The sequence below is a fragment of the Balearica regulorum genome, chromosome 8 (genome assembly GCF_011004875.1).
Source record: "Balearica regulorum gibbericeps isolate bBalReg1 chromosome 8, bBalReg1.pri, whole genome shotgun sequence".
Classification (NCBI taxonomy): Eukaryota; Metazoa; Chordata; class Aves; order Gruiformes; family Gruidae; genus Balearica; species Balearica regulorum.
The window spans coordinates 27,329,505-27,439,464 of record NC_046191.1 but is presented as its reverse complement, the minus strand read 5'-3'; the positions used below and the strand labels follow the sequence as shown (position 1 = coordinate 27,439,464).

The window sequence follows — 109,960 nt, the reverse complement described above, 5'->3', positions numbered from 1 at the left end:
TTGAGAGAAAACAGCCCTGTGCTCGGAGTGGGTGAGCCCTGGTAGTCAGCGCCCCGTGAATCCTTATCTGGGAGCGTGGTTAATTGAGCGGTGCCAATCACACCTCCGGCCCCACTCAGAGCAGCACTCTCGGGCACCTGCACAGCACAAGTGTGGGCAGGGAGCGGGCAGGGAGCGGGCAGGGAGCCAGGGTGCAGCGACTCATGGTGCGGAGGGGCAGGGCTGCAGAGCGGGGGGGGTGCAGGGGTGCGAGGGGTGCAGGGCTGCAAGATGCGAAGGGTGTGGGGGTGCAAAGGGTGAACGGGTTGCAAGGGGTGCAGGAAGGGTGGAGGAATTGCAGGGGGTGCAGGGGTGCGGGGCCCCGCCCTGGGACCCCAGCGGGGCTGTACCCCGGGCGGTGCCTCCAGCTGCGGGCGGGGCCGCACATCTGGGCGGGGCGGCCGGGCAGTGACTCCGGCGGGGCCGGCGCGGAGCATCCCACAGCCGATGCGAGCAGCGAGCCGAGACCATGCCCAAGTGCCCCCGCTGCCAGAAGGAGGTCTACTTCGGTAAGGGCTTCCTGCTCCCTCCCCGGCCGCCTCCACCCCGCGGGGACCGCAGGGCTGTCGGGCTGCTTAAGCCGGGGCGCCCCGATGCTGCACCCCGCCGGGCTTTGGGTCCTCGGGGTGTCCCGGTGCTGCATACCCCTGTGCTGTGGGTCCCCCGGGCACCCTGGTGCTTACAGGTCCCTGTGCACCCCAGTGCCGCGGGTCCTGGGTTGCCCCGATGTTGTGCACCCCAGCAATGCAAATTCTTGGGGTGCTCCGAAGTTGTGCACCCCTGCGCTGTGGGTCCCCGGGGTTCCCTGGGTAGGTGACCCTGTAAATCCACCCAAGGAGGTGCCTCGCTGCAGGGTGTGGGCTGCAGTGGGTACCCCCAGCCTGCAGACGGGGCCCCGGCGCAGCGCGGAAGCTCAGCCCTGTTTCCCTCCCAGCATCGCCCGCAGCCCCGTGCTGGGCCAGCCCTGAAGGTCGCTCAGTTTGGAGCCCAAAGGCCTGCTGCTTTGAAAGCCTGGGCAGGCGAGAAAGCACCTTCCCAAGGGCAAATCCTGCCCTCGGGCACGTTCCTGGGTCAGTGGGTTGCCCACATGTTGTCCTGCATGGTTTAGCACAGCACGATGGCAGCCCTGGGGTGTTATTTTTAAGCCACCATTGCAAGCTAGCCACAAGCCTTGTTGGGCTGTTGTCTGCTCTGGGCTTCAGGGAGATGTCCTTCCTCTGAGCCAGAGTGCTGAAGCTCCAAGTTCCTGCTCCTTTTGGTGCTGTGGTCCCTCTGTCCTGCCCAAGGATATTTGGGAGGGTTTGAGCCTCTCGCCCTGCTGGCAGCAGCAGCGGGAACAGCCAGGCTCCATCTGCCCGACCTCCCCACTTCCCTGCTTTAGCTGAACTTGAGGGTGTTCACTGGGAGCAGCTTATCTGCACTCCCTGCTTTTTAACTTACTAGAGATGAGAGATTTGGGACCCGAGTGCCGTCACTGACTTCTGCTCTGTCTGCCTTATTATCTGCTCTGCTTGTGCGTGCGCCCCAACTTCTACTGCTGCTCTGCCAAAGAAATGGGGGGCTCAAACTCAGGGGCTGCTCTCCCTGCCAAGCAGCCGTGTCTGTTAGAGGTGCCCACCCTGGGGTCATGTGCTGGGTCAGGCACGGGTGCTGCCTGGAGGGCTGCTGGGGACGTGGCTCCTGTGGTTGGGGAACATCTCTGCCTAAACTGGAACTCGCTGCTTGCAGCCAGGCTTTGAGGTGGGGTTTTGGCACAATGCAGTTCATGGCTCCCTCCTGCAGCCAAGGGTCCTGCGGCACCTCATTTACCCACGCGGCTTGATCCCAGGAGCTACCAAGGTGCTGGTGTCAGTGTCTGCCTTTCCCGTGTCCCTGTGGGTCTGCTTCAATGCCAGTCGAGGCAATCTGGGTTTGCTGTGCCCGCGGGTGCGGCCACGGAGGCGTCGGGACGGAGCCATTTGACCAAGGAGGGGTTTGGCCCTGCGCTTATCAGGCTGCTCTTGTGAAACCGTCTCTGTTGATGCAGAGGCTGAGGAGGGTTCAAAAGCTGCTGGAAGGACCGAGCTTGCTGCCTGATTTCCGTTCCTGGAGATAAGGAGTGCTGGCAGAGGAGGCAGAGCAAGCCCTGCTTCGGGGCACCCCGTGGCTCTCAGAGCCCGGCGGTCCTGCTCGGGTGTGCCTCGGCTTGCTTTTGGCCAAATCCTGTCTGTAGAGAGCAGGGGGGAGGAGGCGATGATGCCAAGAGGACTGGGGATGGGGTTTGCGGAGACAGCACCAGCTTTCCAGGGGAGTCTCGCCTGTGGGGCCAAGAGCCAGGGGGGCCCCCGCTGCAGTGAGCCTGGGCAGAGCTCCTGCCCAAGTGTTGGTGCAAATGCTTGTGCGAGGGGTGGGGAGGCTGAGCTCCTTCCAGAAACTCTGTGATGGGAGGGCCCCGCCGCGGGCCAGGCTCGGGCTCCTGGGGCTGCCCTGGGGGGTACACTGCGGCCCCCGCCGGGCTGCAGGCACAGGAGGCTCTTTGTGCTGCTGGGGGATGGCAGCGGGGCTGCCTCGTGACATTTGGGCGCTGCCTCCGCTCCCACCTCTGCAGCCGCCAGCTTGCTCTTTGCATAAGCTGTTGTGGGCATATTTGGACTCCAAAGAAGAGCTGCTTCAGGCTGCTCAGAGTCCCCCGGGGCACACGCTGCCAGCCGCGGCTCGGTCTTCTCCTTTGGCAGGCATGGGGAGAGTGCTCAGACCTGGCTCTGACGAGATTCCTGTAGAAAGCTCTGCTTTATCAATTAATAAATCCCCAGGAGCGCAGCTGCTGATATGAAGAGCACATGTATCTGCAGAAAATACCGTCCTCCCCCGCCGTGCCACAATTAAAAGCCACCCTGTGTTCCTCCCTCTCTCCATAAACACGTCCTGGCTCCAGCAAACGGCATGTTGTCCCCTCCGCAGCCGCCTGAGCCCCGGCCAAGCTCCAGCCCCGCTCTGGTGTGCCATGGTGTGTGCAGAATCGGGGCTGTGGCCAGAGTGCTGGTGGTCGGAGGGGACTGGTTTGTGTTGGCACGCTCTGGCGATGGCTTTGCCTCCCCGATCCTCGCCAGCATCCCCCCTTCGCCCCTGCCAACTCTCGTGATCGCTTGGACTCCAGCTGGCTGGGGAGAAATTCATCCCCTTGCAGGCTGATGTTGGAAGTGGGGAGGTCCCCAAATCTTTGGAAGATGGATAGAAGTCAGTCCACCTGCTTGGATGCAGCGATGCTCACACTGGGCATAGCGCTCCTGGTTTGGATCTGGGCACCTGGATGTGCATGGCAATGTATGTGCACAGCGAGCGCTCGGGTTTGAAACATGGTGCCCTCTGTCCTGGACAAATCGTCTTGAGAAAATACCCCAAAATGTCCTCCCTAGGTTTGATGGCAGAGAGGCCAACCTGTCAAAACCGACTTGTTGCGCCTGGTCGGTGCCTCAACTAACCCATCTCCTCTCCATGGCAGCCGAGAAGGTGACTTCTCTGGGGAAGGACTGGCACCGGCCCTGCTTGAGATGCGAGAAGTGTAACAAGACCCTGACATCTGGAGGCCATGCAGAGGTGAGTTTTGCTGCCCAGGAGGTCCCTGTCCCCTGCACCTAGGGGCTGCAGGAGGGCTGGGATGGGCTGAAGGGCGGTCGGGGCTGATGCTCTTTCTCTCTCCCTGCAGCACGATGGCAAGCCATACTGCAACCACCCCTGCTATGCCGCCTTGTTTGGGCCCAAAGGTAGAGTCGCTGTGGCTGGGGTTGTGGAGGGAGGGGAAGGGGGCTCGGGGCTCCCGTTGCTGGGCGAGGTGCATCCCTCGGTGCGCTCGCCGTCCCGCGGCGATGCTGACCCCTCTGTGGCTCTCTTCCAGGGTTTGGCCGGGGAGGAGCCGAGAGCCACACATTCAAGTAAACCTCAGGTTGGTGCCTCCCTTCGGAGCTCCCCTCCTGCCTCCAGCTGCGTGGGTTGGCCGGGGCTGTCCCCCCGCTAAGGCAAGCGGGGAAGGCAAGCGCACCCCAGCATCTCTCCGGGCTGGCTGTGACTCCCAACCCTCGCGCCGGTGCTCGGGAGCAACCTGCTGGGTGCCAGCTCTTTCTCCCCGCCAGCCCCAAGCGACCTTCAGCACCCGCTTAGCTCCAGCAGCGGACGCCAAAGGCTTTTGCTTTGTGGCCCGTCGGCAAAGCTGGGCTCCGTCCCGAAGCACCGTTGTCCCTGGGATGTCTCTGCTCTCAGCCCAGCCTGACTTCATCTGCCCCTCTCTTCCATCCCTCTCCAGGTCCGACGGCCAGGGTTCCCAGCACAGACTGAAGACGGCACAAACGCACCGCGACAGACATGCATTTTTGTTTTTAATTCACTCTGTACTAGGCTAGCACGTTAAAAGCAATAAGTAATTGGGGCTGGGACTGGTGCAGAGAGGGGCTCCGCTCCAGACGGAATGCTGCTGGGGTGGGGGTGTGGGGACACCCTGCCGGAGGGGAAATTTGGCCGATATCACTGAAGGCCGCCTGGAGAGGAGACCGCACCCTTCCAGCTAAAACCCAGCCCTGCTTCTGGCATCCAGCTCCTGTGGCTGGGCCTACAGTTGTATTCTCAGTCTTTAATAAACCCAGACCGAAAGATGCTTCCCCCATGTAGCCGCTGTGCTCTCTGTAACGGGGGTCCTGCGGGACTCACTTGCAAAGTGCTTGCCGCTTGCTTAAGGACCCGACGTGGCCTCTGGATTGAGCCCCATGCCGTGCGACGGCTCCACGTGCTTTCGCTCCCGGTGTGCGTGGGGTCCGGCCCTTGGCTGCCCGCCCCAGGGGCTGCCTGACCGTGCTCCAAGGGAGGGGGTGGTGGGCGTCGTGCCGGTGCTTGTCCGGGGTTGGGGTCTCCCTGGGCTCGGGGGTGAGGTCCTACCCCACTGACAGCTTCACTGGGTCTGTGTCACGACATTTGCAGAAGTCTGGAGCGTGACGGCTCCCACTGCGAGGCACCTCTTGTTGCCCGCGGCTGTCCCGGGATTAAAGCAGAGGCATGCAGTGCTGCTGGACGAGGGGCTGAGGCTGCTGACCCAGGGTCTCTGCAGCACTCAACATGCCCCTGGCAGTGCGTGCTGTGCCGGAAAGCCGTGCCCATGGGCAGCCCCCAGCCCCCTGCTCCTGGGTCTGAGATGGCACTTTGCAGCCAAACTGGCACTTTGGGGCAGGGAGGTGTCTTGGCTGTCACATCAGGAAAACCTGGTATTAGCTGCTTTCGCTCTGAGCAGCCATATGAAAAGGCCAGATACGGTGGAGGTTACCGGCGAGGCAGAGCCAGCTCGCCTCGGTAGGGAAAGCAAAGGTGCAGCGTTACACAGCGAGAGCTGGCTCGCAAGCGTTTTGCTCTTTTGTGTTTCAACCTCTGCGTCACTGGAAGTACAGAACTGGCAGATGTAACAGATGTCGACCTGAGGGATGTTTCTAAAATGGTTTCTTAATCTTGACTTTCCCTAACCTGAGCCACCCCATTTACATATTCAGAGATACTGGGATATTTTTGTCTACAGTTTATGCATACATTTCCTTAGAGACTGCTCCGTGTCTTACTGTCACGCCAGCCTTCCTGGGGCTTGGCCAAAACCTTCAAGGGTCAGAGGTACATGTCTAATGTCAAAATCTTCGGTGTCAGAAGCAGCCCGATCTGATAAGCATCTTAAAACTTGGTGCCAAAAGGCTCTGCACCCACCAAGCACGCTTCAGTGGGACAGACTCGACCGGTTGGCGCTGCCTCGCCTCCCACCCAGTTAGCACAACAGACGCAGATGTTTGTGTCAGAGGCAAACCCCGGCTATTGCTGTTCGGCCACCACCAAGCCTCCCAGCCAGCCAGGGCTCCAAGGGCCCCCTGCTCTCCCACTCCCACCACTGCCTTTGCCAGCAGCTTCCCAGGCACGCCAGCACCCACGGCTCCCGGCCAGCGAGACACTGTCCTGCTTTACACTGCTGCTGGCACCCAGCCGGCCCCTGGGGCAATGAGGACGTGGCTTTCCTCTGCAAACTGGGCTTCAAAGCAAACCAGTGATATAATCTCAGCAGCCTTGAGCGTGCCAGTGAGATAGCGTTTACCCTCAGCATTAAAAATAATGGCAAACCCAAGCTTCGTCATCCTCTGGGCTTGCATAAGTGTGTCCAGCTGGGAAAGAGACCCGTCAACTTGGCTCCTGGTCTTTCCCAATAAGGCCCTGCACCGAAACTTTTCAAAAGCAGCTAATTCCAGGTGCAAGAGGCCAGGAGGGACGAGCAGGGTACTAGTGAGAGGTATGGAAAACTAAGTGCTGCTTGGGGAGAGGCTGGGGCGATCCAGCCCTGCGGCTGAAAGGCCTTTCCGTGGGCAGTGGCTGCAGCTGAGGCAGGCGGCGGTGTGTGGCTGTTCACAGCGTGCTGCCCAGGGCTGCCTTGTGCTTCCGTCCCTGCCGCTGATTTGCGGTGTAGGTGTGGTGGCTGAGGACGGCTCTCCCTGCCCTGGGTGCATGGAGGCATGCAGGAACCGTGCAAGCTGTGTGCGGCCTCAGGAAACCCGCAAAGAAGCGAAACCCGCTCCTGCAGCTGCCTCGCTCCGTGCTGCGCGTGTGTGTGGGTTTTAAAAACTGGGGGTCCCTCAAGCAAGCTCTGGGGATAAGCCCTTGGGTATTGATTCCTTCTCGAGTATTCCATTTCTCTGCCCGCCCTGCAATAGGCACTCCCACCGAGATGGCGTTTAGCCCCAGGACTTGCTGCCAGGATACTCCCCTCCGAGCGCTGTGCTTGTACAAGTCACGCTCTCTGCCTGCTCCAGCCTTGAGGTTGGGCAGTTCAGGCACGGGTCACATCTGCAAGGAGCCTTGGTCAAAGAAAATACATGATAAATTGATTTTTTAAAACTCGCTTCAGTCTATAGAGAGGAAATAGAAACAGCTGTATGGTGTTTGGATAGGAAATCCTCGCCCGAGCCAGGCGTTCCCCTCCGGTGTGCAGCGAGGCTCGGCAGCGGCCAGCGCGCCAGGGAGGTGTGCTCTCAGCAGATGCAATCTTTTCTCCATTGAACAGTAAATCTCCGTGGCCTGGAGCGTGAGCTGCGCAGACGGGCAGCAGCGTGGCTTCCAGCGCAGCTCGTCTGCGACGCTGTCGGCTCTGAGCCCCGGTGGGAGCTGGGGACAGGCTGGGACGGTCCCGTCCCTCACAGTATGGCGATGCCCTGGCTATGCTGTTCCTGCAATAGGGATGATGGTGAGAGCAGGACGCTCAGGGCAAATCCCTGCTCTTTTTGGGGAGCAGTCGAGGGATGCTGGCTCGGTGTGGCCTACCGGCTGCTCCCACTGCTTGAGGCAGAGAGCAGACCCTCGGGAGATGGCTGGCAGCCCCCACATCCCGTCTGGTCACCAGCCAGTGGCCATGGGGATATCCCTGCCTTTGCAGATGGGGTCAGGACACAGCCCGAGCCCCGAGGTGCCTGTCAGGACAACAAAAGGTGTCGGGTGATCTCCAGCCTGGTGATGCCGAGCACGAAGGTCCCCTCCTTCGGTGACCTGACACACCGCCGTTGCTGACCCTGGAGGAAGGGGCTATGCTTCCTCTGCCATTATTTCGGAAGCTTGAGCTGAGATCAGTAAAGTTTGCAGATTGCAGAGTGATAGTTGCTATAAACATTTAATCACTGTGACAAAAAAACAACAAACACCGTCACCCGTTCCTCTGGCAGCTGGGTGCGGGCGAGCCCCAACGCCCTGGGTAGGGAAGCAGAAGAGGTTTTGGCAAAGGACAGGAAACAGGATGGGTTCAGAAACTAAACTGCTGCTGCTCCCCACCCTTTCTGTACAGAAGAAAAAAGAAGACGGGGGCCGAAAGGGAGTTGGGGGGTCCTTCAGCTGATCTGTAAGAGATGGGGGTGTTGTTTCAGCCCCCAGTGAAGGCAGAGTGCAGGCGGGGGGGGCTGCTGGGGGTTGCCTGGCCCTGCATCTTCCTCCCAGCACAGATGGAACAGACCTTAATCCGAAGCAGGGGACAGATGTGTCCCTGAACCCGCAGCTGGCAAGGGGGGCGACTTAGGCTGGAAGCCTTACGGCAGGGTGCTGCCCTCAGCATCGCTGCCTAGGGCTGTCCTCAGCGGGGACAGGGCCGTGTCCTGCCAGCGTGGCCGTGGGAGCCAGCTGCAGCTCACATCTGGGCTAACATGTGCTGGGGAGCCGGGGGGGACTGGTTCAACACCGCCTCGCTGAGATGCCCGTGGGACCACCGACCCTCCCCTGCCAGCTCTGATGGGGACACTGATGTCACACCTCCGGTGTGGTGATTTTGTGTCTCATCCACGCAGGCTCCAGCCCCTCGGGGACACGGCAGCCCTTGCAGCATAGGTGGGGCCAGGCACCTGCCGTGGGGTGGCCAGCGGTCTGTTTCCCTGCAGGCATGTTTCTGCAAATACAGCTGTGTCCCCTCCAGGGACAGGCAGGGCGCAGGCAGGGCTGGGGCAGCGTGGCGGGGGGGCTGCGGCTGCAGGGGCTCCTGCTCTTTGCTGCACGGGGCTCGTGGGGACGAAGCCGGTCCGTACCTGGGTGGTATCCAGCTCACCACTGCTTCAGGTATTTTTAAGGCTGATTTGTGTTACGCTCAAAGAGCTCTGATATCTTTTAGGTCGAGAAAGTGTCTGCCCATCTCCTAGCACCTCAGCAATGTGGCTTCTTCTCCGGGCAGTGGTAAGAGGGACCATGCAGGTGATGGTGGGCAGCAGGAGCTCTGCAAGCTTGCACAGTGAGCTGGGACTTCCCAGCCCAGCTCTGCAAAGCAGTGGGTTGGGGAAGCCCCATCCCACCGGCGGAAACAGCTTTGCAGAGGTGGCAAAGAGGGGGGGGGTCAAACCTTGTTCCTGATGGGGAACCACATCCACAGCAAATACTGAAGCAGCTAAAGATACTGAGGGCAGAGGGCTCTGGGTAAGGGGGACGTTCAGGGACGTAACGAGAAGCGGATGGACCATGAATCGTGGTACTGGAGACTGAGCTCTAATGGGGAACGAGGAGAGGAGGGGATGGGCTGTTCCACCATCACCCCATCCCAGTGCAGGAGAGGAGCTGGGTGCAAAGAGCCCTGGGGATGTTTGCCAGGTCCTGGGTGGTTTTCCCCAGCAAGGAGCCCGAGAAGAGAAGTTTGCATCAGGCACTAGAGCTGCGTTTTACTTTCACGCCTCTTGTGTATTTTCAGGGAAACAGGGAGAGTTTCCAAGGGGGAAGGTATAAGAGCTTCACAGCCTCCGTCTGTCTTTGGTGAGTCTTGGGATAAAGGCCCAAGGGGGAAGAGAGCAGATGGAGTTTCTCTCCATCCAGAGGAACGTCAGCTCAGCTATTTAAGTAAAAAGGAAAGGGTGAAACGCCTGAGAACAGAGAATAGCAAGATCTCATATCTTTTTTTCTAATCCTTCCCGATTCACTTATCATACTGAAAGCGCAGACCCTGTATCAGAGGGCCGGAAACGCCAACGTCTGTCTTAAGCATCCAACTGCCGGGAGCTGACCTTGACTTTCGGCGCTACAGCCCCCACACAGGCCTATTGCAGACTAATTCGCTGTGCCAGGGAAAACCTGCACTAGAGCATTTGTGTAGCCATTAGGGTCCCTGCCCGGGACCCAGTGATCTGTAACTGTTCTGTGATGGGACTCAGTGCGCTAAATACGCGCTGGCCATGCCAGCAATATCAGCGCCCCGTGCACTCACCGGTAAGGACGGTGCCAGGAGGCAGCTCCTTGCTCTCTGGCAAGGAGATGCCTATTTGCAACCTGACGTGGCTGCTCTGAGCGCGCTGACGGCCGGACTACAGCAGCAGAGATCCCCGGGTAGCCGGTCTGGAAGGCACCACCCTCTCCCCAGCCAGGGACGGCTGCTCGGCTGGCGGAGACACGAGCCCACAACTGCTCAGCAGCCGATGCTGGGGCTGCTCCGTGCCCGGTGGGAGCTGTGGTCCCCGAGCCGTCCCCGGGCGGTGTGGGGCTGTGCATCGCTGCAGGCCTGCCCCGCGACGCAGGCAGCCTCTGCGCACAGCCCCTGTGCTGCTCTGCCCCTTCCTGCTGGCATGATGGTCGCCCTGCTGCCAGCCTGTGCCTTTTCCTGCTCAGGTTAACCTGGCGTCCCAGTGTACAAAAGAGCCAGGAGGGCGTTGGGAAGGAGCTGGAAGTGTTTGGAGCAGGAAACAGTGCAACCTGCCTGGTCCGCTCAGGGCGTGAAGTGCTACGGCCACCCCAAGCCTCTCTTGCGCAGGCAGGGATTGCAGCTGATCTCTGCTCTGATGTCTGCTCAGCCACCGCCACTGCTGCGAGGAGGAGAGGAGAGGAGCGTGGAGAGGAGCTCCGGCTGCCCTGAGCTGGCGGCAGAGTGTGGGAAGCACCAATGCACGGCCCGGGGGCCTGGCCGGGAGACAGGCTGGCTCCCATCTGCGCCTTCACGGGGATAAAAGCATTAAAAAACCCAATGAAAATAAAAGAGCAAAGGGGTTGTTTTCCCAGGAGGAGAGCTCACACCTTCCCCTTGGCAGGGCTGGGCTGAGGTGGTATCAGGAAGCCGTGCTGCTGCCGGAGCAAGCAGAGATCGCCGTTATTGCATACAATCTGCATGAGGCAATGGGACGCGGCTGTCATCTCTGGCAACGGCTGCAAACAGTGGGGCTGTCTGCGGCAGCGGGTTGCCATGGTGCGGGTGCAAACAGGCGCCCTCGGTCCCGGCTGAGTCACCCGGGGCGGAAATGACCCCAGTTGACACATCGTGCTGAAAACGTCCGGCTGCGCGGCTGCGCCGCATCATGCGAGCCCCAGGAACCGAGAGAAGGCGAAGCCCCAGGACGAGCATCCCTGGCCTCTCAGTACCCACCCGGACCTTCCCTTCCCGCTGTGGTCCCCACGGCTGCTCCCACTGCTGGGGCAACTGCCAGCCTGGCTCCTCCTGAAGCTGCCTCGGTGCCAGGGCAGAGCTGGGGGGCCCGCGGGAAGAGCCAGGCAGGTCAAGCTGGGCTCTTGGAGGCTTCTGCCAGTCTCACAGAGTGACATCGCAGTGACACAGTGCACACAGGTGCACACAGTGGTGTGCTGATGTCAGCCAGTCATTACTTGTTTGCATCTGTCAGTCCCCGCGGGGCCGGGGCTCGGGACAGGGAAGGTGAGGGTGGCCGGGATGCAGCAGGGCAGGGGCTCTGCTCCCATGGGGTGGCCTCACCATCCTTGCTGGGACAGCACGCTGGGTCCCTCACACTGTCACCTCCTTTGTCTGTCCACAGCACAAGGTCCATCTCTGCAGCAGGAAACCATTGCCTTCCCATCGGCTTCTCCCATCCTGGGAAAGCCGCCCAGGCAGCCGGCAGAGCAGATAAGTGGGGCCTCGTGTGCCGGGACTGAGCCCCCGCCGTGCCGTTCCGCGCCGGAGAGGCTGGGATTTACTGCCTGGCGTCCAACTTGCCCGTGGCTGGGCGCCAACCCTCCACAGCACCAGGCGTCTTGTGTCAGCTGCGCCCACGGGGCTGCGTGCCGGGGGAGCCGCGGGGCCGGGGACCAGGAGCCGCCAGCCAGGAGGGTGGCCAGCCCGGCTCCGGGGCACCACGAGGCCGGTCAGCGGGATGGAGAGGTGGCACAGGGTGTCTTGGCATGCCGGGATGGCGTGCGTCCCAGCTGCTGCTCCCGTGCTGCGTGATGATGCTCGCTGGCCGGAATCTAGTGCGTTGGCTGGTGGACAGGAGCCCAGAGCGGGGGTGATGGGCAGGACCACCCCACCGGTGCGTGCACGGCGCTGCAGGAGAGCCCTTGTCTCGGCAGAGGCAAAGCGGGCAGCTGCCCCGGGGAGGAAAGGCCTAGACAGAGGAATGTGTGTGGGGACAGGGATGGCTTTGAGCAGGGTTTATGGCGTGGTCAAGAAAACACAGGAAATTGGCTCCAGCTGAAGGTCCTCCTGCCCAGAGACTGCAGCGGGGATGGGAAAATAGACAAGCGATGTGTCATGGAGGGACCAGACAGCGCCCGATAGCAGCAAGGTATGGAAAGCCGAGAAGGATGCCAAAGACAGCAGAGGATTATCCAGGTCCGATAAGGCTCTGGGCAATGAAAAAGGACTTCATGGGCTGTTGGGAACCAAAGACAGGAACTGTATGGAGATGCCAAACCTGTTAGGAAGGAGAGCAAAGAAGTGGATAGAGATTGCTGAGCTAGAGCTGGATGAAGGATAAGGAAAATGCTTTCCAGGCCATTAGGAACAAAGGAGGATGTGAGACAACAGCTGCTAGAGAAGATATTTTAAAAATCCTTAAGCCTGGATAACTCACACCCAGGGGTCCTTTCAGGGCCGACTGGAGCAGCAGCCAGGATCCGTGGGACTGGGAGAGCACTAATGCAGCGCTCGGCGTCGGATAGGGCTGTGCTCCCCGGCACAGGGGTGGGAGGCAGGAGGGGCAGCAACCAGAGGGAAAGAGTGCAAATGCAGTTCATGTGAGCAAGCGGGGCTTTGCTGAAGGTCTCAGCCCAGTGTGATTTCTTTCCTCATTACGAGCAGCCATTTGGCTGCAAGAGGCTGTTCTGTAGCTGGAACAAATTTCACGTGTTTCATGGTGTTCAGATGTTGGGGAAAAAAAAAATGGGAAAATCGTCATGCTAGATCCATAGATAGCACGTGAAACGGGTTATGAACTGGGTAATTGGCTGAGAAACCATCAGTGGAGGTTTCAAGCAGGGCCTATGTACAGCAGAGGCAGCCCTGGTGCAGGAGCATCCCTGCTGTGCTGGTGGAGTGGACCAGTCTCCCTGGCACGCATCAGCGGTGGTCCCTCTGTACTGCCCGCAGTGGAATCCGTCTCAGGGCCAGATTTCGGCCATGTGAACCCCAGCCAAGAGGTGGACTTTGTCTCTCAGTGGCTCAGGCTGTCTACCAAACGGCAGAACCGTTTCTCCCCTGCCACCCTCGCGAGGATTAACCTCTGTGATTGCTTCAGTTAAGGCCTTTTACGCCCGAGGACCCGAGCTGCCTGCATCACACCCCACGGGACGGGGAGGAAGGCGGGAAGCCGGGGGTTGGAGCTGCCCCCCTGCTGCCAAAACCGTGCGCTCTCCCATCAGCCGAGGAACAATTTCTCGTCCTGACAGCGGCAGAGCCCTGTTTTTAGAGAAGCCGAAGCAGGGTTTTGCAGGAAGGGTGGGGGAGTCTTGCAGGGCTCGCTTGCGGTTTTTGGCTGGGCAGGAGACGCGCCCGTGGCTCAGGGTGAGCCGGCCTTGCCCCGCGTGGGCAGCAAGAGGCGACCTGCACGTGTGCCATCCCCCGGGCGCTTCCCACTCGGCTGTGGGTCACTTCCCTGGGGAGGCAAGAGGTGAATTCTCCCCCCCCCCCGAGGCGGGGCAGAGGCAGACCGGCTCTCGGGGGGGCAGCGGGCCATCAGGAGCCCGGGGAAGGCCCGGCACGCCCGCGGCCCCAGCGCACCCCTCCGCGGGACGCGGCCCGCAAGTGTCGCCCCCACGCGGCGCCAGGGGCCGGCGGTGCAGTGCTCCCTCCCAGCCGCCAGGGGGCGCAGCAGCGGGAGGGCTCAGAGGAAGGAGGGGGCGGCTCCGTCGCACTGCGCATGCGCACGCGGAGCGCCGTCAGAGGGCGGGAAGCGGCGGCGGAGCGGGATGAGGCGGCGGCGGGAGCAGCGGGAGCAGCAGCAGCGGCGGGGCCGGGCGCTGCCGGGTGCTGTCGCGGCCCTATGCCGGGCCCTGCCGCCACACGCCCGGCCCGCCCCCGACACCCTCCGCCGCGCCAGGTTCGACCGGCCGCAGGCGGTGAGCGCGGTCCGCTCCGGGACACCCTTGGCCGGCGGCCCCCGCTGTTGCCTGGTGGCTCCCCCCCGCCTTGCCTCAGGGACAGCCGCTCGGGCCGGGCCCCGGGGGGGGGACAGGGATCCCCGTGCGGGTGGGACGGAGACAGCTGCGAGGGGACGCTGGTGTGTGGGCCCAGCCGGGACTGCCTGGTGTGCCTCTCGGGAAACCTGCTGCTCTGGAAAGGGCTTTATTTTCTGGTGGTTTTAACCTAGAGTTTGGTATTTTATTGTGGTCTGCAACACCTTCTCTAGTGTCACCTGAGGGTTTTTCCCCTTTATTGTGCACCAGCATGGGCCTTTCTGCTTCAGGGCTTTACAGGGTGATGCTTGTGAGGCCGCCTGCTCACACAGAGGGTGCTGCACTTGCTCAGCTATTTTAAGCATTTTATGAGTGTTGACTGAAATTCCAACAGTAAGAATCACTGTTTCAGTTTGTCGGTGTGCTGTCCTCGTGTAGCCAAGAAATGATTTCCAGTTCCAACTCATTGTGTGCTGCCTCTTGTTTGTGAAGTTTGATGCTATCGTGGTTATATCTTTTCAACGTCTTCAAGTGCTGATTAGGCTACGGGCGAATTGTGCCATATGTGGTTATATCAGAGCAGATATTTTGGAAGCCATGCTCCCGTGTGCGTGTCCCTCAGATTGCAGGGAGAAGTACTGGGTGTTGCTGTACAGCCAGCATTAGTAGCCCTTCTCTTTTTGAGTGCACCTTAATGTAGGTAGCTGATTCACGAACCTGCTTGATTTGACAGTGTTGGCAGGATGCAGGTGTGCTCTTCCATGTAACAGCTGATGCTCCGATATGGGTGTAATTGCCTAATTAAGGCTAAATATGTGACAGATCTTTTGCCTGCTGATCTCCCCCCCACCCCTCTCTTTTGCAGAGCCTGGATTTCTGGAGGCTGCTCTATACTCTTCTGAAACAAATCCATGGAGGGAAGTGGACCGAGTCTGATGCCATAGGTAACCTAGATAGTCTGGCTGACTCTGTGATTTCTCTGTCCCAGGGAACTACTGGGACTGGTCTTGTAGCATCTTTTCTTTGGCTCCTTGCTCCCTGTTGAAATGCTCCATTTTGAATACCTTAGTTTATGCAGCTCTTACTGTTGCATCACAGGTGTGCAGGCAGGTTTAATCCTCTTTGGCTTGCTCTGTCCAGGAAACTGGGATGTTCTTGTGTCTGGTAGGCACTCTTGCTTCCCTTGGACACTTCACTGCAGGTAAGTCTCTGCAGTGATCTTATGCATTCTCTACATTTGCAGAGGTAATTACAGAAATAGATTTATTTTTCCTTTGATCCCTTCTTTCCCCATTCCAGATATGATGCATGATTCTGTGGTTAATTTTCTATCAAGTCGTATGTCAGGGCTGTGAATCAGTACATGAACTGTAAAGGCAGTGTTTTGGATTGAAGTTCTAGACAAAACAAAAAGCAAAGTGTGTGTGCTTATTTTAGAGGGACCATGAATATATCTGTGAACAGGGCCACTAGTCTGGGGAGAAGCTGGATGGAAGTTGGCTTCTCACATTGACAGAGTACTCTTTACTTATTAAATGCGTGTTATTCCGAGTATGATACTACTACTCAGACTTTTCTCTTGAAAGATATCTATCTGGAGTCCTTTCATTGTTGGAAGTTTTGAGAATGGGATTGTCTGTGATGGATAAAGCTCTCCTCAGACCAAGACCACTTAAAATCCACTTTTGCCCTTGAAAGCAAAAAAAACCCAAAACATTGTTTAAGCCCTTGAAGAGCTGGGAATCTGATGGCTCTGTAAATGGAGTTAAAAAAGGCTAAGCATTGTGGGTGATATCTCACAAGGAACACAGAGCAAAACCAGCATAGTTTTGCCAGTAGCTCAGCAGGAAATCAGCATGGTTCTGTGCTACTCACAGGACTGCTATTTTTCATTTGGCTGTTTTTGCTTTTCCACTCATCCACAATCTGCTGTGTATGGTAAGTCAATTTATTGGCTGTCTCCTGCAGCTTTGTGGAGGTGGTCCTGCACAAGTGCAACCTCATTGAATCCTGGCTGCTCCCATACTAATTGCTTGTAACGTTTGGAGACGGGATTTCCATATGCATGTGGCAAGTTGCTGGCTCCAGAGGGAGCAAACCCAGCCTCTGCTGGTAGATTGCGAGGTAGAAATGTGTAGTTCTGCTCAGAACTGCTGAGTTGGTTCTTAAGAAACTTTAGTTACAACTTGATGATTATAGCTGAAATTCAGGTTGGAGAGTTGTACTGTTTTTCGAATTACACTAATTACCTTTGCTTGGCCAAGCGAATGAGTTGTCTGCTGCAAACATGATCAATAGTTTACTGCCTTTCTTCTCTATCCCTGCTCTGGAGCACTTGTGGTCTTTCATGTATTTAGTTCATGTAAATGAAGTGGAAGCCTTGGGCACAGGAGCTAAATAACTTTCTCGGGTTTGCACGGGATCCTGTAGCACAGCAAAGAATTGAAATGGATTCTTCTAATCCAAATCTAGTACTTCAGTCCCTGAATCAGGCTTTCCTTTCTTTGCTGTTTTTGTACAACCTCTTAATTATCATAGTTAAAACAAGGAGAGCAGTGGTTGCCAGGTCCCAGAGGAAGGCTGTGAAGACCCCTTCAGTATGAGGGTTACTGTGTGCATAGGAACAGCTTCCTGGAAGAGAGAAGCCATACTCAAATGGTCTTGTAACCTTTTTTTTTTTTTAGGCTAAAAGTTTTTCCAAAGGAAACATTGAGCTTTGGCCTGTAGTCTGTGTGTGTTGTTGGGGTCACAGTGGTTCTTCTCACTACTCTGTAGAGTGAGACCTATATTTCAGGGACTGTGTGCCTGATGTTGGGTCATTTACAGTTGTGAGATCCCAGAAGAAAGCAGTGCATTGCAAGGACAGAAGCTTTTACAGGTTTTGTCCATAGAAAAGGACCGATTTTTCCAGAAAACTTTTTCTTAGTCTGGGAAATCCTTTTATCAAGTGACTTTTGAAGTTGTACTCTAGCGTGTATTTTTGTTTTGAGTTCGTAGTTTTCGTTAGTCAGTAGTTTATCTGATCTTGTTATAGAAGTGAATTTTAGAGAACATTAAAGTTTGCTTTGAATAGTCATTCCCTTGTTGTGGTTGTGATGTGGTGGTGTTTAGAAAAACATTCCGCATCGTGCTTCTAAATGGTTTGATATATTTTATTGGCCAGCTAGCAGAAAGTAAAATATTTGAAAAATCACATATAAAAAATCCACACAGATTGATGTTTTAAAATGTGGGAACTATTGTGTTCTTGCAAAAAGACACCAGAAACCCCACTCAAGCCTGCCAGCTATAAAATCCTGCAAATGGTGCTCTTGTTTTCTCGGTTTGGAAGAATTTTTCTTCACCCAGTAAAAAGCACTTACTGTAAACTTTGGTGGGAAGCCATTAATACAGTCTAGCCTCTTAAAAGTGTCAGAAAAACGAGTCTCTCTTCAGTGGAGTACGAGGCAAAGTAAGCTGTGTAAGAGTACTCCAGGCATAACCTTACTGATGAAGTCATGATTAGTGGTTTCATGCTGCTCTTTCTTCAGAGGCTGAGAGCTGATGGACTTGGTTAACAACCGAACAGCCACACCAGGTAGCAGTGCAATATGCATTTAGATACTTGGAGGAAATGTTTCTTTTCTGGAGTTGCAATTCATTTTTTATGCTATGGGAAAGAGTCTGGAGCTGCAGTATAGTTTTGTTTGATAAATGAAGCAGAAAACATTCTTCTGCAACAGTAGTTTCCCATAATACCACTACCTATGCAGGTCTTTCTTGCCTGAGTGCATGAAGTAATGTATCTGTGTCTGTTCTTGTACTTGATTTAGTTCCTTTCCATCTTAGCCTGCTAGGCTAATGCATAACCCTTATTTAATATCATGTTGTAATTCACTGAAAATATTCTGCAGGATTTGGAAGAGCATAGCTTGAGTATAGTTTTAAGAGAGCGGAACCCTGAGGTTCATCCACAGCTTGGTCTTTACTTGCTTGAACATACTTTTATAAATAACGTGCATGCAGAGGGGGATTTGTTGGAAGGACTGTATGGGTCTTTCTCTATAGATTGCCTAATCCTAATGAAACGCTGTAAGAATATGGTGTCAAAGAGGAGTCTGAGTGACTGGTGTTACCTGCTGAGTGATGGATTTTCTCTCTCTTGGCTGCACATTTTGGAGGAATCCATCTTGGTCTTGGGTACTTACGTAGCATCTCCTGCCATTTATGTGAGCACTGTTTCCTTGTAAGCAGAGCACTGTAGAGATGAGGAAAACTAAGTGGCTTCTCTAAGGTCTCTTTGAGCCCCAGCTGTTTGAGCCCCAGTTCTGGATCTGTGCTTTTGACTGCTCACCCACAATTCCTGCCTGATACCCACACCAATTGTACCTTCTCATGTGAGGGCAATGTGTTGCAGAGAGGGGGAGATGAAGGACCAAAGCAACACAGAAATCCAGGTGGTGAATTGCCTTGGTGGATCTGGTCCTAAGTGACATATCAGAGCAGGGAAATGACAATAAAAGAAAAAAACCCCACCTGGCTTGCTCTCTATTCCTTCTTTTTGATGTGTGATTTCTCGGGGAGCTCCCTGAACTGCAGATGGCAGCATGTGATGCTTGTTTGCTCTGAAGGAGGAGGAAAGTAGGTACTGATCTTCCTTCCTTTTGAAGTATTTCTACCTTTACCTGTTACGGCAGTTCCTTTCTTGACAAATGCATAAAGGAAAAGAAAGGGCAACATGAAATCCTGCTCATGTGAGGATGTTCAAGAGATCAGAATAAAATCTCTAATACCTGAGTGATTGGAGTGCATTATCTACAGCAGATTTTTAGCAAACCATATAGGTATTTCTGCCACCCTAGCGTCATGAAGGGAAGCTGATCGTTTTCACGTTCACAGGTTCTGCAAAAAGAGCAAACAGTGATTTAGGCGTTTTGGATTTCCTTTTTGTGTCTGTAATGCAGAAACAAGCTAGGTTTAAAACCAGTTGTCCAACTGTCATTGTCACGTGTCTCTGCAGAAGCTCTGCTATGCAAAACACTAGTCCTGCAAAAAGTTAGTAGCTCTGCACCATTGTGTCAGGTGCTTAATCATGCTCCTGATCTTGTGTTTTGTTCTTCAGTCATGGGTAATGTCTTTGTCAGGGGTTCATTTGTAGCTTTCACATGGCAAATCATGTATTCCTGCTCCTACTGCTGAAGATGTGTAGCAATGTGTATAACAGTTTCAGCTGTATATTTGGACTGAGGAACACTCTGAAAGTAGGCATCTCCTTAGGGATCAGCACTCTTGTTTCCCTAAATCCTAAAGTTGGCCAATATAGCTTCCTCTGGTTTGTCAAGGCACAAAGGGCTTGGTGGCTCTTAATGACTACCAGCTCCTTCCAGCCTCAGGAGTGCTGTAGCAATGTACTGCTCCTATAGGGTTACTAGCATTAAGTCAGCTTATAGCTCCTCCCTGTGTCTCACCTTTATATTACTTTTGGTGGATAAGACTCCTTTAGCATCTTGCAAATCAAGTTAAATCAGCTACTCTTCACTGTGGGAGGCTCTTGTAATTAACAAATTCCTTTTGAGAACAACAAGATTTTTTTCTTGTTTTGAAATTTGTCATTATGTGGTTTTTGAGCTTCAGCAGTTGATGCTAGACAAAGAAAGATTGCCATATGTGTCAGTGCTAAGGGATGTTTTTACCACAAGTGGCAATGAGCAGGCAAATGAGTATGTAATATAATGAATTGGTATGTTAATTAAGGACAGCAGTGACAATCCCTGATTGTGCAGGGATTGTACTCTCTGTTTTTTTTGTGTGTATGAGTGTGTATGTTTTCTTACGAAACCCTATGAAAATACTGAAGCATTACACTGGAAAAGGGGAGCGGCTTTCTTCCTTACTTCATAAGAATGGCTAAACTGGATCAAATTTTGAAGGTTCCTCTAGCTCCATCCAGCTGTGGCAGCTGTCAAAAATGGATGCCCAGGGGAAAGGGCAGAGCAAACACAGAATGATGCTTTCAGGGAGGTATTCTTTCAGCCTCCAGTAATTTACTTCTCAGACTTCCCAAACCAGAGAGGTTATCTTGGTATTTCATAAGCTTCCATGAACTCCTGTTCCATAAATCCAGTTCCTCCTTGAGCCTGTGTAACTCTGTGTTCAGTGTCCCATGGCCAGAAATTTCACAGCTTTACTGTACGTGTGAAGAACATCTCTTTAACTTGTTTTGACTCACATGCTTGCTAACTTTGGCTCACAGTTCTTGTATTGAATGTTGTGCAAACAAATTATTCCCTATTCACCCATTCCATAGCACTCATGGTTTTAAAGAGTTTTCTCATATCTGTTCTCAGTCAGCATCTTGGCCTATGTTGTCAGTTCTTACAATGAAGCTGTTCTGTACTTGTCCTTTCTCTTTTTTTTCCCAAGTCTTCTATAACCTTTTTGGGACTGAAGAAATAAAATAACACTGTGAATTTGACATGTGGGATCACAGTGGATATAGACAACTATATAATGTTGCTCCCTCTGTTCTGTTGAGTTTCCTTTCTAGGTTTTTTACATTCAGTTTGCTTTTGGGTGCATATGAGAACCAAGTGTGATGTTGTCATGAAAATCTTAAGATTGCGTTCCTGAGTCTAGCGTTCAGCTCCAAACCCATTGCTATGTCAGTAAAGTTAGGATTATTTTTTCCCTCGTGTGCATCCTTTTTCATTTTTTCTAGAAGAATTTTATCTGTCACTTTAAAGCTTGGACTCATTAGGTTCTGCAATCCTTCACGATCTGCCTGAATTCGTTACTACTGACTAATGTCACATCAACACCAAATTTTCTGTCACTGTCTCATTGTCTGTGTGTCATTTTGAGTTGGTTGAACAGCAACTCTTTAGCACAGAGCCTTCATGTGAAACCACTGCTTGTTCCTACCCTCTGGTTCTTGTCTGCTAGGCACTTGTCATTGATTCAGGGGCCTTCTGTCTCCCTCCACCACAGTGGCTTAATTTCTTTGTGCTAGTTGAATCCCACTGGGAAGTCTAAATGTCCTGCATTGGTTGAATCTACCTTAATCACTTGCTTGTTTTTGCCTTTGGAGAACTCCAATAGCTTTTTGAGCAGGACTTCCTTTTACACCAACTGTTGGTTCTTCCCCAGTATGTTTATTGTTGTGCCCCATAATTATGTTCTTTATTATAGCTTTGACTTAGTACACAGCTGAGGCTTACTGGTGAGAACCTTTTTTAATAATAATTTCCTCTGTGTTTCCTCAGTGGTTTACAGTTCTGTAGTACCTGTCTCATGGCTGTCAGGTACCATTTGCTGGTGTGAAGGAATATGGATCAGAGCGTTCCTGAGAATTAAATAGCCCATGCAGTCTGGTATGCAGTGTGGTGTACTGCATTATCTCTGCCTGTTCTCTGGTGCTCAGAGATTTGCAGCAGGCTGTGAAACTCCTATCTCTAAATTCCAGTTTCATTCAGGAGTTAAGTGACCCAGAGTGTTTACTAATTTATAGCATGTTTGGTGGCTCATAAAAAATGAATAGGTGAATTGGAGTCCTGTTATAGTGCGGATGGTATTTACCTGGTTTTGCCTTTGTTAATCTCCAAGAGGCCATTATTGGCCTTGATCTCAACTCTTCTTTTTTTTTTTTTGAAGTAGTTCCTGTAGATCAGAACAGGACAACATACGGAAGACGCTTACCCTTTACCTCCTGTCCTTTATTGGTTATTGATAAAGACTGTAGTCTCCACTGTCTTCCATTAATCTTAGCCTCGATTAAAAATCTTGCTCTCCAAGGAGGCAGCAGTTTCTGGAACTGAATGGGTAAATGCATTGAGTAGTGCAGTGTGTTATTCTTAACTGTTTTCTTCTTTCCAGATAACCAAATTAGGTTTGTAAAATCAGCGTTGTGGTACCATGGCTATGGCAGGCCAGAACTCTATCGACTCCCCTCTGACGGCTCAGCGGGTAGTCGGGAGCTGCTGCTGGCGTTTTCCTGGCTGCTGCACAGACTTGGCCTCTTGGAGCAGCTTTTGGCTTGGAACAGAGTAAAGACTGGGGATGAAACCTCTGTGTGCACGGTGAGCATGTTTGTGTCATTCCATCTTATCCGTCCATAAGTAACGTTCTGTGACAGCAGCCGTCTTATCACTAGTGTGTAATGTGTGGTATCTTGGTACCTATACAAATTAGTGCCTTCTTCCAGCTTTAAAAAAAGTTAGAGACAACATCTGGAACCTGTTTTCTTTCCTTTCTCTAAACTTTCTGTGTGCAGGTGATCTGGGTTCCTTCTCTTTCTCAAACTCCCACCCCTGCCTGAATTCCCTGATTTTCATTTCCAGCATAGGTGGGACCAGTGTGGAGGAATGCACATACGTGGATGGATTTGGTCTCTGTGCTTGAGTTTTGTGCTTCCAGACTGTATCATGAATGGTTCTACAGTGTAGGCAAACAGGTTAGCTGTGAATGTTGGCACTGGGCAGAGCAAGTAATCCCAAGGCAAATAGTACTTTTTAAAAACGTCAAGATCCCAAATGGCAGCTACTGCTGTTGGGGTAACTAATGACCTTGTAGCCTCCTTGAGAAAACAGTGGGGTATACTGTTGTGTTTCCATCAATAAAAAGGTGTTAGCACATAGAAAGCCTGCTTTGAATTAAGCTAAGGATAGCTGTGTGTCTGCTTTAGCTGTGATATATATGTGTGATCAAAAAAAGAGGCAAAAAGCCCCACAAAACCATAGTCTAATAATATTTAGTGATACTGCTTTTAAAATCCATTCCTTACATTTAAGACTGCGTGCACATGTTACTGTATAAACAGTCGCTCTAGAGCGTACAGTTAGAAGCTCAGGAGAGAAGATGTTTTTTCCATATTTATATCTTGTTTGTAGCAAATAAACTATCCCTGCTCTTAACACAACAGGTAACGTAGGCTGAATTTAAACTGATCAGTGCAGTGCGTTGGTGTGGCTGAGGCCTCTCTGGATGGTTGTAAGTTTGTTCTAAGTCGTCTTCATCAGGTCAGACATTAATTGCTGGTCAGTCTGGTTCAAAAGTGACAGACTTAGAGAATTCTCATGTTTTGGCAAAGGACATTGTGGGTCAGAAACCCTACCTGCTGATATCTTGTAGTGTCTAAGACCTGGTGGTCTTCATGATCCCATATACATAGTCCCGTAGACTGGAGGCTGCCTGGTTTTCTAGAATCTTTTTAAGTGACAGCAAAGCAGGAAAGCGAGAGTTTGGAAAGCTATGATATAGATACAATGTCTTCAGAAGAAAAACACTTGTACAAATGGAAAAGAGTTCAAAGGGAAGAGTCACCTTTGTAACAACATTACTAACTATTTTGAGGAAACAGACCACTTGTGCTACACTACAATTGTTCACTGCGCTGAAAAGGCCTATGCTTGGTGCATGGGGTGTGAGTGGTGGTGCCCTCCAGCAATGTGGAGGGTGCCTGGAGACTTTAGGAAAAACATGCTTCTGGAGAATTTACTTTAAACTTCTCTTACCTTTTTCTTGTTTGGTAGCAGATTATTTTTTTTGTGTCCTTAATTCTGTTACAAAAGAGTGATGAGTGAAGTGTAGCAGTGATATGAATTCAGGAAATAGGGCAGTGCCTATGTTGTTTTTCTCTGAAGGCCTTTGGAAAATGCAAAACTTGGGAGACGAAAGAACTATGGTAATAAAACGTTATCTCTTACAGCCACACTGACAACCTTACTGCTGTGCCTTTCACTGCAATTCTAACCTGCTCAAAACACATGGAATACATATTTCATGCTTTTATGCAATAACCATCCAAAACAGTGTTTGGAAAGGTTTACAGGTCTGGAAAATTTTTTTCAATAGGCCAGACAAAAATTTTGTAGACTTGGAGTTAGCATGTGTATGTAAAGTTCATTGCATTAATGGCAACTTTTCTTTTACGGTATTCATCTAGCAAGTTTTCATGCTCCAACACATGGGGAAAAAAAATGATAGAATGTAGTTACAGCTTAACTAGTGTGTTTTGTGATTCTACCTCACAAGAAAGTTAAAAGAGAATTTTGAGGGAGAGGTTTTAGCTTTTCTTTGATCAACTAGGCATTACAAAACCGATAAATTCAACCAGTAAGAGCCAACCAAATTAAGATCTAGGAATGCGCAATTAAGGATGTACGGAGGTAATGGTGGGTGGGAAGAAGATAGGTGGGTCACACACCTCATTTTGGTTAGTAAGTCAGTTTCTTGTAAACCACTCATGAAAGCCTGTTGTTTGTTGCATAAAAGTGTGATAGTTTGTTATTGTTATATATTGTTGTTTGATATTTTTATTGGATACTTTCATGTGGCAAAGTCTACTCATCAGTGCTCAACAATATAGCCCCTTAAAATCATAGTAAGAAAGGAAGAAGGTGAGGGTGTGTCGGTTTGATACTTAACATCTTGTGAGTTAAAGTACAACTTGAACAATTGAAATACTGGAATTTTGACTCTGGGCATGTTAAATACCAGGCATTTGTGATACTTAAGCTGAAGTGTTGGAAGATGTGTAACAAATTGTAAAGGCGTTTCTAAATGTGCCAGAGATGTAGTCTCTGCAGTCAGTTGAAGGAAAAAGGTAAAACAAGAAGAAAAAAAACTTCACTATAGAAAGATCTGTCTCAAAAAAGAAGAAAGAAAAGGAAATGCTCTTTAAAACAACTGAAATTCTCAGCTGAGGAGCTTGAAAAATCTTCTACTATATGGAGTCTTTTTTTTTTTTTAAATGATTATAAACAATTGAAAATATTTTCCTGAAATGAAAATGTTGCAAAACAAAAATCCATGAAATAGGATTTGGTTCAGTGCATTGCTGAGATCTCTGCCAGAATCAGCAAAGCATGAAAGCCAGTACTTACTGGCAAAGCACATCTGTTGGTCTACTAGTGAGAATAAATGTGAAGAAAATCCTTACCCTTTGTCTTCATCTAAGAAAAATGGAGTCTCAAGAACTGTAGGCATAGTTGTAGTTCAAACTGATGTTCATATGGCTTGCTTTTAAAATTTTGACTGAAATCCACGCAAAAGTAGACAGGGATCTGTTTTATGAAGAAGAGAGAATGCAGCTAATACCTAAATTAAGGGTGCAATCATGTTCTGACTATTCTTTCAGCCTAAGTTTGAGACAAAGCCTACGGCCTGGTAAATTGCTGATAATATGCCAAATACCCAACATATCAAGGGCCAATTAAATTAATTCCTTTCATTTCATTTCAGATTACCACTCTCTGGCCTTTTCTTCTTTGCAGTTCCTTAGCAACACAGTTTTCTTCCCCTGCAAATTGAACACTTCCATCAGCTCTAAAGGATTTCAGGCTGGTTATTTATAGAGGGACAAGGGTATTCGTGACACATGATGGACATGGAGCTCAGTCTCTGCAAGGAATTCATAATCTTAAGATCCTGAGCTGGGGAAGGCGTCCACAAGCTTAATTTTACATGCACTTAGATCTTCAGAATTAAAAGTTAAGTGATTCTTAAAATTATAAACTAAACAGTGGTGAAAGCGTGAGGAAAGGCTTAAGGTGATAGGAGGCTTAATGTGGCTAGTGTAATTAAAAAAAAAAAAACAATCTTGAGGTAGTTGTTGGTAAGGACAGGTGTGGTTAGTAGCCTAGCATGGTTGTATGGGTTGAGTGCTTTTGTATGTGAGGTAAGAAAATCCTTCAGGGCACCTTGTCTCATGTGGCCTCAGTTCATTTTTTTTTTTTTTTTTTTTTGGAAGGGCAGTGCTGCAGTCTCTCTCCTGAGCCAGGGTACTACGTACTTGCTGCAGGATGCCCCAGTGAGCAGCAGGACTGAAGGAGCTGCTGCCCTCTCTAGCCTTCCACTCATGGCTCTCTTCCAGTATGTGAAGTTAACCATACAGGGGTGACAGTTGAAAGAATGGAGCCCATGTTGCTGTGCAGGAGGAACAAGAGAGGAAAGAGGAGATGGATGGTGAATGTCAAGCTCTAGTACTTGGCTGTTGTAGTGCAAGTCCGTTCTCTGAATTTACTGTGCTGATCTGTCAGCAGGTTGGTGACGCCAGAAGCACTAAGTGAAAGTTTAAACCTTGCATTGGTCAACTCTTTAAAAAAAGTAATTGCTAATTCTATTAGATCTATAAAGACTTAAGTACAATCTGAATTGGAAGTTCACGTCGATTTACTGAAGTGTCTACTTGGGAATTCTTGCCTGTTGTTATTGCGTTAAAGCACTGGGTGATTAATTGATGGACGTTGTCTTTAAAGACTTTAAACCCCTTGTGTATTCCCATCTCAAATGTGCACTGCTGTGATGTGGTCTTAACATCTTTTGTTGCTTTGGTGATCGTGTACATGCAGATTATTCTCAAGTGCTGTTCATTGATTCCTGTTTACACATGAAAATCCTAGAGTACAAAACACATCTGAGTACCAGTAGGTGAAATGCTGTCCTTCACTGAACCTGGAAGGCAGACCTGGGGAGTTTTCCATTCTCTCTCTCTCTCTCTCTCTGAAGCAGATAATTGTTTGATATAAACCTGCCTTTTTAGCACATTCAGTATTTGACTAATTTTTTTTGCTTCACTTCTTAAATTTCAGTGACATGATCACAGCTTTCTCTAGATCCACGATGGTTTGTGCAGATAATAGCAGTACTCTGTGAGCATGTATTCCTTCTGTTTCCAGGAGTAATACTGCCTGTACTGGTATTATTTCTACAGCTGAAATTAATCTATGTATGCCCCTAATTTAATTATGTGTGGAGGCTGTTGAGCTTTTTAGAAGGGGGTAGTGATGTTATAGCCCTCATTATCACCAGGATATGCTGTACAAACACTGGTTCTTGGTTCCACTAATTCCTCTGCCTGCTTCTTGCCCTCTGAGTGAAATTGGACGCCCCTCCCCTTTTGTGAATTTATAGTAATCAACAAATAGAGCTATTATGGCTATTATAGTTGGAATTAATGTGTGTGTCTCTAGCATGCCAAAGTGAACTCAGTTTAATTACTTCTGGTGGGGAAAAATGAAGCTAAACATGCCTTCTGACTCTGAGATTTGCAATTTGATTAATCTTTTGTTTGTCATGGTCTAGTTTGACTCACTGGCTTTTTCCAATATAGTGTAAGGCTTATGCTTGGTGGTGTTGAAATGCCTTTCTCTTACGGAAATCTTGACCATCACTGCTGTTCGATAAACCATCTTATTAGAGGAAAGTGTTAACATAGCAGCCAAGCTTGATGTTCCCCCCAGCAGAAAACCAGAAACCTTTGGCACTAGTGTCAGTAAATATAAATTCTCTGGGTTTTTTTCCCTCTTCACCTATTCCAGTGAGGGTGGAGGAGGGAAATTTATTAACCTATTGATTCTGACTCAGAAGCATAATTACTTTCTAGATCTTTATGGGCTATATTAGTCTGTCAGCTTTCATTTTTTGATTTCCCTCCCTTATTCCCTGTACTTATGCTTCTATTCTCTTTGTCCTCCTGTCTTCCTAGTAACTCTCACCATTTATCTTTTTGCCCTTTTTTTGCTACTAGTACTACCGTATTACAGTAGCTGCTAAGGAACACTTTTTTTCTTAAAAAAAGCTGTCCCTGAAACCTAAACAGAGGGTACAGGGTACCTAAAGTTTCTCTTGCAGAATTTCCCTCCCTTCATTTTTGCTAGTGAGCAGTGCTGCTTCACCTGGGACAGCCTGATGCCTTTGGTGTGTGCTGCACCCCTCTCCACGCTGCCTCTGCTGGGGTAGCACCAGGGCAGGACCTTTGCAGCTCTCTGGGCTCCTGCCTGGCTGACAAGTCTAATGTAGCGCTCCTGTTGCACTGCTACTCACACTGTAAAGGCTCGTAGCAGAAACTGAGGGGAAAAAGCCTTGTATTCTGCTTTTCTGCCTTTTGTACTTTTTAAAGTAATTTCCTGAATAGATAGCTATTGAACCCTGAAGTGTTAATTTTTATCTCCTTAGTTATTGATATTGCTTGTAGACTTAAACGTATTTTGTGGTCAGAGGTGATGAAATTAGGAATATGTTTTTGCCATATAAGAACTGGAGCACGTTTCAGTTTGGACTCTTGAAATGCACTTTTGTGTGTGTTAAAGCACAAGTTACAGATGATAGCTGAAATTGTCTCCCTGTTGTTCTGTACGTGCATATGTACATGATATTCTTTGTGATATTTTGTGGGTTTTTTTAATTCCATGCTTCAGACTTGTCGCAAAACCTTTCTCCCAATGAAAAACACTTTCCTGTGGTGCATGTACCCTGTGGTTAACAACATCTATTTTTGCCTGATGCAGTGAATATGCTTTTAAGATTTATTTTTTTTAGACAGTATGTCAAGGTAAAATGTTCTAAAAGAGGAGTCCAAAATGATCAGAAAGACTTAAAATTTATTGAATTTGCGGTTTCTCTGGGTAATGTCTGAATTTCAAATAAACGCAAAATTGCTTGAGCCTGGCGTTACAGCTGGTGTGTTCTGGATGGGGTTCTACCAACAGGCATTGGAGTCACTTGAGCTTGCACATGACGATGAGGACTGGCATGCTAATAGGAAGGCTCAGCACGGTCATACTGTTACTCTGTACTTAGCTGAAATCCTGCGTAGGGAGCCTCTTCCATGTCTCTTGGGGAAACGAAGTGATTTTAAGATGTTTTAGTGCCTCTCCTGCCCTCCAGTGGCGGGGAGCAGCCAGTACCTTTGGTACCTGCTGATTATCGTTGCTCTATGGCCTTTTGATTTAAATGAGAACATCCTCTGCTTTGGATGTCCCACTTCAAGTGATCAGGGTTTAACTCTCATTGGAGAATCTTTGAAATAAAGCACTCTTTCCTCAGGAGGACAAAAGGAGTGTGCAAAGAAGGGCATGGCAAGCCCTCTGCGTGTGACAGAGCTCCGTCCCTCCTCTCCTGGAGGGCAGTTACTGTTGCTTGTCCTGTTGGCCTCTTGCTCCAGGTTTGCTGCTGATGTAGCATGCTGCATCTTTCTTCATTGGTTACCCCCTGTCACAGTGGAGCAAAATGGACGTGGGCAAGCAGGGCTGCAGGCAGAGGAAACACAGTGCAAGACCTTACCTGGATTGCATTTCCTGAGCCCTGCACAACGCAGTGCTCTGAGTTAAGGTCTACCCTGCTACGTGTTTGTTTTTGTATATTTGGTTTCCATGTTTTGTTTTACATGATGCGGTGAGCTTTGGGATTTAGATGTTATTTTAAAAGTGGTACCCTTGACCTTGCAGCTCTGAAGATTAGACAATGCTACTGTGCTCTGTTAAAGGCATAGTGCTTTTGCTCTATTGCAGGCCTCTTAAGTAATCTCCTGAATGAATGAGGAGGGATGGGATAAGGGACTGACTTGCTCTAGTGCCTCAGGCCTGTGGCTACTGCCAGACAGACTTGTTTGAACAAGGCAGGCATGGGTAGGTACTGTGTTCACATTTTCTCTTTCTCTCAGCACTTTCTCTCTTTCAGTCTTTGCCAATCACATACTAGCAGAGCTCTTGGGAGTGCTGCTATGAGTAGTAATTTTTACAAAAGGCATTGCAATTTAAAAGCTAAAAGGCCTTGCGGAAAAATAGGACTTTACTGGTGTTTTTAATTGCTGAATACACTACAAGCATAACTTCTGTGTTGTGAGCACTTATGTTTGTGGAAAACATACTCTTCTGTGCAAATATCTGGATATTTAACTGGTATGTGTATCATCCGGGAGTGGGTTCTTATACCATCTATCTTTCCATGCATATGTCTAATCTGGATCCTACCTTGTCTAGGAGGAAATCAATTAGTGTTGTTGATGGTGCCGTTATTGAAAATAGTGTTGTCCTTCTCACGTTCGTCTGTTCAAATTGTTCCTTTTCACATTTTCCCCTCCTGCAGATAGATATATGGCTGTATTAATTAGGAAAGCATGCCCGATACTGTTGTTTCTGGCTATGGTGTTTAATTTTTAAAAAAATTACACTCTGTTTAAAGATCTGTAATTACACAGGTTAACATATGTTATGTCACATTAAAACCATTGTCTGAATTATGAGCAGTTCAGAATGAGCGGTCAGTAAAAGCTGCAGAAGCACTTTATTGGCTTGATTGATGTGATTGCTTTGCCTTTCCAGAGTCCTGCAGCGAGGGATCTAGATAAGCTTCTTCCCACCTTTGTGAAACCAGGCTGCCTACTTAGTGTATTTAAGATTTGAGTAGTACCTGAGAGTAAAGAGTTTCTGTCTGGACCCAGATTAACTCAGGTCAAGGTGAAGAGTGGGCTGGGGTCATGCATTGGAGGTTTCAACTGACAGTTGGTTTATTTTGCTCTGCTCAAGGATTAAGGTCAGGGAGTTGACTTAATGCATATATCCATGGATTAAATGTGTTATCCATGTTCCAATAGGGTTGCTTCTCCATGGGAAGAGCAGCAAGCTGTTTGCTGTCTGTCCAAATATGGAAGCAGAGAGCTGGTACTTAGAGGGATTTGGAAGATGTCCGGGGAGAAGCCACAGCATGGCAGGGATAAGCTGACGGCGGCTGGGACCTGTCCTTTACCGAGAGGTGGCAGCTCGTAGTCACAAAAGAGCATCTCTCAGGGAACTAGCCCTGCCATTGCCTTGCTTTTGCAGCAATGCGGGCAGCATAAGTCTTTTCATTTCCATTGTGTGTACAGGACATAGTAAATTTATTAAGGTAAGAATTTATAAGCATTAAGAGACCTATGTGAATTGGAAAAGTACAGAAAGCGTAGATGTGTGATGAAGTTGCACAACAAAGGGTTTTCTTTGCAGTACTGCTTGTGGCATATTCTAAGATCTCCACTGACTCTGCAAAGAATTTTTGCTTTAAAACAATTTTTGAAGTTTAATTCAAAGCGTATGAACAGGGCAAGGTCAACCACATACCAGGTCACTAAAATCCTCAAATGGAGCTAGTAGTGTAAAAAATGCTCCCTTCTTGCATGTCCACAAATACATTGATGCTTATGTTGTTCTTTGATAAACTATTTATATGATGAAATACTTGTTTAACTTATCTCCATCCACTGCTGGTAGAATTGCTCTCTGATTTCCAATAACATGGGATTGCTTTGTATTTCAAACCAGGAAGAAAAGCTTTATTTCTGCTATAGAAGTTGAAACTCCTTAATCTTTAATTTCTCTCTGAGCACGTTACATGCAAGTTGTTTGCTCAGATGTATGGAATGTGAATAAAAACTGATATATTACCATGTTGTCTTTTTCACACCCTCCTTTCTATCACCCCTTATTCTTTTCCTCTAAGTACTTATATATCTGATGGTTTTTTTCAGTTCAGTGTGTTTCCTACTCAGAGCACTTCTGCCACGAGGACTGTGTTGGCTTTTTTGCACTTGCTACATTATCTAACTACAAGTCCATTCACGCATTTTGAGAATGATCTGGCATCTTTTTTCATAACAATTGAACTTGAAATAGCCTGGGGAGTAATGCTTAGGGCAAAACTCGTGTGGTGTTGGACACTGAATTCTAAGCTGCCTTGCAAAAATTTTAAATATATGCTCTTAGGACATAAACAATGTTTAGGTCTGACTAAGCCAGAGATGTATTTAGGAGGTTGGGGAAGGTTTTGTAATTTGTGAGCTACCTTAGTTGGGATGGTGATATGTAGTGGTCTGGAATGTGTATTTATTATGGGGCTTAGCTGGTTATTTAACTGGATCTTTTGCCACAGGAGAGCTGGGTTTGAGTTCCGCCTAATTGCAGGCAAGGTGATAGTTCAGGAATTGGCTTGAAGAAAGTTCATGTAATTATATGCATGTCATCTTCCTCAGGCTTGTGCTTGCTTTTCTGAGTCTTGGCAATAAATGGATATTGAGATCTTCTAACAGCAGTACTTTGAGCTTTTAGGATGAAAAAGCTCGATTGAGGTGACTTACAGTGGGAGTGGAATTAAGGGTCTTCATTCTAGCTTCTGCTTAAGTTATGCTAATTGCAGATGCTCTGTTGAGTCCGCATTGTGCAGTTTGACAAGACTAGCTCTGATGTTGCCAGTGTAATGGGAAAAGACTCTGACACTGCAATAAGGATATCGATACGTGTTGATGTGCCTTTTGTACTGCGAGCCTGTGGCACTGTTTTGTAGCTGGAGTCTGTGCACCTCCCTTCTCTGAAACAGAACGAGAGAGAGACATTAATTGCAGCAAACAGTTTACAAGCAAAAACCTTTTCTGGTAAGTGGCTATGAAATGATCTCTTCCAGAGCTGGTGGGGAGCATTCCAACTGCGGGGAGGCCATTGAGAGCCCTGGGTAGTGGCCTTGGCTTCTCTCTTTATGACTTTGACTAAATAATATGCACTTCTGTATCACAGAAGTGAATGTAGGTGTGTACCCACATTGCTGCATAGATTAGATAAGTTCACAGTGATATTTGAAGCAAAGACTCTAGCTTGGGCTGGTATTTTAGTGATTTTTCTCCCACTGGGAGAGCAGTAAATAGTCTCAGATTGTAAAGATGGGACTAGAAATTGAGGTCACAGTATAATATGCAAGACTTCTTTTTTTACCTTGTTTACTTTATGCCAGGCTAAGTATTTCATAGCAAAAGTAAATTTTTTGTGCAGTTTGTGAAATAAATAATAGAGAGATCCTGTTAAAAAATGCATTGGCTGGCTTCCTTATTTTAATATTAATAAGGCAGGTTGCTACAATAAAATTAGCTCTGCATGGTGTTTGTCACTGTACTGCCAAAGCAATCGAGTCTAATGCCATTCCTTCCTGAAATGAATCCCCAGGAGAGCAGTATTTGTGCTGTTCTGAAACCTCCTAACCAGGGAAGCTGGAGTTGAACTGTAAATTATGGAAAATGCAGATTTTAATCTGTGAATCCCAAGTCTGTCTTTGGCCTTGCAGTTTTCTGGCTGCTTATGTGAAGTCTTTTAATGTTGTTTACAGTTGTGTCTTCTCTGTTGTAGTGACTAATATGCAATTGTTTGGCTCATGTTTATGGACAACTTGGTAATCATATCTATATGGTTTTGTAGTCCAGAAACCTCTCCTGGTGGGGGCAAGAGAACCTGAACCATGAAGGTACTTAGCTAGGACCGCAGTGCCTTTTGATTTAGGGGCACGGGGCTGAAGGCATCTGAGGAAAGAGTTACACTGCAGTTGGCACAAAGGAGATACTGTCTTTTTTTTTTTTTTTAAAGATGAATCTGTGCCTTTAAAAGGAAAAGCCCTTTACCAGCCCTGCGTGCCTATGATTTATAACATGCATTTATCAGCCACAGAGCAAAGGGAAAAAACCTGTAATCTTGATACATTTTGTTATGTGACCAGAACAGCATTTTTGTGCTTATAAATAATATGAACACTCATTGTGTTAGAGGCCCTGTCAACTGAGGTCATGTTTAGGTTAAAACAAGCATTAGGGGGTCCTTTGATCATGGCTATAGATACACTTCTGCTGAAATCTGCATCGAAGGCAAGATTAAACTTGTTTCGTTTTACAGTTTACATTTTTAGTTTAGGATCCAAATTGGAATTACATTCAAGCTTTGTCTGCCAACTGAATCTTTGTAAGATTTTATTGAATATGGAAGTCTGTGAAGCAGGGAAGCACATATGTTTAAGTACCATCAAGGTCTATGGGTCCAAATATCTGCTTGAGTGTTTTCTTGAAAACAGTCATGTTTCAAGTAGGTTTTTTAAATTTCCCCTTTATAGAGATGTCTTGAGAGTCTAACAACAGGGAGACACTTTCTTAGCTGGTGAACACCCGTTCTGATTAACCAGGCCCTCACAGTTCTGTGTCATTTCTACTTCTTGTGATATGCTATAGTAAAAAAACTTGGAATTATGGATTGTGTTTGTTGCATGTACTTTCTATACACTGGATGAAGTTGACAGCTCAGCCTTACTTTAAGTGATGCTACTGGCATCAGAAGTAAAACAACCCATGTCTTCCCCTTTTAATTTGCAATCTGCAGGAGTCTTAGCTGAAAATGGAGAGAGGGATCTGTTTGTAAATGTGAATGATCTCTTTGTGCAAGAGGCTAGGGGAGGTGGAATTCCCCCCATGTTCCTTGCAAAAGAGATACGACAGAAATGTCTTGCTTGCTGTATGCCATTGGCCAAGCAGAAGTTTCATCCAGAAGATGAAGGTGGTTGGGTTTGGTTTTGTTTTTTTCTGCAGCAGAAGGAAAGTGGGACAAAATGAGCAAAAGGAAACTCTACTTCTTTCTTCCAAATTACTCTAGAGAAAGGCAAAACCAGGCAAGACAGGTGGTGCAAATGTAGCTGGAAGTGCCTCTGTGGACTCCTGGCTAATGTCAGCTGGATGATTGTTTCTTTTCCTCTATCCTGCAAGAGGGGAAATGCTGGATGGAGAAAAGAAAATAGCTGGGTAAGCACAAGCCCACAATGCGGTCCCTGTATAAGGCATTGATTTACAAAATTGGGTCACCAAATACAGCCTGCAGCACTTTTGAGAGATACTGGAGGAGCTAAATCTGTTTTTTATGTTCTTTGACTTATTAGAATCTAGTCAAAATCTGATTTTTTTATTTTTTTTTTTTCCCCATCTGGGTAAAGAACATGCTTGCTGTCTCAGGAACACTGTGTCTTCCTGGGTACGGAAACTGAAAGATGGGAGAGGAGACAGCGCACCATGTCATAGCTGAGAAACTGATATTTATTCCAGACTTCAGTACTTGTTTAGGCTCTTCCCAGTCCTGTATGCTAGAAGATTACAATTTCTCTCTACTGCTGGAACTTACTTCTTTTTCTTTTCCTCGTTGGCCTATTTGCCTTGTATGTTCTTCAGTACTGAATGATTTGAAAGTGTTGAAGCTAACTTTAAACATTTTGATATTCTTTCCTGATTTTAGTGTGAAGATGATCTGCCTAACAGCCAGAAAGGTACAACTGAAACAACGCCTGAATATGGGCTAGAAGACAGAGTAGATGTTCGATACCTTCAGTGGTTAAATGGGAGGCTGAGGTTCCAGTGGCGGAGTTTGCATGCTCAGCACCAAGAGCATTGCAAACTTTTGCACAAGGTAAATGGTTCTTCTAACTCACTATGGCATTGTTTATTATTTAAAAGCCTTGTCAGCTAGTGCTAAATGTACAAATTATTCTTGTTTGCTAGTTCTGCATTTTCTGTAGATAAGAGTGAATTACTTTAAATATGAATACCCTCACCTTTCCCCAGTGGGGCAGAACCATGAAAAAATGAAGCATATACAGTGCTTGCAAGGTTATAACTGTTGTATAAAAGTCTCTTTTGTAGGCCGGCACTAAGTCACTTCTGCAACCATAGGCTGTCTCCATTTTTGTTCTCAGAAAATGCCTGGTAGAAGCAAGACAGAGCATTCTGGTCCTGCAGACAAGTAGTAGTGATTCAGAACTATAAGTTCATCAGAAATGTGAATTCAAAATATTGAGCACAGATGTTGAAAGTAATAGCAGCAAAATAAAATGCAGTTTCCCTTTCTGAAGTACTAGGGAGCATCTGAGCAGAACCCAAAATCAGGAATCAATAGTGGTCTCTATGTTGCTAAGATTCCATTTCTGTTCCCATTTTTCGAATAATGTTTATATGCCTGTCTGAAAATCACAGACATCTGGGAGCATTGTGTCTGCTTAGGATGGAAAACGGCCTGCAATCCCAAAGTTGACAGTGATGGTGACTGCAGAGACAAAGTTTAAAAAAAAAAAAAGTGTTCTAAAGATAGCCCTAAAAGTTATTCAGTAATATTTTCTCTGGGCACCCTTTCTCCATTCACATCTCTTTAGGTAACTTATGTGGAGCCACTTGGTATTGTAGCCAGAACTTTCACAGAAGACCTTTTTGAGACTAAGAACACTTTTGAGAAATTTCTCCTCAAAGAACAACATTTATCAAAAAGTTGTCAGAATCGGAACAAGAGGGTTTTGAATGAAGATGCCTTCTTGGTTTTAATCCTGTGTCTGACAGAGCAATGCTGAAAACTATAATGAGGTTACATTTTGTTCTTTACATGAATTGATTGCTAGGGAAGATGTCTGATTGACAGCCCTAGGGGAAGATCAGGTGCTGTGTGTGCAGCATCTCAAATAACCTTTTGCTTCTCATTGCCCACTGTGAATGTGCTTTCCTGATCTGGGAACGAAGATGGCAATTCACTGTAAGTGCAGGTGCAGTCCTTGGCTTTTGCACTGATTGCAGACAGTGATGCTATTGGGAGAGGTGGCTTAGTGATAGAAAACTCAAATGAAATGATTGGCATCTTCTCCCCTTGATAAGCTATGTCTATTTAAGGTATGCTGATTTTTATAGTATGTGAGGCAAATACCTGTGCAACTCATCATCAGTACTCTGATTTATGTAGTACTTGGCAGTAACAAATCATTAGGCACCTTCAGTACCTCAGCTTGCAGTTAATGAGACCAAAGAAGAATTAAGAGCAGGTCGAACCTGGGGGCTTGAGTACAGAGATACTCTCAACGGTCCAGATCAGGCACTGCAATGATGAAGAGAAGTGCTGATTGGGCGATGTGCTAAACTTGTTGACAGGGAAAATGATGACCTATGGGGATTGTACTTTGAAATAAACTTGGACTTTTTTTCTCCTGTGGCTATCCAAGGGAAAATGTTTGCTAAAGTTAGGGCTGTTGCAGTCAGACAAATATGAGACAGGTTAGTTATGCTGCAGTTCCCTGGACCACAATTTCCAGAATCGGGAAGAATAATCAGGAGAGAGAATGTTACTCTGTTCATCTAGTTTCCCAAAGCTGCCATCACTGCCTTCTCCAGCAGTCATCATTGGACTAAACTGAAAACAGTAAGTGGTGCTGGCGATGATTCTTATGATCAGACTATGTTCTGCATTGTATGTAGAGGACTGCCATCATGGACATACAGGAGGATAGATTGGAGTCGAGCTCCTCCATGTGTGATCACACACTGATATTATGTGTGCTCAAATACGTATGTGCAACTGTGGGAGTTCTGTTCAGAGCTGTAGTAAAGTGCAGTGCTCTGATCTATATTTTAGCCTGAATTAAAAGCAGGAACATTGGAAGGTAAAAGTGACTTTGGAAGGGACTTCATTATAGCACCACGTGAATGTTAACATTTACAGTAATATAAAATATAACTAACATACACAATTTAACAGCTGCATAAACAGTAATTGATATTTCCTGACTCTCTATAGAGAAATTCTGTGCTACTGCATTGATTTTAAAACTTTTAAATTAGCCTGTGTGTTGGAAGACTCATCTGACCCAATATGACCTCTATATGAGCTGCTGCTTCTCTCATATAAACCACAAACACAGTATGCAAAAGGCTAATGAGTGTTATGTTTTTTAATTATGTTGACAGATTTACAGAGGGCTTTCTCTACAAAATGATAATTATGGCTTTTACTTGCTCTGTTTAATAACTTAACAGGTTATGTATCTCAGCTGTGGAACAGTCTTATTTGCTGCTGATCACGAGCTATAATTTTTTGCCAAGTAGTGGCGACACTTCCACAGATTTCATTCTGTGACTCACGCAGGCTCTAAAATACCATATTCTCTATTTGGGGCTTTCTGAGGAAAACACATTACACTTGGAAAATATGTTCTTACTCAGGAGATGACTACTTTTCCACTCTGTATATTTTTAGTATGGATATTGGTACTGGCAGTAAGAATTGTACATAGAGAATCCAGCAAGAGGCTACCAAGATAGTCAAGGACTAGCTAAGTTGGACATGACCTCCAAGAAGAGTTTGAGGGAGTTGGGCTTGTTTGCTCTGATGGAGAGGAAGCTGAGGGAGAGGTCACCTAATAACTATTGGAGGGGTAGTTACAAAGATAGATCCATGGTCTTCTCAGCTGTACCAGAAGACAAAGGGGAAGGGACCACTGATTATGGCTTGGCAGGGTCAGGCATATTAGAAAAAGCTTCTCTGGGATGATGGGCAGCATAGGAGCAGGTCACCAGAGATGCTGAATGGTCTCCGATCCTCAGAGGTTTCAAAGACTCGCATGCACAAAGCCACAAACTGATGTTAGAGATAGTCCTTGTTAGAGCAGGAGGTAGGACTAACAACCTCCAAAGGTCTTTTCCATTTCTGTGATTTTTGTGAAAAAATTCTGAATCGCTTGGGTGATCAGAGACAGGTACTTGCATGTTAGAAGTGATGACTCATGTCTTAGTGAAATAGTACTGTACTGCCTGAAGAAAGGGTAAGGGAGCAGTAGGAGGGAAATATGAGGGGGAAACAGGCAAAAATAAATGGCTGTTCTTTCTCTAAAGTACTCAAATGATAACTGAAACTGCTTGCTGGGGCCTCTATCTACTCTGTCCTGCCCACAGCCATTTAAGTTTGGTGGTATGAAGTTCTGTAGTAACCAGTGTAGGTTACTGAAGAGGGAAGCCTTCCTGGAGCTACAGCTGGTCATGTGTTGGAAATTGCTTGTTAGGTGGTCTGGCTGTTCCTCTTTGCTAGCTCATCTGATGAGCTGCTTTTCAGTGGCTTCAGCTCCCAGAAGGCATGTTGAAGCTTACAGACTCTCACATGTCCTGCTGTAGGAGGAAGACTTCCTCAGGGAAATCTTAACCTCTCTGTTGCTGAGAAATTTTGCAGCCTGAGGCTATGAGCTGTTAAATAACATTATAATGGCTTCTAGACATGGATAGGTTGGCCTGCTTTGGAAGTATAATATAGTAATACCATTATAATTCCCTCAATTCTCAGTGGTATGTATTTACCTGATACACGTTCAAATATATGGAAGCATGAAGGATAAATCACTGTGTTAAAGCATGCCTCTTGCTTCCTTCTATGCTGTTTCTTCCTCATTGTGTCAAGTGCCAGAGGAATAGCTACCTGCCTGGATTTTGATCCCTCTTGAATTCTTAGAGTAGAGCAGCTGTTTTTAGTTAGGCTTTGAATTACCACTTTGCCTTAAAAAATGTGAATGAGAAGCCTTATATAGTTTCAGAAAAACAGGTAAGAACCTGTGTAGTTTAAAACTGGCATTGGTTTTTGGGTCTGTTAAATTCACTATGCCACGATCAGCATGTGAAAAGAAATAGTGGAGCAAATGAGTTTCTGCAAAAGTGATGGATTTCCTGTGGCTATTTTCAGCTATCTTCCATCTGCTAAAGACTAGGACAGAAACCACACCTAAAATAGGGAAAGATTAGATTGGGTTCAGAGGTGAACTTCGTTAAGCAGGTGAACATCATCTGATTGTGGACTATGGATATAAGTTAGTAGAAATAAAATTATATTGAATGGAATTCTTGATGATGGAAGAGTTAACATAATTGGCAGTATCAGATCATGGTAAAATGACAATAAGGGTTGTAATATGCTTGGAAACTGTAAGAGCCAGAATGCAGAGCAGCACTGGGAAGTACCTTCTATGAATGGAGTACTTTCTTGTGCTTCCTCATCTAAGATTAAACAATATAAAAAATGTATTACAGTGCATCAGTTGTATCTATATATCTGATGTTGTAGTAAGAGAGTAGAGGGACAAGGACAAAGTCTTGATCTCTGAAGAATAGAGGGCAGAGACTGGTGCTAGGTGATTACCTCATTGTCAGTAATTTATGAGTGAGCTAAACTGCAATTGTTAGATGCATCTGCATCCTGGCATGAAGAATCTACTGTGTTACTCTGTAAATTACTACATTAGTTAATTGTATCTTTTTTTGTCTTGAGACATTTGGTTTGAAAATCTTTTTTTTTTTTTCCTGAAGTGAATTTGCCATCAGATCTCAATAGCACATTCTTTAATGCAGTAGAAGTTTTTCCTCTTGTGCAAGTGTGCGTGCACTATGAACAAGCCCCCTTTTCATCTTCTCTTAGGTGAATTAGACAAGCTGATCTCCCTGCAGGGTGTCTAAGCGCAAGGGCGTTTAGAAATTGGTACTGGAAACTCCCCAGAAGTGGTGCTCAGTGGGGGGTTGTGCCTGTGCTCTCATGCAAAGGTTAGTGTATGGTTAAATCAGACCTGCCGCCTCCTCAGTCCATTCCAGTGCCACATAGCAACAGCTGTATGTTCTCTGTCTTTCACCCTCTCTCCTGCTTCTTTTACTTGGGTACTGTTTCCCTCTTTAAGCCTTGTTTCATCTTCAGTATGTTGTGGTTATCAATAACAGATTGTAAAAATACAAATACTGGATTATTTCAGTATCCATCTAGTCTGGTCTCAGGGGAACACCTTATTCCTCTGTTGTTACAGCTTTAGAGTATTTGTTTTGGGCTTTAAGCAGTGATGCTGTTGCAGCATACTTTTGAAGAGGGACTGAAATTCATTCCTGGTGCTGAAGGCCCAAAGGTTTGGCAGCCAGAGTTACGCAAGAATGCAGCAGGGAGAGGAGTGGCAAGTAGAAAGGAAGAACATTGTGTGGGGAGGTGCTCTTTTATTTTTAAACTCGCATAGCTCTGCACATGTGACAGATGGTTGTCACCAGAAGTGAGTTTTGGGAAAGGAACGCTAAAATATTCTGAAGTTTCAGGGAAGGGTTGATAATTACCCAGTGCCTGTCAACTTTAAAATAGTTGTCAATACCCAAGTGTATGATAAAGTTCATATTAGAATAAAGGAAGAAAAGCAGGAAACATTCTCTGTCTTCTGGCAGAAATATTAATGAAATATGAGCGATTGTCTGACAAATGTGGACTGCTATCTTGTTTGGCAGCTGCAGTTATTACAGTAACAAAGGGATCAGCTCTGAATAGGAGGAATTGCTTTTTATTGTTCCCTTGACTAACTTGGGAAGCTTCTTCGTCAAGTAATTGATGATACCATCACCAGCGCAGCTGGGACAAGGTCCCAGTAAGCAAAAGCCAACAATATATAGCGGCAAAAGAGAAACTTACTGTAACTAGGTAGCATTTTCTACTTTAAAGGAAGAAATAAAAAATTATGCTGAGGGTATCTTTTACCTCTGTTAAGACTTCTGCTTTCTGTTTTCTCCTTTCACACTATGCACAAGAGTGTGTGTAGTGTAAGGAAAAAGACTTCAGAATGAAAAGAGAAATCTTTCAGTTTCACTGTGGCGACAGCAGTAGCAATTTCTGTATGTGGTTCTGGTAACAATACCATATGGACCAATTTGTGAGGTGATTGTGGTGCATGATCATCATTTCCTGCAGGCTGTTTTAAAAAGGTCTGTTGTATTGGTGGTAGTAGTTACACTTGTACTTGTCCATTGGGAATGGGCTTGTAACCACTGGTTTCACATCACCATTCCAATCCATGCAGCCATTAGATGGTAGCTAATGATGTTGTTAATGATCTGGTCCTTGTACTGACAAATATCTTTTAATCTGTTCCAGATCCATTTATTCACTAGTGGCTCCCATATGGACCAAATCCTTGGACATTTTTCTGTCACAGAAACAGATCTCATTAGACAACCGGAGAACTACAAGCAGGTAATGCTTCTCCCGTAATTGTTGGATGTTTGGTATGCTTTACACAAACATTGTTCAGCAGAAGACTGCACTCCTTGCAAGGTGTTTTTTAACTTGGTTTCCAACCAAAATAAGGGCTTATTTATTGAATTGTCAGTTTCCTCATTTATAAATTGTATCCACCACATGGTTTCTTCCAGTTGACAGAACATAGACACAAGGATATTATGCTAAGCTTTATAAAAACTGGTAGACAGGGAGTGGGGAGAGACCTGACTGAAAGTTGCACTGAAGAAAAGATTTGTAGAATAAAACCTAGATCAGTTGGCTGACTGCTGTTGTATACTACCAGTAACCACATCTGGGCTAGCCAGGCAGAGTGCCTGCCTGTGTCCTTGCTGGAGCGGGTTGTCAGTGAGAACATGGAGAGATCTGTTTTATCTCTCCAGGAGAGCCAAAGCATATCTGATGCTAGCATTCATTAGTTGCAGAAATTATACAAGTTGACTACCTTTTTGGATGGTAGTAAGGGTCTTTATTTTGAGAAATATTTTAGAAGCACAGGATGGTTGAGGTTGGAAGGGACATCATCTAGTTCCAACCTCCTGCCATGGGCAGGGACACCCTCCACTAGCCCAGGTTGCCCAAAGCCCCATCCAACCTGGCCTTGAACACTTCCAGGGAGGGGTATCCACAGCTTCTCTGGGCAACCTGTGCCAGCGCCTCACCACCTTCATTCCAGGACCGTTCTTTCTTGCATGCTGCTCCCTTTCCTGGACGCCTGCTTCAGGTGTGCTGTTCAGTGGAGGATTAGGATAAAATGGAAAGAATCTTTTTGTATTTTAAACGTTGTGGTTAGGTAAAGTACACAGTCAAGAAGGTTTAGCAGGCAGCTATGTTACTTGGTTAAAATCTGTGGGGGTCTTCATTCCACCCTCCGACTTGCAGAGTGTTCCACGAGAAACATGCTAGTGGTCACTTTCTCAGCAGAAGTGCCTCAGTCAGTGGTGATAGATACAGAGCTGTTTGCCTGTGAGGCTGTGCTAGAGCGTGCAAATACATGAAACAATGACGCCCGCCCCCCCCCCCCGCCCCTTCAAAACCAGCATCATGACTGAAAGGGACAGAGACAGGTTGGCAGAAGATGTTTTCTTCAAATAAACTGAGTGGCCACAGTCTCCATCTGCAGTTTCTGGGCTCTAACAGGTGCAATCCCAAACAGGCTCCAGCTCCAGTGCTTCTGTGTTAGAAATTCTTATGTCACTTACTGCTCAGAATAGTCCAAAATTGGAATTGTTTGTCAGCATAATCAGCTGTGAAATTCTTAACCTCTTGAAGCTCTTTAACCTATTCAAGAAAAGAGGTTCCTCTAAGCTGCTCTTCTGTCTCTGATTCTAAAATAAGCAGGAAAAATTGCAGGAAATCATCACAACGCTTCAGTATACATATTTTCAAGAGACTTAAAGTTCTTATTGTCATCATTTCAGCAAACTTTGTCATTTTTGTCTTCCTTTACCCTTATTTCCCCAAAACAGCTTCCAGAAGTCATATGCTCAGTACGTATGAAGAGCCCAATATAACAAGGTGGTATGGACTTGAAAAGGCAAGGCTGTTTCAAATGTCAGTTTTCCAGATGGATATAATACTCAATATGCAAAGTGATGCTTCTTTGGAAAATGTAATAAAAAGCTTCTAATTTTAAAATATCTTGATAAGATTAAGTAAATTATGCATATTTGAATAGCTTTGTTTTCAAATATTGTTGCAGATGGCACCACTCTGCCAAATGTTTTTTCCAAAACCTGTGAAATAATTTTTTCTCTTTAAGTAATGTGACACTTCTGTTAATGTTACCTCAAATAACAACCTGCTGTATGGATCAATAAAAAGAGCAAGCATGTCAGTATGTCTTACTGTAATGCACCCTTGTTGGTGGATAGTGTTATGAATTTCTTCTCGTGTTAGGCATCTTTCAAAGGATAGAAATGCGAAGTGGATTGAAGTGTCAAAAATTATCACAGAAGGGACACTGGGTTGGTTTCATTGAAGCATAGAGTTTATTTTCATCAAAAATACCCCAAGAGATAAGTTGCTCTGTCCTGTAATAAAACAAGAGATGTTTAGTCTGACAGGAAAAGTGTGATAGGATACAGATAGCTGTGAAGTTGAACTTTATTTTATGAAATGGAAAAGTCATGCTGCCCCTTTACTATAGAAGTTGCACATTAACTTGTTTAGAATGTTCTTCTTGTGGATTTCTGACTGTAAAACTTTTTAGTGTGCTTTTATGTACAGGGATTTTACTGGACATTATTATTCTTTTATCATCATAAATGTCTTTGTCAGATTCATAGAGCTGGAAGTTTTCCCAGTGTAATAGTTTTAATTATGTTTTTCTCTAGTGAGACATGATCAAAATTCCAACTTTCCCTGCAGTTTGGCTTGGCTGCGGCTATATATGTGTGGTTATATGTGTGTGTGGCTGAGAGACGCAGGTCACCGCTGTGTTTAGTTCCTGTGCTGCCCAGGGGTTTCAGCGAGGGGGAGGTGATGTTATTTCAGCTGGTGTTCCATTTCCAGTTGAAGTACATATGCGTGCTTACTTTAGCTCTTGACCTCTACATGCATGCCCTTTCTTTCCCAGGATGCTGTCGTGACTTTTTGAACACTCTGGCTTGCAGAGTGGTGCATGAGAAACATACTGGTGGTCATTTTCTCAGCAGAAGTGCCTCAGTAGTGATGGTTACGGAGCTGTTTGCCTGTGAGGCTGTGCTAGAGCGTGCAAATAGGGGACAGTTACAGCGCGGCAGCGTGCAACAGCCTGTGCATTGCTAGGGACCCTGGATGTTCATTGTGTCTTGTCTTTAAAACCTCTTGCCTGTGTTGCTTAGAGTATGCTAGAACATGATCTAGCACATCTTGAATATTTTTGTGCTTTGGTACGTTTTCCAAGCTGTACTGGTACTGCTTGGTTTTAAACAGTTCCCCAGTGTGACTGAGGGGCTGCTCTTATTTGGCAGCCTGAAATATCTCAGGGCAGAAATAGGATTCTGGTCTCTGGTGTTGCGGCTGAAATAGTTTGGAAGTGTACTGGGGAGAGCATGCAGAAGATGTGGCTGAGGGTAGGCAACATCTGCCCCAAATTCTCCAGGGCAGTATTGTCTGGGTGTGAGTCACATTCCTCTTGCAACTGTGAGGACAGTGATTGTGATGTGCGAGCGATTGGGTAGTTTTTAATTGTGAACATAATAAAATCCCATTCTTGTATATGAAGCCCATTTACCTTAATTCTGCATTGCAGCATCACCAGTTCTGATGTTTTACCTTGAGCTCGAAAAATGTATGTTGTATTTCAGAGTCATTAAATTAACTTTCTCGTCAAATTGTTACCATACAGAGATCAATGAACTCTGAAGCAAAGCACCCTAGTCCTTCAGTTTTTCTGTCTCTTCTTATACCGCTTTTTGTGCGGCATTCAATCTTGCAGATTTTGTGATTAGCAGAGATTAAAAGTTGTAGTCAGAACTCAGGTCATTGGTACAGTGCTGGCAGTGCTGAATCGATCATTGAAATTGTAATGAGTAAAGATGACACCTTTAAATGCCAGTAGATCAATTTACTGAGTGTGACAGCAAATAAATAATGCAGCTGTCTGCCAGATAGACATGCAGAGAAATTCATAGAACTTGGGAATGAATAGCTAATAATTTTGTTTCAGAATTTTGTGAAAAATATTTATACTTGTTGCTCATTAACACATTTTAAAGGGAATTCCTTTGGCTTAAGGATCTAAGGTGCTTGGTAGCAAGTAAATAAGAGCAAACAAATAGTCTGTCTGACTTTGCATACATTATGTATGGTCAATTCCATGTCTATAAAAAATTCAGGTGAGCTTTAGCTCTCCAAGCAGCAGGGATTGGGCGGGATGGGGTAGGACGGTGTGAGCATAGCATTGATCTGCTTTCTTGACTGTTCATGTATCAGGGAAGGAAGCCAATGTACAGTATGTGTATTGCTTCCTTCAGTCAGAAGGGACTCCATAATATCTTACTGGGACATTCAAGGGGTAAATGATCAAGCTGAAAAATAAGTTGATTGTGGATCCTAAATCTTGTGGCAGTTTCCATTTAAAACATCTGTCCCAGATGGCTGTTACAGATGGGTGACACAACAGGTTTATTCTCTGTGAGTAATATCCTATGGTTTGAATTCATGCAAAGCACTAAAGACCTTTGGTTCTTTTCAGAACAAGTATGTTCAGTTTGGGAGCATTAGGAAGTGATAGGCTTTGAATTTTCAAAAATGTTGAACATGCATTTAGTAGTTACTTTGCATGAAATTTGAGTCTTCAGTTTGCGTCGTGTACATGCACATGTGGGCTTGTGCGCTTCTTGCATAAAGTCCTCCTGATCTGCTGAAGTATTTTATCTGCATAGGCCTGTTAAATGGTAAGATCAACCAGTATATTCAGTGCACAAACACCGTGTGAGAGTTTTTGGTCCATTTCCATCCGAGTGCTAGCACTACCTCCTGGAACATATGTGAGGGCAGAGCAGCAAAAGTGAAGTCTGTTATCCAGTACAAGTTATTCAGCCAGTTACTGAATAACTGCTATGGTATTGCATTACCTCAGAAATGGATCCTAAGTTGCGGACCTCCTTGGATGAAAATGGAATAACTATGGCAGGATAATTCCAGCTGCTGTGTGCCAGGCTATATTTGGTGTCCTTGTGCTGGTTGTTTGGGACTTCATGGAACATTCCCGGTGGTGACAGATGCTGCAGGCAGGCGCTAAATGAAAATAAACAGTTAAAACCCTGCTGCTAAGCTTGACACCATGTCACATTACTGATTTGACACAGACCTGTGCTAGTATCTAGTATTTCTATAATCAACCCTGTTGTGGTCTTGTATGGTAGGGGTTAAGGATATGTAACCTTATTTGAATTTCAAAGAGCGTGCTAGGGGACCATCTAATATTTTATGATGTCCTTCCATCTGTTGTACAGGAAGTCCTTGAACCAACACATTTCTCAAAGTGTAGATACCGATAGAAAAAAAAATCACATCCACAGCTGTAGTCCATGATGCTGCTGCGTAGAGGATTAATTCAGGAAGCAAAGGCTTGTACTGCATGCAAATTCCAGAAAAAAGATTTGTTGTGTTCTAAAAAAAAAATGACCTTGAGTTTCAAGGACAAGCTGCTTTCATTGGTATAAATTGTTGTAGATTCATTATCTTCTGTGATGCTCTGGCAACTAATTCTGTTTGATCTGGCACTCAGCTCTTTATATGTTCATTGCTTAATTCCCTTGGTAATAGCCATAGTTCTGCCATTTCTGTCATGGAATGGGATCAGTTTCTCATGTTGTAGCTACTGTTCTAGCTAAGGACAGCTTTGCCTCTTTGTCATCATGTTTCAGTTTCTTGAAAGGAAAAAAGTACTTGAAATTTCTCAAGTGGACCCTGCATAAAAAATTAATACAGCATAAAGTTCAAAAGTAATTACATCAGGGCCTTGTGAGTATATGTGAAAATGTGGGGGTTCTGTCTGAAATCCATCCTTGGCCAGTCTTGACTCCACAGAAATCTTCACGGAGATTCATTTTACTCGGTGTTATGCCAGGTTCTGTGTGAGCTTTTCATAGAAAGATTGTAGCACGAACTAATTCTCAAGGTAGGGAGAGACGGTGCTGCTGTGAATGAGATCAGAAAGGTGGAGAACAATCTTCCCCAAAGGAATACAAATGTCTGTGACACAGTTCTTGCAGCAATAGGGCAGAAGAGACAGCCAAGCCCCAAAGGATCTAAACACAATGAGATTTTTAGATTTACTCTACACACTGCCAGAATAAACTCAGTTTGAATCAGTAGTGACTTCTGACCGTTTACTAAATCTGCTTACAGGGCTTCAGGTGACCGGAATCTTTGGATTCTGGCATTGTTGCATTTTCAGAACAACAAGGAAGCTGATAGATTCTGTAGCAAGAACAATTTTTTTTCTTTCCCTTTTACAGAGCTCTTAAGGTACACGTTTTTCCAATCCAATGCATCAAAATTTCTACCTGTTTTTAAGCAAGTTTGTTTTCATTGACAATTGTTGCTGGGTGCATCTTAAGTTCTTTAATGATCAAATGAGAAGAAGTTCTAGAACTGACCTTTAATAAATTTCAGGGTTCACCAATGAGTTGTATGTTAGACCCATGGACACACATGTTTTGAAAAGGTCAATTATGACAAGTTTTTTTAATTTGCATAATTATGCTCACCACAGCACTTTGAATAAAAATAGCAAATGCTTTGCCCTTTTAAAGTATTCAGGTTTTCCTCTCTTCCTGTCTTTAACTTGCTTTTGCTAAGCCATTCTAACGTTATTCACTGAAGAACACAGGGAACATGGACCGACTGTGTGAGGAGCTGCGGGCTGGGAGTAGATGTAGGGCTCTGGACAGGCAGAGGAAAGGGGTAGGATGGACAGTGAAGAGCCTCTTTGCTCTGGCTCTTGTTCAGGGAAGTCAGGAGCTGGAAGAGACGCCTGGACAAGAGGCCCGCATGAGGGCAGCGGGGAGGCAAGGTGGCTTGGGTGTGAAAGAATTCAGACTGGGTGAAAAGAGACTGAGGCAGGCACTGAAGAGAGGCTGTGGCAGGAGGGGCTGAATATGGACAGAAAGGTCACGACTGGAGAGGAGACTTAGGGCAGGGAGCTGTGAACGGGAGGATGAGTCTGTCTAGAGACTTGAAGCATTGTCTTGCTCCTTGTGGGATTCCAAATAATTTCCTACCTGCAGGACAATGTCATCTCTCTCCAGTGATGTTACAGTGGACAATCAGTAGTCCTGTGGACAACCTACTACTGCTGCTAGTTAGTCTGACCCAAGAGTCTGATCCTGCAGATAAGCAATGGGTGTCTCTGCTGCTGCAGGAGGAGTTTTCAGAAGTATCTTTTTAACAAAACAAAGAAATTAAGCCTAAATTGGAGTAAGTTGATGCAGTATAACAGTACTTTAAATATGTTTATGAGGATATTTTGTCCTAAAACTATTGTATCATTCAGAGTGCAGAGTGCCTTGTTTCTGAGTCAGAGTTGTGATGAAGAAATGGTTGATGAAGGTGAAGAAATAGCAGTAAGAGTGGGAGAGCAGTTGGAAGAAGGGAGCCTTAATAGCTGAGGCAGTGGGGCTTTGTCCTGGAGAGCTGCAATACTTCTCTGCCTCTGGGTTCTCAAGTTCCCCGTGGCAAGTTACTTAAACTAGACTTTCCATGGTGGGCTGCTGATGGAGTGTTTCCCCTTTTTTGTGCGTCCAATTTGATGCTCAGGGATTTGATTTGTGGAAACGTTGCGTTTTCCTAGCTGCTACTGAACTTGGCGGGACCTCTGCTTGGAGCCCCTCAAGAGTTTCAGCAGTGCAGGCAGCATCATCTAGAAATGTCAGATTTAACTCCAGATGATGTAGTGTGTCCTTGCAGCACACTGCTCTGCTGAAGTATTAGGCTGGATCCTAGAGTCAGTGGAGTCATGTGTGTTAATGCAGCCTGGGCCAGCTGCCTGGTTTCTCCCACTAGAGCTGATCAGCTGAGGCAGTGTGCCATGGCTATGTTGGCTCAGGAAACAACTCGATGAAAACTACCTAAAGGATCTCTGCAAGTTGTTGAGTTGCGCTGGGTAGATGTATCCATGAAGTGCTTTATGGTAACTTTTAAATTCTCTGAAAATTGGGTCTCAGAAGTCTCAGTTAAGGCATCCAAAAGAAATGGAAGTATTTTACTTTCATCTCTTTGCTTTCATTTCCCATTTCTAAAACGACAGTAATACTATCATCTCATCTCACATGGGTCATTAGGAAAGATAACTTGTTTATGTGGAAGATAAAAATTCTGCCTTCAGAATGGGATTTGAATGATGTGTGGCAAATAAGTCCATGTCCTCTGAAGAATAAACAGAATAATACGCAATTTAAAAAGAAATAGCTTGTGGAGTGAGCACCAGCCATTCTATGCCCTTGGTGAAGACACATTATGAAGGGAAATATTTTGGTCATGTAATTCTAGACCTTATATACATAGGATGGTCAAATTAGTGTTGTTTAGGCAGCTTGAATTATGTCACTTTTTAACTTTGAATGCTTCACTTTCCAACCTTAGCAGTTATCTTGCTGGATTGTGCATTAAAAGTGTAAAACATACTTACTGCCATGTGCTCTGAACAACACTGCCAGTCAAAGCTAATGCTTTTTTCCCCCCCGTTAAATTAATGTTTTGTGTTGTTGTTCCAGCCACAGTTACTTTAGACATTTTACACGCATGGTAGTCAGATTGGTGAGAACTAACATGGGAGCTAACATATTAATATTGCAGAGGAGAACAGATCTCATAACATACTGAATTATATATAGGGCTCCAGCACCTAAATGCAGAAGGCCTGGAGGCTCACACAAGAAAGCTCAAGGGACCTGAATGATCCAGAGTACTTGATTTTTGGTGGTGGTTGTTCAAAGAAGAAAGAGCAGAGGCTGTAAGGATGGATTTAACATGAAGGTCACCTGCAGGGTCAAACAAAATCTAGCCTCTGTGCTGCTGTATGTCAGGAGCACGTCAGTGATACTCGGCTGGTCTGAGCTGGCTTTCTGACCCTGTCTGAGAGTCCTGTCCTAGACTACTGCTTTCTCCTGATACTGGTGAGCTGAATGATGGAGAAGGAACTGGCTTTAAACCCCCATGGGTTATGTTGGTTGAAAGATTTATTTTTTTTTCTCTCTAGATATCTCTAGTTTGGTCTTTTGGTGGTGTAATGTCAGGAGCAGAGTGCCTGCTGTGGTGCTGTGCACAGTGAAATCTGCTGCACTGGAATGGGTAGAGTTTTAGAGCCTGCAGGGAGGATGGGAAACTGGGAAACCCACATCTTCCTTGGGCATGAGGATGTTCAGCACCATATACTAAAGTATTTTGGTCCTCCTAGCTGGATTGCCTAGATCACCTTCAAAATCCAGGGTGCTTACTACTTGTTGTTTTTCTGGGAGAAGCCTTGGTTGGTTTGAAGCTTGGTACATTGAATGTTATTGAAATTGGAAAAAGCTGTTGTATTTTGTTTCTTCTGGCTGTATATGTGGGAACCTCTCCTTACAATTATTGGAGCAGCAGTGGATACTGTCTTACAAATGGGGTGATTTGGTTGTTATGTATTTCCTGTAGAGTAGGAGAGTGGTTACTGAGAAAACAATTAAAAAATTAAATAAAACCCCCTCTTGTTGATTCAGGTATCATTTTTCCTTCTTGCATTTCATTGCAAGGAAAGAATAAGCACTAAGAAAGCAAAAAAAAAAAAACCCTGTTAGTGACAGCATGTGCTTCCCACCCCATGCTGCGTGGCAGGAAAAAGAATTTTACTCTTGCTTTTTTTTTTTAATGTTTCACTCTATAGAAGGAGAGAGTAGGCTGCCATATCATTTTCCTTCTGAAATACCATAGGCAATTAGTTTTCAGTTAATTTGCTGACATTTATCACATAAAACATGGTTTGCTACAGTAGTTATTAAAACCTCTTGGAAACAATGGATCAGGTACTCATTTGCAAAAATAAGGCAGAACAGATGTAACTCTTGTCATCTGTGTAAAATCAGGAAGAACTACAGAAGTCAAAAGGCTTCAAAGATGCTTTTAGACAATGTCTACTTGTAGCTGAGTTCCTGATCCTTCTTAAGAAAGTGAAAGGCTCTGGCCAGCTGGGCAGTGTAGTAGCAAGAGCAAACAAATTGTGCAAGATAACGTATATTGGTATTTTGAAGGCAGATTCAAGTCGATTTTTAGAAGGGATGACTTTGGGGAAAAAAGTTAAATATAAATGACTTGCCTTTGGATGCTTTGTGTGGTCTGCTGTCGGGGCAGATAGCAGACCAGTTGTCTTGGGTGAGGAATTCCTCTCTGAACTTCCCTGGTTGTCCCTGTTGTGTTGCTGCCCGAGGTTTTACCCCTCCTCTGGAAGCAGTGGGGCTTGGCTTCCAGATTGGGTCTGGAAGATGGACAAGGACAATCCAGAGCCAAGAAGCAGCTGGAGGTCAGGTTGGAAGTTTGGGGTTGATGACAGGAGAAGGGATGAATGGGTACTTGTGGGAGAGTTAATTTGGGGAGGCTGGAGAGGCTGGAAATGTATGGAGTGACTCTTCCTCATGCTGTAAAAAGAAAGAAACCACTGCAGGAGCTAAACTGCTTAAATCTCAAAAGAATGAATATGATCAAAACAATCTCTTCTGTTTCTCCCTTCCTGCAACTGTCTGCAGTGTCAGATGGTTTTCTGCTCATCTGATACCTGCTGTTACTGGCTGGTTCAGTTCCGCCTGCTCAGGGATGGGCACTTTCCACCTCTGCAGCCCTCAGATACTGCTGGTGCTTCCCTTTCAAAGCAGTGGGGAGTATCCCATCCCAGAAGGAGGCAGACATGTAATTAAAGAGCTTTGAGAAAGGCAGATAGGGACACAGAATGTGCCCATGTTTATGTATCACTAAAGGAAAATACTTATAGCCAAGTTGGTTAAAGATGGGCTGGATGGTGTGAGTGGAGAATTGCTTGGGCCACTGAACTCAGATTGGTGTCTGGTTATTAGTGGTATCCATCTGGGATCAGCTTTTTGGGACAGCTGTTTAACATTTTATTCACGACTTGATGGGATGGAGCACACCACCAGCAAGTGTGTGGACAACACCAAATTGGGCATAGCAGTGAATACACTGGAGGGCAGCGCTGCTGTTCAAGGGGACTGAAACGGACTGGAGAAATGAGCTGAGAGGAGCCTCAGGAAGCTCAGTAAAGGCTAGCATGAAGGCCTGCCTCTGGGTGGAATACCCTGTACCGTTGCAAGGTGCTGGAAGCTGACTGCTTAATAAGCAGCTTTGCAAAAAAAACCCCAAACCCCAGCCTGTGGGGGTCTGTTGGACAAAAAGTTGCCCAGGAGCCAGGAGTGTGCCCAGGCAGCAAAGACTGGCAGCATCCTGGGCTGTGTTGGCAGGAGTGCAGCTGGCAGGGCAAAGGGAGGGATCCTGTCCCTCTGGCCAGCGCTTGTGAGACTGAGTGCTAGGTGGCTCGTTTGGGTTCCCCAGCACGAGGACAGTGGCATACAGGAGCAAGTCCAGTAAAGCCAATGAGGTGGCCAGGGCTGGAATGTGGGCCAGGCTCCTCTCAGAGGTGCACTGGGACAGGAAAAGGGGCATCAGACACAAGTTGGAACATGAGAAATTCTGGCCAGATATAAGGGGTAAAGTTGCCATGAGGGTGGTCAAACTCTGGAACAAGATCCTGGAGAAGGGCTGACATATCTGTTGTTGATGTTCAGGGCTTGCTGGACAGAGTCCTGAGCACCTTGCTTTCAGCAGGAGATTATATTAGAGACCTCCAGAGGTCCCTTCCCACCTCCGTGGTTCTGCTCCACAGCTGATGGTGTTAGCATGAGACCAGCTTCTTCAACTGACAGTCATCCAGCTGTGAATCATTTAGTTGTTGAACTCTGTACCTGATTTCACTTTCCCAGTGCCCCTTCTTAGGAAGGATGCTTTATTTTTTTATTACTCCAGACAGTTTTAGTGCTAAAATATTTCTTTAGATATTTTTTAAGCAAGGTGGCCTCTGGCTGCAATTAGTGTCCCATTGGAAGAACTGGCAGCATTATATAGCAACACTAAAGCAAATCATTCTACCTCATGGCATTATTACCTTGATCTGAAAATTTCCCCAGGCTGCAATTTGTCACTAATATTGCCTTCAGCTAAACTTACCCATACAGAAAAAAAAAAAAAGAGTTAATAGAGCTGCAGTTCTGGAGTTGCCATCACCATTTTTTTGGGGATGAGTTATTACTTAGCACATTTTATTGACCAAGCATGTAGAGTTCTTGGTCCTTGAAAAACGATGCAGCGGTTCATCACGGACTCCATAAATTGTTGGACTGTGTAGCAGCAATATCTCAGTCTCCTACACCATCAGAAAGGACAGTATCTCTGAAACACTATAGATACTGCACTGAAGTAGGAACTATGCTATGTGGCTTGACTGATAGGAGCACTTGGTTGTGATTGCCAGTGACAGAAAAACCACTAGGATGATACTGAGTTTCACTGCTGCTTTTGTGCTTTTGCTTGTTTTATGCTGTACTTAACATAATTTGAATGCTGTGACAGTAACAATGACAGTAACATAATATATTATAATTCCACCTGAGACAATGCAACTGGAATTAATAAGCCGGAGAGACAAGGCTGAGGTGCTTTGTCATCAGTTGGCATTGGATAACTTTTTTTTGGTGGAAGTGCTAACAAACCCAGTGATAGGGGCAAGCTGCCCCAGCTCAGGTGATGCTTTGGACCAGCAGAGGGGAGGCCAGGCAGGCTCTGTGGTCCCCTGCAGTGCTACGGAAAAGGTTGTACCAGCATCATATCTGGTGTCTGTAAGCTGAATGATGATATTCCTATTTAGCAGCTGGGTCAGCTGAGGCTGATGTGTAGGGGCGTGTGTGGTGTGAGAGGTGTGTCTGGTCTCCACATTCATATCAAAGTACCCTGGTCATGCTGCCTCTCAACCTTCCTTGGGAGGAGACTTCAGAGAGAGTTGCTTACTTGTTGCCATTCTTTGATGGAGTCTGAAGGGGTCTCATTGGTCCAGCCTAGCAGATCTTAACTGGGGTATTGGGCCCTGAAGGAACAAAATAAGTCTTAGGAAACAATCTTAAGGTGAGGAGCTTTAAAACTCATAACCCATCTCCTGAATTGTGCCTTGAAGCTAACAGTAACCACTAGAGAGTGCAGAGCATCTTTGCTTGTGGAGTCATTACTGTTCTTTTCATTGAAAAGAGAAACCAGTTATCAGCTTCTAGCAGAAAAGGGACTTCAGGCTTGTTACTCTTCTCTGGTGCCAAAATACGGCTATTGATGAAGGCTGAAACTGAAGTGCCCCAGAAGTGCCCCGGAGCTATGATGATCTTGTGATCCCTCACTGTTGTCCTCCATTCACTGCTACATCAAAAAGACACTTAACCCATCCAGAAAGTCAAGCAAAACAGGACCATTGCATTCTCCAGCCTCATGCTTGGTAAGGAAGCGAACTACAGTTAAATTCATATATTGCAATGGCTTTGGTCACAGCTGAACTGTTACTGGAAAGTTGAACTGAAATCTGTTTTTTAAAGTTGAGAATGCAGCTCAGATTGGGAAGAGACTGGTAGAGATTTTTTTATAGCCTTGTAAAATTAAACTTTCTCTGCAATTGGCCCATAATGTTAACTCAGCTCTACTGGCAGGTATTTTTGGTTTGTTTTTTTTTTTTTTAAATAGCCAGGAAGGAAAGGAAATAGAGTTATAAATCAGCTGTTACTCATGCTTTGCAAGTGGCTTTGGATTTGTGATCCTTTTTAAATATGTTTGTCACTTAATTTAAAGGACTGTGTTAAGAGACTAGGAAGAGAAATGAATTGACATAAGGGAGACTGTAGCAGACTTTAAATCAGTAGTTTCTCTAGTCAGTAATGCATATTTTAAAATGTATGAAAATACCTGCACACATGATAGGCTATGATGACTTTTCAAAAAGCAGCTAGACTGGGAGAAATGGTATTCATATCAAGTTAGCAAGCTTAGACTAATCTGCATATCAAATAACTTTTTAAATTCATTGTTTAACTAACACGAACATCTGTGATAATTCTGTGTGCTGTTGGGTCTCCAATGGTGGAAGCCATTCTTCTTTATGTTCCTTTTTCTGTCTTTGGGTGAGAGCTAGATTTTATCTAACATAACTTTTTTTGGTGCTTAGAGGTTGCGTTTCTGTAGCTGTGGATGCTGTACATGCCAGTCCTAGTCATGGTGTACGTCTGCTGGTGCCCGGGGAGTGCAGGTGAAGCCATGCAGCTCCATCCCTATGAGCTGTCCCTTGAAGCTGAACTGAGGAAGCCCTGGATGTCACTGCTCATCCAATCCTAGGTTAAGGACGACCTGGTCCTTACAGGCCAGTGGGCAAAGAAGGTGGCAGGGAGCTGGTAGGCGCCTGTGGAAAGGTCTGCATGAGGCAGGCAGTTCCCTTGAGCCTCCGAGCCCCTGTTCTTCCAGGGAGCAGATGGGGAGGGAGAAGGAGGCTCAGGAGCCTTATATGGCCTTTGGGACTGGCAGCCTGTGGTGTGCTCTGTTGAGAATAGATGAACCGATACGGAAAAGCACCCGCAGGAGGGTAAGACATCACTTGTGCACAAGTTGTGCTACCTAGCCCGTTATTTTGAAGAGAATGTACTGAAGCTTAAGGGAAGGAAAAAAGCCAACCCCTTGGCTTAGTAGGTGTTTGCAATACAGACTGATTTAAAAAAAAAGGCATTTCTTTAGCCGCTTTGTATAAAGATAGTGTTTTTGTCTATTCACTGCCAAATGCAGGATAAGGATGTCAAGGAAGGACACAGTAGGTGGATATAATAATCTGGTGGCAAGGATGAATGGGATAATTAAGGGGGGAAGGGTAAAACCTAAAAGGTTAGTTCCCCTGCTGAAGTTAGTAGTCATAACATGCACACAAAGGAAAGGAAATGCTCCGCTTATGACTAGCGCTTCTTCATGGTGTGGTAACATCCAGTGTGGAAACACAGAAACCTGTTCAGAAGTTCAGAATACTGTTCAGAAGTGTAGCATCAGTTCTGAATTCAGATGAGTATAAAAGCAAATTAGAAATTGCTTGTTCCTGTTGATTTCTATGTGTGTTTTTGTGTTCTGTTAAAAATGTAGGAAAGTGGGCAAGTATATGGAGGAGAAAAAAAGAAAAAACTCAGTATGGGTAATGCTTTGTTCTGTGTACAGAAACAGTCTGAATAAAACCAGATGAATAATGGCCTTTTTTTTTTTTGATACCAGCTACATGGAGGTTCTAGTTGGCAGTATAATATGAACAGCTGTCAGGCAGTACTGTGATACAATTTGGTGCTTTTCTTTGAAATCCTCTGACTGAGATTTCTCTAAAGTAAATTGTGATTTTTGGTACCTACTGGATGTGCTTTAACTGAGCATATATTGAGCTAAAGGTACTTAGTACTGCCTGAAAATTTGGCTCTTGAGGTATGCCATTAGGCACCCAAAATCAGTGGTACTTTTAGGTAGGAAAATGTGTACCATTTCCATTCTCATTCACCTTGATCTTGGCTGTTAAAGTATAAAACTTGCACTTCAGTTGTCTTTTTCCTGATCTTTTTTCCCTGTTTTAATATGTGCCATTTCCACAGGGAAGAATGCAAACCGGTCCATTCATTGACCCGTTCGCCTGCAAATTAATGTCGTTGTTAGTACATCCCAGTTCATTGCCTAGCAATGTGAGCGCTGTAGTACAATTTTTATGTGCCAAATGCCTCATTTTGTTTGCTTTAAATTCCATTTTCTTTCAGTTTCATTTTAAACAGCTGTTTTCTAAATCCCTCCACAAATAGCAATTATGTTTTATAATGATGATCTTTGTCACTTAAGTTTTTAACTAGTGGTTTGATTCCCTGCTCTCAGCAATGTAAAACTGAGCTCAATTGAAATTTGAGTCGTGGTGGTATAAAACTGGTGTTGGTGAGTAGAAAAGTCACATATTTTGGTTTAGGTGTTGGAGGTTTTGCACACATCCAGGCATCTGGAATTACACTTCTCTATCAAAGCTGCTGGGTTTTGTATTTTATGTATTTTATCATCTGCAGAAGATCCGTGTTTTCTCTTACAGTCTGGACCACAGGGGAAAAATAAAAAAAGTGCCATTACAATTTCAAAAGCAGTGATGGTCAGCAGATGCAGAAATACTTGCTTCCCCATCCCTGCTAGTGTTTTGTTCAAGGTCCTTATGGGGTCCACAGCTGGTGGTTGGAGAAGTTCTGATCTACTTTTGTCATCCAGGAGCCTTTCTGATCTACCCGCCTTGCCATGGCTGGGCTGCACGCAGGCTTTCTCCTGCTCTGTCTCACCCCTCAGCGCTATTTCGCAGGCAAAGAAATGACTACTTGAGTAGATCTTTATTTGCCTTGTGGCTAGAGGCTGCTTATCGGTCTGTTGGTTTTAGCTCTTCAGCTGCTTGTACTTCACACTACTCCAGTGTGACTTTCTACTTTTCAGGCCTATTTATTTTCACTTCAGCCTTCAAGGGATATAGGGGAATGTCTTAAATCAGCTCTGCTTCTGGAGAAATTGCAATGTGGAACTGAATCTTGGAGCACTGAGTGTGTCCACCTACAGTGTTGTTTTTTGTCCCAGCCTCAGACGTTTATGGTATCAAGATTTTCTCTGGTTTTTGGGTGAGGGAGGTCTCAAAACTTAGCCCTGCTAAAGTGCAATTTGGGCAGTATGTGCCATTTAAAACCAACTATCATCCAGCTAACAGCCTGCCTGCTGAGAGGTGCTCGTTTGCCAAGATTTGCTTGGTTTTTTGGTAAGGGAGTTTTGTACTGGTTGAAGCTGTGTTGTAATTTCTCTCACCTGGTGCTCGGTTAGGTCTCTAAAGCCTTAATCCCAGTTATGGTTTACTTCTGGTAATGTAAATTTTGTAACATTTTCATGAATGTTTACCCCTTTGTGTGTTTTGGAAGGAACTTCTCCATTTTTCTCCTCTCCCACAGTTCTTAAATATTCAGTAGTAGTATTTGGATTACCAAAATACAAGTTGAATAAAGCTATTTCCTATTAAGCAAATAAAAGTATGAAATAGTCTCTTGATACTTCCCCATATAGGCTTTCATACGAAGCCAACCCTGTCTCGAGTCTTTAGTCATACTTTTGAGATCTTGGCATTTGGAGTGAATTTTGCAGTGGTCTGGAGTCCAGTGCAAGTTTTCTGTCTACAGTCATACATGAATAGGTGATGAATCAGCAGTATTTTGTCTCTGAGCCAAGAAACATAATTTATTGCTGAAAGACCATTTTTTGTCTGTCTAACAATAGGATAATTTTCTGAATATTTAGGCAGAGCAATTTTTGATTAAAAATACTTTTGCCACTGATATGGTAGTTGAATTGTGATCTGTGGGCATCAGAGATTAAATACTTGTTGAGGGAGCTCTCTGGAACTGACACTGTGAAAAGGATGCATTATGCTGCAAATTATTAAATACTGATTTCTGTCACACTCTGCAGGCATCAATGAATTTAGCAATGTGCTAGTAAATAATATGAAAAAGATTAATATCTCAAGAGAAAAAAGTAATTACAAATACGTTTAATGATTTTGGTGCAAGTTAGATTTGTGGATATCAGAGGACTCAGCTTTGGCCTCCTGTTGAGTAACCAAAACCACCTAGATGCTGTTGTCACCTAGGACTTCTGCAGCTGAAGTTCCCAAAGTTTCCCAAGTTCCAGAAAAACGTAGTTTTCCGAGCCGTGTTGGATGCGGGATGTTTGGCTTTGGAGATCACAGCCACGTGTCAGAGGAAGCAAGGCTTGTTCTTTACAGAGTTTGATTTCTTCTGCGTCGCTCTGAGGGTTCCTGGCAGCCTGCTCTGAGACAGCTCAGTTAAGCACAGTTTAGCTTCTATAGCAAAGCTGTTGCTTGCAAGTCGTTTGCACCAGTGGTGATTTCTTTACAATGATTTTAGAGAAGTTGTTACTGCAAAGTGTTTGCTCTCAGCATTCATTATGGAATTTACTTCTCCACAGAGATTAGCAATTTGAATTTGTCATTACTTTTTCTCTGTGAGTATTCTAAAGCAATAACTTCTTCCAGAAGAATGAAGGAAATGGATTTCATTGTCTTAATTTTGTGTAGAGGGAAAAACAATTTTCATACGTTATTCCTAAGCATCACTTAGATATCCATGTGAGGCATATTTTTTACTTGCTGCTTCACTTTGTTCATGAGACAAAATTAATGCTCTTCTGCAGATGTTAGTCTTTAAATTTCATTAGGAGGCATGACAACATCTGGGTCCTTGGGTCAATGAAAATGAGCAGACAGTTTTAGGTGCAGCTTGTGAGTTTGTCTTAAATTTTGAGAGGTTTATGTAGCAGCAGAAGTGGAACTGCTCATTGCATATAAAGGCACGTCTGTGTGAATTGTTCTTGGTACTAAATGAATAAGGAAAGGTACTGTATTTGGGGAAAATGCAGAGGTACAAGTCGGGCTTTGGTTTCCACAATCGCAAATACAGCTGAAATGACTGCGATGAGTGACCTAAGAAAATGTATGCGCTTGACATCAAAGTCACAAAATGAGTAGCTTAGTTAAAGAAACGTAGATGCTCATGAGAAGCTTGAGTAAAGGATGAGGTTGGGGGAAATAAGCTGACTGATACAGATAGCTGTTCATTTGCTAAGTGCAGGTATGTCTGAGTGAAAGCCTGTCACTCCTGGGTCATGTGGAGACTGTCCTTGTGACCAAATTCATGGCATGCAGACATACAATCCGTTGTCCTGACCCTGCCTTGAACATTTATTTGTTTTTTATGGTTTTTGCTACGGTATCTCAAGGATATTTGTAGTACATTAGTTTTTATTGTGTTCTGCTTTATTCTCCAATAACATCAGAGTCTTGCAAGGCTCATATAAAGGATGGCAAAGGGTATTGGCATCCAGGAACAGTGCCTTCAGTCCCTTGGGGCAGAAACTCAAATGTTGGCTATTGCAGGCTGCCTAACACTGTCATGGCCTGCTCCAGCGAGGTTGAAAACTGTCCTCCTAGGATGAGCGCTGTAGTTGTCCCATTACTGATTTATGGCTTAAACAATCTAGCACACAGTTGCTGGCCTGATATTTCTGACAGTGGTAATACCTTAGTGAAAGCGAGAATGCGATAAATAGGTGAGTCAGATGAATGCTTTCAAATGAGCTGTTCAAGTTTGGCATGACAAATGGAGCAGTTTAAAAAAAAAAAGGGGGGAACACACCCAAAAAAACCCCGAAATGCAAAAGATCCTGAAGGACTTGAGATTAGGAGACAACTCAGGAAGCCTTGGTTGTTGTCAAGGTCAGTTAACTCTAACAGATCATTTTACAGGTTTGGTGAAGTTTCAGAACTATATTCTTTCAGTGGTGGTGTGAAAGCAAGTGGCATATGGCTTTTTTTTAACATTCAGGAGCTCCTCTAGTGAGACTAAAACTAAGCATGATGACTGTGTATTTACTAAGATTTTTTTTTTTGAAGGCTTAAAATGAAAAGCTCCCCATTGCAACCTTCAGCCCTCTCTAGCTGTCACAAGACGGGTTCATAACTACAATCACATACAGCTCATGACCACATTACAAAGTTACTTTAAAATCAAGTAACTTAGCTGTTGCCTGAATATTTAATCAACTTTTTGGCTGGGTTATATTGCCAGCATCAGATCCCATAATGTAAGCCATTTGTGCTTTAGATACACCTATAAAAAAAGGAGGCAGAAACCCATTGTTCCACCTTTCATATACCAGCTGAGCTTGAGACTAGCAGAGTCGTTAAATGTAATGCCAAGTGTCAGTTGTGTGAACAAATCAAATGCGTAATAATTGTATTTTGGATCCAGCAGTGTTTTGGAGCAAACTGCTCATAATTTCTAGCAGTTACTCTTCCAAAGTGCGTTCCTTTCTTTGGTTTATTGTCAAGTTATATCTGCAGAATAGAACTGCAAAGTCAACTCATGCTTAGCAGTTCCTTAAATTATATGTTAGGTAGTAAGTAACTAAACCCAACAAAGCTAGCAGAAGATAGTTACCTATATAAGGTGGGTTTAACTGGTGCTGATCTGGTCTTTATCATTCTCTTTGAGACCACGTACTGTTTGTGTGTCATCTTAAAAAGTTGCTTTTGGCATCAGATTGGTGTTAAAATTGTTCATTTCAAATATATGGCCAGTACTGAAATTGTTAAAGCTGGTAAGCTCTGATTTATACCTAATTTGTTCGTATGTTCTTTCCAAGAACTTTTGTTTTACTGATACATAAATATTTAGTCTTGGAATGTCTCTTTATACCTGTGTGCATACATGTGTGTTATGTATATATTTGTGAAAAATTTGTAATTTGTACAGCTAGAACATAACCTCTCTCAAGTGCTCTCAGGTAAGGGAGTGATTCCTCATGCAGCAGATCAGACAATTTATAAAATACATAACATTTTTAGATGGAGTTCTTCCATGCTATTTTGGAGCATCAGAGATCATCTCAGTTTGAGTGATTTGAATAAGGGATGAAATGTTTTGGGAGGAGACAGAGAGGACTGGAGATAGTAGAGTTCTGAGTTTTCTCCAGGTGTGGGAGCAGCATGGGAAGGAGATAACATTGGGCTAGTAGCGGTACCTGTGTATCTTATCGAATGTGAGGAGACCCAGTCAAAGACCAGCTGTGTAAGTTTTAGCTAAGAAGAGGCAGTACATGGCCTGGAAGAGAAGAAGGTGTTCAGACCTTACAGCCTTGATAAATAGGAGTGGATGGATGGATGGATGAAAAAAATACTCTTGGAGAAACATAACTTATTTTGGTAGTCATGAAGTGTAGAAGATTTAAAGATGATCATGCATCTAGGCCTAATATATCAGAATTATGGCCCTTTGATCCCTAAAAACAATATGGAAACTCACATTTATATATGTAAAAGCTGAGGGTATTTGTACATGTGGGATGAGGAGTTAATCAGTGATGCTGGGAAAAGTGATACACATCATTTCCGCAGCTGGTTTTACAATGTTCTTGTAAAGTAACCCACTGTTTTCCCATGTACCACCGACACTCTTTTTGTAATTTAGACCAAACATTTCATTTAGTTCACAAGTGACCAATGTTACCTGATTTTCTTTCTTTTGTCTCCTTTCCTTTAGCTGTTACAGCTTCTGGAGTCTGAAACCATGCAACTAGAAGCCTTTCTGGAGTGGAAGCAACTGGAACCAGTTTATTGGCACTGGATGGTAATAAATCAAACTAATTTCAAAGGGTGCGGCTTTCTTGCCTCTAACAAATAGCTGACCGCTTCCAAAGACCCCTTCCTACAACAATAAATACTGCAAACCAACTGTTCAACAGCACTTGAGAAGGGAAAAAAGTCTTTGGTAAAGTAAGGAGTGTTTTCTTGCTTCTCGTTCATCCCTCTGTTTTTCTTGAGTAAGACTCACCCAGCTAAGCTGAGGAATTGCAGGGCAGAGTGGCAGAATTTCATACAGTTAACACAAATGAAAATGTCTGATCTTCATCTCTTTAATGTTTTTTAAACGTGGCAATCGTACATTTTGTTAAAATTAAATGTCGTTTCAGAAGAGGGCCTCTAAGCTTTATTGCGGACTTGAGAACAACTAAATTTGCAAGCAGCTGATATTGAAAACAACTTTACTTTTTCCAGCCAAATAATGTGTTGAAATTGCTGATTTCCCCTTGAACTGTGTTGAATGATCATAAGAAAATCAATAGGCCTTTCTCTCTGCATCTTACGATTTCTCAAGTGAGTGTAAACGTTACCATCCATCTTGCTTCTCTCTACAACTTTTGCCCATTCACAGTTGCTGAAAATAATTCTTTAGAGCACCACATTAACCATATGAGTTTACAAAATCTTGAGAATCAGTGACCTGACTGTTAATTGCCCATATGCCTTGTTCTACACTAAAAGCAAGACAAAGGAGTGTAAAATTGTCACCTGTCTTGAAGAATACTTCCAGTGCAAAGCCATTTGGATTGCCGTTAGTTATACAATGGTTTTTGCTTTACATGTCTATTATCATAGGGTTGTTTGGAAAGCATCAGCACTAGCAGAACATGTTCATGCATTGCTGATGTGATGGATGGGATTATTCTTGCATAGCTACTGCCAGGTCTTCTGAAGGTTGTGGGCCGGAGCATGACAGACCCTGACATAACTACAGCAACTGGAGTGACTGCAGTAATGTTGCTTTAAAATCCTATCATTTAATTAATTTCAAATTAAAAACCCAACCAACACACACACCAAAAAAAAAAAAAAAAAGGAAAATACCTCCAACAAAACCAGAAAAGCTTTGTTTTATTTCCATGCAGTTTGTTAGCCCGTTAGTGCCCAGAGCATGTTGGTATTGTCATGAGCTGGGCCTTTGGTCAGCATGAGCTGCTGGCCTCAGCATGGCATTGTGCCAGCTTGCAGTGCTGATGCTCACTGAGAAAGGAGGTTTTGTAGAATATCTTTTGCCATTCTTAGCTATCTTACAATATTTTTTCTTGTATGAGCCTAAAAATCTCTTGCTGTGAATTAAGCCAGAGTTTTTAACCTACCTGCAGAGAAGAGAGAGAAAGAGGGGGAGAAAAACTCCCATCCTCTTCATAGCAATCTTTCATATAAGTGAAGGCTGTTAGCATGTCACTGCCTTCCCAGTCTGGTTGCTAGCCTAAACAAAATTGGTTCTCTTAACGTCCCCTTGTAGGCCATTCCCTCAAACTTCTGATGGTTGTTGCTGCTCTCATGTGGGATTTTCCTTCCCATTTGTCTATGTTTAACTTCAGGTGCCTCACCCGTACACCAGTGTTAGCGGTCAGCGCTCTTCTATCACGGAGACTTGTGTTTATACTTTCTAAAATGGTACTTGACTTTAACAGTATGACATCGGTGACTTCTGTTTTTTTTGGCATCTCTTCCAGCAGTGTTGCTGCTGAGCCAGTAATTACGCATTTGGTTTTTCCTTGCCTGTGTGTAGACTGTGCTGCTCAACTACTGAATTTCCTCTCACTGTTTTCAAATTCTCCAATTCTGAAAGATAATTTTGAATGCAAATTACATCCTTAAAAGAGATTTTGACCTCTCCTATTTAATGTCTTTTTTGATAACAGTATGGAAATAAATATCTAATACTCTTTGAGTGAGGAGGCCTGGATCCTTTAGTTATGCTGTGCAACCCTGGTTTGAAAACTGTGTTTCTACATAATCTGTGTACCACGGTGTATAGGTACATGCATTTCAAGGACTCTGAAGTTATTTGGTATTTTTTTTTCAGTATTTCAAATACCATTTGCTATCTCTGAAGGCAGTTGCAGAATTAATTCCAGAACCAGCCAGGTGGTCATGGTCAAGTAGAGCTGACAGGGCTCCTGACCAGCCTGGAGCAGGGAACTCCACAAGTTGAGGAACCCCAAGAGTTTTACATGGGCACAAGTGATCCTGTGGGTGTTACAACTTACTGTGCCACATAGCAGATGGGGCTCTCCTGAACAGTGTAAGCATGAATCTCCATCCCGGTCATCACTTTGTTACAAAAAGCCACTGAAGTACATCCAACCTTGGAGTTTGAGGGGAAGGGGCATACCTAGGGGAGTGTTACGTTATGCTTTAGTGCAGTGGAGAGTAGCTCACAGTGTGCAGTGCTTTCTAAACTAAGCTAGGTTAGTAACATAAGTCTTCTGTTAATTTAGAAATACGTTGTAGTGAACTGAGGAGTTTATCTCTTAAAATAACTCTGCAATTCTGGAGCAACTGTGTACTGAGATGGCAGCAGTGAATTCCTAGTAGGTATGAATTACCAGGAAGATGTTGGGGGGAGACGACTCATTTTAGCTCCTTCTGAAAAGTAACTTTTACTGTTTTTACTTTAGGAAACTGTGTTAGATAATATGGCTGAAGAGGGAAATGTATGCAAGTCCTGGGATGCTCACGTGGAGAAAAACGGGCTGCCAAAGGTGACCTCAGGCTGCCCCTGGGCTGACAGTCAGACTGGGCAAATTGACAGACTATCCAGAGATCTAATGACTCTCCGTGACCGACTGCATGAGCTTGTAACTCACCGAAAGGCTGCATGGTGTGAGAAGGTAAGGCTTTGGGTGGCATTATTGATTATTGGAGACTTCTAAGATCCCATGTTTTTCAGCTGTCTTGCGATGGCCCATCCTAGGGCAGCCTCCCTGTTGCTGCTCTGTGTCAACCTTGCTGCAATCTTGCTGTCAGATCTACAGTTACTTGTCTGTTTATGCCCACAGCATGCCAGGTGCTCTTTCAAACACAAAGTAAGCATCTGTCTCAGAGAGACAGCATGCTAAAACAAAATAAGTGTTCTTTTGGAAGGGAAGGCATCAAAGGATAGGGGTTGCAGAGGAGAGAAGAGAACAGGAGGAAATTATGGCAGCCCCCGGAGGGGATAGAGGCAGCAGGTTGAAAGCATCAGTAATGGTTATAGTGAGAAAAATAAAGATAGGTATCTGCAGGGAAAGGAGGGTGGGAGAGGCCAGAGCTTGTCATCTTTCACTGAGTTAGTAGTCTTTGAAATGTCTGGTGGGGGAAGGAATAAGAAGGATTTGAAACCTGTGAAGTGAGAGAAGGGACTAAGCACAAGATTTGGTGGAAGAACAGACTGGCTGTGGGAGGCTGGCTGCGGAGGAGAGCAGGTGATATGAAGGAAGTGTACATGGTATTCACTCCCATAGGGATGGGGAGACACTGGGAAGCACCCGAAGGCGGTGGTGGGGCATAAATAAAGGATCTGTTAATGTAGATGTAGAAGGTGAATCTGAATATTAACATGCTATCAGAAGGAGAAGATACGATGAAGATGCAGACATAAAAACTAGTCATTTTTTTCAGGCATCAAGAGGAAAGAAGGATACCAGAGAATCTATGAAACTCATAGAAGTGAAGGAAACGGTTGAGGCAGAAGGAGTAGTAACAAAAACTCTGTATCATTGTTTTGTGTCTGTGTTAACTCAGGAGAAGGGGTTTTTGTGCTTGTGGTTTGTTGGTTGTTTTTTTAGAGTGAGGTGTTGGTAGACAGGATTATAGATCAGCTGACAAAATGAATAGTATCAGGTTGTCAGATCAAGAGGTATTTACCCAAGAGTTAAAAGGGTCTGGCATGGAAAAAGTGTGTGGAGAGCTAACTACACTCCCTTCCACTGTAATGACAAGAAACCAGTTAGGATCAGTTGGATAGGGACAGGCACAAGGAGCTGCTACTTCACACAGAATGTGGAACTTCTTCCCACAGGGCACTGTGGATATCAACAGTGTGCATGGACTCAAAATCTGTCGGACGTGTTCTTGGAAGATTAAATCAAAGACTTTTAAATATACAGATACAAATTACAAGCTTAGGAAGTTGTAGGAGTACAAATGATTGCAGACTAGGGGAATATTCTGAGGAAGTATCTTCATATATTTGCCTTTGTCTTAGTCTTCTGTAGGCACTTGCTGTCCATCACTGTCAGTGATGGGGTACTGGACTAGGCAGGTCTCTAGCGTCATCAGATTTCGTTCCTTTTCTGGCAAAACGGACTTGACTGTTGCAGGACAACTCAGACCTTGAATTCTAAAAATAAAATTTCCAATGCATGATTTCCAAAGCAAGATATACACTGACTTCTCTTATATATAACAATATGTATGCTGTTACAGTGTGACTTTATATAATATTAATCTTTTTAATGCTTAAATTTGGAAATTAAGTCCAAAGGATTAACCAATGTGTTCTTCATTGTACTTTGAAATAGATGCACTGATTGCATTTGAAGGATGGTTGGTCAAGTTCCAGCGTTTCTGAGATTTGGTGAATGTTACATGAGTTTGACTGTGGGAAACAAATGGAGTGCATCTTAGTGTGCTGTTAAAAGGATGGTTTATCACAAGTGCCTCCTCTTCTACATGCCCTGGAACAGAATTATTTTGTAATGCTACACGACAACATTTTTTGGGATGCTGGGGGTCAGATGACTCTCCATCAATCCTCTTTATAGCAACCCTTCCTTTGAACAGCATTGCTGCTTATGTGATGCTTTCTGCCTGTAGTTTGTCTTTTTTCCCTTTTTTCCCCACAGTCAGGATGCTTGCTGAATGCAGGCTCTTCTGTCAATTGTATGTTTCTGCCCTCTTCAGTATTTTCCCTGGAGAAATAAGCTTATCAAATCTTTCCTTCTATATTATTTTTTTAGTCAAATAAAGAGAAGATACAGCAGTAGCTAAAGTGGTCATTATCTCTAACTTTGTATCTAGCGATACTGAGACATCTGGAAATTATCTTGGCGCTCACAAGCATGCCCGGCTGAGGGACAGTACAGTTTATTATAGCTCTGGTGCCCACTACCTTGTACATCACAAAAAATGTGATAATCCACAGAATAATTATGTCTGTTGTTACCAGTAGACTTGATGTCTGTGCCAGGCAGTAGAGTAGAAACTGTTCTGAACAAAAGAATTGAGGACACATGATTAAATGTGATATACTGCAGAAGAGACAGCACAGTTTTTGCAGAGAGGAATCATGAATCTAAAATCCGTTGGAGCTCTTTGAAGGGACCAGTGAGCATGCGGGCAAGGGAGGTCGGATTGACGTTGTTTAATTGCATTTACAAATGGCATTTGATAAAGTCAAAGATTCCCAACAAAACTAAACTGCCCATGTGGCTGCCTCTTTCACCCTTGAGCAAACAGCAGAGCAGGAAGCGGAGATGAGGTGGCTGTGATGGGTTTGCAGAGGTGGTCACCGGTGGAGCAACACGGCCCCGTCCCGCTAAGTGTGTGGGTAACTGTTCTGGAAAGGGAGGTGGAGAGCGAGGTGCCCAGGTGGAGAGGTGAGACTAAATCCCTGAGAGCACGTGAAGGACAATGGCAAAGGATTGTTGAGGGTCCTTGTACCGAGTAGCGAAGGGGTAAAATGTCAGATAAAATTGCATGGAGATGGATCTGAAGGGTGAATCATAACTTTACGTGTGTTTTTTCTGATCTGACTGTCACGGCATGTGAATGAGCTCTTGGGCTTATAACAATAGTTCTGTGATGGTGTCAGTGGTCAGAAATAGTAAACTGAATCCTAAGGATTGTTAGGAAAGCAGAAGAAAGCAAAACTGAGTATCTTCCTATCTGTTCCTTGAATGCCGTGTGCAGTTCTGGTCCCAGTCATAACTTAAAAAAAAGTGGGTGAGCTGAAAAGGCATAGGGAGGGGAAGCGGTGGTGACCCAAGTTATGAAAGGGTTTCTCTGCGAGGAATTTTTCCTAGTGCAAGGAGCCCTAGCCTAGGTGAGGAGAGAATGAAGAGAGGTACCGCACTGGAGCGGGAGGAAATGTTTTTTTCTGTTCTTCTGATGTTCCTTGGTTTTTATGATGTGTGAACCTAGAGGGAATTACTGGACAAATTAATGGAGAAAAAAAATCATTGTTAAGCAAGGAATATGGAATGTCTGGAAAATTTGAAAATATGAAAGTCTGGTCTGGAAAATCCTTCAACTGCAAACTACTGGAGTTTAGGAAGTTGTATCTTCCAGTGAGGTATTGTTACATATTTGTCTAGTCCTATACTTATTGCCTAGCTATTTGCTATTGAAGGCTATTGGAGACAGTGCTGGGTTAGATGGAGCTTTGATATAACAAGGTACATCTAGTTTTGAGCATCACAATTCAGGAGAGAAATTGGGGACAGTCCAAAAAGAGAAAAATTAAAATCATTGTTAAGTCTGAAACATAAGGTCTTTATGTTAAGAATGGAAAGACTATGTAAGGTATATGGTTCTCTGAATATGAAGAAGTTTTCTGTAGGGGAAAGATTTCCACCCCCCCACCCCCACCCCCCATGTCCTCAGTGAATGGGACAAGAATATATGTAAATTGCAACACAGAGATTCTAATTAGATACTAAGGAAAAAGATTCCTAATGCCCAGGGCAGAGAAACATTGCAGTAGGTTGCCTGGTGAGCTGTGAAGTCTCCATTCTTGGATCCTGCACCAAGCAGGTTATGCAAGTATCTGTCACGGGTGGCTGAAGAGGAGTTAGACCTGCTCCAAGACTGTGGATTGGACTTGAACACCTTTGGAAGTCTCTTTCACTTATGCAAGCCTGTGATTTACTCATTTATTTATTTTGGATTATGTAGAGGTATTTCAGGTGTCTTAAAGTCATTGCTATGCCACAACGTCTGGTTTGCACCACTAAACACAACTGCTTATTATTCAGGATGGTGTTTCAGGGGCAGTGTGTCTATTTGTTGCAAGTTTGAACATTTGCACATTGTGATTCCTAAATCTTTTAAAATTAAGGAACTTCTTTTCCTTATTTTCTTTTGTTTGTTTCCTTACATTATTTTGTTTGTTTCTTTGTTTCCTTGTTTTCTTTTGTCTGTTTTCTGCCAGCCTCCAGCTCTTTCTTTGGATATGTGCTTGGAATGACCCTGAAACCATTTCCCCTTTCAGGGACATTCACTAGAAGACAACTGGATGTTGCCATGGGATTTGGGTGATTTGTGAAACCCTGATTAATATGACATTTTAACTGATATCCATCTCTAGGCAGTAATGTGTTCAGTATCTTGGAGGAGAAGAGGCATATGACAGAGGTGTGATCTGAATATATGGGGCTTTCTTATTGTTAGCTTTGTTCTTTTTTCATGCAGTCCAGGGCAAATAATCGTCATTTCTTTGGTGACATTTAGGGGATTTGTAAATGATCAAAAAGTTGAGTGAAATGGTTAAGCTTTAAAAATGTTTCTCTTCTTAGAAATAAACTTAACTGCAAAAGATGAAATCTCCTAATTCCAGAAGAGAACTTGTTTGTTTGCTTTTTCCTTTCTGAATATTTCATGTTATCTACTCTATTTGAGAGGGGGATTTGATTTCTGTCTGTGTTAAAGATTTGGCATACACAAGCTGGAGTGCAGGTATTTGTTCCAAATGGTGATTGTTTCGGTTTTCATCACATAAATGCTTACACTATACTGAGCTTTTGTTGAAATTTAGGATATTGTATCTTGAGATCCTCTGTGTTCACTAGCATTTAAAAGCAAGTCAGACTCCTCTGAGATGGTGATATGATGGGATGGAGCTTGCTCATGCATACACATCTGAAACGTGGCCCAGAAAGACTTAGAGCCGTTAATCCAAGTTTGAACATGCTCTTTCCACACTAGAGTCCTCTCCAGAAATGCTGATGGCTGTGATTGCATGCCTGGCTCACATTGTGCCTGAGTACCTAGAGTTGAGACTTAGGAGGCTGTAAACCCTGGCCTATACCAGACTTCTGTAATGACAGTGGAAGAGCACACTGAAACCTACGTTTTGGCTGTGTTTCTGTATTTTTCTTCTGATCAGTCACCTCCTCTTCCATTCAGTAACCCCCAGCCTCCCCAAACTGTTGCACCCGCAGCCTTGATAGGGGTGGGAGAATGCAGGGCTGCCCGTTTCAGCAGTGATGCCCTTTGGATTCGTAGTGTGTTGGGAGGGGGCTGTATGGGAGAGGGATGTTGTATTTTCTGTCGCTGGAGAGAGGGGAGGTGCGGGGCTGGTCAGTGGTGGCAGCAGGAATGACCTGGGACGCTCCATCAGGTGGGGATGGCAGGGGCTGAAACAGAGACGCTTTCCCTCCATCCCAAGAGTCCTGTGATTCACATAAACTTTTTGCTACTGCCAACTCATCACAGCACAGTGCTGGAGACCTTGTAGAGTCTAATAAACGGAGAGTTTTTCCCCAAAGATTTTACATTTATAAAAGACTGAATGGTTTTTGATGCGCTTTGATTTTAAGGCTTCACTATTTGAAGTGGGGAAGCAGCTCCAGAGGCTGATGCTGAAACATAGTCCTGCATCCTTCTGGTTCTGGATGGGTTGGTTTTTTTCTTACAGAGATTGAGTTGAATTTTATCTACTCAAGTGCACTTCCAAAGTTTTTCTGTAAGGCTCATAATGAATTGGGGGGGATGAGGAGTGTGGGTACCCTAGTAGCCACTGCCAGTGCTTGGTGGCTGTGCTGTGTGTGCAGCTAACCTGCATGAAAATAAAGGCACGTGCATTGTATGTATGTGGATGAGGGAAATAAAGTCTTTTTTTTTTCTTCTACCATGTGAATGGTGAGGGGTGACAGTGGGGATCGGACTGGCTCCTGGTGTGCTGCGTTACCTCCTCCAGCAGTGTGGGACCGGATTGTGTTTCTGCTGCCTTAAACCCAGGGCTTTTGGCAAAGGGAGAGCGGAGCTCTTGGTGGAGAACTCTCGGAAGGCTTGTCAAAAGCTCTATTTTTTTTTTTCAAGCAAACTGTTCACATTTCATCTTTGCTGTTTCTGCTGTTTATTCTAGTTCTCTGGGCTTTCTGCTAATATGAAGACATTAATATAGCAAATAGTTAATTATCTAGGCTGTCTGGGGTGCAGGAAGAGGAGGAGCAGTAGGGAATGGTTCAGTGGCGGCGTATTTCCTCAATCAGCACATTCCCTTCCCCTGCCCCTTCCTCAGTCCCAGAGCGTTTCTGTGTTCCACTCTGTGTTTGCAAACCTCCATCTGGAGCAGCAAGCAGCTGTCAGTGGAGCTTTTCATGCAAAAAGAAATTGAAGAACTAGCAAGGCCACAAGAGCAGCTTTTGGAAATGCATGGTTCGCTGGGCCCAGATGCCTGGGTAGGAGGAGGAAACCCAAAGAGATCAACAGAAACATCCATCAAAGGGAGCAATGGAGGACATGGACAGGAGGATGGCAAGGAGGGACAAGGCTAATGGCTTTTATGTGTAGTTCTTATTTAGCAAAATGTAGGAATAAATTTGCTGCTGATGGAACTGCCATTGTATTAGCAGATTTAGGTTATTAGAAAGCATGGATCTGCTGTAAACAGTAGGAAGTAAGATCCTAACATTTGTGTTCACTTTTTGCTTGTGTCTTTTCTTGCATTGGTTTATTTGTCACTCATCGATATTCCTGGCAGGAGACCTGAGGCTGACTTGCTTCTGGTGAGTGCCAGTGGAGACTGCTGTGGAGATCCAAGTGATTGTTCCTGGAGGGCAGTGTGCTCTCTGTTGTGTAGGAGGGAGGAAAGAAGCCATCCCTGTGCATTGGTGGTTCTCTCAACAGCAAGATCTAACATTTGTGTTAGACCTGAAGCCCCTAGTTAGTCTGGTTTAAGGCTGGCATGCATGTGGAAAGTTACTGCAGATAAACAGAGCTGGGAGACTTTTGAAAGAAACTTGCTCACTTCTGAGAACTCTGTTGAGGTTGGTCAGATTTGAATAGTCAATATTAAGCTTGCAGCCTACAAAGAGATGAAAAAGATAAGTATTTATTCTTCATTTGCAGATGTAACTTGCTGTGCAGATTGCTGAATGAGTGCTTAACTGTGGGAGAGACAGAGAGACTCTATGTACCAGTTGCTAAATCAGCAAACTGATTTCAAACAGACACAAAAACTGTAACTGAAATTACCCGGCCTGACATTTTTCATGGGGCTTATATATTCTAAAAGACTCCAGCTCCTTAGGGAAGAGAGAAACATTAAAAACTTGAGTGCTGTCTCCTGGTTTGTGTGCACACCTCTGGGGTTTGAAGTAAGGGTGGGTTTTTCTTGCTTCCCAAAAGATGCTGCTTTCCCTTTTATTTGCTGAAATGCAGAACGCTTGCTCAGGTGACAGGATCAGTTAAAGTATAATCAATAACCAGTGTTAATATTTTACTCGCATTATTTGCCAAGATGTTGGATACCAACCAAGGCAGTGAAACATGTAGTAAATGCAGCTGAAGAATTACACTCCAATAAATTTTAGATGAGCTTTATTTAACAATAAACTGTAAAAAAAACCCCAAAATGTTCCAATGAGAGAACATGTTTTGTAGCCACTGTAAATGTTTTAGTGCATTTTTAAGAAATAAGTGTAGTACTTATGTTCTCACAGTTAAAACACACAACAAAACATGGACAAAGACTAGGAATGCCTGTAGGGCTCAGGTTCATAAGGTATATAAGATCTCGGGTCGTATCACCACCTTTATCTTTTGAATGTGAAAAGCTCGGAGCCTGATGGGTGGGGATTTGAGGTACCTGAGACCACAAGGTTGCTGGATTTTGAGACTCTTGCGAGAAAGTAGTGAGCCACTGTGACAAATGTCCTCCTCCTCAAGGGCAGTATCTTGGGGACGTAGCTAATTCTGGCTGACAGAGGCTGTATTAAACACCATAGCTCTTGGCTGTGTTTTAGAGCAGCTCTACCTGAAGCACTATTAGTGTGCTTTACTGAACCTTGCAGAGTGGGTTTTGGGGACAGTAACTTCCAGGAGGTACCTGGTTAGCTTTACAGCTCCGAGCAGGCTGTTGGGAGGGGTTCCTCCTCTGCAAGCAGGAGTTAGAAGTGTTGCATGTTTTGCAGTATTGCTTGGTGCTTAGATGAGTTAATAGAGGTGCTTTTGGAAGGACTGTTTGCGTTCATGCATTCAAAGCTTAACTTTAAGTTTCCTTTGTTCTTAAAACTTTGGCCTTGTTCTTTCAGTCTTCTGCCCTGAAATTGAAGGTACTCGATCATAAGAGGAAAAAGTATCTGACTGATTTCTGTGTCTTTGTCCCTTGTGTTTGTAGAAGATCTGACATAAAAGTAAATCTGTAATTTAATATTGTCATATCTCTTCTTCCCGGCCAGAAATGCATGTAAATAAAGCTTTACTACACTTCTGAGCTCAGAATTCACTGCTTTTAACTCTTCATCTTACTGGCTCTCTCAAAACTGTAAAAGCTGTTTGATTTTTCCCTTTTCAGGCTAGCTGTAGGGCCTGGCCTTTGACTGCTACAAGAGCCATGGTGGCTGCTCAAGCAGCTCCACATCCAGCTAGAGCTGCTACTCGCCATCAAAACTGTGAGCTAATAAGAGAAACTGCTGAATGCATTCGAGGAGTAGCAACTTTGGAAAATGTCTGCTTTTTCAGTGAAACTCTGAAAATGTGTTATGTAGACAAATCTCTAACTGGCAGTTAAAGTTCGTTTGCCTCATCTGGTAGTTGTGGATAGGCTGGGTTCCTGGAGCAACCCTTGCTGCTCTGGCTGCACTGCTCCTGCCTCCCCCAAAAGCAGAGAGAAGAGCTGCAGGGCTGGATGCTGGTGGAGGTTCTGCAGCAGTTGTGCAAAGCCCCTGGAGGGGACAAGGGACTGTGTGCTAACTGAAAATCAAGCTGGTTTGGGTGTGAAGAAACTCCCTAAAAGTCGTGGGGCTTTGGATTTTTTCTCCATTTTCCTTGTAATTTTTGCATAAGACCAACCCTTTGCTGAAAATTGGTGTGCCTAGGTGGTAATACCTTCATCTCATCTCTGTATTTCAAGAGTGGTTTGTATAAATGTTCTTTTTTTGGCTGTGCGTACAGGGACTACATTGCTTGAATTTGTTTCCCATCCTGTTCTCCCAAAGCAGGATACTATAGAGAAGTGCAATTCAGAAGCAGCACTCTTGTTTCTAAGTGGCTACTTTCATGTTGCATAGAGATAAAGCTCTGCCTAAAGCAAAGTGGGGCCCTCCAAGCCTCTGCAAGTCACTTAGATCTGAGATGGTATCTCATATCATCAGTGTTTGTCTCTGCTACCCAAGATAAAAGTTTGGAAGAACAAATTGAAAAATAAGTGAGCAACTTACTATATGAATCCATGCTTGTCTGTTGCTGCCTTTTGCAATTTGTAGTTGTTAGGGTCTTTTTCAAAGTAGCACTGCAGCCTTTTTGCAAGTGTCTAAATTACTTACACTGACATACTCTGGTTTTCATATCATATATTTTCAGTATGTGCCTATTACTACATTAATTTGTGTGAGCTTCTAATTGAATTAAAGGATTTTGAAAAGTCTGGAGATAAAACTGTAGTTAAAAAGAAATGCATTATAAAAGGCTGGGCTGTTGGAACGGATCTTTTTATAACTGTAAAACGCTGAAGATTTAAAATTTGGAGAAGGAAACAGGTCTTTATCTCTTATTCCCTTATTCATGTGGTGTGCATTCAGAATTGTGTGGCATATGGGAATTTCACAAGTCTGAACTGTGTCTCCTTCTAGTTGATGGTAAAGAATCTGCAAGTTTGGTGCTCCTGCCTGGAACCTTCCCACTTTCCCGAGAGCAGTGGGTGGTGGGCTTGCATATCTTTTCAGGAAGTAGCTGAAGAGGTTTCAATGAGCTCCTGGCTCCGGAGCACAGAGATTCTGGCCATCTTGTTGTATGCTTGTGCTAATGCTTCATGTCTGCTCTTTTTGTGCTGGCATCCTTTTTAGCTGAACAGAGGTGATGCAGAAATTGCTGATTTCTTTGGAGACCATTTATTATTTTAAGATTTGTCCCTGACTGGTTCTGCCCACAGAGTTGCTGCAATAGAATAATCACATTTTTGACTCCCATTTTTTTCTTTTTTGAGTTCAGTTGTTCTCCTTAAAAGTTAACCACTGGAAAAGCAAATTACTCATGCCAGAAATGTCCTTACAACAGGAAACTTTTTTGTAGCTTGATGGAAGAGGGATGTATCTCCTGGGGCTTTCAGCATAGCTGCCTTCGATCTGGGCTGTTTGCCTCAGGTATGTCCTTTAGCAATCCAACCCAAAGGCTGTCCTTGAAGCAACTGCCTCTTTGTGCACCGCTTCAAGGGTAGGATCCAGTGCACTTCCGTCACTGGAGGAGAGCTCGGTGAAGCCTTTACTGTAAGCAAGTCTGCTCACATGGGCTCACTGTACACAGTTACAGAGTTTAGTTGCTTTTAGGCCTAAAAGGGTTAATTTTCTTCTTGCTTTTCCTGTGTGATAGGTATTTGTAGGCTCAACAAACAGGCAATGCTCTTATCAGTCATGTGCTTTTGTGTTTCGTGTTGGTATTTGAAGGTATACTTTGCCTTTTTCTGGTAAAGACCCTTAAAAATCTTAATGTTGTTCTTTTTCCTGTTTTCTTAATCCTATATCCTTTTCCTTTATCTTAAGCTAAACTGACTTTTCTGACTCCTATCAATGTATTTAGATACATGAGTCTAAATACAGACCCATTTGATTATCTTTAAAAAAAAAAGGCAGAACACCCCCACCCCCACCCCCCCCCCCCAAGCAAAAACAACAAAAATATGGTATCCATTAAGACAAGATCAGGATCAGGTCACTCCTCTTTATGAAATTCTCATTCAAATGCTTTAATTAACTTCTAACTTTCCATTACTGTGCTTCCTCACTGTCTAAAAGCTTTCCATTGGAGAACAACATGAATGCTGTTCTGAAGGCCTACAAAGTGCTTTACAGTATTCAATGTACAATAAAAAAAGCACACAACAGCAGTGCTGTGCCAGACTGTGGTAAGTGTTCTCATTGGATGCATCTATCTGTGTTCTCGGTATTAAAAACTATATTTTTAGTTTCTCCTCAGAGGACTCCTACACACACCCCTGTTAAAAGATGGCCTTCTGTTCCTAGATAAATAGGTACGTTGCCTCTCTGGGGCTTCCCTGTCAGTTTGTTTTGGAATGACAATAGGTGTGCCTGGGAGCTAGCATTTGAATAGTGAATGTCTTGCTTAAAATGCATAAGATAGGGATGCATACATTCTTCTCTAATTGCTGGAAATTGCAGATCTGGGCAAAATTTGGAATGCAGCTGCTTGTATAATTACATCTTCTGTCAGTTGCTATAGCTCAGCTTTATAACCCTTCTAAAATGTCTTCATAGTTTAAGGTACAAATAATGCCTCCATTAATACTACTTTGGGATCACCCCCCCTCTTGCACTTATTCTCCACCAGTTCCATAGGCCTAAGGTTTTTCCTCTTGCTGAACTGATAACAAGTGTTAGAAATTAATAGTTATATTATGATGAAATTTTGCTGTAGCTATTGTCATTATTGTTAAGCCAAAAGAAATTCTCTGATTTCTTACTGTTTGGTTTTAGTAAGAAATACCCATGCGTGTACCTCAAACCAGTTTGATCTGCTTACAGCTTCAGGTTTTGGCTATGTGCAAACCTTTCCCTTTTATGACCTTATGGAGTAGAAGGTGATGGAAAAGTTGTTAGGTTATCAGCAACTAAGTGTTGGTATCTGCTTCTGGTCATTAAATGACAGATAAGATACAGATCACAATTCAGAGCTTAATGAAATGTGTTGTCCCCACTTACACCACCATCACAGTTAGAAAATGGCTGAAAAGTTGGAAAGGATTAAAGGAGAGGTAATAAAGGAATTATTCAGTCTGTCTTTTTCAGAGGTGAGAAGAGTGTAATTTAACCATGTCATATAACTAAGTTATAGCTGGATTGTGTTCTGTAAGTTCCTAGACAGAAGAGGAGTTGTAAGGATAGAAGACTCTTTACGTGAAAGACGATGTAAGATGACCCAGTGGCTGAGGTGGAACTCACTGAAAAGGTGCACATTTTTAACCATAAATGTATTTCACTGCTGAAATAACACTGTGATAGGGTACTCTCTTGATCTTTGGAGCCTGTGTTTAAAAACCCAGAAGTATATGTTTCTAGAAAAGACCCTGTAGCTTACCAAAATGTAGTAGAACGTTGCAGAAATTACTAGGTGAGATACTATAGCCTGCGCTTTGTGGTAGGTTAGACTAATCAAACAGTTTATTATGACTTTAAATCCGTGGATGCATTAGCATTGGTATTAAATGGGCTATTTCAGAAAAACATCAAGTCTCTTTGTATACAATCAAGGATCACACAAGAAGAAAGAAACCTCATTTAAGCAGGACAGTGTGGGAAGTGTTCAGCTATTAAAATAGAAAATGACGGTTTCCAGCGTTTTTAACTGGTTACTCTTCAGTGTGTAGCAATTGCTGCAGAAAATTAAAAACCTTGAAAGCTTATAGCAAAGAAGCTTGATTCAATGAGACAAGTTTTATAGAGCTGCAGTACTAACTGTAACTTCCTTAGAGGTTTGAAATTACATTTGGGCAAGTTACTAGAAGACATGAATTTGAAATCAGAGTAAGGTATTTTTTTATAGTAAAACACCTGCTTAGTCAGTGTTATAGTGTTTCCAGAATACCTGATTGCAGATACTGCTTTTGCTTTAACTCAGGGTTTTTTTAATATAAGCAGCAAATGCCATTAAATGTTTTTCTGAAGCTTGGGAGTCTGATTTTCTTGGAAGTCACTGTTCAGCAAATGTTTGAACTTCATAGGCTCTGCAGGGTCCTGGCCCCCCAGCTCCATGATTTTTCCCAGAAGTAGGAGCTGCAGGATTTGATTTTCCATCACTTATGCATTCACAGCATCCCTTGAAATGGTGCCTTTCTCTGCATCTCTGAGGCTGAATGGGTCACTGTGTATAGCTAAGGAAGGAAAGCATTTGTCATACACTTAACCATTATTGTTGCAAAATAAAAAAAAAGCAAACGTTTTTCTTAAAAGAAACTGGCCTCCTAGCCCAATTATTATTTGTTTATTGTTGATGTGTAAAGCCCTCACCCTACTTATGTGTGAAAAAGGTTTTATTTCTATGCCTTTAGGGACAGACAAGCACAGAAAACACTTGGGTTATTCATAACTTTTCTGTATAGAAAACAGTGACAAACACAGAGAACAACGGTGGTGGCTTGTTCAGTTCTTGCGGATCTCTGATGATGTTTGAGATGAACTCTGCTCGGACATCTTTCACAGACCACGGGGCATGTTTTTCAGTGCTGCTGTGTGTGTGTTATGGTGCTGAACGCATGTTGTATAGCCAGTAAATTCTTGTATAGGAGCACAAAGAGGTGGGTGGGAATTGTGGGATCCCTGTGACTATTTTTATAGTATTCCACTTTTATTTAATACTTACAGGTCTTTCTGCTAGGCTTATAGTGGACTCTGCTCTTCCCCCTTCTATGTTATTGATACATTTGCTTATTTCCTTTTGCTCTCTTTCCTTTTGTACTTGGTGCTTTTTTTACAGTGCTGACAAGGAGGGCTTTCTTAGAAGTTGTCTGTAAATCCCTTTATCCTGTTTTCAGTATCCCAGATACGGTCAGCTGGGATTGCAGTTCTGCAAGGTTTTTCTTGGGGGGGGGGGTGGAGGGGATGAAGGTGGAATAAACACTAGAGATAAACTGTAAGACAGCAAAAAGTATAAATAATGGTAATTTATGAAGTGTTATTCAGGCTTGTACTGATTAAAGACAAGTGTTTGCAAGGTTCAGCCCTTGGACTGATCTGGATTCCAATCTGGAAACTGAAAATTCCTTAAACTAGCCTTAATTTACAATGCCTGGTTTCCAGCGCTCAGCTGTCAGGATTTCTGCGCAGCATCCATGCTGCCAGTCTCTGAGCGATGCCAATGTCTCCATGCTTATCCCGCTTTCATTTTTTACTTATAGATCTTTATCTATAATTGATGCTTGCCTATTGAATGAGAGTCTCCTCAGTACACATGCAGACTGAGAGCTCTGGGCAGCTCCTCTAACACGGGGAACACCTCTCTGTGCCTGTGCTTGGGATACTGTGATGTGCCGGGGAGCCGTTTGGAGCCAGGCGGTGAGTGCGCCAGCTGGCCTGGCGGGTCTTTCCTATTTCTGCAGTCTGGCCCCTCATTAATCATAGGTTTCCAAGCATGTAATATTTCACTTCACCCTTTTCACCCAGGTACAGGGGGCCATTTTAGACGTGATAGGTTTAAAATAAAGCTTGGGAATGAGCTTCCTGTAGGAATAAAAAAAATTCTGCAAGTCAAATGCTGTTTGATGTTTTCAGAGGAGCTAGATGAGTTTATGAAAGGTATTGGGTGATTATGCCCTGATAGCAAAGGCAGTATGACTTGGTGACTTGAATATTGCATCCATTTATATTTCCTAATTTCCTTTCACTCTCCAACTCAAAAAGACAAGAACTGAGATTTTTCTGTTTGTTCCTTGTGACTTGGAGCACAAAGGAGCAGGCTGCACTGTGTTTTCCAGCAAAGGCAGGCATCGCGGTTTGTAGTATCTGTACAGAATGGCAAGAATAATTTGTATTTCATGCTGTATGCATATGGGGTCTTCTCCCTATTCATAAGACAAATACAACGGAGGAGGAGTGGGCAGATAGGACTGGAGGCAGAAAATGTGCCATTTCTTGGCTTGTGCAGTTTGTTTTTCTAAACAATACCATTCTTATAGCCATTTCTGCAAAACTCCTAGAATAATTCGAAGAGATAGCAATTTAAAAATAATGACATGGTTCTGGTCTTTATCATCCACTTCCAGAGGAGCTCCAACAATCTGGTTTGCTGCTCCTTCCTCGAAGTTGGCAGAACAGTGATCATAGAATGGAAATGCTCCTATGCCTCCCCCTGCTCTCTTCCTTGAAATAAGTGTTTGGACCTTTCATTGCTGCTGCATTTTAAACTTCATCTCTAGCTAGTGGCTTCCTTCAAGTATGTAACTGAGAGGGAGATCATTCATTTGCCTTCTGAGGCTTTCAGGTTGCCACGTCAACAAGCTGAAATGTTGACTTACAGCATTTGTAAGATTGTCACTTTTGTCACTGGAAATTATTTAAATAATGTTATGTGGTTATCCAGATTTCTTAGCATCTCTTCGGGATATCTTGCATGTTGGTAAAATTCTCTCCAAATAAGTTCACATCCAGCTTGTTTCTTGGCAGAAAAAGAACCGTTTTGTGCCTAATTTTTACGGCACTTTTCATTAGTGAGCTGTTAAAACTCTGAAACAGATCAGCCTCTTGGGGATGTTTGAGCCACATGGAATGAGACACAAAGCTCTGGGAAGCTCGTTACCAGCAAGGTGCAGGCAAATGTGAGGGAGCTGAGGAAACCACAGCAGTAATTGTGAAGGGCTGGAAGGTCTCCTCTTAGAGGAGAGATCAAATGAGCTAAATGTGTAGGTCACCTAAGCAGTTGCTAGAAGTAGACCTCCACAAGATGGGCAACTGAAAGACTGGGACTGTCCACATGACAAATTAGCACGTGTCTAGAGGAGGTGAATCTAGATATTACTGTTCTGGCCTCAAAACAGCGGAACATGCAAAGAAACTGGAAGTCAGCTTATTTAAAATGTGTGGCACGTTACCTTTTCCATGATTTGCCTGCTGAACTCATTGCTATGAAATTTATTCAAAGCCAGAGGATTCCCAGGACTGAAAATACCTGAGATAGCTGTCTGGATGGAAAGGACAGCCAGTAGTATCTTGGGTTAGAAGAAATTTCAGGGAAGGCAGGGATGAGGAAGCGCTGGGGAAGTTAATCATGTGTGTAGGTGTTTGCAGGCTTGAACTCTCTCCTATGCATCAGTGCATAAATTAATCCACTGTGGTGGGGACTAAGCCAAGCTTGCCTGCTCAGCCTGTTTTTTGGATGTGCCTCACCTCACTGCCCCTTTGGGTCTCTGGACTGGGCCCACCCATTTCTGTTTTGGCTTGCCCATTTTCCTCAATTAAACCCCAGCCTGAACGTTGTTGGAAATGCAGCATCAGTCATGGCGCTGTCCCTGGGGAGATGGAAAATGCCTTTTGCATTTGATGGATGTCCCACCTGGCTTAATTCCACCATGTCAGGAACTAGAGGCCACCTGTCTCTGCCCACCCCCTGGCCGATGTTGGAGACATCTGTTTTATTTTAGTGCTTATTCCTTTGTACATTCCTGTGTGTGATTCTGGCAGCAGTGTCCGTGCATGCCACAAGCCTTTGCGCTGTGCCAGGTTTAGGAAGGGCAGCACAGGCTGTCTGTCACTTCTGTCCCTTTGCAGTCTGTGATCTAAGATGCAGTACTCCTCTCTGCACTACACTAGCTTGTTGGCTTCTCCTTAGAACATGAAAACAATTATAGTTTTCCCTTTAGCTTGTAGTTTTTAATACCTTTTGAAAACCCACAGTGGTCCTTTAGAAGACTTGTTATTTTAAAGGAAACCATCCGGGGGTACTGGTGTCGGTTTGGCTGCTATCCCATCCCTAACACTGGTCGGTGACATGGTGAGGCAAAGAGCTAGGAGGAGCCCAGCAGGAGTACTTGCCTTGGTGTACGCTCATGGCATCAGTCCATCTGCAGCCCTCGCAGGCCTGGTGAGGACACTTGCATGCCATGGGAGGTTCCTGCTAGCTTATTGTGGTCTTGGGAGTGTGAAACCTGGTAGGGTACGTTGACGCTGGAGTGCGCAGAAGGACAGCGCACTTCCACGGGCTCAGCTACAGTGACTGCTCTGTTGGGCTGCTGTGAACAGCTAACCAGGTCAGTACTCGCCCCAGAGTGCGATATGTGTCAGTTTGAAGATGCTGATTCCTCATCAGCTGATTCCCTCTACGTCTGGCGTGGCTTTTCTCAAAATGCACCAGGTCCCTTTGGGATGAGGTTGGCTCTGTAGAAGTGGAAAAGATTATTATCATGTTGTTGTATTTATTCGGAGAGGATGTGCAGCAGTTGTCAGACAGCACTACGTACCTAATTGGGAATTCAACTTCCAGCTGGTAGATTGAGACTGAAAGGCAGAGCTGTGGGATAGAGACGGGCAGACACAAAATGCTGAGGCTCCTAATCTTTTACAATATGTTTGTTTAATACAAAGTGGTCTGCTGAGATTGTTTTGCGGCGTAGAATAATCATTGTGTGCTGACTAATGGGAGACAGCAAGCTGTTAAAGAGCATCAATTAACCATACAGGAGGAGGTTATTGAGTATTTTCACAAGCGTTGAGGATGTGAAGAGTAAAGAATATTACTTGAAGGTAACCCTTAGAGAATTTTTAGCAATTGAAATCTACAAACCGCAACAAGAGTATTTGTGGACATACATATGGTTGCACAGCTTGCCAGGAAGAACCGTGCAAAAAAAACTCGAGCTAGCTTTCCAACTCCAGATTGTGCTGATACGAAATAAATAGTGCTTTGCTAAACTTGTTCTCTTATTCCATATTCATTATTTTGAAAATTTCCACTGTTACATTTATCTAATGTTGTCCCAGGAAATACCGGTCCTCTTCATAGAAGATAACGTGCGGTGCCCTTCTGATACTCAGATGTCAGAATTTGTTAGACTTCTGCTTCCCTGAGTGCCTAACTGTAAGGCTGTTGTCCTTGTCCTTACAGCTGCTCCTGCTTCGGTATAGTAATTCCTATTCCTGCTATTGCTATGAGTTAGAACTCAATGCACTTAGTGCTGATAGGAACACGCTCTTCCATCATGTGCCTTGCACGATGGATAATAAAATTCTCCAATTTTGGCCAGTGGAGAGTATGAAAACCTATGTTTCATTTGGAATCCTTTTATGCAGCCCTCCTAGTGTTCTGCCTCAGTTTAATGCAAAAAATAAATAACATTTTGTGGACTCTGTTTGCTGAGTGATTTTGTTCTTTGTAAGTAACGGGGAAATTTTTCGCATCCTGGATTCCAGTGTAAATCCATTTTGTGCAAACATAGTTTTCCATTTATTCATTGGCAGTGGGGAGACTAGATAACATTGAATTTATTTTTTCAGTTTTGTTTCTTCTAAAGTGGTGTTAGAGAATTGGACCTCAGATATTCTTTTAGCCAATAGCAAGAGATGTCCTGGGGTTCCTTGGGGATAAAGAGGGACCCTTGTTCTTAGACAAGGGCAAGGATAGTCTTCTCTTGGCTTCAACTCTCTATTCAAATGCCTTAATCACCAGAGGTCTCCTTTAACAGATGGTTCTGCATCGATAAAGCCTTTAATGTGTTGGGAAAAATTCAGAGAAATTTACTCCTTTTCTGATTTCATTGATTTTCTTAATCTTTTCTGAGCGGAGGGGGACAATAACCCATCAGAAGACTGTGGAGAAGATTAATTACTTGGCTGCAAAACTCATGAAGATATTCTGATGAAAGATGTGGGATGAGTGAGTGAAGCCCTGGTGAAGTTGATGTCAGTGTGGAAATTTAACTGTGACTGCAGCCCTTGTGCCTGTGGTGTTTTGCACTGTAAGAGAACATAGTCTGATCCCCTGTATGTCATAAGTGTCTGAATTTGTTTCAGGTGTGAAACCTTCCCTACTGATCTATGGAAAAAATCCTTTTGTCTGCAGATACGGCAGCTGGTTTGACCCTGAGCAGTTGTAGCTTGGCAGTGGGAAAGGCAGGGAGGGCTTTGCTACCTTAGGACTCTTGTCCTTGCAGCTGGTGCTGCTTTCAGTTCTGACTGATCTCTGGTGCTTCAGAGAGATGCCAAAATATCCCTGACTTTACAGGGGACTTGTCAAAGTGGTAATATGTGAGATACCACTATCTTAATGCAGATCTGCAGATCTAAAACCCCAAGGAGTTGTTCAGTCTCACCTGTGGCCAGGGAAGGGAGGGGTTGCAGAGCAGTTTCAAGGCTGGAAGGGGGTATCATTAGCACTGAGCTTGACCTGAGCTGAGCTTTGGCCAAAGGATTTATCCCTGGAGCTGCAATAAAGCATTTCGTGGTTCATTATCCTCACAGTAGGAAACAATGTCTTGTTCTGAAGCTGAATATCTAATTCAAACTTTCATCCATTTGATCTTCTTAGGGCTTTCTCAGCAATGTCTCGTCTCTCACCACTTTCTTTTCCACTTTCTTTTAGGATCTAAAACAAATGATATATCTGTCTCCATGAATGGAATACTTTGAGCTCTTGAAATTTCATACTATAAGGCTTGTTTTCTGGGCTGTGAGTCATTGTGTGACCTGCCTTTGAATCCTACTCTCTATTTCCCTGTAGTGGGTTGGTTTTTTTTTAAGTTTGAACTCCAGAACCGCACACAAGTTCCAGGAGAGCTCTGGGATTTGTGCAGGTTGCAGAGGCAGCTTTGCTTTTCTGAAACTTTGCTGCTTTTTGGCTGAGCCGATTTGGCAGCTTGCTGCTGTAGGAGAAACAGAAAACACCGTTGGACCAAGAACTGTTTCCCTGGAGGCCTTAGCAGGGTACCTTACCTCTTCTTGTGGGTTTTTCCCCACTGAAAACTACATTTTGAGATGAGTCACCGAATTAATGTTTAATCCACTAGTAAAATTGGTAAGGCAATTGCCATCTTGCAAGTTCTTCAGATCAAATTGTTAGAGAACATAAATCAAATGTCGGGGAAATCCCAGTATAAACAATTGCTTTTATCATCCAGTGTCTGTGATTCTGTCACAAGAAAAGCTTTGTTTTATTGGGCCTATCTTCAGTGAAAGTGTGCTGCCTGGTATTCATTTTGGTCTTAGGCTCCACTTTTTTTGTCTCTGCTCCATTATTTTCCTTTCCCTATTTGTTACCCAATAATGAGAATTAAGGAATTTCTAGCTTACAGTTCTCATCCCTACTTTTTAGCACTGCCAAGTACAGAAAGCAATTGCAAACTGAATTACTGCTGTTAGTCATGTGGCAATTAATCTGTTATGACAACGTGGTGGCTTTAAAGCACAACGGTGATGAGGGTCACTCTGCTGGGTCTCCCTTTTTGCTCTGCGTGTTTTGCTCTGAAGTCAAACCACCCACTCCCCATTAAGAGGGAAGCGTGCAGAGCCCTTGTGTATTAGGCATCAGTGGAGGGGCTAGCAGACTGTGAATCTGCAAACAGATGACTACAGGCAGCTTTTTGGTCACTGAGGCCACTACCTGATAGAAAGCACTGTTAACGTAATTCAGTTTTCACTGCCACACACTTAGCTTTACACTCACAGTTGGGTCTCTTTGGTACATCCTAGTCCAAACATGACATTTTGTGTAATTTCCTGGTGGGAGGATTTTTTTTTTTGCAGAAATCTACCATACTTCCCCCCCTGCTTCTTTTTCTTCTCTCTACAGGTGAAAGCGAGAGAGGAAGAACTACAGAAGGAGGGGTTCTCTGCCACTGCTAGGAAGATACAGGAAAGTGTCCAACTAAAACTGGTACATCTTTGTGCTCCCAAAAAAAATAAAACGCATGGTCCGTGCAGACTGGTGTTCAGAAGCAAACATCCTGCCAGCAAAACGGGCTTCAGTAGGTCTGTATCCAGGGAGCCTGTTTCAGCTGTCAGTGCTACAGAGGTGATCAGAGAACTGCAGATGAGAGAGGCCAGCCTGGAGAGAGAGCTGAAGCAGCTGCAGGAAGAGTGCAGGCAGAGGCTGGATGAAATTGCAGAAGAGTTGGATGGAGTGATTTGTGTCTCCCCTTGAAGAGAGAAAGCTGGACTGAGAAGAGCAAAGGAATAGACTGACTTGATCAGAACACATTGTGCAGCTTGGCATGGGGGAGTGTGAGGTGAGGAACCAAATGCAATTTCTAATTTTTAAGCCCGGAAATTGTAACTTGTTACTGCTTTGACTTGCAGTGGGGCCATAACCTTGGTGGTTCTCTCTGCAGCCCCTTTATTGCTAATCTTGCCAACTAAATTCTGCAGCAGGCCTTGGTGGGAGTTTGTGTAAATCTCCCTTTTATCTTTTGAATTTCTAATTCTTCTGCCAAGCACTGCACTCTTCTACAGTGCTCAGCTGCTAGGCATGGCATACATTGAGGCTGTGCATTGAAGCACTAATTGCATTCAATATTTTCCATCAAATGGAAGAGTTCATTAGTCAGAAGAATCCAGGTATTGAAGAACATGCAAAGTACCAAGACTTAGAGAGATTGGAAATGTTTGAGAAAGTGTGCTGGTTTAATTCAGCTGGTTTGCATATTTGTGGCAGCTGTAATGCAGTCACCAGAAGGAAAAACAAATGCCCAATAATAAATAAAGCAGCACGCGGATTTCATTTACTGGTGTGATGCACTTGAAGTAATTGGGTTCTCAAAGGAAACAAACTAGAAACCCATTGCACTGACTTATGAGTCACAATGAGATAACGTATGGATCTGCTATAGGAAGTTTCTGTAAAATAGAAATACAACATTAACTTCCAAGCTTGAAGAGTCTCCAAGCTCTGTCTCGGGAGGCTTCTTCCCCTGGAACATGCAAACGTTTTTCACTTGGTGTTCATTTCCTACCCTTTTCTGTTTTGCTTTCACCAAGGAGTATTTTTATATTCTAGTTGTACACTTTCAGGAATAAATAAATTAAAAAAAAACCAGTTTGCTTTTCATTTGTGAATTTCTATGAATTTCTCAATCCTCCATCTGGATTTCTGTTTACTAACCCAGCTTGGTGGTGTCGCTGATTGCGAGCTGCTCAGGGCTCACTCAGCAGCCAAACGCAAGGGATCATTAAGGAGCCTCTTTCCAGGCATTGGTAGGATTGCAGCTCTGCAGAGAGACGGTGTGCAGGTGGGAGTGGGTGGACAAGGCTCAGGTCTTCTGGTTTCTGCTGTGCTTCAGCTGCTTCCAGACCCTGCTCATCTGCACCACCCCTTCGTTCCCATGCAGTTTTTGCAGAAGTGAGTGGCAATGCAAATGTCAGCAGAGAGCCACCTGCGCAGGGCTGCTTTGCCCTGGTTTCACCCTGTTGAATGCAGCATTGCCTGTAAGCCAGGAATACGCGAGCTCAGTTTAATTATGGGCTGTTTCAGACAGCCTTTCCTCTGCGTGAACCCAGTGGCTTCTTCAAGGACCAAGCTTGAGCAAGGTTGGTGGGAACTGCAGTTCTCAGCCAGACCTCAACTCCAGTCAGCCCTATGTGGATGGGTCAGCTCCTGGGAGCAGAGTGTTTGTGTGTGTTGGCTGAGGCTGTCTGTCACAACCAGTGTGCCTGCTGTGAGCTGGCACCAGGGGCAACAAACGTGGTCCTGGAGCAGAAAACCCCAGTGTGGAGTAGTGAAATCCATCTCTGGGGCAAGGCAAGTGGCCCCAGGCTGCTGTGCCTGAAGAAGAGCCCTGGCCTTAAGAAGCCCGTCCACATGGCTCAAACCATCTCTGTAGGTGCAGGGTACCAAGCACTGAGCTGTTTCAAGCTGGTATAGCTTTGGGAGGGTGTTGGCTCCAGGGCTGCGGAAATTCAATGGATGAGGAGACTTATTCAGACACAGATTTCACAGAAAATTATTTATGAATGGGAAAGAAACAGTATATCCTAGAACTAACAAGAGTGGCAGCACCAGTCTATCTCTCTCTGAACATTTTATATCCTCCTTCAGCTTTTATACAAGGGAATTTTCATACTGCATCACATTCAGGTTTAAAACATTGCCCTCAAAAGATCTTTTGTTCTCCTGGGATTTTCAGCAGAGAAGAGTTGGCAAATATTCTTGAGCAGGGCGAGAGCACTCAGATTCAAGTGCAGGTCTAGCTCCTGCCTTGCTGTGGTCTATCACAGTTGGCTTAATGCTCAATACCATGATGTATTTTGCTGCCGTCCACTTAAACTGGCAGTAGTCACTCATGGGATGACTTATTTCCTAGTATCAAATGTTTGTTACGGCGCAGTACGTAGTGCAGTGTGCTTCAGTGTTCAGCCAAGGAGACCGGAACTGGCAGCGCCTTTCCCCTGCTTGACCCTGAAGAATTGTTTTTCTCTCTGGTGGCATGTAAAAATGACGGTGCTCGGTATGTCTGTGTGTATATGTGTGTGTGATGTATAAAAGTGCCTACAGTGAATCGCAGACAGCTGCGCTTACGGCACGGCAGAAATCGCTGTACCGAGGTGGCCCTATGGGAAGCTGTCAGGAGAGCCAGCGGGTTGGAGCTGGAGCTGCTTGTCCTGGCGTGTACATCGAGAGGGGCTACAGCCAGAAGCAGCTTAAAAGAAGATCGCCTTTCCACCCATGGTGCTGTCCTGGCGTTGCACACTTCGGACACCTCGTGCAAAGGGCATAGGCAAGTATAGGTTTTATGTTCTGGCACCAATTTCCCACTGCCTTTTGTTTCAGGTACTGCAGATAGTCTGCAGTCCCCGTTGAGGGTCAGCAGGGTGTTTTTGCTGGCAGTGGTTTTAAAACCAAATACCCGCAGCTCCCTCTTCCCTTTGCCCCCCTTCTCAGCACCAGCACAGAGAGTACAAAGCAGGAGGTACTTTAAGGGCTTGGTGCTCTCGCACACCACATTTTGGAGGGTGGTTTTCCTGTGAAGGCTGCCTTTCAAAAATCACAGCCCCTCCGCAGGAGTTGGACGCAAAGGGACTGAGCTGTGGTCGTGCCTCGGTGACTGGTCACAACTTCTGATCGCTTCTGAGGCATATCGATGCATCTGAAATACAGATGCTTTCCAATCCCTGTGAGCTTGGTGAGGCATCAGCTGTCTGTCCAGTACTGCTGGGAGATGCTGTATAATAAATACTACTTAAAAGCCTAAGAAAATCATCCCTGGACTAACACCAGCTGCAGTGAGGGCAGTAAAGTGAGCTGGGTGACCGCAGTGCCACTTAATGGGATATAACCCGGGAACAAATGGATCTTCGTCACCTCATACCATTACCGTGGCATTCAAAGTGTTTTCCTTGTTTAGGCTGACTTCTCTCACCCACCTTCGTAGCCCACTCGCTGGTTTTAAGGGCTGCAATGACCTTCGCGGTCACGAGGGCTTGGCCCCGTGTCAGCAGTTGAAGATGCTGTAGAAGGGGGAATGGCTGCTCTGGGAGACGTGTGGCAACCAGCAACCAAATGACGGGTTGGTCTCTGGCAGATGCTGCGACAGGCGGAAGATGACTCCAGCCGTACGTTTCATCCATGGGCTCAAGCATGCTCGGTAAATGTTAAGTATTACTTCAGAGAAATTGGAGAGTGTTGTAAACAACCCACTACAGACTGAAAAGCAAAGGTACAAGCTGTTAAGTGGTTTGTCCTTTGCCACATCACCACGCTGGTTGTACATTTCCTTGTGAAAGCAGGAATCTGCCCTAAAATTGTCGATGGAGTTGAACAGAGAAGGGTGGGTATCTGCTGGGGAAGCTGGGAGAGAGTGGGTTGCCCGCTGAGTGCAACTGGTTGCTGAACCGAAGTGGTGGGGGAAGGCTGGTGGTGATGCTGCCCTAACATCTGGAACAGGCAGCAGCGTTTGGTTTGGGTTTTGGTTTTTTGAAGAGGTTACAACAGCAGTTCTCCCTCTTGGTGCATCCTAAAGGGCCTTAGTTTGGTTTGGGTTTGGATCCATGGTTTCTAAGCGATCTCAGGAAGACAGGAGCATATTAGAGCTGATGGCCCACGCTGGAAAAGCAGGAAACCAGGGTTAAATCAGCACCCGCCAGCAATGCTGCATGTGGTCCTGGGTGCACCTGACAAGGGTCAGGCTGTAGAGAGCTGTCCCAGATGTTCACCTGGTGATAGCTCACGGCAAAGCCAGTCCGTAGGAAGCCCCCGTACCAGCTAACCCTCCTCCTGCGGGGCTGGGAGCGCATGGCCTTTTGCTTCGTGCTTTGGTAATGCTTCACTGAAGACAGGCTGAGTTACTGCTGCGGTGTTTAAACCACGCTCTTTCTGGTGATGGACTGCTTCCGAGCATAGCCTTAAGAGCAGCTTTTACAGGACTTCTGTGTCTGTAGTTTCTGGTAGGCCAGCACAAAGGTGTTTATAAAAGAGCATAGTTTAACCCGTTTCTCTGATGTAACTGGTGCTTGCTTTCCACACATCTTGCAAGGAAAATGGAATTAGCCTTAAATACTTAATTGGCTGATAACTCTGGCTTGCACTGTGCAGCTAGAAATACTCCTCCCCAAATAACTGAGCATCAATCAGCTTGCAGTCAAAACAGGAGGTTTACTTTGCAAAAGGCAAGCGAGGCATCTGCAGTCACTGCTCCTGACAACGCTGCGCCTGCTGGTAAATAAGGGCTGGAACCTATGTTTAAAAATAAGAGCTGCTGGGAGTAGTGATTTCCAGCACAGAGTGTTTTGGGTTCCCTGTGGGATTCCTCCACCAGCTCCTGCAGGAGGATGAGCTGGTAGCAGTTGGCGTGAGCGTGTGTGTGTATGGCAGCACAGTGCACGCTCAGTGGGAGTTAACACGTGCCTGATGATCGTGCTTGCTCGCCTCTGCCCCTCAGCCACTTGCAGCGAGAGCTTTGGGGCTTTCACCCTCGCCCTTCGCCTCCTGGAGCCGACTGCTTGCAGCTCTCTGCACCTGCTCTGTGTCCCACCTGCCGCCAGAGCCCTGTCCATCTCCATCCAAGGGGTTTTGTTCCCCAGCTACCCTGAAAGGGATGACAAGGAAAGCGGAGGTGTGCAGCCCACGGGGACCGTGCAAGCATCCAGTCTTGTGCAGTGCAAGCTCCTGGCCCGGGGTGGTGATGCCTGTCGGAGCCCCCAGCTCCGGGGTCCCCTGAGCTTTGTGCAGCAAAACTCTGGCAGTCTCGCACCATCGTCCCCCGTGACCAGGCAGCCGTGCCCCGCTAAGCCAAGGAGCTGCAGCAGTCGGGTACCTTCGCTGTTAACTGTGCCATCTTATTTCCCAGTATGAATCTTAACGTCTGGTTTGTTTTCTTCTGCGGGGCTGGAGAGCCCTTTACTCACCAAGAAATACTCCTTGTGCAGGTACATCTGGACGCTGAACATGAATAAAAGGAGCGCAACACTTTGCAAGCCTGTAAGTAAGGCAATTCCCCCGACTTTGACCTTTCCTTGCCCGTTGGCTCTCATTTGTTTCACCCTTTTAAAGTGGGAGGCAGAGGGCTGACCTCTCCTCAGTCCTGCGGGACCCGTGGGGACACGCCTGTGCCTTGGGCAGCGCCGGCAGCCAGGGCAAGCAACCCCTGCGGCTCCCGGGGCTGACGGGCAGCACGGAGGGACAGCAGCGGCACGGTCCCAGCAGCCAGGCTGGTCTGGGTGGGCAGCCGCGCTGGGAGGGAGCCGTGCTCTCTTGGTGGCTCGTGCTTTGATTTAGCATTGAGTACAGCTAAGAAATATTTAAGCGTTAGGTTTCTAGCGTGGCTGGCTGCCTCAAAGACAAGCAAACAAGGAATTTGCTAGAGTAGCTGTCAAAGCAGGCTCTCAGCCCTCGCTTACGCTCTCCTTCTCCCATCTGACCTTATTAATGCAGCCTGGTTGTTTTGCAAGATGCCTCCTTTGCCTTGCAGCATCCCACAGCCGTTCTGGAGGGAGCGGGGCTGCGAAACCTCTGGAAGGACTGAATGGCTCAGTGGAGCACGACCGGAGCGCGGGGAGGGAGCGGGATGCGGGGGCTGAGCCGGTGCGGCAGGGCCGTGCCTGCCCTTGAGCTTGTCTTGCAGGAGCCACCAGATGCCCTTTAGGTTACAAATACAAATTTAAGGTAAAAAGCTGGTATTTGCTGCTATTCCAACTGCTCAGCTGGCAAAATCTTCTCTAGCGCTTGGAGGGGGCAAGTAAAGAATTTTGCTTAATCATGCCTGCCTCTTGGCTTCCACGGGGGATTTGCAGCTTCCCTGGGCCGCATGCTGCCGGGTGCCGGGGCTGCACTGACAGCCAGGTCCCAGGAGGACGCAGGGCATGAGGGGTCTGCCCATGGAAAGGGGGCAGGCAGAGGTTTTCTCTGGATGCTTTTATGTGAAGGCTCCCTGTTGAACCGCGTTGGCCTTGGAGCGTAGCAGGGGAGCTGGCGGGTTCTCCTGCCGCTGCGGCCTCTCTGCATCCCTTGGCGGGGAGGGGTGAAAGCAGGGAAAAGCCTGTGCGTTTTCCGTAAGCACAGAAATCGCCGCCTCTTGCCCATCGCTCGGCAGCGTTGGGTCCCTGTAGTGACTCGGTTTCTCCAGGTTGCACCGTTAATGCCGTAAAACGCTGGCTCCTGCTGCGGGCGCTGCCGGGAGCAGGGACAAGGCTTAGGCTGATGGTGAGCTCTGAAGTGCGGTTCATCCCGTGTCTGGCACAAGATGGTTTGTGGCTCCTGGAGCAGGATTAGCCCCTGGTCTGTGCCGGGAGGAGAGGGTCCTGGGTGGGGTGTGGGAAGAGCTGGGCGTGCGAGGTGTGGGGGAAGTTCACGCTGTGCCAGTGCTTCATGGCCCTGAGACGTGGCATTAATTCATTCTGGTCCTGTAAGTCAATGAGCTTTCTAATTAGCTTTTTTAAAAAAGATTTTTCTTGCTTATACTGATTAATATTAAAAATGCTAATATGTATTTTATAATGCTAACCACCCGTGAGGAGACCACGCTATCACCCTTGATTAACGCCAGCTTTCATGGCTTTGACATAGTGTCTTCTCTCTTTACAAACACCTTTTAAAAATGCAAGTACCCCGTAAAACCCACAGCCGAGGGTCTGGGCTGCACGGGGTGCTCGGAGGTGTCCTGGCCAAGGCTGCGTGCCCATCCCTCTGCCTGCTGGGTACCACCGCGGGGGACAGGGCAGCACGGCCGTGCGCGGTGACGTCCCCTATCGATCCCCACGTATTTATTTCAGGCTTTTACAGGTTTCCATTTGTATTCTCCCTTTTTCATTGCCACCCTCTTGAGGCCAAGACCAGCAACAAAAGGCATCGTAACAATAAAGCTCAATTGCAAGTTATTTACTTGGCATCGTAGCGTCTGCCAAACAACGATATTAATTTTGTCTCTCAATGAAGGGAATATTCTGCTGATTAGCCACCAGGGCAGCATTTGTTCTCGAAAGCAGCCTTTAATAGGCCTTTATATCACGCTGTAACTTGTATCGCTAAGTCAAGAAGAGCTTTTCATTGATGTGCTTGGGGTCTGCACCTCTGTTGCGTGGCCAGGCCGGAGGCTCACGGCACGGGACGGGCACACACTGGCCGCGATTTGGGCTGTAGGTGCTGTGGGGAAGGAGGGACGGGCAGGGCAGCAGTGGTGAGGGACGGCGTCACCCCGAGCTGCCATCCCCCCGAGGGTGCCGTGGGGACGTGCCGCTGCGGTCAGCCCAGCCGCGGGGGTGCGCAGCTTTCCCGCTCCCCTGGGAGCTGCAGTGGTGACGGGGCGGGCTCTCAGGGCTGTGGAACTTCCCAGGGAGAAAATGAGAGAGCCCAGGGTGTTGGAGAGCATGATTTCTGTGACAGTGTGCCCCTGCCCACCGGCCACGGCTGTGCTCCAGCCTCTGCGGCCGGCAGGGATAGGAAAGGGAGTGATTTATGGTCTTGCTGCTTTGGGGGGATTTTTCTCTCATCCCTCGCCTGCGTTTAATTTTGTTTGGAGATGATGATGCATTTTAAAAATCTCTCTTGTACATATGAGGAGAAAACCCGAGGCTGAAATTTCCCGGTGCTGCCCTGGTGGTGCTTAACACAGTCGTGCCACGAGTAGTTCACGTGGGGCACGCCGAGCCTGCGCCAAGCAGCTGGTGTGGATATTCCGTCCCGTTTCGGCTACAGCTCAGCATTACTGCTGCTCTCGAACGCGACCCCCAGCTAGACGTGCCCTTGGCCCTGGGCTGCATCGCCGAGGGCAGCACCCATGGGTGTCTGAAGCCCACCCGGCAGCTCCCTGCCAGCAGCGCTGTACGTTGCTCCCCTCTCTCGGCACCATTTTCCCAAGCGCAGCAACGCGGCACTCGCCTTTGAGCTCCGTGTTCCGGCGGGGACCCTGCGGAGCAGCGCGGTGCCTGTGGCAGAGCCGCCTTCCCGGGGATCCCCCCCAGGAGCGCTTTGAAGCGGCAGCCCCGGGGTCCCGACGGGAGCGGGTGGGAGCCGGCTTTCCTCCGACGGCTGCGCAGGAGGAGGCGAATGCCCCGGGCAATGCTGAGGGAGCAGATGGGATTGAATTTCTAAGGGCAAAGATGCTTTTTAAAATATTTTTTCTATCAGTTGCTCAGAAATTGTTTGTCTCAGAAGAAATGGGTTAGAACAGAGGAAGAAAGAGGGATTTTGCTGTTTTGGCTGCAGGGACTCTGTATGCTAATAAATTATCAAAAGGGCCTGAGTCCCCCTAAGAGCCCTCCTGTAAGAGATGTTCCGTCTGCCGCACATCCCCTCCACTGCCACCTCTGGCTATGGGGACGGGGCCTCTCCTCATCTCCCCATCTCAAGTAGCAACTCCAGCGAGAAAAAGTGAGGAGGACATCTCCGGGCCGCATCTCCTCTCCTTTCACATGTAGCTCGGGCATGGAAACCGAGGTGTGTGCCGCTGTCCTGGACCAAGGGCAGTGATGTGTTCTTGAGCGAGGTGAAGCCGGGCAGACCTGGGGGCTCTGCCCCCGGGACTGTGCGGCCAGGGCGGGATGGTACAGGGTGCTCCAGGGCTGCCTCTACCGCCTTCGAGCCCTGCCAGCCTGACCTAGCGAGGACCGAGCTGCCGCCCAGCCGGGTTCAGCCAGCTCACCTCCTCTCCTGCCCACCCGCTGGGTGAGCTCGGGGAGGTTTCAGTGCCAGCACATAACCCTCGGACACCCGGGGAGACGGTTTAATGCACTTTCAAGTGTGTTTCTGTGCAGAAAGTCCACGTATTTAGGAATGCTTATTTGATAACTTAAGACCTGCTTATCTGATAACTTAAGACCTTTCCCTACGCACAAAATCCCCACGGTCGTGTACCCTTCCCAGGCGGAGTCACGCCTCGTCGTGTTCATGTGTTTTGAAGAGGCGGTACAGAATCTGTACTGGAAATTAAGTGATGTCAGCCTGTCTGCCTGATGCATCGGTGCCCGTTTAGCTTGCTGGTTTATCAGCCTCCCGAACAATCTGCATTTAATTCCGCATCCCGCCTCTCTGCTGGCCTTTGAGACCAGCACATGGCTACCAATCAAAGCAAGAAAGAAATTAGAAATTATTTCAAATGGGGCTAAAGTATTTAATCATTTCAGTCTCCAAAATATTCAGTGGAGGGTCTTCTAGATAAGATCCCCCAAATACAGTCCAGTAATATGTAATCAAATAATCGCATGGCCTATTTTTCAGGGTTTTTTTTTGGGGGGGGATACTGCTGCTGTTTGTGCATCCCTCCCAGTCTTACACTCTGCGTGATGACGCAAACGCAAAGGGAAAATCCACGGCAGCTGCACATCCTCGGTGCCCTTTGGCTTTAGAAATAAACTAATAAAGGATAAAAGGGAATTACGGGTCTAATGAAAAGGATTATTTTTCCACAGGACAGGCCGTGCACCATTCTCCCCGTTCCACAGAGCATCTCTGAGCCTCACTAAGTGTCAAATGAAACGGGCTAATGAAATGGATTAGGATCTTAATAGCACATTTGATTAGTGAAGCTCTCACCTCCGGGCACTCTCTCATGTGTGTTAATGGGCGCTGCGGGGGACGGCTGCCTAAATGAACCGATTAATGGGGAAGAGCTGATGCGGGCTCCCTGCCACGGCGGCCACAGCCGAGCGGTTCGCCCAGGCTGCAGCCCGAGTCCCAGCAGCCCACGGGGAAACCCGTGTTTCTGGCCAGCGTGGGAAAGTGCACTTTGTGTGGAACAGAAAATTAAAAAAAAAAAAAAAAAGGAGAAATAATATTTTTTTTTTAATTTGTTGGTGAAAAAAAAGACCAGTCTGTTCTTAACTTAAAGGACATCACTTTAGGAGGGACTAACATTTTGTGATGGATGGGGATTTATGAGAAGAGCTGCTGTGTTCGGTGTATTCGTGGAGCCCTGTAAGAACGTGCCACAATAATTCTGAAATACTGGCACACCGCCCGGCCTCCCCAGGGGCTGGACGTCACCAAGGTCTTGGGCACAGGCAGAAATACCTCTGTGTTAGTGGTGCCTTCTGCTGTAATTAATGCCTCCTAGAGCGGTGCAAGGGTGAAATCAACGTCTTTCACTAATTAACATGATTACGCACAGTCAGCGCCCGCTCCCGCCGTGTCCTCGAGGGCCTGGATGAGGATGCGGCCGGAGCGTGGGGGCTGCGGGGGGGAAGGGACAGCTACTGCCCTGCCTGCGCGTTGGGCAACGGAGGGTTAAATACGTTACAGGGATGTGAACAGCGATGCGTTTCAGGCTGCATCCGGGGCGCCTGAATAATTCCTTAAGATATTTTTCGTAATGTTTCTTATTTCAGTGTCAGGCAGTAAATAATACGGAACTGTAAACAGCTAGGATGCTGTAGGGAGCCAGGAGTTATAAATTGCTGATGCAATAAGCTATCATGTTATCTTAAGGAAAGGATTTAAAACATATAAATGAATAAACAAACAGAGCTGGCCTGTTTATTTTCAGATGGCTCCAGGATCCAGCAGATTACCAAGAAAAGGAGTCTGCAAGCGTTCAGCCCTGCACATGGCTGCTGTCTGCTGAGAGCAGGAGTTCCATCATCGCATCCCGTGAGTTGCCTCTGAGGCCTTTATTGTGGTATTTGTCATTTAAAAGCAAAATAGTTGAATAGGTAACCCCCTGACTGCCTTTCACATCGGCAAAGTGCCTTCTCCCCAGAGTTTTCCCTTGTTCTGAAGTCTGATGACATGTCCAAAATTATGCGCCGAGAGGATAACCAGCACCCCCCTGCCCGCACACTCACCGTGCAGTAGGATGGCTCCGGGTACGATGCTCCTCCCTGCTGCGCAACAGGGTGGAAGGTGCCCTTAAAGGTTTTGGGGAAAATTACTAAATTTAACAAAGTTGGAGGGGAAATAAAGAAGCCTGGATCTGGTTCTTTCTGGAGGCAGATGCTGCTGGTCCATCATCACCCTCTCTGGGTGTCCAGGCTGCTGCACACCACGCGGCAGTGGTGCAGCAACCACCAGCAAGAGCAGCCCTTGAGGCGCTACCCAGGCAGCTTAAACGGGTACAAAACAACTCTCCAGGAGCCTCAGAAAATTAGGATTCAAAGTAAAAGCGGGTTGGACCCCAAACAGCCCCTCTGTGCCCCGCATCTGAGCCCAGGCGAGGGTCCCCAGGTGTCCCCCTCCAGCCCTGCCTGGCATCCCCGCAGGTGAAGGACGTGTTCTGGCATCCGCCTGGGATATCAGGTACGGATCTCTGGGGGCTGGGAATTGTTTCAGTAATTTGGCTTGCGGTTCGTAACGCAATTAGTCATTGGAGTAATGTTAGCAGTGCCTGATGTCACCGCAGTTTCCATGGCAATGGGCAGATTCCTGCAGGCAGGAGGAGAGTGTGTGTGTGTGCATGCGTGTGTGCACACACGTGGGGAGCTGTGGCATAGGGAGCGCAGGAGAGCAACCAGCCCCAGGCCAGTGCCCGGAGGTTTCCGAGCCATCGCGCCAGCAGTGCCGACGCTGCCGGTGCTGCGACCCCCCGCTCCCCTTTGTGTGGCTCTTCCGCAGCAAAGCCCGGGGCGGCTCAGCTCTGGGCGCCGAGGAGGCAACATTCCTGCTCCATCCCCGGTGATGCTGTCCCTGGAGAAGCTGTGAGTCCCTCTGCTTGTTGGCCTGGAGCTGGTGGCACAGGGCCATCCCCAAGCAGAAGGGTCCTGGTCCCTTTGGTGCTGTGTTCCTTGCTGGCTGCTAACCATTGCATGGGGAAATGGTGGCAGGAGAGGGAATAAACGCAGAGCAGTGACGTTGCCCGTGGAAGGGGAGCGTCTCGCAGGTGCGAATGCCTGCAGGAGGGACATCTAACTTGTATGATATTTAGGTGTGCCAGCTATATAAGACTATTCTGCTTTTCACCTTAGGCGCTCGGTTGGCACAGAAGTGACGCCTTGCTGTCCAGAGCTTGCAAGACTCCAGGCATCCCCCCGGGTACCTGGAAACCTGCTGGGACAGGAGCAGAGCCAGGCTGGATGCAGAAACAGCACCAAAAGCCCTGCTTAGGAGCCAAAGTGAGCGAGCAAAGGAGCGTGGCCGCATCCCTGCTTTGCAGAAAGGGTCTGCCTGGTCTCTCTCTTTCCTAAATTAACCCCCTGGTGAAGCTGGAAGAGGACCTCTGCCCAGCCTGGTTGGTTCCTGGTCTCCTGCTGCCAGCCTGCATGAGGGGTTTGGGAAACCTGTGAGAGCCCGTTTGCATCCCGGCAAGGTATGATGGGCAGGGCGGCCACTTTTCCACCGCCTGAGCACTGAGATCTAATTCATGTTGAGGGCAAACTTAGCGAGCTGGTGGAGAGCGTCTGTCGGCAAGGTGCAATGAAGGGAGGGAGCGTAATGCAATTGCTTCATTTGAAGCAATTAGAGCAGAGCAAAAACATGTTTTTATAAACGGACTCGATATCGGTAAGTGATGCACGGCTGCTTTTTGTTAGCGCAGAGTCAAAAAGCAATTTTCCTGTGCGTTAGGGGCAGCACAGAGGTCTAACTCGTTTGCGGTGTGGGCCACGGTGGGAATTTTTGGTCTGCATTGGAATGAGCTGCTCCATTCTCCAGTGAATTTAGAAACAGGCTGCGGGTGGGGAGAGAGGGGGCAGCGGGCAGCTCCCAGCAATTGCCGGGCTCTTGATGGCACTTAACACGGCTCGGGTCACAGCAATCCTGCCTTGGCAGCGTTTGGGCCATCGAGGGGGGAAAACTTGGGCCTTGGACCATCCTGTCCTTCTGGGGCATCTTCTGGCCTGGGAACAGCTGCCAGGGCAGGATGCGAGGGGACGCCGGTGCCAGCCAGGGCGCAGCACGGGATGCTCAGGGACGTCACCGCGCGTTATTTAACTCGGCTCTTGGGAGAAAGGTTGTAAAGAAGGCTGGAAGTTAATCGCATTAATCCCGCCTCGGGATCAAGGCTAGGAGAAGACAGCGTGATGTATTCACTCTGCGGGTCAGGAGATAGCAGCAAGAACAATCTGGCGTGAAAGCGCTGCTGTTTCTTCTGGCACTTCAGAGATGGGGCCGAGGAAAGTGATACCCAGCCGAGGCCTTTCGCGTGGCCGAGATGACGTGCCGGAGTCAGAGAGGTTTAAGCTGTTGCCACAACAGCACCTGAGAGCCCGAGGTGTTTCTATACCCAGAGAGAGGAGAATAATAATAATAAAAATGAGGAGCAAGGTAATTAACACTCTAAAATGGACTGAAAGGCCGATCGCATCGTTTGCATGGGAAGCGCGGGAATGGTTTGCACCCGGCAAGGTCGCAGACACGGCCAGCTGCCTGCAGAGCCGTCACTGCCTCCCGCTGCCCGCACCTCCCGAAAGCACGGCCGAGGAGGTGCCAGGCGCAGCCGTCAGAGCTGCGCCCCCAAATCCATGCTGGGGGGCAGACGTGTGACGGAGAGCCGGCCTTGGAGAGCTGCCGCTGCCGTGGCTGGTGGCTTGGTGGGCTTGTTTGGTAGGGCTGAGCTGCGCGGCGGCAGCGGCTGCCCTTTCACAAGCGCGTGCGGAGTTGTTTTGCAAGGGGCGTTTGTGTTGGCAGCCGATGGAGGGCTGGGGCAAGGAGCTTGCTGTGCACAGATCGCCCAGCCCTGGGCTTCTCCATGATGAAAAGAAGAGGCGAATATCTGGAGAGCATCAGTAGCAAAGGAGGGAGGCGATCGCACAGCGAGATCGTTAGCTAGAAAATTAAATGGGAAGCAAAGTGCTTCCTTTTTTGGGGCCTTTTCTGTGCTGGCTGCAGGCTGTGGGTGCCCTGTGTGGGACAGCACCTTTGATCGACAGCCCCGGTGCCTCTGCGGCACGGCACGGCACAGCTCGCACCCGGCTGGGTGGCCACACTGTACCAGGCGAGTTCAGAGCTGAGTTGGGTCAGGGACCCTTGTCCCCGTCCCACCGGCCGTGTCCGTGCAGCTCTGCACAAAGGGACATGGAGCCGGGGCTGAGCTGGGGGCAGCCCACGGACACCCGGGTGGTTACACCGTCCTCGGGGCTGATGGGTGACCGGGGTGCGGTGCGAGGCACCGGGAGGAGGCTTGGTGTCTCTGGGACAGCAGCATCGCGTGATAGTTATCCAGTCCCTCATGCTCTCATCCCAGAGCACCTATGCTGACAGCCCTGGTTTAAAAGTCACAGGCTGCGAGATTAATTGGGCTGTCAATTCTTTTTCTAGCAAATGAACTATCATCTAGAGAGTCTTTTCCAAGGTCCTGTTTTCAGCGGGCAGAGATGTCATCTCAATATTTGGCGAGAAAGATAGACAGCAGCTTTGTGAAACAGAATTTATATCTTACTTGCTCTGTTTTAAAGCTGGAGCTAATTGCAGCGAGCCTTAATGGCCAAAGATCCGATGCGTTTGATTGCTTGGAGTTACTCCATAGCTGTAGGGTGAGCCGAGCCCTAATCGCTGCAAGAGCTTTCCTGTGGGATGGGGAGAAGAGCAAGACCTCCTGCCTAGAAGAAGTGGGCTCTTTGGTGTGTAATATCCTTTAAATTCAGGCCAAAACTTTTCTCAACTCTGGGGTATAAATACACCAGCCAACCCTTTCTTAACGCCTGCTTTCATGAGCCTGCTGTTGTTCACCCCGAAACGTGCTTGCTGCTCACCCAGGACTCAGCAGCGTTTTGGGGTGACCAGCCCGGTGGGGAGACACGGCTGGTGGGAGTCTGTGCTGAAGGGGGGGCTCTGGGTCCCCTCCCGCCCCAGGATCTTCCTGCTTTCATCCGTACCGGAGCCCAGCAGTCAGCATGGCTCATCACATTCAGTCTGTTAATATCTAACTAGAAATTAAGCTTTATTAGCCTAAATGCAGTTGCATTTTCAACAGTCCACTAACCTTTTCCTCTTGAATCTTTGCTTATGTCTTAAAAATCCACTTTCAGTATAAGACTGTCAGATTTAATCCTTTTTAAATATCCTTTTCCCTGGTGAGGCAGCAAGATTTCCCAGGCAACCCTGAAACTTGCAGATAAGATTTTACTGGAATAAGACATCCAGCTGAAATGAAGTCTCTATTTAAAGCAGTCTTTTGGGGGGTATCCCACTTCATGTTTGTCTATAACTTTTAAGCATCTGTTTTCTCGCAGGACAGCTCATTTAAACTTGGCTGGACAAAAGAAAATAAGAGCTCTTTCTGCTTTACAGGTGAGTCCTGAACCCCAGTCGTAAGGCAGGCTGGGAAGCCGGTGGGGCTCTGGCAGCCATCCATCCCCGTGGGGAGGCTTCATGCCTGTCACACAGCCCCAGAGGGCTCTGCTGGCATCTCCTGGGCTTTTCCTTGCTGATGAAGAGCTGGAGGAAGGGACTTGGAGCACAGTCATACCAGCAGCCTCCATTAGCGAACGAACCCGTGCTGGTCACCATCATCCTCTTCCCCAGCCCCACTGGGTGAGTGAGCCACGCTGGTTGTCCTTTTTTATCACCATGGAACGCATCCCGTTAGTACCAAGGTCTGGGACATCTGTTCATCCCGAGCGCGAGGATCGAGAATTGCCGTGAGCATCTGTGAGCACGTTGGAGGGACCGCGCACAGCGTGATGGCACAGGCAGGTGACGTCGCTGTCACAAGCGCAGGAAGGGGAGCCGTTCCGTCAGGCTAGGCTGGTCTGCACTAATTCGAGAAAGTCAGAGCACCATACGCCGATGGGCTGTTCCCGCTCGCCTGCGCACCCCAGTACACCCTGCAGTGACCCCGGGCTGGGGCCAGCACTCGGCTGCAGCGGCAGGGAGGGGGCCGAGCCGGTGGAGTGGGGGGGTCTCTGTGTCCCGGGTGGGCTCAGGTGACTCCCCGGCAGAAACCCAGGCAGAGGCAGCCAGCTGCAAACGGCTCTCATGCTCAGTGGAACTGCGAGTGGGGGGGTTATTTTTCAAGGATGGATAGGTTTGCTTTTGTGTGGGTTTTTTTTTTTCTTTTCTTTTAAAATTAATTTTATGGGCAAATAAGTAACTACCTGCTTCTGGTTCACTAAAAATAGCCGTAAACACAATGCTAAACAAGCAGTGAGCAGGTACGTGGATGTATGCCTGTATTTCAGGGACGGCATCGCCATTTAGAGATACAAACCATGGTTAGATTAAACGCTTAATGGCTGCAATTAAACTTCCTGCAGGAATGATTTCCTTGCTGAGCTTTACCTGGCAGCAAGCTCTGCAGTGCCGGCATTTCCATAGCAGTAAGGAGGTGCAAAGGCACAGCCCAGCATGAACCCGGCCAGTGGTGCAGCCCTCTTGGCCAGCTGATGGGATTAAACAAAGACCCTCTGCAGTTATTTCAGCAGGCATTTCTGGTGCATCTCGGGGCTTGCTCAGATACTTTTCTCTGCAGAAAGAGCATAAGGTGAGAAAAACCAGTGGGTAGGTGGCAGGGTGCCATCGTGCAGCGCTCAGCTCGGGAAAAACCCACCCGCGTTCAGCAGCGCTTAGGAAAACCACTCGATTAAAAGAGTTCAGCTCGGAAACAGAGCGAAAGTGCCCGATAGCCCCGGGGCAGGCAGCAGGCAGCCAGGCATTTGGTGCACCACGCACCCTGTGCGGCTGCCTAGCCGAGCCATGGGGTGAGGAGGGTCCCCGCTGTCCCCCCTGGGAGCCCACGCCTACCTGCAGAGGTAGGAGCCAGCGGGCAGCATCGCAGGGCTGTGCTCTGCCTGCGTTTCCCCAGGCACCAGACCTTCAAAGGCACCTGCATCTCACAGCCGGCAGTTCTGGGGTGAAGAGCAGCCATTCCTGGGGCAACGGGGACCTCCCAGCAGTGGCTCCTTTAACTCAACCTCTGCAGTGAGTGTTTTGTCCCAATTAGTCCTCATCCCCAGGGACACAAAGACAAGAAATAGGCTTTCCAGAATTATTAATGTGAGAAACCAAGGTTTACTTAACAAACCGCATTCACCCACAGAGATGAAACGTTCTGGGGTGTTGCACGGAGAGCTGCAGCAAGGCCCCGCAGTGCCCCACGTCCCATAAAACAAAGTCCTCGTGAGCAGGAAGTTGCCATTTTACCTCTTATTTTATTCAATACAGGGAGAAGTGTTTTGCTTTCAGACATGATGGTAGCTGAGGGATGCCCAACCCAGGAGTGAACCACCCTCAGGTGTCCATGCCAATCCCGGTACTTGCTCTTGCAGGACGCATCTTATTTACGCACAGAACTGCTCTGATGAGTTTGGGGACATTCAGGATGCGTTTGCCCTGTCCTCAGCCAAGGTTTGGCTCACACCATGCCACGGTGCTCAGCCCCCAGGTTGAGCCACACGACCAGGGGATACAGGACACGTTTCGGTGGGGTAGCGAGCCCTTGGCTCCAGCCACCTCTGCAGCACGAGGACGAGCCAACGGGGCGCAAAAGCCAAGCAGCTTTACCCACAGCCCCGGCCCAGACTAAAGCCAACTCCCTATATTCAATAGGAAGACAAACAAAAAAAGGAGGATTCAGCTAATCAGGCGAGAACAAACCTCTTCCTGGCCTCAGTGCTGGACCCTGCGGGTCCCGCGGGGCAGTCATTGCGAATATCTTTGCTCGGCCAGGTGGGCGCAGACATGTCCTGGGGGAGCAGGAGAGCCGGCGAGTCTTGGATTAACAAGCTGGTTTTGGGTAGAACACCACAGCAATGAAAGCAAAAGCCGTATTTCTGCTCACCTTTAAAAACAGGGCTGCTGACAGTGAACTTGGCTGTAAAGCACTTTGCTGTCCAAGGATGGAAATTGCTCGATGAAAGCTTTGTATATTATTTTTGCTTCAAGTACAACTGTTATCATTTAAAGTGATCTTTAGTGCCTGCTCTTGACATCTTCTTTTCAACCTTGCAGACTTATTTTCATTGGCCTGAAGACTAAATCTGGCCATTTCCGAGCCAAAACAATTTTCTGGTAGAAATTGCAGCAAGGTCAAAATTAAGGCTAATACAATATTGTTTGCAACCGTTATACGGAAATGGTGTTCAGATGAAAACAAACGTAACGAGGGCCCAAGAAAAGAGCCAGAAAGTTAGAGCACCAAATTGCTATATTTTTTTCATTACAACAGCGGTGCTCCCTTTGATCTGGCCATAGATTTAGAAGTCTTTAAAAAGAGGAGGCAAGAACGAGTCAAAAAAAAAAAAGCATCAGTAAACCAAGGGAATGAATAGCAGCGAGACCAGGCTCATGTGTAGGTTAATGTCCAGCTCAAGGGAATTACACCTTCACTGCTGTGGCACTAGCAGGGTTTGAGAAACAAATGACCCTTATTAACTCCTGGCTGCTCTCCTGGGGATCAAAATGGGAAGATTTAAACCAAAAGTAAAATGTGATCAAGTCGTTTTGGTCCGATGGTAAAGCAGGCAACCCAAGAGGTGACCCTGCTGCAATTAGCGGGTGATGTCCTCAGCCGTGCTGGCAGCTCTCCAAATTGCGCTCCGGCTGGGCAGCAGATCTGCTTTTTGATGCTTAGCTGAACCTGAAAATCAGAGCAGAGGGCTTCTGTGGTACTTTCTTCCCGAAAGCTTCCATGGGGAAAAGGGCAGTGAAATACTGAGCAGTCACTTACCGGAACAGTGGCTTCCCTTGGATGAGTGAAGCTGCCTCGGGGAGGGTGGGTGAGCAGCAGTGCTCCTGAAACAGCCCATCCACAGCAGGTCCTGCCTCTCCAGCCAGGGATGCTGCTGCTCAGCTGGACCGGCTGGCCTTTCCCCCAGGAGATATTGCCTGTTGCACCAGACCTGAAAGCCTTCTTTGTTTACCCTTGAAGTGGAGGTTGAGCTCAGGTCTAGCAAGTCAATAACAAGGCCATACCTGGTGCCTAAGAGCCGGCATGCCGAGGCTGGTACGGTCTTCTCAGCTCCCAGCTGGGGACACTGCTTTTGGCCCCTTCTCTCCCAGTCTGCAGGCCCTGGGGAGCGGTGGGCACACGGCTGCTCTCGTCACGGGAGGTCAGCCCTGCAAAGCACGTGGGGAGCAGGAGGGTGGTGGCATCACTGTGGCTTGAGCAACATCCCCACCACCATCTGTCCCTGGATGGTGTCCGCAACCCCACGGTTTCCATCCCCGTTTTCATCCGCTCCAGCCAGGGGAAGGCAGCTCCTGTCTGGTTCAGCTGCTAACCGTGGGGCAGGAGTCACGCAGGCAATGCTGCGGGCTCTGGAGAGGCAGCTAGGTAGGTCAGCCAATTTTAAAATATGCCTCTTTAGTGCAAGTAGAAGAGAGAGCATCCATCACCTTCAGCTGGTATAAATGCATGCCCTCCTTCTTTCAATCACACCTGCCTGTCCCTTCTGAATTGCGAGCCCTTTCTGCCCATGGGAGGATCCACTTTCTCTTTTCTAACTCTGTTTAAGTTCCCCTCCTTGAAGGGGAGCAGCACCCATACCAACATTGAAAATTTTCTTATTACTTTGCTTCTCATCCCAATTTCCTGTGCTTCTCATCATCTTCACAGACACAGTTCCCTTCCTTCTTTTCCAACTATTGTTTTCTTATTTTTAACAGCTGTCAGGCTAAACTTCTGGCAAAATTGTTTCCTTCACCAAGTCTTAAACACTTTTTAAAGAGCTCTTTAACTTTCCATTCACAATCATTTAATTATTGTTTTTTCCACCCAGTCAGTTTTGCTAGTAATTTCCCCTGATTTATCTCAGCCCTTTGGAAACATCTCGTGGCTGCAGTACTGGCTGGGGCTGCCCTCTCTCTGCTCATACCAACCATAATCAGATCATGGTCACTACTCCCTAAGCAATTACCACTTCTTTAGCAATTAAATCATTGTAGCAATACAGCATCCTCTCGCAACTGGCTTAACAGTTTCTATATCAGGAATCGTCCATCTGAACCCTTTGGAAACTCTCCGGACACCCACATCCCTGGGGGAGGTTTCCCCACAGCATCACCAGCCAGACCCCACGGGAGGGAGGTTGCTGGGACCTGGCACTGATCTCTGCTTTAACTCAGGCTTTTTTTCTTTTCTTCTTCTTTCTATTTGCCAAGAAAAAAAATCCCTAAATTGCCTGATGATGCCTCGTGTACAAATGATCAAAATGTTTTTATTGCACCACCCTCTCCCAGGGCACCTCCAGCAGATAGTCCCCGAGGCTTTCAGGCACATCTAATGCAGATTGCACCATCTTCGTGACCTCAGCCTGTAACGCAGCAGGGGCAAGGAAATATTTCCCAGCTGCTGTATAATTCTCCTACAACTATACAACAAGTGGCTGGGCCCCATTTACCCTAGATCAGCTGCAATCCCCAGCACAGGCTCCTGTGCTGATATTGCACAGAATGGCTGTTAAGTACTTTTGCTGCAAGAAGAGTGATTTATAGCTCAGGGATTTAGTGACATCTTTTTCTTGTTAAATCATCTCTTTCTCACCTGAGGTGTAGGACTCGCTGTCTTTCTGACAAGACAAAAAAATTTGCTTTTTGTCTTTCTTTTTTTTTCCAATGGCATCTTACAAGGCTTACAAGGCTCTTTTTTCTGTTGCATCTTCAAGACTGATTTCTGCTGTGCTGAGCAGCCCAGGAGAACCTGCTCCTCAGAGCTGAGGGAGAAGGAAAGCCTGCTACCTTCACACTACTTTTCCCTGCCAACGTGCTCAGACTCCTTCAAGGGTGGGAACGGGAGGGAAGGACCCCAATTACCTTGTATTTTTACAGCATTTCTTCTCCTATTCACAGTGGCTCCCCTGGCCAGATCCACCAGCTCACGTTGAAACACGGGGCACGGCTGCTGGGGTTCACCTGCATCCCATCCGCAGCACCTCGAGAGGTGAAGTAGAACCTCACTGTCCCAGCTCTGCTTCGGGCAAACCCCAGGCAGAGGGAGCCCTGGTCCCAGCCCCGCTCCCTTTATAGCTGGAGACGGCCTCAGCTGGCCCCGGGGATGCTCCCCTGATGTGTAACGAGCTGAGCCTGTCTCCTGCTGCTGCAGCCCTTCCCTGCTCCTTCCCTGAAAAAAAAAATAAAAAAATTTGCACACAAAAAAAAGGTTTTGCAGAAAAAGAAAAGCCTGCTTTGCCCTTCTGTCCCAATTCCAAGCAACCTTTAGTGCCGAGTACAATAATAAATAAATCTGTATTTCTTTCCCGGGATGGTTTTAGCTCACCCCTTTGCCGTGGGTCCCCGTGTCCTGCCCCCTGTACGTGCCCTACGGAGGTCTCGGAGCCCGGCACACGGCACCGGCTTTGCAGCCCTGCGAGGGCGCGTGTGTGTTTACTGCCACTTCTCCCTGCGGCACGATGGCCGGGAGGGTTGCCATCATATTTTACGCGCAGCTCAGTCTGTATTTGCTGGGTTTTGTGCTATATATTTTCATTATTGGAAAGAGCTGAGGGCTAAGGATACTTAAACTGTAATAAATACATAAATTGTTGCTGAAGACTCCCAAACACCGTGATGGAGGCCTGGGGAAGACACAATTACCTTACAGTGAAGCCTTCGGAGAGGTCACTTTATTTCCATAGCCCTTAATTTTTTATGAAGAATGGTTCCTAATATGTGCCTGACAAAGATGCTCGTATGGTGTTGCTAAGTGAGACTATGAGAAAAGGGAGGGGATGCGATTCGTGTGCTGCAGAGCGCGACACACCATCTTTCACGGCACCCCCGGTGATGCCCCCTGCGCCAAATGCACGTCGGAGCCAAAACGGGCGAGGGGCAAGCTGGCTGTGGGGACCCGAAGCCCGCCCCGTGCAAAAAGGATGCCGGCAGCGTGACCGCAGCTTGTATACCCAACTTTGGGGACCCTAACTTTTCCCTCGGGGCCTGCCGGGGCTGTAAGAAGCGGGGGGTGGACCCGCTGCGTTGGGCAGGTGCCCCACAGGGGACACCGGTGGGCAGGGGGAGGCTGTGGGGTGCTGCCAGGCGGCGGTGGGGAGGCAGCCTGCCAGAGCCGGCTCCCGGCGGTGGCATATGCTCGCCCAAAAGGTTCCTTGAAATCTTCCAAACAACTAATTAGTACAACCCGGAACGTGATTGTTGCTAATTTGTGAGCAGGGAGAGGGAAGGGAAGAGGAAACCTGAGTGACTGAGTGACAGCCCAGGCGGGGGACGAACATGTGCCCCGGGCTCACGGACAAATGCAGCGTTGTCCCACGGGGTCAAGTGATGGTACCTCTTGTTTTGGCGGAGGGAAAGCTGCTGGCAGGGGTTTGCAGCTCTGGTAGGTGGGCAGGGAGCCCCTCCGCTGCCCGTGCCCCGAGGGGGGGTGATGCTCCGGGGGCTCCCGTGCACCAAAGCGCCTGCCCCGCGCGTCCTGGCAGGCTGGGGTGGGTCGCAGGAAACCTCGTCCCTTGCAAATGCAGAAGCTGCTTTTGCGGTGGTGCTTTATCTGCTGCGTTAACTCTTTGTGACTACAAGTTATTTAGCTTTGAAATGGACAGAAGGGACTGACAGCTCAATTTTTCAGAAATTTATTGTCCCTGATTAATTATATGACCCGCTTTGGTTGCAGGCTTTTATCTTTGCCTGCTACTCGTTTTGCTGTAAATCTCTGTCCGGGAGTTTTGACTCACGGGGTACCATATAATTTGGTTCCGTATATTCATTAGTGCTTTCTGATATCACAGTAAAACCTTTTTACATAAATGTGGCTATTCATTTTCCTGCAGTAAGTGTAAAAGACGACCAATGTTACGCATAAAAATAGCAGTTTATTTCAGTAGCAAGTGTCTCCATGGGAAGCAAAAAGCATCATTGCCAGGCCAGCTGCCTGTCGTGGTTAGAAAGTGCCCTCTTACAAGCAAAAAGCGGGCTAGAGCAGGTACTGCTCCGTCCTTGTGCGGAGAGGACCCTGGGAGCCTTGGTGGCCTGAGGCCGAGCGCTGCAGGACCAGCGGTGTGTCGGGATGCGGATGCACGGGAGCCGGGCTCTTCTCAAACTGGCGTGAAAGGACATATTTTGTTTGTTCTTCCTCTCCTCAGCCTGAATAAACACAATACGGTGTGTCTTCAGGCTTTTCATCACACTGCTTGTTGTCATCTCCCCCGCTGTAACAAGCACTTTCCATTTTATCCCAGCTAATAAATGACAGACTCTATTATTGGGCTCATTACCGGGGCGACTGGCTGATGTTCTCTGGCCGGGCACCTCCTTAGGCAGCACCGTGGATGCTGCCGGCGCGGGGTCCCAGCGGCTCCCGGGATGCGGGCAGCCTCTCTGCTCCCCAGCCGCAATTAGGCATTCAGAGAGGGTTCATATCAGAGGATGTAATTCCATTCCCACACGTTCCCCAGAGAAATGAGAGTTAAACAATGAAAAGATTGATTTTCCAATGAATGCCAATTTGTTTTGTAACTGGAATATCAAATTACGGAGGGCTGGGAGGAGGGAAGCACGGCACAGTGGAAGAGGGGACTTGTTTTAAATGGGCAAACAATTAATTCCCAGATTCATTACAACGATTGTAAGCGAGGGTACGTGAAACAGTAAATGCATTTAATTTGGAGCCTAGCATTTCCCCTGATGAGATCGGGAGCTTCAATATGCTCCTGTCATCGGTGAAGCTTCCTTTCCCCTGCAAAATTTAATTACCTCTTCATTACTTCAGGAAATTGATGGGAGACTGATGTGAGGCTGGAAACTTCGCACAACGCTCCCCAAATCGCCTCCCCCACCCTGCTCCGCAGGGGCTGTTGAAACGGGACGGGATGGGACCTCGCAGCCCCCCGCCTCATCTCCCTCTCCGCAGGGAGGAGCGCACCCTCGCTCCCCCGGGTGTCCGTGGCGGCTCCGCAGGGACCCCGGCCAGACCAGGGCTGGGTGCCCCAGGACGGCAGCCTGCCGGCTCCTGAGCTTGCCTTGATGTGGCACCGGGCAGTCGGGGTGCATAGGATGGGGG

The 109,960-nt window shown here is 46.4% G+C and overlaps 2 protein-coding genes across 8 annotated transcripts; both read left to right on the top strand.

Moving 5' to 3' along the window:
- The first annotated feature begins 399 nt into the window (after positions 1 to 399).
- Positions 400 to 4,671, top strand: CRIP1 (cysteine rich protein 1). The gene is made up of 5 exons (XM_075760224.1): positions 400 to 548; positions 3,521 to 3,615; positions 3,725 to 3,782; positions 3,914 to 3,961; positions 4,319 to 4,671. The coding sequence occupies exons 1-4, from the start codon at positions 509 to 511 to the stop codon at positions 3,952 to 3,954; spliced, it is 234 nt and encodes a 77-aa protein (XP_075616339.1). The 5' UTR covers positions 400 to 508; the 3' UTR covers positions 3,955 to 3,961; positions 4,319 to 4,671.
- Positions 4,672 to 13,601: 8,930 nt separating this feature from the next.
- TEDC1 (tubulin epsilon and delta complex 1) lies at positions 13,602 to 107,063 on the top strand. 7 transcript variants are annotated; one of them, XR_012836582.1, is made up of 13 exons: positions 13,602 to 13,796; positions 14,738 to 14,816; positions 21,724 to 21,926; positions 34,689 to 34,859; positions 41,136 to 41,234; positions 61,976 to 62,062; positions 64,704 to 64,916; positions 85,513 to 85,948; positions 89,060 to 89,299; positions 96,629 to 96,732; positions 98,043 to 98,383; positions 101,305 to 101,547; positions 106,801 to 107,063. XR_012836582.1 is itself a non-coding variant. In XM_075760218.1 (8 exons), exons 1-8 carry the CDS (start codon positions 13,617 to 13,619, stop codon positions 85,861 to 85,863), a joined length of 1,383 nt encoding a protein of 460 aa, XP_075616333.1. In that variant the 5' UTR covers positions 13,602 to 13,616; the 3' UTR covers positions 85,864 to 86,750. The 7 variants fall into 7 exon arrangements, 5 of the variants coding, with proteins under 5 accessions (XP_075616333.1, XP_075616334.1, XP_075616336.1 ...); XR_012836583.1 differs by lacking the exons at positions 85,513 to 85,948; positions 89,060 to 89,299; XM_075760218.1 differs by lacking the exons at positions 89,060 to 89,299; positions 96,629 to 96,732; positions 98,043 to 98,383; positions 101,305 to 101,547; positions 106,801 to 107,063 and having other exon boundaries at positions 85,513 to 86,750.
- Positions 107,064 to 109,960: the final 2,897 nt, after the last annotated feature.

Bases quoted from the DNA above. Each gene is read 5' to 3' on its own strand.
- CRIP1 (XM_075760224.1), top strand. From the start codon at position 509: ATGCCCAAGTGCCCCCGCTGCCAGAAGGAGGTCTACTTCG. The intron at 549-3,520 runs GTAAGGGCTTCC...TCTCCATGGCAG, and splicing joins CCAGAAGGAGGTCTACTTCG to CCGAGAAGGTGACTTCTCTG. The intron at 3,783-3,913 runs GTAGAGTCGCTG...GCTCTCTTCCAG, and splicing joins CGCCTTGTTTGGGCCCAAAG to GGTTTGGCCGGGGAGGAGCC.
- TEDC1 (XM_075760218.1), top strand. From the start codon at position 13,617: ATGCGCACGCGGAGCGCCGTCAGAGGGCGGGAAGCGGCGGCGGAGCGG. The intron at 13,797-14,737 runs GTTCGACCGGCC...TCTCTTTTGCAG, and splicing joins GACACCCTCCGCCGCGCCAG to AGCCTGGATTTCTGGAGGCT. The intron at 14,817-21,723 runs GTAACCTAGATA...TCTTCTTTCCAG, and splicing joins GACCGAGTCTGATGCCATAG to ATAACCAAATTAGGTTTGTA.